A 121,776-nucleotide genomic window follows, 5' to 3' on the forward strand; every position below is an offset into this window, starting at 1 on the left:
AGGTTCGAACAGTTAAGAGTTTGAAGTTTTTTTCTGAAAGTTCTTTTCAGAACATTTTTTTCTGCTTTACCTGACTGACAACAATTTATAATTCAAAGAAATTTACTGTAATTTATTGAGTTTGCTTTTCTTTTTCCTCCCTGTACTTGCCATTAGGTGTTTTATGTAATTCCTTAGGTTCAGAGTCATCTAGTGGTCAAGTACAGTTAATGCAGTTTTACAATGATTTAATAATAAGCAACTTTCAGAAACATATTTGAAGATGAAAAAGAAAAGTATCCTGAGTTATTTTGAAGTGTTTTTATTGTGCTCAGTTAGCAGTAAACTCTGGGACATCATGATGAAATCAGTAAAAATAAATGATGTGTATAATTTATAAATACAAACGCTGTTTTGGTGTATTGTCTATTTATGGTGAAGTGCAGTCCCTAAAAGTTATCCTGCTTAGAGCCTCAACATATTCATTGCTGGCCGTGCTGGTTGAGGTCAGAATCCAAAGGTGCTGGCAAGAATTAGATCACAACTTAACAGACGTTTGGAAAAAAACTAATGAGAACTAATGAGAACTATCGAAATGTTCAGATTCGGTTTTGATATGAATTAAGTCTTGCTGGTTGATCCTAAGAGCTGTGTAAATGATACTTGAAGCCCAAAAACTGCTGTTATGATGGGTAAAATAAATTCAAATGTGTCAGGTCAGGGTCTCAGAACGGCTGCACAAAGAGTAATTTATTCTAAATAAATCCTGAATAAATAATTGCAACTCTCATCTCTCCAGCATTAGCCTCGGTGAGCGACCCTCAACAAAATCATCAACGACCTCTTGACCGCAGCTGAATCTGGACTTTTATCAACGCTCACCTTCCTTGATCTGAGCGCAGACATTAACAGCATCATGGGCAGCGGTGGGCTGCCGGGTAGAGAAGCAGGATTGTGTTCAGATGTTGACAGGTTCACTGCAATAATACATTAAGACAATAATACGTCATACATGCAGATGACACCCACCTCTACCTCCCTATCCAACCCTACCTCTGCCCTTCAAACCAGCTCTCACTGTCACTGTTTGTTGGACACCAAAACCAGTTTTTCTTTTAACTTTCTCAAACTGAAGATCATAAAAAAGTTCTTCTCATTGTTCCAAACCCAACTTCATAGCCTTTTCAACCCTTTCATACAAGAGAAATGGTAGCACAGACAGCTTCATCTGCAAAGATTTTCAAAAACCACACCACCATCCTTCTTTCACGATGCTCATAAATCCTCTCTCTTGCCACACAATTGATTCGTATTTTCAGCAGAATGTGTAATGAGTCAGGAGCCTGAGAGGAAAGGCTATCTTTATAACACCTGTCTTCCAAAAACTCCACTTCTTCCGATATAAAACTCTACTTCTCACATTAAAGGCCATCCAAAACCTTGCTCCTCCAGACTTTACTCACCTCCCACACATCAGCTCAACCAGCTGGACCTTCAGATCTTCCTGCTCTCACAGCTCACCGGACCACCCGTGTCTGGAATTCCTTCTCAACTGACAGCTGAAATAATTCGATTTTTAATATCCTTTCTGTATTTTCCGATTTTTTTTTTTTGTTGTAATTGTTCATTTATATACACTTGCCTTGAAATCTTGAAAGCTACTCTTATTTATCTTATTTATTTATTTGATTTGATGATTTTTTTTTCTTCTTCAGCAAAGTCGATGGCGTTTAGTTTCACCAGCTCGCTCAGAGCTAACTGATGCCTTTTATATGTGTAAAAAGTTTGTTATTGAAGAGTACATCCCTTAAGTGAGATGGGGATGCTAACAGCACACAGGTGGAAACTGTCAGGAGAGAGAGGCTGGCTTTTCTTTTTTTATCTTTTTTTTGGGGGGTGGGGACTCGAGGAGAGGCGAGTGAACAAACTCAAAAAACTGCAATGGCGACAGGCCTTGACACTTCAATGTTGTCATGGATTTTGCATGTGGTGACTGCCAAGCTCAAGTTTTCAACAGAAACAAGTCAGCAGCTAAATGACCATTGTGGAAGGTTGCTCTTTTGCCTTGAAGAAATGGCCATTAAACCTTGTGGAGGTGGGAAAGCACTGCATTTAAAAGTAGCTTTTAACGTTTATGAGAGATTTCTAAAAGAAAAAAACAAACTCTCTTGTTTATTCAGGCCATTCTGCTGACACTGCAACACTGATAACATTACCTTGTTTCTTGTGGTTGTTGCCTCTGGTTGGAACAGTTAATTTATGACAAATGTCAGGACGTGGCCATGAAACTGTAACAGTGTTTGCTCCGTTTGAGACCTTACATTTTCTAACTTTTCTCTCTTCGCACACCAATTTAAAAAAAAAGTCGAGCTCATAGCCAAAACCACCGGACAGTCCGGGGATTTATAACTTTGTGCAATCTGAATGTCAAACATTTTTACTTGAGAATGACTATAACAAGTATATATGAGATTTGATAATCCCAAAAAAAATAACTGAGTGTAAAGGTAGAAAAAAAAAACTTGTGCTGACAGGTGTCTTTGTGGCGGAGCAGTGAAGGGGTGAGCTTATGAGACGTCTGGACCCAAATCTCTCGCAGTGATGCTTATTAGTCAGGTGCCTTCATCACAACTGAGGGTTAAAAGCTCAATTTTGAGGCCAATTTGGTCCCTCGTGTCCCCATGAACCAAATGACAGAGATTGGAGAAGCCACATCTTCCTGGCACAATTTGCACCTTGTAACCTGCGGTGTGCTGAAGCTGGATTTTGGCAGAATGTAAAGACTGTAGTCCATTACCTGAAATGTCAAATGACTTTCTGAAGCACTGATAGACTGAGCAGCCACAAACTATAATCACCAAAATTGGATTGTGAGAGGTGACAAACGAGCGTGTGGTAATTCTGAATGATTATCTCTGCAGGTGAGGTGGTGGTCCTTGGAAAAGCTTTTTTTCCCCCTCTGAAAGTGGGGTGATAATGAATACTCCCTTAGTCACATACTTTGTCCGTCTGACTTCTTGGTGAGCAGCCACACAGGATAAATATGAAAAAAATTCCAGGTACTAGATTTAAAAAAAAAAAGAAAAAAAAAGTGAGATTGCGACTTTTTGAGGTTGTTTTTTTTTTTCATAAAGAAATGTCTCAGTAGTAGAGCTGATATGTTCGCAGTAGCTTGACTTTTACTGGTTAGATTGTTTCCCATCATCCAGTACTTTAAACACGCTGCTATCCGCATTAATGTTGATCCAATCAGGTCAGGCTGATAAAAAAGAGAGAGAACCCATGAAACTAAAATGACTTGATGCGTTTTAGTTTTAGTGTTTACATTTTGCAAGTTGCTTTGCTTTTTGTTGAAATAGTTCATTTTCGCAGTATGTTTTTCCCAGTAAGACAGACACTAGTTGCACAGGGATGCTACTCGAGTAAGGGATCCATTGTGTGCTATCTTTGTGTGTTTACTTCATTAGGACGGATGTATGTACAGGATGACATTGGAGTGGCCATCATCTCTGATTCAGGGGTGCAACAATCTTACTGTCACTCATAAGTTTGTGATGTCCGTGTGGCATCGTCCCGTTCCAGCCGTATACTTGTTCTCGTAAAATGTTGTCTGTCTGGTTTTGACCTCATTCACTTGTTTCTCTCTGGCTCTCATCTGTACTTTCGTTTTAAGCTGGTGATGTGTAACAAACACTGCTTGTTTCTAACCACAAGCTTGAAATGTTGATGCCAGAATCAGAACTGCGTGGTTATTATAGATTTTGCAATGACAATTGCATCCTGATTTGAAAACACTGAGATGCATGTGTTTTAATTTTACTGAGTTTGAGACTTTTTGCAGTATGTGCAGGCCAGTGAGAGATTTCCTCGACATTTGAAGAAAGAGCTGCATTCAAAATGTTATTTCCCATTTCTAATTTGCCCATGTCTTTTCATTTAGCGGATTGTTTAGATAGTTTAACAGATGATCAAAAATAAGTCACAAAAATGTTCTTCAACATGTCTGTACTCGCCTTTAGTCGCTAGAACCTGCATGTCACTGTGACTTCACATGTTATGGGACCCCCGGTATGTTAAAATACGCTCAACAATTAGCAGAGTGGATAAACAGAAAAACTACTTTGACACGACGATGTGAATCTTCGGTGCTGTAAAACTGCAGTGCTGCTTTTTATGATGACAGTTTTACCACAAACGTTGATCTCAGCTGGAAGGAGAGAATCATCACGAGAGTACATGGTGACTGTACACGTTGTGCAAATGTCTCTGCTGAAAGTTCATTTGGTTTTATTAACAAGCCACATTACGATTCAACTCAGAAAGGTCAGATTAATGCTCTAGAATAATAAGCAGTTTACTGGAAGCAGTTTTGTGTTATTGATCATTCATGCATGAAAAAAATACATGTTCCCGTAGAACTTTGGATTTTGCTTTCCTAAAAATGTGGACCAAAAATTGACACAGTCATTAAAGTATAATGGAAAGCTGAATAAAATTCTTGCCTCTTTCACGTTCAACTTAAAGTAGGGTAAATTAACAATTACAAGCTCATCTGATTAAACCGAAAAGTTAACACAAACATCCAAAGGAAAATAGATCATAAATCATAAGGAAGGTTGTGTTGACTGTATATTGACAGTTTTGGACAGATTAAAGCCAATAATTGAATTCGTAATAGTTTCTTCTCCTCAGCTGCTAACTCTGTTGAAAGTTGGCAGATGGAATGGAGTGACGTGTCAAGTTCTTTTACTCAATATCAACAACAAAGACTCTGCAGTGGAGACAATTTCTTGGATTTACAATCCAGGAGAGTTCCCAATATGAAAGTATTAACAGACTAAATGGACTTGGCGTCATTAATTTTTTTCAAATGATGAAACATGTTGTATTGTTGATAGTTTTCAGCCTTGGCTTCAGATTCATGAGCAATTTCCCCTCCGGACTCTGTGCTAATGAGCTCAGAGGAAAATAGAGGTCACACTTCCTGTGTGTGTGTGTGGATGTGTGTGTGTGTGTGTGTGTGTGTGTGTGTGTGTGTGTGTGTGTGTGTGTGTGTGTGTGTGTGTGTGTGTGTGTGTGTGTGTGTGTGTGTGTGTGTGTGTGTGTGTGTGTGTGTGTGCAGGCATTTTCACACAGGACAAATATTCCCTAAATAAATAAATAACCCAAGCAATGACACTGATAACTGGTGCTTAGAAGACAAACATAAATATATGTACTTGGTCACTTCAAGTACATATATTTATCATTGTGAGAGTCCATAATGATGTTTATAACAGATTTAAATCAGACTTCAGATGCAATGATATGACAGTACTGCTGTCCTGTTTAAAGTCATATGAATATATTTCATTCTCCGTGCAGCAGCAGGATGTGCCGAGTCCATTTTATTTGCCCATTACACCTGGTTTAATGTGAGGAAGGGATGTTCCCTCCTGTTTGCAACTGTCACCAGCCAGTCCTGGTTTCCTGGAAACTGAACACAACAGAAACAACATCGGCGTCTCTTAAGATATTTCTAGTAACTGGTAAATGCCCCCAAAGGAAAGACATTAAAAGCAGATTCCTTTTTTGTTGTTGTGTTGTATTGTTTTCTCAAGTGGCCCCGTGAAAACACATACAAGAGTCGCTGCCGTTTTAAACTCTTCTCAGACACTGGCCCTGAACTCTGAATACTCATCAGCATTTCGCTGACAGCGATGAAAAGATGCATTCGAATTTGATTCCAAATAGACCAGTATAGAAAGGTGCTCAGCAGGTGGAGTAAAATCTGTAAACGTTAACTTCATGATGTCCACAGTCGATTGACCTGTTCTGAGTTGACGACAGTCCAAGTAGGACAAGTGTGGGGTTTTTTTTCTGGACTTTTGCTTATTTTCATTTTGCTGTGTCAATCAATGTTATATAATGAAGTTAAAACACGGAAATGCTTTGATATTCTTCACAATAAAACCTGTATTCAATACTTCAGGTACCGACTCGGAAAATCTACTCACTTATCTGCAATAGATGAAGTTTCTTTTTTAGAATTTGTATTTTTAATAGTCTACTAAATGTCATAAACTACTGATAGATGCATGTTGTATGTGAAACCTTTTATTGTTTGCATGATAATTGTTTGAGTTCGAAAGCCAGAAATCCCATGTACATTTTTTTTTTTTGAATTTCTTAATGTAGAAATATATACTAAAAAAAAAACCTAACTTTTTTGGGGGGATTTGGCATCTGATGTTCAGACTCTGGTGACATTTTAGGGCCTGGTGGGTAATTAGTTGTCCCTCCAGAGTGAATATTAATATAAACACTAAAGTATTTTAAATCTGTTAATTTGTTGATGATATCCGACAAGGTTATATTTTCATTTTTACACTGAAATGAAAATGCTGAGATGACAAAGATGATATTGACTTTCTTTAACATTATATTTAAAAGTCACTCTTCATGGAGTTATCTAAAATATTTTTCAAATATATTAATTACCATAGTTTAAAATCAGTTCTAACACATACATAAACATGCATGCCTTCTAAGAAAATTGACACTTGAAATGTGGTGAGTCAGTTGAAAATACTGTATAATACTACGTGGTAATTCATTTGGTTAATGTTGAGGTTCTGTTTGGAACAAGTTTAAATTGCTGATATATTCTTGTATTCGTGATTTATCTCATATAGCATCACTTGTTATACATGATAAATGCATGATTTTTGTACATTGTTTGTTGGAGAACTTTCTATCTGCTTCCCATTTGTGAGAACCTTGTTTTTAAAAGCTAACAGAAAAGTGACTTTACACAATTTGATGTTTTAGCGAAAAATGACTCGGGCAAATGGAATTGGATTGGTGACAACGTAAAATGCTGATCCATCAAACTTGACATACTTGTGTTTACACCTTTTTTGGCACAGAAAAAAAAAACACGCAAACCCCATAGAGAAAAGGGTTTCTTTCAAACAGTGCAACCCACTTCTGCACAAGTTTTCTTCCAAAATACACATAAAGCAGAAACTGGAGAGAATAGTGATTGGATATTGAGAAGATCTATGTGTAAAACCAACGTAGTTCTTAGAACCGTGGATGTATAACCCGGACATTTACATATGAAACTGCTTGGTTGAAACAGATCTGCTTTTATTTTGAACGCAGCGGCCGGAAGCTGCGCACCTCGCTCTTTGCCACTTGGAGGACTTTTATTCCCCTCGACGCAGCAGCTCTTTCGCCCTCAGGCAGAAACACGCGTCTTATGCGAGCGCGGACGAGCAGCAGCCTGAACTTGTCGGACTTTGTGCGGCTCCGCGCACTTTATTCCTCCGCGGCAGGACGCGGTGCGCACGACGCGCACTTTGTGCGCAGCTGGTGTTTCTGGAGCAGCAGGTAGGATTATTCCCATGTTTACAAACACAGCGGGTTGGAGCGGTCACATCTGTCCCTCAGATTTCTTTGGCAGAGGAAACATCGAGGCAACAAGTAGAAGGCCTTTCTCTCGGTTAACAGGTGGCACATAGATCCGTCATGCAGGACGAGTCCTTTGGGCCACTTTCAAATTATTCATAGGTGCCAGCAGAATGTGATCAACCTTGCTTTTTCTCAGGGATTGTTTTTCTTCTTCTACTAATACAAAAGTGCAGGGGGAAAAAATGCCCCTGGACATACTGCTTCTGACTACCCGTCTTTTATAATTCAACTTATTGGAACTAATTTTGAGTTAATCTCAATATTTTGTTTTGTAATCCAGTTTGAGAATTTCAACAAGTCCTGTGTGAACACCAGGCCACTTCAAAAAGCACTTATAACTGTGTAAACAAGCGGTTGCTATCAGCCAGCTGCTGTGATACAGACAAGCTCACAGGAACTGTCTCCTCAGTTTCAGCTCTGCATCTCATACACAATTGTTTAAATCGACGGACTTCCTCTGGTGGGGTGATCTATATAAACATTGGCGAGAATATGTTGGCATTATCTTGCTGAAAAGACTTTTGAATTGCATTTTTCTTTAAAAGAATACACACTTTTTCCTGCAAGGTTTTTCTAAATTCAGTCATTTCCATGCAGATTTCGGCAAAATCAACATTTCTTAGTTGAAATGAAATCTGTTCACAATTTAAAAAAAAAAATACAAAAACTGAAAGTCCTTGGAGCTTTCACTGTCTGAGGTTTTTGTTGCTTCTCTGGTGTTATGACGTGTTTCATTATTTTCAAGATTTTAAATGACAACTTTAGTCAAAAAGGAATCTACATTTGTTTTGTTTGAAGATGTATTTTCTGCCTAAATATTGGCAGTTAAGTTAGGAATAAAATATGTTCTTGTGTATCTAACATGAAGTAACATGAAATACTATTCGTTTTGCATTTGGAAGGTGGGAATTGTAAGTTGGATTTGCACTTTTGAAGAAATTATTAGACTAGTTTATTCTCACTTCTCGGTGCACTGATGCAATTTTGTGAGAAGTTTAGCGTCATGCAGGAATAAGGAGTTCTTCAGTGTGATTAGGAGAAAAAACTAACAAATATAATGCTTTAAACATATCCCATCACTATTTGTACCTGAAAGAAGTCATTTGTTTCTCCTGCCTTTAAATCTCCCAAAGAATATCCTTGAATTTAATTATTGTCAACATTTCTACTGATTTTTGTTTTCAGTATTTCTTCCTCGTGACTTGTTGGGGTCTTATTTTTTTATTCCTTAAAGTAGTCCCTCGTGAAAAAACAAACTTTGGGAAAAATATATTTTTTTAATCACACCATTGTTAAGATTGTGTTTTCATTTCTTGGCTCAACGTCTCCCAAGTGTTTTTCATTTATTTTATTATAATTTTTTATTTTTATTTTTTGCTAGATTTGATTAGGTTTAAAGTCTAAAATGAGTTGAATAGGTTCCTTATTGCTGTGGTGCAAATGTAAAATGCAGAGCATTAAAATCTACAATAAGAATTAATAAGCAAGCCAGCCATTATCTAATCAAACGAGTTGTGCTTCAGTGATTCTTTTGGTGACTTGAGAGTTTTAACGGACCTTTCAGTATAATGTGTGGTAATATTTCTACTGCAGTATAGTTAGATTTATCTCCATCCCCTGGTTCTGTCCTGCACCCATGTTCTCGCTCACAGTCCTTCATTGTACAGTATTTATCAGCGTACGTTTTTTTGTTGTTGTTTTTTTAAAAAGAGCTGCTTCATATCTGTTCCCCCCTTAAGGAGGCTCTCTAGGATGGGAAAAGGACACGGCCTTGAGCTTTTGTGTTTTCTGGCTACTGGTCGGGTACGTTGCTCGCCATGACACATCCTGGCTTCATTTGGCTTCAGTCTTGTGCTGTAGAATTCTGGGAGTCATGAGGGCTTCATAAACACAGGTTTGTGTGCAGACGTGCGAATATGTAAGTTTCTTTGACACATGTAAATCTTTCCGAGGTTTCCCTGGAGAGGTTTACCTGGCCGATTTCTTTCCCATCTTCTCTTTTGATTACATTAAAAATAAATTTGGATTTTAAACGGGTGTATATGATGGAAGAACCAGTTGAGCAACTCAATGAAGCAAACGCTGCCTGAACAATTGAGGACAAAGTCTATTCATGTGATTTAACGCAGTGAAGATGCCTTTAAATCAGATACGTTTAATTAAAGAGCCATTATGTAAAGTGCCTTGTTGGTTTAAATGCCAAGAAAATCAATTTAACAAGTGTATTTCTTCTTTGTGAATGCGTCTTTGTGCTACCACCTGAAGTTTGTCCTGAACTACTAAAGGGATAAATTTAGATTTTTCATTGTAGAATAATCTTCAGATTTCATCTTTTTTTCCCCCTCCATATTAAATGCAACAAGTTTCTATTCCTTGTTGCTCTCTGTCTGTTGCAGCAATAGAAACTTGGAAACTGGCTGTAAATACTCTTGAAGGATATTTGACAAGTTATTTAGCATTCTGGATCAGTCGGTTAATTTAATGTTAACTGGACCTTGAAAACTGACACAAGACATTACTTAAACTGGCCAGATAGTCTAAATGTCAGGACACAGACACAGAGTGTAATGTTTTAATAGAAGTTCAATCAAGGTGCTGAATTGTGTTGGGTTTTTTTTTTTTTGGGGGGGGGGGGATTTTGTCTCATGCAGAAACTTTGAAGCGAATTGTAAATGTCCCCGTGGGATGTTTCTTGAGTACTTTAGTACTCTGAGGCAAAGTGGTAACACACAGCTGGACCTTGAAAACTCAACGGACACGAGTGGCGGCAGGATGCGCGGCGTTGTGGAGCCGCAGGGAGGTTTTCTCCCACAATGAGCTGCCAGCTCCTCCGGAGCTGAGGCTGAGGAAGTTTGAAGGCAAGGTCACGGCTTCAAAGGAAACAAAAAGTCCTGCACATCTGCTTTTAGCCCCAAATTGTAATTAGAGAAGCAAAACCTCGCGGCAACCTCGTCTCGTATTCTCTTAAAGTAACTCATCAGTGAAGTAAACTCATCAGCAGCTGACACGAGGTCAGTGGGTCCTTGGTGAGACAGAACAGGTTTAAAAAAGACGAAGCTCTGCTCGCAAACAGTTTCTGCCTCGCCCCATTCGTCCGTCTTCCATGTCGGAGGTTTTCGGAGTGTGGGAGGGCGAGACCCGTCTCACCAAGCTGGAGCCACATTGTGTCTCCACAACTCTGCTTTGTCTCGTGCCAGGTAATAAGGCTTTGTTGTTTTTCACTGTGTAAAATATGATTGATCGTCGGCTGCTGGGATCCACAGACAATGCAAGAGCTTAACTCTTCACAAGCTCATTAGAGACGCTCAATATGAAATACCTGGCAAGTCCTGTATATACAGCCTGTCGCTGTTGCAACAGTTGTATCTATAGATTCTATAAAGTTTATATGATCGTTAACTTTTGTTTTTATTACATCTCTACTAAAGGAATTGAATAAAAACATATACTCACTGTCCGCTCATTTCTTTTCATGAGGATTTCTTGTCTCTTGTCTTCTCTCAGAACACCAGCTTTTTCCTTTTGAAATGTAGCATATGTAGTTTAGAAGTGACGTTTTTAGTTACTTTAAGTTGAAAAAAGGGGGCGGGGCTTCCCGCCAAGATATCTTTTTACTCCAAAAAATAGTGTAACATCTCTGTAGTTGTGTTATTGTTGCAATAGTAAGGTTTATTGGTTTATGCTTGTTGGTTCCCATTCTTTTGTGTTACCTGAACAGACTGTAAGAGCAAGTTGGTCTGTGATTGGCTGAGAGGGGCGAAGGGGGCGGGTCAGGTGAGCATGCTGAGACTACCTGTGCATGTGCTTGTGTGTGTCCTGTTGGAGGAAAATGAAAAACAAGAATGGTCACTACAATAGTAATGCACTGTGACTTGGATAGCAACTTTAATCAGATTATTGGTTTGGAAATAGTATCGCGTTATATTACTCGTTACTGAAAAAAGTGGTCATATGAGTTTGTTTGCTGTTTGAGGGGTTTGGGATTGCTACTCACTACTATTGCTATTTACTTGAGGTTAGCACCATGACGTAGGGATATCACACTAACCTCAAAGCAGAAAGTACCTGGTTTGGGTTTTTGTGTTTCTAATTCTCCCTGTGCGATTCTTGTCAGAGTGTTCTAACGTCTAGAAAACTCCAGGGACTTGTTTTGTACTCTGTAGGTGGTAGAGTGAGTGAAAGCCTCTGTGTGTTATCCCCGCGGTGTGTCTTTCACCAGCGTTAGCCTGGATAGGCTTCACACACTACCAATCTACAGCAGGTTTAAAAAAATAGACGACTCCACATTAAATGTAATCAAAATGAAATTCCCGTTATTTTTTTTATTATTAAAAGTTGGGCTGTATGTCGTTATTGGAACCAGGCTCAAACCGCTGCTCATAAATCACTCTACACCTTGGAAGTGGAAACAGATGAGCTGGCAAGTGGTGCACTTAAATTTCAAACGGAGGAAAAGCTCAAACTCTTTTTGTTCATTGACATTTTGAAAGTTTAGTTGTCAAAAATGAAAGAATAAATGCTCAAAGGGCAAGCAGTAAAGTGGCCTCCCTTCTGCCAGCACACACTCACCACCAGGAGCCAAAAACAGATAATTTTGTTCAACCACAGGTCTTAAAAAAGCTCAAATATTCAACACACCTGCTCTTTGGAATTTATTGCGTGTGAAGGACAACGTGTATTAAGGCATTAACGGCACAACATAGAAGTTAACAACAGGCTCTATAACAATGGATTGAAATAGATTTGCCAGCATGTACTAAATACACTGTTAAATTTGAATTTATAGTTGAAGTCGATTGACGATATTCCAGTGTGTTTAACCTCACTTTGGGGTCATGTTTTAGGGGTTCTGGTAGGTAGAGATTTGATCTCTAACGCCACCATATCCAGCAACGACTCTAATTCATGTGTTTATAATTTATTGGGTTTATGGAGGGTTTTTTTTGTGTTTTTTTTACTGGAAACTGTGGTGTGCACCTGGACCCAGTACTGAACACAAAGGTGCCACTGAATCTGAGAAGTTGAGGGGTGTGAAAGCAAAATAATAAATTATAGTGCTCAAACGCACTGCAGAGCCGGAGCATCATTCATGGTGGTTCACATCCAGTTACTTCTTGTTATTTGATCCATTACGGACAAAACCTATGTCGTGTTTGAATAGAAAAATTGACGATTGCAGTTTTTTTCTGTTCTGCATAAACATTAGAGATGCAATGGTTAGTTGATTAAGTAACTGATTTGCTGACAAAAACTGGATATTTTGTTGTTTTCTGCTTTACAAAGGCAAAAGCTTGATGAGAACTCATTAAGTTGGTGGGTCTAAAACTTTTTACAGTGTGTACCATTTGAGAAAATGTGCTGCCAATTATACAATACATTATGATGCTTAAACTCATTCTAACAAGGTATCGCTCAGAGTAAGACCATGAAGTATAATTGCTGTTTTTATTCATTCCAAACTTTGTGGATCTTAAAAAAAAAAGGCCAATCAAAAAACATTGTTAGGTAGACAAGCAGCACATCACAAAATTGGCATTTGAGTTGACATGAAGACTTTGGTCTTATTTTTATTATCGCTTATTATTGTAGGTAATTTTGATTTACATGAAATATAATGAACCTTCAAGCAACCATATATTTTCTCAGCAATAGTTTTCTTTTCTTCATTGTGCAAACGGCTACAGAGCAGAACAGCTCAATATTATATTTCCTATTGCCTGACTTTTTGCGCAGAGGTTTAAAAGTGGCTGACCGTCACTGTAATGATAAGTGTACTCACAAAAGCCTCGGTTCTCGGTGTGTTTTCACAGCTGTAAAAGTAATTATTTTTCTTGTGTGGTGTAACTTGATCTGGTAAAAAATTTAATTCATCTTGGCCCCTTTCACAGTTTGCAGAATAATTAATAATCTGCTCTTAACAGTCACAGAGTGGAGTGAGTTTAATTACTGCCAGTTTTCTGCACCGCTCATTTTACGCTTGCAGTGCAGGACTCCAGCTACTGCTGTGAATTATCAAGTTGGGATAGCCTGCCAAAACCACAAATTCTTTCAGCTATTTGGCAAGAAAAGTGGTCTCTTTTCTATTTTGGAAAGTGACTTTTAGAGGAGGGATTCGTGCCAGATAGGTAGAGACATTGCGTCCCACCTTTTGACTGAAGACACCCAGGAATGATTAACTTCACTGGATTGGCTGTATCCGATGTTGTAAGAGTGAACCAGCGTGTCCTGAGACAGCACCGGAGTTTGTGTGTCTGGTGTGTGCGTGCTGTATGTATTGATCTACCAGCTGCTTCAGTCTGCAGGACTTCAGGACAATCATAAATCCTAATCCCAACTTCCTCTCATCAGGACTGCTGCGCTCTGACACAAAGAAATAAAATTTTACCTTCCAATGATAATGTTTTATCACAGCTCAGAGGCCGAAGTTTAACTTTTAGTGGTTCACCTTTCTGTGTGGGATTGTGCATCTGCGTCAAGTTTTCTAAGAGGTTCTGACAGTTTTGGCTGCGTGGATGAGATAAAATGTCTTTACTGAAATATTGTTCATCCTTAGTCAGCTTTAAGAAGAGTGAAAAGGATAATATCTGCTCATTTGAGCCTGTTGAGTTGTGCTTGGGCACAATACTGAAACCCGGCCTGCTCCCAACAGTGTGTGAACACCTTGGTTGGGCAACTGCCATCCGCGCCGGACGGCTTTGAGGAACATTGTGAAAGTGTGCTTCATAACGGAAGTGAGGTCCATTATTCCAGCAACTGTGCAAAGTAAAAAAAAAAAAAAGTAAAACAGTGGACATATTTGTGCTGTTCTGCTGCAGTGTATAGTGAGGAGGGAGGGTCCTGGGACAGCCCATAGTCCTGAAGGTTTGACGACTCGCACATGAAAAACTAAACAGCTGCAAAGTCAAGCAGGAAGCTCACAAACAAAGAGCTCAGTCCTTCATGATCGTCGCAGCTGTCATATGAGGCCCCAGATAATCCATCGGTTGGATCGATGCTACAGTTTTTCGAGCCAATTATATAATTGTATGATATTACAAGCACATATCCAGTGTAAAATGTGAATAAACTTCTTTTTGTGACACATATTTATGATGTATTCTGTTGAAAATAACCAAACATGTTTCACTATCTGTACAGATAGAAGTCTCTGAACTTATGACGTTTATCACTCCTGTAAATGATTTGCTGTTGATAGGACATATTAGACCCAAGCGGTGTATGCGGATTCAACTTTATAATAAGTAGTTTGGAAGAAAAAGGAAAACATTATAATACACTTTCTACACATTGTTGTTCACGAATCGGGTTCTCTTGAAAACTGGTGACGTCTTGATTATGGAGCTTCTCGCTCAGTCTAAGTCATGGATATTATATATATATACACCCATGTCAAAACCAAATGACTTTTTTTTTTTCCCCTGATGAATTCACCTAAAATATTTAACAGTACATGTTAGTTTGATTTCCCCAAATGAAATGTACATTGTGGCTTCCAGCTCATGTACGTATAATTTGCTCTCATGAGGACAAGTGATTGTGTTTGAAGTATATTTTCTGCATTGTCCATAATGCTCAGTCTTCCAGTACTTCATCCTGTGCTTTTATTCTTCCCCGTCAGGTGGAAACCCCAGATGTACTCTGGCCTGATGATGAGGGACTCATGGCTGGACTGAGTGCTGAGCGTCATTTCCACTCTGACTCGAGTCACTCGGAGGAGATTTGAAACAAGTGAAAATATGTTTAGTTTGACTCGTCCAGTTCGGGGAGTTCACCATGTGACCTCATAAATAGCACTTGATTCCTCTGGACTGTGGAGGTACATCTGCTAGTCTTATTTTTGGGAAACTCCTTTTTTTTCAGGGCAAAACTACAATACTTGAAGTGGACACCAGGGAAAAAAATATGAGCAGGCTCCTTCACTCTTTGTCGATGATGTCGTTTTTTTAATGACTTTAAGAGCATCTGCTGCTGTGATGGCCACTGCCTCCTCTTCAGAGAAGCATCAGCCTCTCCTGCAGCTCCAAGAAGTGGACTCGAGTCGAGTTATCAATCGCGTCATCTCCCCGGGGGCCAGCGCCTCCTCCCCGAGCCTGTCCCTCGAAACCAGCCAGCCCATCTGCATCCCGTCCCCCTACACTGACCTCGGCCACGACTTCACCCCCATTCCTTTTTACAGTCCGGCTATCTTCAGCTATGCTGGTCAGAGCATTTCGGACTGTCCCTCCGTCCATCAGTCACTGAGCGCCTCATTGTTCTGGCCCAGTCACGGCCACGTGGGGTCGCCCATACCGCTGCACCGCGCTCAGGCCCGTCCACTGCATGACCAGCCCATCCACAGTCCGTGGGACACTGTCCTAAACTCCAGGTGACGTCCTGCACCACTCACTCACTCAGATATGTTGTTTTCAATTGTTTTTGAAAAAGTAATTCATTGAAAACTAAAGTTATGATGCAGTTTTGGCCCAAAAAGAAACATTAAATCATTTCTTTACAGTATTCATACCAGTCATTATTATTATATATATTAATATAATATAAAACAAAAGAACTGTTTTCCTTTCCCTCCCCTCGATGCACCCAACATAACATTATATTTTATGATAAATCAAGATTATTTTTTGTAAATAAGAAAAATGGATACCCAATTGCAAATGTAAAGGTCAAATTTTAATATGTCACATTTAATAACATTTTCCTTTCACTGTCTTGCAAAATTCTCTGGTCGTCTTACCTCTGATTGAGTACCTTCTCTGTCCTGCTAATGCACAGACCATATTGCATATCCTAACATACTTTTTGCATTGGGAAGAAATAGTGATCCAAGCGTATCTGTTAGCAAGAGTGTGAGGAAACGTTCCCAGGACAACGAGGAGGCCGTGGTGTCATCGGGTGGAAAAACGGACCTTCATTACTGTGCTGTGTGTCACGACTACGCTTCAGGATACCACTACGGGGTCTGGTCATGCGAGGGCTGCAAGGCCTTCTTCAAGAGGAGCATCCAAGGTGAGACACAAAGTGTGCAGCGGACTGTGTTTGGATGGAAAACTTGTTTGTGTCACGAGAGAACAGGGAAAAGTCTGACTAAGGAAGCTTTTTGTGTTTGGGTGATGATGACACTTTGATTCAACCTTTATTTAAAGCTAAAATGTTTTAACAGCTGCACTGGGATCAAATCCTACAGGGACTCTTCTGTGTGGAGTTTGCATGTTTCTTCCAGTTTCCTGCCATAATCCCAAAAAATGTGAGTGTGTGGTGGTCAGTGTCTGTTTGGCTGTGGTGGTGTACCTTTGCTGCACCATGCAACCCTGAACAGGACGCGGCGGTTTAGAAGACTGATGGATGGATGAATTGGATTTAAAATGTATCTCCAGAGAAATCAGTCCTCCTTTTTTAGTGTTTGTATATTGTCACCGTACATCACAGTGAAGTAGCTGCATCTTCTAATTGCATCGCCACACAAACTTTCATGGTTAACGATTGAGCCCTCTTGTGGTGTTCCACTGTTGTTTTCAACTATTCAAAAACTCGTACCACATAAATTAAAATAATAATTTTGCAAAGACATTCATGGTGCCCTGATCGTCCATCTATACTGACACTTTAATTATTCCTTAATTTGTCATCCGGTGCCATCCGTGGATCTAAATCATGACATATCTTGTTTAATATCTTAAGATTTGAAAGATAGAATCTTCCGCAGACTTGTAATCCCCTCCGAGGATTTAGCCACCTGGCTTTAATTATGCTTTGTTTTTATGTACCGCATCACCTTCACTTTGGATTTTATCTAATAAAATAGTTAAATTATTCTATTCAACTGCATAAAACTATCTACTAGACTGATATTCAAGCATCAGTCATATTCCCCAGAAGATTAATTTATCACAACTCAACCGGGAAATGTCCCAGCATCTTATTTGAACATTAAGACAAATTTATGTCGATAAAACCTGACTTGTGTTTTAAAAACATTCACAGAATAGGTATCCCAAAAAGACATGCATCTATCATAAGGCACACATTAGTATCTTTATTTCTTATAGTCGCAGCAATAAGCATCTTCTGGTAGTTTTACGCTAATATTGTTTCAGTTCTGATACCAAAAAATGCTCTTGTTTATGTTGTTGGGTTTTCTTCTAATTACCTCCCCTCTTTTTGTTTTCATATTTCCTTTCTGCTTTCTTTCAGGACACAATGACTACATCTGTCCAGCAACAAATCAATGCACGATTGACAAAAACCGCCGTAAGAGCTGCCAGGCATGCCGCCTTCGCAAATGCTACGAAGTTGGCATGACCAAATGTGGTTAGTTTGTTTTTGTCATCTTCATTGTGTTACTGTTACACTTCTGATCCCATCCAAGATTGTTGATGTTTCCTCTTCCAACAAAATAGAAACTCAAACCAAATGAACCTGAGCCAAACTGAAGTGATTGAACATAAACATTGGGAAACTGAGCTAATGTTTCTGTGTGTGAGACCTCTTTAAGTTTTCTGTATGAGCCGGTCAGTGAAATGAGAGGTTGCACATCCAGATGAACTTAATGTACTCGGAATGTTTATAATATTTCAAAGCCATTAAATATTCACAAAACAGCTGGAAAATGTGAGCAAAAACTTAAAAACTAATAAATCCCAAATGATTTTTATTGTAACTGCATATTTGACTCATAATGACGGAGACAATTATTTGAAAGAGCTTTTATCTCATGAAAATGCACAAAATTGAGTGCTTTTTTATTTTCGATATACTCTGTGAACTGTAAGAGTAATTTAATTTGAATAGAATACAAATGACTTTTTGGCTGTATGTAAAAAGGAAAGACTCTCAGTCCTCATTCTTTCAGCAAACATTAACTGGATTTATACCGTTTTAACTTGATGTGGCTCCAGCATTTGTTCCTTGGGTTTACTCGCATAGAGAAATACCACCTCACTCTGAAAGCCTCGAATGGCCTTGGCTAATCGTTTCCACGTAAAATCCTTTTGTTTGATTGCTGTGAGCTGCGGGGGAATGCAACTGATTCATTTTTTTGGAAACCGTAGTGACACTGAGCCAGACCTGCCCAAGCTGCTCGCAGCTTACACTTGTTTGGAAACGCAAGACACATAGGGTTAGCAGTCGTGAATCAATCAAGAGAAGAAACAACCACATTTTTACAAACAATGTCCTGAAATGTAATGTCTCATAGATAATTTTTTCTTTTTTTTTTTTTTTCTTCTTTTCAGGTATTCGTAAGGAGCGTGGAAGCTTCAGGAGCACACAGTCGAGGCGAGCGGCTCGGTTTTCCTCACCCAGCAGAACCAACGGACCAAAGGCGATGCCCGCACCAGCCGAGGGCCCGACCATTGAGCCTCCCCCGCCGGCATTGAGCCCGGAGCAGCTGATCAAGCGAATAATGGAGGCAGAGCCGCCTGAGATCTACCTCATGAAGGACATGAAGAGGCCGCTGACGGAGGCGAACGTCATGATGTCGCTGACGAACCTGGCCGACAAGGAGCTGGTTCACATGATCAGCTGGGCCAAGAAGATCCCAGGTGTGTATTTCTATGTGACCGTTTTAGCTCTCGGTTTTTAGGATACATGGTGGATGGATTTAGATAGATGTGGGAAGTTGTAAAGATATTCACAGCATGTAAACCAATCACAAAGTACACAGAGCTACAGAAAGCTCTGCAGATGAGCAAATAGTTAAATTGGCTGAGAGGTAAATAGAAAAGGTTAGTATAAAAGAGGTAGACAGATGAGTCGTTTGGGAGGCAAAAAGAGAGGTCGGAATGAATAAAAGGTATGTAAAAGAGAGTTAAGAGGTGAAATATGCATAAAACACTGCAGAGACCTTGAGACAATTCGGAAATGTGGAGGCTTTTAAACAGGTTCACAAAAAAGTGCAGTTCCATAGTCAGTTTAAAACATTGTGGTGCCTGTCGATTTGACTTGGAAAAACATTGACACGTCATTAGATGGATAAACATTAATATCAATGTCACAAGGTAAGAAGAAGACTTTCTTCTTTGAGGTTCACAAAGAAAAACACATCGGACAGAATCGTTGTGTACATTGATGTTGTTCTGGAACGATAGAAAGACAGGAAATAAAGTTGTTACAACTTCAAAAGCTACAGTATATTGGAAAGATGCTTTTCAGCGTGAATTGAATGGTGATGAACATTTAGTTGATTTTTCTGTTAGATACTGCAAAACATCAAGGTGAAGCAGCACTAATGACACCCAGACTGACACATCTGTGTCTTTTTTACTGTCTTCTCGCTGAACGTTCCAGCTGAGCAGTTCAGTTTCCCCGAGAAACTGACTTAATGACTCTATCTCGGCGAGACACACTAATTGTCTCAGCTTTATTTAGCATGCAAGCCTCGGCCTTGTAAATCTGAGAGCTGAGGTGGAGTTGGACTCTTGCAATGAGCTGTGACAAAACAATTATCAGCAAGTGTTTTGGGGGAGGGGGGTGACTGCTTATTTGCCCATTAAAATGTTTTTTTTGGCAAACCTTAGGATAGTTTTTGACATTTTATGAAAAGGATGAAGATGCAATCTGGCTTCATGATTCTTACAGGATCATAAGACATCTGTCTACCCTGTTTAAATGAGTAAATAACACAAAAAATATATATCCTTCAACCATCAGCAGCCTGATAAAAGCCTTCACAAAAAGTTATGTCCTCATTGGTCGCGCTCTAAAAAGCCAGCGTGAGGAGAAATGCGGAGGAAAGGATGTGGTCACACTGGAGAACTATTCCCCAAGCTTTTTGGACCACCTCCCTTTCCCACAGGGGAATACAAAGTCTGTTCAGTGTTGGACTGTTTGATCTCGTCCTGGTTTCAGGGTTTGTGGAGCTCAGCCTCCTGGACCAGGTGCACCTGCTGGAGTGCTGCTGGCTGGAGGTGCTGATGATCGGGCTGATGTGGAGGTCAGTGGACCACCCAGGGAAACTCATCTTCTCCCCTGACCTCAGCCTGAGCAGGTACCTCCTCCAAAATCCCTCTTCTCTGTTTCACTAGAAAGGAGCTTTCAAGCTAAACAGTGAGAAATAAAAACTCAGTTTTATTCAGGACAGGGTTCAGGATGATGAGCATGAACAAACGGCTAATGATGCGTCTCTGCACCGAGAAACCTACAAAGTTTCAAGCTGGGAAAGTCTAAAGAGTCGTACTCGTCAAAATCTTCGAAACATATGAATCAAACGACCCTTGTAAAGTCAACATTATCTCATCGGCATTGCAGCTACACATGGGAAAATGCTGCTGCTGCCAGCTAACCAAACCGAGTACTCTTTTACTTTAACTGAGATTAATTCATTATAGAGTGCATCATAAAATAAAGCTATTTCTCATGTTGGTGCTAAAATGCTTTTTTATTTTTCTGCAGCATCGGCTTCTCTGAGTTGAGTTTGAAGTTTCCATATTCATAATTTTTAGATGTGTTTTTCTTATTTGAAGAGGGACCGTACTCATTACTCATAAATGCACCAAGAGACAAGGAAACTAAAGTTATGTAAACGTAAGTGCATATTGCACCATTGCATTCATTTGCAAGTGACACAATCAATAAATAACTGAAAATTGGATTATAGCATTTCTTTTTTTTTGCAGTTTGCTCTCTTATTGATCTTCGTATGTAATAAAACATTGAAGTTATGGACTATAATATAATACAGCCATCTGATTGTTCTCGTACTACTGATGAATAACATGTGCAACCTCTTTGTTTCCAATTTATTGCCATTGTTCCATTTTACCTTTCGCGAGAAATCATGCAGGTTATATCAATCACAAAGACTTTAGGTCACACAAGCTTACAAGAGCTACAGGGTCCTTTTCAGCTGCTCCACAACCTGACGTGTGTGGTCTGAATTTATCTTTAAAGTTTAAAACACGTGCATATAAAACACAATACAGCATCAGATGTCATCTCAGCCTTTGCGGAGTTAATGTCCACCAATAACATGCTGGAGCTTGTGTTTGAACATCATGTGTTTGAATTAATTGTAAATGGTTGCACCTGCTAAAGGCTTGCTTTTATTTGTTTTTCTATGGTAGAGAAGAGGGGAGCTGTGTCCAGGGCTTCATGGAGATCTTCGACATGCTGGTGGCTGCCACATCCAGAGTGAGAGAGCTCAAGCTGCAGAGAGAGGAGTACGTCTGTCTCAAGGCCATGATCCTCCTTAACTCCAGTGAGTGGGCTGTGTGCGTCTGTGTGTGTGTGCGCGTGTGCTGACTACACTTGTGGGGTATGGCCCACCTTGTGGGGTCCAAAATGCAAAGTCCTCACATGGTTGTAAGCATGTTTTTACTCTCGGAGTTGGAGAACTCGAGTTAGTTTTGACAAAATAAGGAAAAACTGCTTGGAAACTCTTCACATCAGTAGGAAAACTGCTAAAATAGTTCCACAAATACATATGTGTCCTCTGTGAGAGAAACCATGGTGGAGTGTGTGTGTGATTGGTATCAGCAGCTGAGTAGTTCTCTTGTAAATCACTCTGATGGGAATACCGTGTTTAGTCAGTGTTTCACAGCAGGCAGTATAGGAACTGAGGATGAGGACGGTCAGGGTCCCTCTGCTGAGAAGATTGATGTTTCTGTTTACTTTTTAATTGACTCTACAAATGCAGACAGACACAGGTCATGTTGTTGCACAGTCTTGTTGTTGTTGAAAATAAAACCTGTTTGACCCTTGGATGTGAAAAACCAGACGTGGAGAGAGATTTTCTTCAATACTCAGAGGTTTCTCTAGACAAGGACGACACTTGATTTTGACTCCATAACACCAGCAGGGCTTCAAACACCAGCAATGAACCTCACTTACTTAATTTATTTATTTATATCAGCATTTGGCTCTTTCATATACTTATTTGAAAGCCACGTCCTCGCTATGATAACAAAGTTATGCTCTTGGTGTGGTGTATTTAGTTACGGTGTCGACTTTTTCCATGATAGCTTTTTTTATTTATAGGGTTAAATATATTAGGTTGATGATTATGAAAACATGACGATCAGATACATTTTGATGACATATATATCAGTAAGTCTTTTTCATACCTTGAAAACTGCCTTTCAAACTAGTTGTACAGTGTCAAATACAATTCAGTCATTTCAAAGCATTTTTACTGAGGAAAACCCAACAATTCCTCACAAGCAAGCATAAAGAACGGTTTAAAGGAGAAATCCTTTGCAGAACCATCTTTATATAGGAATACATTTGTACTTTTCAGGATGTCTCGTATACAGTGCACAAATGCATTTAAAAATCTTCAAATGTATGTGTTCCCAGACATGTGCCTCAGCTCCTCCGAAGGCAGCGAGGAGCTGCAGAGTCGCTCCAAGCTGCTGCGTCTCCTGGATGCTGTGACGGACGCGCTGGTGTGGGCCATCGCCAAAACCGGCCTCACCTTTCGCCAACAGTACACCCGCCTCGCCCACCTGCTCATGCTGCTCTCACACATCCGCCATGTCAGGTAATACTTGCTGCTCGTATTCCCTGAAAATTAAGATGAAATTTGATTACCAGAGTTCATCTGGAAAGTATTCAGTGTTTCACTTTTTCCACTTTTTGTTGTGTTATAACGTTACAGCCTTTTTCCAAAATGTATTAAATTGATAAACAAAAATGCTGTTTTTCATCAGATTGTACATTGCTGCATCTTTCCTTTATCCCAAATAGTCTCCAGAGACCCTGTGAATGTCCTGAGGTGATTGGTTTTGTCTGGCTTGTGGCATCATATTATAAAAAGACTTGAGGCTGTAATTGTTACCAAAGTTGCATAAGTGAATGATTTAAAAAATATATATTTTTAATAAATGTGAAGAAACAAAATTCCTGTTTTCATTATGTGGTATTCAGTGTCGAATCTTTTAAGAGAAAAATTCATTTAATTTATTTTGGAAAAAGGTGTACAAAAATGTGTAAAAAGCAAAGCGCTGTGAATAGTTTCTGGACTGTGTGTTGGAGAAGTGTTGTTGTTGATAATAATCCGCTCACGGACACTGATCTGTTCCACACATTTGCAGCAACAAAGGCATGGATCATCTCCACTGCATGAAAATGAAGAACATGGTGCCTTTGTACGACCTGCTGCTGGAGATGTTGGACGCCCACATCATGCACAGCTCCCGCCTGCCCCGGCGCTCCCCTCCTCAGGAGTCGGCAGACCAGAATGAAGCTCCTGCTCCGCCCGGCTCTGCTGGGGCCGGCCCCTCCAACACCTGGACTCCCAGCATTGGCGGGACCGGAGGTGAACCCAAGCGGCCCTATCAGAATTAAAATGCAATGAATTTTACTCAGCTTTTGCACAAAATTGAGATCTTAGAAGGGATTAGCCTCACAGAGAAAATCTGCAGAGATTGAGAGCTGGATTCTCTGCCCTGCCACTGGTTAACCAAACAAACACACACTGTGCATTATTTCTGGTGAACTTTTTCAATCTCAAGAGTAAAAAGCAGCACAGGTTCAGTCAGACTTGTAGGATTCATTGCCTTGCTGCCATTTATTATTATTATATATTGGGGGCAACACGAGAACTCACAGCAAGTGTTGTCATACCAATAGTTTTGCTAAATATACATGTGATATGTTACTGTCAGTCTATAAGTCAGTTTTTTTATAGTTTGGATCCAGCTTGACCAAACCACAGGAACGTTAACAGGCAGTAAACAAAGACTGTGAGGTGTTAAAGGTGTATGAGTTTTTATGAATCTCTCATGATCCCGTGCTGGTACAATCCTGAAGTTGTGTGATAAAGAGAACTGAGGAGCAGGCCGAGAGGTCTGTTTCAGAAAGGATGTTTAATACAAACAAAAAAAACAAAACAAGAAAAAATGCATGTTTAAGTTGACATGACAAACTTAAACTGTGAATTTAACCTGCTCACTATATAGTTTTTTCCTCAACAAACACTGCCTTTATGCTTTTGTTTTTACCAGTTTGTTGCTATTTTGTCTTGTTCTCAGGTCATCTATGATGGCTTTTTACACTCATTCTTTGACGATGATGAAGATGACGTGCATTTTCATGCAGCTCCATGTGACCTGCTTGTTCGATTTGACACAACCTTTACATCAGAGGCCCTTTCTGATGCAGCCTGAGCAGTTGGGGTTGAAGGCCTCGCTCAGGGACCCACAGCGGTAAACCTTCAGCAGTAGGATTCAAAGCAGCCATAACAACCCTGCCCAACCCTTTACTGGCATCAATGTTTCCCTCACATCACTGTATTTGATGGAAGAAAACTAATTTACTGAGCTTATAGTATTTGCGTAATTAATATAAAAAATAAAAAAAAACATGATACTCCTGACGTTTTGTAATCACAGGACGTTTTGTTACCATTCTTATGGTATGTACATATTTTAGTTTTTATTACAAGCCATGAGGCTCGATCAGGAGTCGGCAACCTGTGGTGTTTTAATTCCTCTGTGTTGGCTTTCTGAACATTATATGTACAACAATCTTATTATCTTTTTGAAACGGGTCAAGCTTCTAAAAAGTCTAACATGACGAGAAGAAAACTTGTAAAAAGCCAAAATGGCTGCAAAAGATAAAACGGTTAAATTTATTTAAAATTAGAGTCAGAAAACATCATAAATGTACCCGAGTGATTTTTCTTTTAAGATTAAACATGTTTTGTGCCTCCCAGAAAAAAATATATTTGGTGGGAAGTGAGAAAAACGGTTCCTTTGACGGGAAAGGTTTCAAACCCCTGGGCTAAATCAATCCATCCATCCTTTATCGCAGAGCGTCGGGAGACTGGAGTCAAACTCAGCTGACAAGTACTTAAAGTTCAAGAAACACTCTGGACTTGTTTCCAGTCCATGACAGGGCAAACACAGAGACAAAGACATTCACACACAACCACAGCTAAGGGTGATTTCCTGTTGTCATTTTACCTAGGCATGTGTAGTTTTTCAGACGGAATACAATATTACATTTCCATGATGTGGAATTATTGTAGCAGCAGCATCCCTGCTCACAGCAAGAGAATCCTGGCTTAATGTGGAGCAGGTTGGTTGTCCTCCCTCCTTGTGTTTCTTCTTCCACCAGCAATTCAAAGAAGTGCTTAAGATTCAGTGTTCACTTTTAGCGTTGTCCGTCTCTGCCTTCGCTCCGTGATGAAGTGGCGAGCCGTCCAGTTTGCTGGGATTATCGTTAACTCCTTGTGCCAACAGTTTTCCCCATGCACAAAGTGTCCAACCACTATCTGAAAGTTAGATTTCTATCACTTTGGGGAAATCATGTAAGAATCTAAGACGATGCAGTGATTTATATAATTAGCAGTTGTGTTTTTCCTACGAGTCTCTGTTTGACCACTAAAAGGTGCTTTGAATCATCTCATGCTCACACTTGCCTGCCTTTGATAGTAAAACACCTGTAATCTGTTGGCTGTGAAATATATCTTCTGTCGCTCTTAAACAAACCAAGTACTCTTAACTGGCAAGTTTAGCCGAATTAAAAAAGAAAGAAAGAAAAAAAAACAACTATTTTTGTATTTTGTATCTTGCTACACAAAGTGAAACAATGCAGCATTAACAGTCAGGACCACGGCAGGATCACTGGTCGCTCACCATCTGCAGGCCTGTGGACTTCTGTACCTCTTCTGCCTTTCTGTTTGCCTTGTGCTTTTCCCTTCCGTCACTCAATGTCACCATGCAGCAAACTGTAATATCACTGTGTACTTTGCGTGTACTCCTTGTTCCCGAAAGGAATGTAGATCTTTGATCATTTCTGGTGAAAAGCCTTTTAAATATTGAATGTGTAAACCTGTGAAACTCAAAGTAAGAAAAACTGTTATTTTCCTGTCAGTCATCAAACCACATGTCAATCCGGGTTGCAAATGATCAAGGACAGAGGACGTTTAATGTCTGAACACTTACGTTTTGTTTGTTTACCCACTCTTTGGTTTACACATTGAAATAAAGGAAAAATATTGTACCGACACGACTGCTTGTGAATCACGTCTGAACAACTGAAGTTCAAGCAGGAACTATTATCACTTTTTTTTTTCCAGACAAGAGGGTATTATGAAGAGCAGCGTAATATGAAGTCACAGTTATCTTTCTTTAAAGTAACTTGAAGTGGCTGAGTCAGAAGTCGTACCCAGTTCAATTCAATTTTGTTTCAATAGCGCGCAATACAACAGTCATCATGGCGCTTTCACAGAGGAAACCCCGACGATTCCACATGAGCAAGCAGAGGTGACGGGGGAAAGGTAAAACTCAATTTTAACAGGAAAAAAACCTGCAGAAGCAGACAGAGACTTTCTGCTGTTCCAGTCTGGCTCAGAGTATAGAAAGAGAGAAAGACTGATCGTGGGCAGGGATTTAAATCGAGGAGAGGGTGACAAAACGCAGCAAAAATATTGTCATTAAATGGACTTTCTGCAGGTGTGATGGAGGCAGGAGGCAATTCAGAAGTTCTAAGTGTAAGCAAAGGTTTCAGAAGTGCAGTTCACCTAAAAGTAGGTAACCTAATCGGAAAAAAACAACAGTCCTGATGTAATATCAAAGATGATTTTTTGACTCATTACTGAAAGTCAACATGTCTTTCACATTGCAGTACAGATTTGCTCCACAGGATGGTATCGAGTTTGAAGAAGCAGCTGGAAGGAAACAGGAGTTAAGACAACAAAGGCTGAAGCTCCTGGCTGTTCACCCAAAGGACACAATTATTTTTTTCTCCTTTTTTTGTTTAGGGACCGAGCCCGGAAGGGAGGAACGTTCTTTATCTTTGATTTCTTATTGGCATTCTTATTTCGTTTCTGTTGATATGGTGAAAGATAAGTGGACTTCACGTACAGGTCTTTTCAACTTCGTGAGCTGTCCCAAAGCGCTTCACATCATCACATTAATACTGCTACTCCTCTTCTTGTATTTGTGTGAGCCGTAAAAAAATACTTTTAAACCCAAATCTTTTCATAATTATGATCACACTGTAGCATTTTCTCCGACAATCTTCTGACTGAACATTTGCAAACATATAAAAATGAACAAATGTAACATATATAGAAAAAATATATGCATTACTAATAGTTCCTGTAATCCTCCCAATACAGTATTATTTTCAAGTGACTTTAGTAGGTTTCAGCATGGTTTATTAATTTTTCTCATAACAAATAGAGGTTTAATTTGCTAAATAATCATGGATATTGATTAAGTGATAAGTGTGTCTGGTGCAGTTCCCTTGTCTGCTCGATATTCTTCAGTCAGTGTCTCATTGTAACGTCATTGTCTTACAATAGACGTGCCTTTAATCATATAAAACCAAGTCAGATGCTGATTAAGCATGAGTTAGAAACTTTTCTTGCAAGTATTTTCGATGATCAGCTGTTATCTGACACTTATGCAGTTAAACGCCATGCTGTTGTTCGATTCCTCACTGGCGAATCACCGCACAAACTTGAGCGAAAGGGTTGAGGGTGAAACGAACAGCAGATGGCAGATCCAGTTCACTGTGGAGAACCCAAGGTAGTATGACAAGCCTTTTTCACATTTAATCAGTAGCATGCGGTGGTGTTTCACTACTCCTGCGCAGAGTAGGTTGTCCAACTTTTGCTGGAGTAGAGAAGTGTGCTCAGGACGCAAGCTCGGTACACCTGCATGTTGGTACTGATTGTAAGGCAGTTATTGGATCATGCTCTGTTGTGGGGCCTGGAAATGATTGCTGAGGCTATTTTGAGAGATTGGCACTAATTATGGACCCAAGGTACTGGAATTGAGCTCGTGTTTTCCAAGATGGATGTATGACCGGTGGGCAATGCCTTGACCCACCACCTCAGTCTTCTTGATGCTGATGGTGAGACCGAACTCATCACAAGCTTTTGAGAAAAGATTGATCAGTCTCTGCAGAGCATCACCTGAGCAGGCTGCTAGAGCGGTCTCATCTGCAAAGAGAGTCTCTCTGATGGTGACACGTCCGGCATTTGTCTTAGCGTGAAGTCTTGCTCAGTTGAACAGCTTGTAATCGGAACGTGTGCGAAGGTAGACACCATCTTCATTGTTGATGAAGGCGTGCGCTAGAAGCACTGAGAAGAACACCCCGAACAGTGTTGGAGCGAGAACGCAGCCCTGCTTGACTCCACTTTGAATAGGGACTGGTGTTGACATTGGCCCGTTATAGCGGACAGTATCTTACAGTATCGGACCCTATCGTATTTGTAGTGTTTCTTCTTCTTCTTTTTGGTTGTTTGTATGTCTATCCTCTCCTGACGCGGCATTGGACCCGGATCCTCATACAATATTGGCGAACACTGTATCAGCTTCAAAACCCGATTAAAGGACATGGGAGACGCTGCTGCTCGAAAGCTGTGTACAACTTTTTTTTAAACGTTTAATTATGATTTTGATTTTATTAACCATCAAAGCTCCGAACGCCAAATACCGCCACCTGCCTCCTCTCATTCAAATACATGGGAAAAATTTAATATCTCAGGATAAATTGCCCTGATTGAACATCTCGAACAAGTGGCGATTGTGGCTAGACTGTGACTCCCGACTCAGACAGACCGGAGTGCGAGATCGGGACCAAAGCTGCTTGCAACTTAATTTTTTGTTGTTGTTGTTATTATGGTCTGCTGGAGAGCCTCCTTCTGGTTGGTTATCAAAAAGCAGCTGAACAACCCAGATCTGATCTTATTTGACAATGACAGTAGAAATCTGAAGTACATTAATGCTCACCTCCACATCTTGAGTCAATGCGCAAATCATATTGCCAGTATACAGTTTTGTCATTTGTTGTTGTTCAGCTATGTTGGCTGGCTCGCAACTCCAGTTTGGAATAGTCTGCGTTGTGGCTGTTGTTAAGTCATTTATTATATTTTGACTGAAAATGGTTGTAAGATATGATCGCCATTTTACAATTAGGAATTTGTGGGATTCCACCCATTCAACGAGCTTCTGTACCAATTTATCTAATTAAGAGCCATGGGGTGCTGGAGACCCCAACTGACTCAGATCAGACAGATTACACCCTGATTATCCTCAAAGGCCTTCTTTGTGGGATATATAGAGAAAACCCATGTATACACATGAAAAACATGCAAACCCCACGCAGAAAGGCCTCGAAATGGACTTAACCCAGGTTATTGCAAATGGTTGCTTTTTATTCCAGCTGAGTCTTCCATGAAGTTTCACTTCAGGAATTTATTTGTAATTATTTGAACTAAAGCTGGAAATCTGAGCTGCAGTTACTTAAGTGTGTTCTGGTCCTAATGATTTAAACAGCTACTTGCCAGTGGACATAAACATAAAAAGGTCACAAACAATGAAGTAGAGACAATTATTATTTACTACCAAAACCTCTTGACCATAAATCCACCCTTTGAAGTTATAAATAAAGCATTATATTAAAACAATCTGTACATAAACATTCACCTAAATCTAACGTTTAAACAGTGCATCAGGAAATTTGGACTTTTCTGCTCACAATCTACTCAAAACTACAAAAATATGAATATGCACGTACAAAAATGACTTTTTCTTCTGTTGGCCTTTAACACAATACATTCAAATTCATCCAGTGTCTTTTGTTATAAAAATAGTGAGTTCAGTCTAACAGGCAAAAGGAAATGCTCATATAAAGTAAATAAATACAGGTGCATCTCAAAAAAACTAGAATTGAAAACGTCATTCATGTAATTCAGTCAAAGCTGTGAAACTTACATATACTTTTCCATTTATTCTACATAATTTGAACTAATTGATGGGTTTTTCATATTATATATATCTTTTTTTTTTTATTTTAGCTCATAAGTGTTGGAAATATTAAATACAGGGCATTGTCATTCCTATAATATAATGAGTGTAGAAATAACTGACAAATCAACATTTTAATGATATTCTAATTTTTTTTCTTCAAATGCACCTGTATTACGATGCAAATCTAAATAGTACAGAGCTCAGTGACAATGGTAATATGAATTAAAAAACAAAAAAATCTGAAGCAAAGTAGTGACTTTGTTAGTAGAAATTCACTAATGTAGCAGTAAAAACTAAATAGTGAGGTGCATGATAAATCAACACACTCTTATAATCCACTGCACTCAGCTGGAATACGTTAGCTGGTTCTCTTGTCATTCAATGACATAAAATTACTGACTGATCTTACCTGTTGCTGTATAGCTCTATATTAAAGACTAGAAAAAAATCATTTTTCAAATGTTTCAAGATGGTGTCCAGTGTTACTGGCTGGTTAATATAATGTGTTTTTTTTAACGAGAGACAAAATTAACTTAGCTGTGAGATCAACTCTTCAGAACCAAACACTTTGATACAATTTGTGGACTTTGGGAGATAAAAATCTGTGATATTTGTCAAAATATTATAGTGCAAGAAAAATCTGGCCCGTGTTTGTCTGAGTTTTCTGTACATTAAACTTTGTAGTCGACGGGTGGTGCATTCAGGTAGGCGGCGGCCCGTTGGTGTAGCGCAACATGGGGTAGAAGGAGCGGGCGAAGTTGTTGGTGACGGTACAGCTGGCGTCGTTCTCCGACATGGGAATCAGACAGGGGATGAGCAGCAGGAGCAGCAGGAGGAGGTGAAGGGGGAAGGCGGCGCGCAGCACCCGGTAGAAGAAGGATCGAGGTGGGGACGAGTCCCTCCTTTCTCTGCGCGACACATCAAGCACAGACAGGAAATTCAAATGGCAACAATCTCTGGGAGTGTCTGAAAAATATGCAGCCTTCACTGTGTGTGGCCATCGGCAAAGTCTAATTTAAAAACACCCACTGTATCAATAAAGGTCAAAATGTGTATTTGGTACGTACCTCTGAGGGGAAGAAGCCGTCTTTGAGTGTTCGGCCTCCTGAGAAGGATCTGCGGAGGTGTTTTGGACAGCTGATGCCGATTCACAATCCTGAACGAAGAGGAATTCATTCAGTTTGATCTTTTTCAATACAACATACAGTTAGAAAACAACACATTATTTTTTTTTTATAAAGTTCACCAGGCGCTGTTGCAGGGTGCTGAGGTCCTGGTCCACCTGTCTCAGGAGGAGCTTCAGCTTGGTGCCCGTCACGTGGAGCTTCTCCTGGGCCTCCTGGCCCTCCTCCCCTCCATCCTCGGGCTGGAGCTGAGACCACAGGGCCTGGAGTGAAGCCTGCTGGGTCTTCCGGCTCTGCAGCTCGTCCTGCAGCTCCTGGGGGTCCCAAACAACAAACATGGTGACCATCAGAGAAGAGATCAGTCATCGTTATAGTTTCGCTCCTCAGATGTGAGGGAATGCATCGAGTCTGACACACGCACACACGCACGCACGCACGCACGCACGCACGCACGCACGCACGCACACACACACACACACACACACACACACACACACACACACACACACACACACACACACACACACACACACACACACACACACACACACACACACACACACACACACACACACACACACACACACACACACACACACACACACACACACATAACTGCACTAAAGCTTCAGTTTTCAGTCTTGTCTCCATTTTATCATATCAAGTGCTGCATGGATGACGTACTTTACGTACAATTGGCAAAACAACGCTGTTTTGCCAATTGTACGTAAAGTACGTCATCCATGCAGCACACACATCACAGAGGACCACAGAACACATCAATTAGTGAGTTACATAAGTCCCGGGCAAATTCTACATATTTCATTCATTGTGTGTCTATGTATCTTAAAAAAAATCTGTTCAACTTGCTAGCTTTCATTCTTTTGGAACACAGCCGATCAGGAAAATCTAGAGGCCATTATAAATAAATAAATAAATACATAAACAAACAAACGAATGAATAAATAAATAAACAAACGTTTATGTTTTTCACTCATTTTCATGAAAGTTGTTCAGTTTGTCAATGTAAACTATTCTAACTGTATTTCTAACCTCTCCCACTAAACAACGTTGAACAGCCATTAAAGGTATGAAACAATCTTATCCTTACAGTGAGTGTGTTCCTGTGTTGCTGCAGAGCGGTGACAGTTGTGTCGGGGTGGCTGATGTCCACGGCGTAGCGTCTGCTGTCTGCATGCGCTAACCACAGCAGCAGAGAGTGGAGCGTTTCATGAAACTCCTGCATGGAGGAAGTCAACATCCATGAGTTACAACGTGGGCAACGTTTCCCCGTTGCTGAAATCTGACCAATACTTTTTTTTCCTGCCTGAATACAGAAAGCCCCCACTTGAAGCAGAATGAGTACAATGAATAGTCTTCGTCACCTGGCAGCGCACCAGCGTCTTCCTCAGACTGGTGTCCCACTGCTGGAGGCTGGTGCACGCTCTGCTCCAGTCTCTGTTCACACTTGTCAGCCTGTCCTGCAGCTCCGGAGCCTCATCGGTCCGCAGGTTGACTGACAGCATGACAGATTTGTAGCGTGTAAAACTCTTCTGCATCTCCTGCAAAAAGTAACACGCCAGCCTGATTTAAGACAGAACTTCTGGAAGGCCTCAGAAGCTTAACGGTTACAATGTGAGCAACGTTTGCTGGCCGTACAATGATTCATGCACTTCTACAATAATCGCTAAATAGTTTTATTATATTTTATGAGTGTGTGGGTTTTTGTGAAACCTAAATCTGGACATCTGGAGAATGCTTTATTGCTTAAGAGTAGGTCTGTAATTTCAGTTTTGATGCGTATCAAATAATTAACCCTAAAATGTAATAATTTTTAGCCTTTGGAACAACAATCCTACCATTCCCACCTGGAAGGCTGAGTCCAAACCACATAAGTGCAATGTTCCTATGTTGGATGTCGTAATATTTTTTTCAGTGAAATACAGTTTGGCTAAATTTGTTCAACTTTAATGTTGTGGTCTCTTCTGAGTTGACTCACGTTAGTTTAAGAGGTTGTCACAAACCTCCCTCGCTGAGTCGGCTATACATGGAATTAAATCTTACCTTCAGCTCTTTGGCTCTGGCCTCCATGTCCTGGATACTGGCTGCTGGGTCGGACTGCTGCAGGCGGTTCAGCCCCAGCGTCACGGTCTCTAACCAGGAAGTGATGTCATGGAGGTGAGCCTGGAGCGACGGAGGCTCCTGAGGGCTGTCTGGATGGATGTGGCCGGACTGAGCCTGGAGGAGCTCCCAGCGTTCAATCACACCTGAAAGCAAAACACAAACTCCAGACATGAACTGCTGTTTATAATGTATAATACGGCTCGACTACATGTCAGATAATGGTAATCGACTACAGCTGTATGCCGTTTACATGAAGATACGCGAGTATCCAGCTCATCAGATGGCATATACTGCTGCTATGATAACTGCATAAAGTGTTTCTCCTTTTAAGAGATAAAACTAAATTTTTTTTAATTTGTCAGGAAATGTTAGTCAGTTGGTCTGAAAAGTTTACTATATAATTTATATTTATGTATATTTTAAATAAATGTCTGCTAGTGAATAAGTAACTGACACACTGGTTCTTTTTGAGATTGTTGGATTTTCTACCAAACACTGCTTCTACTTGTCAGACTGAAGCAGAGTAACAGTAGTTGCAGACATGATGTCCGAGGTGCTCTCACCTGATTGTTTGTCTGATGCCGTCAGTCCCGTCAAACCAAAGTCCTCCGGCTGCTCCTCGTCATCCAGCATCAGCGAGAGTCTCTTAATGTTCTCGATGCTGCCGCTGCACTGCGACATGAGGCGCAGCTGCAAACACAACAAACAGAGTTGAAAAATGTGTTTACAACTTTTAATTCTCCACAGGAATTAACAGTGCTGGCGAGAGACATTTCAGACGTACGTAGCCTGGCTTCAGAGGAGTGCTGGTGAGTGTCAGCGGAGCTTCGGTCTGGCCGTCAGTTTCTCCAGATGGACGCCATCTTGGAGACTCGCGTACAACCATCGACCTGCTTGGGACTGGAACACAAACCCCCAAATTAGCTTGGTATGAGCCTGCTCATCACAAATGAATCCAAAACGTCCCACGTAGGTGTAAAATCTTCTAAACTCATGCTCTGATGACGAACCACCGATAGAAAAATCCAGGTTTTAAGTACAGAGTATTTATTCTTCTTCATGGGAGTTTTCATCTTCACTTACTGCTGCATCAGGCACATCACCGGAATCAGCTCAGTCTCATTTGTGGTAATCAGTGATGGAAACTCCCAAGATGCAGCATTTGGACTTTTATGCAGATTTAATTTCATCTTAAACAGCTCATAAATCAAACCAAGTAATAATGCCACCCAAGCACAAATCACCCTAACAAGAAAATAATGTTTTTTACGTTTCTGGGAAGCGACAAAGAAATTACAGCAAGACCCAAGCAGCTACGAACTTCAACACCTTCTCCTTTCAAATGAATGAATAACGTATGTCTTCCTGTTGAAATTACAGTAAAGAGCCTTTTTAAAACAGCCACTTGAAGTTACAGAAAGGTTCTGAGTGGTCTGCTAAAAGTGTTGCTTTCTATCAGTGTTACTCCAAAAACTACACTGCAGGTTTCAATACTGTGGCAAATCCTGCAAAAGAATACACACTACTCCAAAAGTCAGCGAAGGAGTGGAGAGCAATGCCAAGCAAAGGCAGATGAGGTGAAAATCCTTAAATAAATAAAACAGATGAAGAACATCAATAAACCATAAGTAAGTGCCATCAAAAACAAAGAATAAATGGGACTCAATTACCACAAAGAAGGTTTGATAAAAAAAAAAAAAAAAACCAGCTACAAAACAAAGTTTGCTTTTAACCAGTGATTGTGCTCAAAATAAACTGAAAGGGAGGATTTTTCCAAACCGCATGTGCAGAAGTGCAGCAACAGCTCAATGAGCAGTTAGATGAGGATGATGCATGAGCAAAGTTATGTACTTTAGCCGAAAGGTCGCAGAGAGCCGAGCATCGAGCGGCGCTTTAGGTGGATTTATTAAAGCAGAGGGTGAAGATGTTTCTGAGCCTACCCAGTGAGGAGGCTTGGAGGGCGTCCGGAGCATCGACAAACTCCTCCTGCCTCTCAGTTAACTCTGGGAGGAGAGAGTAGTCACATGGAGATGGCTGCAGTTTTACAAGTGTGTGTGTGTGCGTGTGTGTGTGTGCGTGTGTGTGTGTGTGTGTGTGTGTGTGTGTGTGTGTGTGTGTGTGTGTGTGTATGTGTGTCACTATGTAAAGTCGATGTTATAATTTGCGCCCATGAGAGAGAAATGATTGGATTTGATTTGCTTGTCTCACTAGAAATATCCATTAAGTATAATCAGTAAATTCAGAGATGATGACCAACTGGTTGTATAATTCATGGATGTTATGATTGAAAAAAGTTTTTAATTGTATTTTTTGAATTTTTTAATTGTGGATAGACATTACACAACATGATTTATGGATTTTAGTAGAAGGTAATTCATTTAATTTGCGTTGGCAGTGTGTTAGGAACCTATACAAATCATATATTGATATATGTTTAATGTCACTAAATTGTAATATGGTTCTGGTATTGTTTAATGCAGTTTTGTGGAGCACCATTTATTAAGGATACTATGACAGCTAATCTACCTTTGATTAACTTTTTTTCCCATGAGCAGTGGTTGTGTTAATGTCTCACAGCAAAACAAAATCCCTCATGCAAACCTGCTGACTGACAGGACTGTATTTCTGATGAGTTTGTAGGTTCTTCCTGAGCCAGTTTAGGTTTCCTCTCGCTCTTTTCTATACAATGAAACTGTTCCTCATGACGAGTTTATGTTGGCTGGTTGTAATGGAAACATGGTACTTTATATGTTGTAGGTTCACTTTGCAAAAAACCTAATGAATTAAACTTTAACTGACCAAAATATTATTTAATATTATCTTTAGTTTTTAATAGTTACATTGTAATTACTGTTTTACTGTAATATTCTGCCTCTCTTTCTCATGAAATAAATCCTATGTGGACTTTTTGGGGGACAGACAAACTTGTGGAGGAATCAGGCTTAATAAATGTACCTGAGAGTGCACAGAAATAAGCTCCTTCGTCTTCGTGGTCTTCCTCCTCATCATCCTCATGTGACGATGACCCTCCAACGTCTCCGGTGTGATCCCACTCCAGAGGCAGGGACTCCACGCTCATCGGCGTCTCACGTCCTGAACGCTCCAGAGGGGAGGCCAGCAGGTGAATGGGCGTGGCCGGGAGGCTTCCCAAGCCCCGCCCCAGCAGCGGCCGGCCAATCAGCTCCAAGCTTGACTCCAGAGAGAAGGTGGTACTTGAGAGCTCTGGATCTTCTTTAATTGTCTTTTGAAAAGAAGTGGAAAGCACTCAGTCTGAGTACAGCATTATAGCAGTCTCATTTGTACATTCAGTGGCTTCCTTGTGAAATACATAAATCATTTCAAAGATGTTTTCTTTATATATGAAGTTCTGAACAACCAAGCTCCACATCCAAGAGAGCTGTTAATACCATATCATCCCAGCACAGCATTTTGTTCTCAGACTGCTGGCTTATTAAAGTTATAACATGTATCAGGTTTAAAGGTTTAACACAATCTGTGGTTCCAGCATGAGGGTTTTCATTTTGCTTTTATAAAGTATATGGTTGCGGCTTTTTAATGTCACTACTTTCTTAGTTTGCTTATTGTTTTAAATTGCTAATGGGACTATAAATAATGCAACCTCTCTTTTATCTCTTCAAACAATCATATGTAAACTCTCTTCTAAGCTTCCTGAAGTTTTCTTCCCTCACTGTGACGCTACAGGCTCCTTATCTGTGGTTGCTGGTGCCATTAGCAGGCATTCTGTTAATCATTGATTTTTTTTACCCCACTCTGTTCTCTCTTTTTAAATGCCAGCCACACAAAACTGGTGTTTGATCCTGCTGGAGGTCTCATGCAGTTAACATAGTTCTTTTTCTTCTTTGTTCGACAAAGAGAGATATTTTCTGTTGTTCGATCTCTATTTGTCAGTGCTTGCCTATGCATGCCTATGCATTTAATTTAAGTTATTTTAGCATAAGGTGCCATGTCCTGTGTTGTAATCAATGCTGTAGAAATAAAAGCTATTGCAAAGTTGATATTTTCAGGCAGGAGTCTTTAAATAATCTTTTCTACGTGGTGGGTCTTAACTTCTAAATTCCTTTCCTAACCATCTTGGATCAGAATAAAACGCAAGAAAGTAGTTCAAATATGTCATGACTTCTACACAGCACAAGCAGGTGCGTGAACTTAGTTGGACACTGAATGTAATGTAATCCAGGAAGTGAAAATGTGCGTGATTCAGCTCACTGTGGGTTGACTGAGGCGTTGGTGGAAGCGGACCAGTCTGCTGAAAACCTCCTGGCAGTAGGAGTGCAGCTCCTCCAGCTCGTCCTCTATCAGCGCTGCGTCCTGCGGCGAGCTCTTCTGGATCAGACCCTCTCCAAACACTATCAGTCCGTCAATACGTTCCGTGTTCAGGGTGATCTCCTTCTGGAAACTCTGCAGGAAGAGGGTTGGATGGTTGAACAAACAGAGGCCGAGTGAGGGAAACCCAAAAGAAACAACATGTGCCTGCTAATGGTAACACAACAAGGATCCAGTAAGTGAACTGGAAGAGAAACCGCCACAGAAACTGAACGTTCTTAAGAAGCGAGTACTGTTATTCTCCCAGCTGAAATAGGTTTTTCCACAAGATATTTTAAGCTTAATAGGAAAATTATTATTTTACCACATTAAACCTTTCAAAAAGTGTTTGTTCAGTTAAATGAGACCGTGGATGGTTTCTATAAAGAAGTGTTTGTGTGGGAGCTGTGCCTCACATTGAGCTGCTGGATCTTCTGATGGACGTCACTCTCAGAAAAGTGTTCCACGTTGGTCAGCTGCAGGTCGAGCTGGGTCAGCCACACCAGCATGCTTTCCCTGAGGCCTTCAAACTCCTCCCTCTGGCCGGTGAAATGCTGTGAGGAAAAAAGATGACAGATTGATATTCAAGCAGTTTCTTTCTTTGCTTTAACGGTCAATTTAAAATAAAAAAAAGCAATAAAGTCACGAATAGCGAATCTCATCATACTGAATTTGTCACCAAGCATTTTAAAAGACAAAGTGAAGGCAGGATATCAGAATAAATTTAAAAAGAAAGAACTCCACCATTCATTTAACTATTTCAGATGTTAACACTTAACTACACTTAACTTTCTATGACTTTACTTTGTATGGAAACTGTAAAGTCATTAAAAGGGCCATTTAGCTTTTTCATTAGAGGTTTTTATTGATGCTGTAAAAGTCACTTCCTTCTCTGTGTCTGTCTCTTGCCATACCTTGAGCCTGCGGAGGATTGCAGCCACTCTGCGATGCAGGGCATCCCACCTTCTGTTGCCTTCATGGACCATGGCTCTGAGCTGGCTGGCCCGGTCAGTTCGGTTCTCTCGGGCCAGGCGACGGTACTGATTGTTCACCAGCTCCAGCTGAGTCAGTCGCTCGTGAACCTGCCTTTGGAAACCCTGAAGAGGAGAGAGAGAAACAACGACTGGTCAGTGAAAACCAAATACACTGACACCGAGCAGCAAAGTCACCAATTATCCAGACAAAAGTGCCTTTAGAGAAGGGAGGAATCCAAAACTAATAACTGATTACACAATTACTTTTTTAATACATGAATTATGCTGTACCAATTCTAAGAAAAAATATGAATAACAAACACATTTAAATAATAATTACATTGTCAAACAATATTTAATTCCCATGCAATAATGATTTTTGTGAGCTATTTAAGTGATCACTTTCCCACTGTTTTGGCTGTGCAAAAAAGAAACTAACAAGACATAGCTTCTGTCAAACTCACGACTGACCTCAAACTTCTTGAGCTCCTCTTTGGCGGCAGTAAAAAGGACGTCTGCAGAGTTGGGGTTGGCAGCGGTTCGCTCGGCCATCTTGAGCCAATCCTCGAAGCGGGAGTAGTCATTGAGGAATTTGCACCACAGTGTCCAAGTTTCTTCGATCCTGCAAGTAGAGACAAAGTTGAAGTTGCATCAAACAGTTAAAAAAAAAAATCTGAAAGAACATATAAAACAGATATAGAATGATTTTTAATGGGATGAGGATGAATCCCCCAAAATATTGGCACACAATATTTCAATTTGTGAGAGCTTGCTGAACAGGTCCTCCAGTAGAATAACAAATACCACCAGAAGAAGTTCTTGTCACTCCTACCTGAGCCTCCTGTCCAGAGCCATGGCACAGATGGTCCTCCAGCGCTGGTCTAGGCTGCGGCTCGTTTCCTGCAGGGAGTCGCTCTCCGCCTCGGTGCCACCGGCAGCATCTTCATCCCGCAGCAGAACATCGCACAGGTTGAGCACTGATGCGACGCCGTCCGTGTGCTGCTCGATGTCCCTCTGCAGATCCTTGACACACAGAAAGGCAGGCATTGCAGTCGTTCAGGAGATAACACACACCTCATGTCCTAAACATCAGCACACAGACACAGGACAGTGACGTGCAGTATGAGTCCTCCTCTCCCAAAATTAAACAAAGAACAGATGTGAATAATTAATGATAAACAGAGACAAAGAGTGAGAGGGAGTGACAGAGACGCAAAAAACAACAGCAACTAAATAGTTACATTAAAGAGCCTACTGAAAAAAACCTTCAAATATTTGTTTACTGTATTTAGGAGTAGAGAAGCTGAGCGTGTGTTTACCTGCTGCTCGGCCAGCCTCTTCTGGATCTCCTGCTCGTGACAGACGCTGTACGTGATGGGTCTGGAGAGCTCAGCCTCGATGCGGGAAAGCCATGAGCGGAGGTTACTCATGTTCTTGTCCAGCTGCTGCACCGTCACCAGAGTCTCCTTCAGCTTCTTCACCCTGAAGGCACACAGACACTCGCACTGCTTTATAAACTTTATGGAACTCGCTGAACATGGACCAAGCCACATTGAGGGGATGTGTCATGTATGTTAATATAATGTGTGTTCATTTACTGTTGGTATCAACAACAGGAAAAAGCTAAATTTGCAAACAAAATGGAAGAAGTTTGTAATAAATACACAAGAAAATTGAGTTGTTAACAAAAAATGACAAAAAGAGAGAGCAAGAAAGAAAGAAAGTTCAGGTATCTGCTAACCCAAAGCCCTCTCAGGTATCTCTTACAGGACCCTTCAAAGTCACCATAGCAACTGACCACACACACACACACACACACACACACACACACACACACACACACACACACACACACACACACACACACACACACACACACACACACGCACACACACACGCACACGCACACGCACACGCACACGCACACACACACACGCACACGCACACACACTGCGCCACATTGACTGGCGTCATAGCAACGCACAGGGACAATAAAAGCTCTTTTCGGAGGCTTAAAAGCCTGAAGTGTGCCCCATTTGGAAGTTTGAGTTAATTTCCCCATTTGATCCTTCCTTTGCTGTCGAGGTCCAGCGGAGCCTGTCAGGGCCGAGAGGGAGACGCTCTCCACTAAAATAATAAGCTCTGAAAAAACAGCCATGAGTGGAAGCGCCGAGCTTCAGACTGCATGAAAAGATCCCAGCAGATGTCGGACATTCAGGCGGCTTTAGATGAGAGAGTGTGTGAACGAGTGAGGTGCTTTAAATCTGTTCAAATGAAACCTGCTTTAATCTTTAGTCCTCCTTTGTAAAATCCACAGTATTCAGGACAACCGTTTATAGTGGACTCTTCATGACACTTGAAAATACATATATATATATTTTCAAGACTAAATATTTTTAATCTTAGTTAATGTTTTTCATCCTAAGGTGATTCTGTGATACATAAGCTGAGCTGTGTGGGTCAGTCTGATGATGCTTTATAATCTGGATACCTGATGCATCAAAGAAAAAGAAAAATATGAAAGAAAGCACAACAAAAGAGTTGACAGAAAGCTATATTCCAGCTAACATATCACAGCTGCTATCGATACAGTCGACCTTTACTATTAACCGACAGTGGGACAGCTTACATGGATTACCAGCCGCTGAAGGTGCTCGTCACACAGTAAACAAAAATTCTGTGGAATTGTAGCCAATCAGACAATGGCTTGAACAACAAGTTAATTTAAAACACTGCCCAACAATACGGGATTTTAATAAAATTCTAATACAAATTGTAATTCCGGCCTCAAATAATTATGAAATGCAATACGTTTTTTTTACTGGATTTCAAGAAATTATTCCCTATATGCCCTTACGAGTACTACTAAGAACTTGGCTAATCTAATGAAAGAAACAAATCTACATATACTATATGAGCCACTGTAAAATGTTCCACCTTGAGATGAATCCTCATCATGCTATAATTATAACGTCATGCATCCACTGACTATGTTTAGTTTTTCTTGGACTATAGATTTGGTTATATTAAAGATTGCTCTCCACTACAAATACCAAAAATACAACACTCCTACTTGATCAAAATTCACAATTCTTTAGTTTTATATGTATGAATGTCGTATGTTGTTTTTGAAAAGCTGGATTTAAAAACAAGAAACTGAAGAATAGTGTCGTGGGATTGTTGTTGTATTTTGTACCACAAAGTTGGTGCCTCAAGCCAAGAAACCATAAATACTTGCAAGCCTCAGAGCGGGGGATAATGGATAGAATGGCGAAGGGTAATGTACTGTACAGAGGGAGCCTGTATGTGCTGCTGATGTGGCTTCATGTTTATGGCCGTGTAATCCAGACATAATACTCTCAGTATAAATCCTGTCCAGAAAATACTCCGCTGCTCTGCACACACAAACTATCCCAGTCAACTAATGAGTCTCCTTTCTCCCTTTCACTCCCTCCCCACCTCTGACAGGCTAACAAAGGCCAGCAGCTTCATGCGGAGGCCAAACAAAGGCACAAAACCCGGTCAGGGGTGCCGGCTCAGGACGAGGACAAGCGGAGAGTGGACGGAGAAAAACCAAGCAGAAAAGAGCCGGAGGATGAGGGAGGATATACGGTCGGTGGACGGAGATAAAGTACAGCGGACCACAGGAGGGCTCCGCATTACATAGGAGCTTAACTCCACCTGACATTTACTGTTTTCACTGTCATTACATCACTCTGTGAATTCTATTACTTTTGACATCAAATTCAGTTTGCATTAAAATATTCTAACAAAAATGTTTGGCCTTTTTTGGACAGTATGCATCAGCTTTACTATTATTGGTTAAACTTAAAAGATAAAGTGATGATTGACGTGAATGCAGCTTAAAACTAACATTGCAGCAATGTATAAACATACATGATTTTCCTTCAGAGGTCTAGCAGGCATTTTGCTTTTAAAAAGCTCCACAATAATTTTTTTAAATGCAACTCCTGTAAAATTGTGCTTAATTCAGCTTCCAAGCCAATTTACATCACTGCTTTCGGTGAGAACGGAACCTTACTGCCACCATTAATATGTTATTAGAGATTTGGTAGCCCACTCACAGTGATGATAATCATCAAGAATTTGTTGACCTTATGTGGACTCAAGCATTTTCAAGAGTGCACACCAACTTCCCGAGAGACAAATGAAGCAGTGAGAGGACCTCACATTAAGAAGTGAGAGTAATACATACCGGCACTCCCATTGAATACTCAACCCACCCAACCATCTCTCCTTCATAAGTCCGCCTTCTGACAGGCCTCATCGGGAGGGGTAGTCAATGTAGAGTTGGGGACATATGGCGTTGTCTGAGACTTAAGCACAGTTTTTTCCTCTGATATTGGTGGGGGTAGGCTGGGTGACTGAAGTCTGTATGTTCTGCTCTTTATCATGACTGCCCATCTGTCATAGGAGGGTTGTTGGGGGGGGGGTCTCTGTAGTCTCTAGCCGTGGCTTAACCTCTACAGTCTGTACATTAGAGGCTGTGTATTCCTGACAGCTGCGGAGCATAGCTAATGCAACAGCAGGTGGATGGAGACGAAGCTACTGTTTAATTACGGGGGTCCAGTTAAAGCCTTTTAGTCTTCAATTATGTTTTTTACAGTCCAGCAGTTAGGCTGTGAAAGGTGCTCGAGCAGGGCAATAATGATGTGAAATTGGTGTGTGTTGTACTCAGCAAATCTTAATTATCTGTGAACTATGTACACACACACACACACACACACACACACACACACACACACACACACACACACACACACACACACACACACACACACACACACACACACACACACACACACACACACACACACACACACACACACACACACACACACACACACACACACACACACACACACACACACACACTGTTACTGTCATACTGTCATTCTTACTGTCATAACGCCACCTGACAAGCTGGTCTTTGAAAATAATTAACCAAAATGCATAAAGACATAATTAGTCATTTGCTCGAGTGATTGAAGCGTGTCGTCTTTTTCCAATGTGCAGCCTCAGTGAAAGCTGTGGAGGCTCTCACCTGGCTTCGATGTGGCAGAAGAGGCTGTGCCAGTGCTGGTTGACATCTTGCAAGGAGCCGCGAACCTGCGTCTGCTTTGCCTCGTCGCTGGCTAACAGCAGCTGCTCCCCCAGGTGCTTCAGGTGGCTCTTGTTCTCGCTGAACAAGTTGATTTCCTCCATGCAGTCCTGTGAACATGTTACGAAGGATTATGCAGGATTATGTAGTTTTTCCAGAGAATTAGATGTTATATGTTTTCGTTTCGGTGCCTTGTTCATTTCTGGAGAAGCAGTAAATGTTACAGCCCACTCATCTCCCATTTTGGGCGACATCTCAACAAAGACATGAATTGGATGAAAAGTGAGCAAGTGGAATACTGTAGCTTGAAATTACTGGTGAAACACATGACAATGGGATTTCAGATGAGTTCATCATAACCTCAGATAGAAAAATGATTTATTCAACTTTCATTTTGATGATTTCTTTACTGTTCAGCATTATCTCTAGCCAAAAGGGCTAAACGGCTATTTTCTAAAGTCACCTCACAGTCCAATTCATTGATCCTAAAACATACACTTATGTTGCCTGTCATATATAATGTAGAAGGTTTGCAGGGTTGTTGTGTATGAACAAAAGACATGCAGCCCGTCTTTTCCAGGCCACCATCTGTTATTAACAGCATAATGCATATTGATCATGTATGGATTCTAATCACACCTACATAAGGGCTCTCAGTTCACTGACCGATGGATGAATATACCGTTATTCATAAGAAAAGATTTTTCAAGAGCAATTCTCATGGAGGTATGTCTATGCATAGGGGCGGAGAATTTCACCACAGGGTTTTTTTTTTGTGATCACATGTTGATTCAAAAGCTGGAAGACAACAACCTCGTACCTTTTTCAGTTTCTCCACCATTTCCTCGATGCTCAGATCTCCACTGTGGCAGACCTTGTTCTCCATCTGAGTCAACCAATCGCAAAACTCTTTGTTCTTGTCGTTGAAGATAGTCCAGGCATTCAGCCGGTCTGCGATTTCTTGCCTGCGCAATGAAACCTAGGAGGGAGTAATAAGGGAAAAGGGACATTTAGCATCTTTGCATATTGTTGTATACTTTGATGGCTGTGAAACGTTCCTAAAAACAATTACTAGAAATACATGAACAGTTGCCTTGCAAATAATTAACGATGAGAGGCAAAAGAAATCACAAGTCTGGAATTCGTAACCAAATAAAACACATTCAGGTCCTACAAATATGTCCTATTTTCAAAGAATAGTTTGGCCAATTTTTTTACCGAGTTGCGACCAGTGTTTGCAGAGAAAGATTCTGTTCTGTGTGAAAACAAACACCATAAAAAATGGATGACAATGATTTCAATGAATAGCAGCTCAGTTTGAAACGGGATTGCTCATAATGATGCTCTCTGTGGTATGCATCCAGAAAAGACTGTGACCCACATACACTATATTACACAATGCAGTATGTGCAGGCTCTCAGCTTATTTAGGCAACGGGTTAATACAACTAGATACGTCATAAAGGGTTTTTGTATCCTAAAGAACAATAAATGTAGATGTTCCATAGAGTGGCAGATGTCCTGATACAACAAAGTGTGTTTTCTTTTGTTGAAATGAATCATTGTGGGTTTTTAATCGCTATCGAAATCATTCATCCACTGAATTGAAAGAAATCCCTACGAGACTCAAGCTATTGGACAAAATTAACAAGGTCCATTTTACTAATGACAGCTTACTGCCATGAAAACACCCCATTAAACAGCTGAGGGGGAGCTGCTGATCTTTTTGAGGTTAAAGGGCTTAGCATGCCCACAGGGCATGTTAAAATCAACTATGTTTTATTGCACACTGCCATTTATTTCATTTAAATGAGCCCTGCCTTGGTTTTAATGTACTAAAGCTGCTGGGCCTTGAGGACTGTGGAAAATTTAAGGTGCATTGTCAGCTGCAGTCACTCCGAGAGGACTTTGTGATGTCCAGGGAACAATAGAGTCCGTCCCCTGGATCCCCGCAGCCCAGCCAAGCCATCTGCTCATTGAAACCATTCCAGTGGCTTCCCCCACCTACAACCTGTTAACCATGCAGCAGGAACTCCAGTGGCTCAGATCCATAGCTCCCGGCCATGTCAGGCATGAATAAACATCTAAACTCTTTGGTGTGATCTCAAAGATCTGGGTTGATTTTGGTGTTGGTTTTGTTGTGACTGAGTGAAATCCTATATCTACATAGCAAACACGGATGTATTTTATTGATAAATTCAGGCATAAACTGTTTCAGTTGTTTGGGACAAATTGAAGAGGAAGCGGTTTTTCATGCCGATCATATAAACAATGTGTAAACAGCACATCCTGGCTGCTGCAACTACTCTTGTGAATCCCAGTAAGCCCTGCCAAGACAGGAGCAGGTGGGAGCAGCGACTCTGACTCACTAGAGACCCAATTACAGACCAAATTACCCCACAACCCTCATAACGGACAAAACCATCCATAGCATGTTTCAACCGTTGTTCTCTCATGAACAAGAGCACATTTGTGTTTAGGCTTAACTGACTTAACTGTAGGAATTTGAGCCTATGGAGTGGAGCTACTTTCACTAATAACAAAGAAACTCGGAGCGTTTCAGTGAGCAGTTCAAAGCATTCATATGAACTGCAAACAAGGAAAATGTTGAGCGATGTGAGAAAATAAGTTGATTTGACCTGTACAAACACATTGCTCCCAAGTTAATAAGAAAATTTAGTTTTCCCTCAATGAACGTGCACATGCTTTTCTCAAATCAATGTGCGTGTGTGTGTGTGTGTGTGTGTGTGTGTGTGTGTGTGTGTATGTAAAGGCTTTGTCCTGCTGGTCAGCGCCAAGATACCACCAGTAGCAACTTTTCCCTCCTTCTTTCCCTCTCCCTCCCCCCAAAGCCTCTGTCTCCACCTGCCCCATCTGCAACTCCCCCACTCTATGATAATCATATTTTAAGACTTCTCTCTCGATTCAGATGTACTGAGACGTATTAAAAGAGGAATTTCTGTGCTCACCTTCATGCAGAGTTCTTCCCATTGGCCGTGGAGTTGCTCCAGCTGCTGCTCCAGCAGAGCCGAGTCACTGGCCGCGACATACTGTGACAGGTCCGTCTTCATGGTGGCCAGTTCCCTCAACCCACCGGACAGACGCTGCAGGGAGAGCTCCGTCTCCTGCATAACACACACATACATGCACAGCTCAGCACGCAGTCGAAACGCCGGCCACAAGTTGCGTGTTCACACTTCTCTGCCTGCTTTCTCGCTTGTGTTCACAGTGACCATCCAGATTAAAGGGCTGTGGACGGGACAGGGGGAGGGTAGAAGGGGTAAAAAAAATAAAAAAAAAGGGGGAGGGGAGTGAAAGCATCGGGGTATTAAATAAGGGAAAGGGGGGGGGGGGGGGGGGGGGGGCAAACCCGGAGGCTCTCAAATGGGATGGAGGAAGTTAAAAATGTCACTATATTACCCCTCTACACTGCGAGGAGAGGGGAAACTCTGGACATTTCTCACACAGGTTTTCTTCCATCAGGCTCTGATGATTGACTGGGACTCATGTTGTGTCACTGTCACCCATTTGAACATATTAACTTTCAATATTCTATTAACAATGCATTATTTAAGAATAAGTTAGTCTCTGGAGGGTAATCATATTTTTTTTTTTATTATTTTACTACAATCTGCAGCTTTTATTCAATCATGGTTTGTAAAATCTCACTAAGTCATCACAACCTGTGTTGTAGACCTGGTGGGATTTTACATTGAATACTGCTTCGGCCACAATCACTTTCAAACCCGGGTTCGTTCCCCGCTCTCATGGTCCAGAGACAAACCGACGTGCCCATCAGGGTAAATAGAAAACTGCACCTTGGAGTATCTTTGAATCACCTGTATATACGACTCTTCCTGAGATTCGTCTGGTTTCTTCAACATCAGCTCACTCAGGTCAGACGCAATGTTGTTTATTCCATCCTGGCATGTGGACCACATCTAAAGAGACAGTAGGACACAAAAAGAGGAGGTCTCGGGGGTTTGTTTCAAACTCACATGTGCATGCAGCATCGACTCAACCTTGGGAAATATCTCAATTCAAAACACAAACGCTAAGAATAACTTAATATCTTGTATTATATAAGGCTTATCATACTGATCTGTTTCATTTATGGTGTTGATTTATATGCTTGTGACAGATTGTGTTTGCATTATTTGTGCAATGTTTTATTGTCTTGATACACTTGATACTGTGGCTGTAATGGTTTGCGTTGGTCTGTTCTCCAGTCTGCTTGTGAACCATTTGTAAGGTTTTTCTATCATAATGTGTGTATTTCGCTTTCATGTGAGCTTCTTAGAGACTTGTCCATTAGTTTTTTGTTAGGCATTTAAAAGATATGAATAAAGGTTTTTCAAATGTCAGACATGAAGTAAATTTGTTTCTATTATTAAAATCAGTTAATTGGTTTCTGCAGATAGGATTTAATTAATTTAGAGTTTCCAAATATCACTTATTAACTCTATTTTCCTTCTTTCGATTTGTTTCCATTTCCCCTTGGATGCAAAGAACAGTGTGTTGTAAAGGGGAGCAAATGTCCTTTGTTTTAAATATCATGAACATTGATTTTGATGATTAAATGTAGAACATTTATTTCAACAATTTTGTAATTTTGTAATTCACACAAACAATAAATGTACTTTTTTTTTTTGTATCTGGTTTCATTTTCTGTTTCTGAAAATGACCATAACACTTCATTCATTGACATCAAATACTGATGCTATCATAACTGTATAGCCGGGTGCTAAAATACTGCAAAATATCTAATATCTATATTCTGGATTACAGGAGAAACTAAAGCCAGCAGTAAACTATTTAAAATGCATGTGAAGCAATGCAACACATTGCTGCTTTATAGTACATGGTGATAGAAACATTCTCCTGCTGGTTGTTACTTCAACTGGTGTTTATGCAATCCTGTGTGATCTTTGACATGTTGCTCAGAGGGATTTCCCTTTCCCCACGTGGTTCCTGTTAAGCTTAAAGGGGTTAACACAACTTTCACTGACCCCCGTGCTCATCAAAACAATCTGTATGTCATAATCAACCACAGCTCACAAGGCAGCAAAGGCCACCTAAAATTCAGACCAACGTTGATGCACAGCTCGGATCAAAAACAAATCAGGAGGATTGAACCAAAATGTCATCCACACCATTTGGAGTATGAACCCTTTAATCAGTATTAGTCCAAAACGATGCAGATGCATGTTTCCTTCTCTACAAACAGGGTATTAAATAGAGATTTAACATATTTCATGTGTGTCGAAAAGATATTAATGCCACTTTTTTATTACTGGTATTTGGTCAGCTGGGGTTGAACAGCACGGCAGTGAAGGAATGAAAGGGGCAGACGTTGGTAACCAGCTGTCTCTGGATGTAGATCATGAAGAGATTTGAGCCGCGCTTTGATCCCCCTTGGCGGGAGCTCAATGCTGGGCCTGCACACCAACGGTCGTGTGCGTGTGTGTGTGTGTGTGTGTGTGTGTGTGTGTGTGTGTGTGTGTGTGTGTGTGTGTGTGTGTGTGTGTGTGTGTGTGTGTGTGTGTGTGTGTGTGTGTGTGTATATGGGATCAGATCCTGGATATGGGTCATGCAAAGCAGATTCTTCATACTGTTACAGTAATTCATGCTCTTATTTCAGGCTTTGTAATTTCAAAGAGGTGGCCCTCTACAGGCTAAAATATGGTTGAATTACTTAAATATAATGTTTATTCAGATGTTCATATGTTTATTCAGATGTTCATAGACGTCCTTTCCATCTCAGCCAACATCATAATACCTGACATGAAACAAAAACGTATTTTGATTCAGCTGCATATAAACTACAACTAACTTGCTTCTGGACAATGAAAGAAAATAAAACTATACTACGTCACTTTTAGAGTTAAAACAAGACCAGCAAACTATTGCTTTTATATTGAAAATGTCCCAAAGCCTTACCTTTCCCTGTATGCAGATATGACTGATATTAAGATTAAATCATTGCATTTTGACACTAAATTGGCAGATTTGTATTAAGTTTAGTGACGTTTTATTGCCTATACTGTTGAAACCATTTAGTTTTTTTAGGCTTTTATTGTCCAGTGGTGAAATGAATGTGTCAGTACTTATACAGAGAAGTGTACAGTAAACCACACAAGATGATTCTAATGATGTGTGAATACAGCTGATATAACAGTTACCACCAAACATGAAAATAAGGACGAAGGGAGTCTTACCTGTACAGTTGCGTTAACATGGTCTCTCCTTTTTCTCATCTGGGAGCTTTGCTCCCAGGCCTCCTCGATGGCCCGAAGCTCTGACTGCAGGCGACTCTGACAATCCGACTCTGTCATGGCTTCACACAAGTGTTTACCAGCCTCCAGCGTTTGAGTGTACACAGGATAGTGCAGATCGAGACACTCGTTCACATGCTGAGGAAAAAAAAAATATATAGGAAACATGGGGCTTGTGTTGAGCATCTTCACTTAATTCCAATATATTTCACACACTTTCAAGTCATTATTGAAGGGAAAAAAAGCTAATAACATTAGTTACTGAACTTTCTCATGCAGACACACTGACCTGGTAATCATTCGAAGAACCCAAAAGTTGATGCAGTGGAAATACAGAGGTTCCAGGAGGAGGCAAAACAGAGTCAATGTCCATGAGCAGCTTCCACAGACATTTTGAGCCCCGACGGTAGATCCTCCACTGACGCAGCTGTTCCTTTATCGACACCCAGTTGTGGTCAGCCAATGCAACGCAGTTGCACCAGCTCTCCTTCATATGAGCCACTTGCTTCAGGAGGTTAAATCTATACAAGCAGCAACACAAATAAATGTAATGTATGAGTTTTGGGAGAGGACACGTGTGTGCTATCAGTCAGCTTTTAAGAGGAAACATTTTTGAACTAATTCCATTTTCTCTGTGTGCTTTGGTTTACTTCACCCAATCCAGATGTGGCTGTAAGTTACTAATGACTTTCGGCAAGTTATCATGTTTGGCCTCCTGTGAGTCTTGTTTTTTCTTCTTCTCAACCAACAACATTAAATTGAAAGAAATACTAACATTTAGGGAAAAACGTTTGTGCTAATTATTGGGATAGGTGGTATATATGTAGTACTTCATGATTGCCCCCTTTGCCAATAGCTCTGGATGTCTGCATGCTGTGTGTTAACTGTGAGCCATCCACATCCACGACAGTCCTTCAAACTGACCACTGTCAGCCCCGATCGGTTACAGCTAACCTCTGACCCTAACTCAGAAGAAGCTATTAGAAGTTGTACCAATGGATAACAAATTTAAAACATTCTTGACACATAACAATGGATAACATAGGGATCCAGGGTTTGCTACAGCTGGACTTCATCAGATATACTTTCCATGAAAAAAATGGGCACATAAATTTGTACAAGCAATAAAACAAAAGGGCAAAGTTACAAACAACCTCTTTTATGGCTGATTCAAAGGCAAGTCTTAATGCTCCCAGCAGGATTTTAGGACTGTTTCACAGCTGTGAGAAGCCGTGTGGCGTTGCTGTGGTTGTTTTACATGCGCAAGTGTATCACAGCAGAAAGGGAAGCAACAGGGAAACCTCAAATCTAATTAATGTCTTTATTGACAGAGAGGGTGACGCAAACTAGAGACCTCAAACCAACTCCTCATGGTTAGTCAGAATGTGACCACAAGCTCTGCCAGAGATGAACATTTTCTTATAAAAATTTATGGGTAAAACAGTTTTATCAGTCTGCAAATGATAAGATCAAAGTTGCAAAATATGATCTTTTTTCCAGGGGCGAACATAAACTATATCAAAGCGTAAGGACGTCACTTTGATGCCAGTATTCGGCAGTATATCAGCAGTTTCCTGTCAAAGCACCACATATTGAATATATTCAACTGTTTTTTTCTGAAACATTTGACGATTTCTTTTCCACCATGGATTACCTTTCCTCTCCTGTTTCCTTGACTGCGTCACGTTCAAGTCCCTGCAAAAGCTGATGTCCGACAATGACGTCAGCCTGAAGCCTCTGATTGAAACAGGAAGATTGTGAAAAAAAAGACGATTCGTACATAACCCATTTTTTTTTTTTATAATGAATTGTGTTGCACAACATTAGTATGTACTTTAATGTGAGTGAGTTTGACATTTTGTGTTGTACAAGGTGTATCACTTCACAATTTAAAACAAATTGTACTTCATCAAAACTGTACAATTATGGAGTTAGATTACATTAATTAATAATTAGATTCGTCAAAATTGGAAATTTTGTAGACAATCTATATTCTCATGGTCACAGTTTAGGATATGCATAAACAGCTGTACTGTTGCGAGTATGTGAAATTATTGTACAGTATTTTCTTAAATAATACAAATAGGTGAGAACTTTACTGGGAAAAAACAAAGGATGAGTTCCTGAAGTCATTTGTTTGAGCTTTTCAGATGAATCTCACTCTCAGGAGTCCTCTCAAGTATCGTACCTGATGCGTGGCCATCTTCTCCTGGAGGCTTGAATAACTTGAAGATTTACCGCACACTGAGTCCTGCTCCAGCTTCTCCTGGATTGATTTCAAGTTTTTACTCTTCTCCTGAAAGTTCTGGGAATGTTGACGTTCGGCTTGCAACTCTCTGACAAGACAATGCAGCACATCAACATTTAGGAAGCAAAACGTATGTCAGAAAACTGCATTAATCTGAATTATTGCATCACATTCTTATACACAATTTCATGATGTTGAATTTAATTCCTATCCTCTGATTTTGCACTTGCATGAATGTTACATGTAGCTACTGTATGTGATTCCTTATCCAATCAGCCTGCACAATGTTAAATACTTTGCTGCTGACTTCGAACTCATTTGTGAGCCTGCTCTTTTTAGGATTTTTTCCCCCCTATTTTTTCCTTCACTATTCCAGACTTGCTTAAATGGAATTGTTTTTCTTCCCTTCTTCATTTTAAGCAAATGATAAATGTTGTGCTGTGAGATTTAACTCATTTATAATCAAAACTACGTAAATGGACTTGAATAGAAACAGTGGCATGTTTAGGACAATCTCCATCAGTAACAGTACAAAGTGAGTCTGACTTAATGAACGCATTCGTACTCAAAATTACAGTTTGTTCTTTCCCATGAACTTTCTCACCTGATCCCATTGGACGTGCGAGTCAAGCTTTTGACCCAGTCCCTACTCAGCGTGTGCAGTCTATCTGTTTCCTTCTCATTAAGGGTCATGCAGGTACTCATCTCTCGTATGTCAACCAATGATGGAAACAGACTGCTGAGCTCCAAGAAAACCCGCTGCAAGTCCACGAAATATTAAAGGTTAAAATTAAAATTTTTTCTCTCAAGTACTTAGAAGCTTATTTGTGGAAAGCAACAGGATTAGACCTACCTTAACAGAGTGAGTGTCATGCATGCTCACTGTCAGTGTCTGCAGGAGGTTCTGTGTCTCCTTTTCAAGGACCTCCAATTGAGTGAGAAATATTCTATGCTGCTCTGAATCGTCCTGCACAGAATTAAATGTGAAAAAAGTTGAAATCAGTTCAAGTTTTTGTGTTAAACCTGAATATTTTCTGTACGGACACACAATCCCTCACCTGAAGGTGTTTCTTTCTCGCCGACATCGCCTTGTTCAGAAGCAGGACGTCACGTGACAGCAGTCTGGTTTCTGATACCACGAGATTCACGGCCGGTGGTTCCAGCCGTCCAATCAGACGCTTGGACGCCTCCAGCACATCTCCCACGCTGCTCTGCAACTCTTCTGCAGCATCGTGCAACTGCTAGTGCAAGAAAACAAACAAGCAGTCAGATCACTGGGGGGGGGGGGGGGGGGGGGGGGGGTGGCACAATACCATTAAAAAACATTTGTTGTTTACTTTTTGAGCAAAATGTATTTGGCCTTTCCTGATTTCCACTGATTTACTTGATGTATCTCAGTGAGCAAACATCACCAGGATACAGTTGTTTTTGTTGAATTGTAGGAAAAAATAGCCTCATCAAGCTAGGGACTTTTTTTTGTGGGAATGGGCAAAACAACACATAATAAAGCCTCCGGACTACACAGCAGAGGAGATCAGGTGTACAGCTCAGAGCAGCCCCTCGCTGATATTTCTGCACATAAGTGCATGCAGCCTGTTCCCTTCCACAAATAAGAGACCCGTCTGAGAAAAACATTTAATCCAATTGTGAATGTAATGCGCAGACCTGCTGAACCAGCAACAAGCACAAGATGAATCATATGGAAAGTATTAAAAACATGTTCTGAAAAGTCCTGTTATCAAACTGTTTACTTCTATAACATTGAACAATTCCATTAATGGTTTCAGCTGCAGTGTTTCAGAATGTTTTCTAATTTAAGAAGTCTATGCTGAAAATGTGCTTTGATAAATGTTTCCTCAGGCTGGTTCCTTGTTTTAAAGAAAGGAATTTTCATATAAGATATATTTCTGTTGCACTACTTGTTGGTTCACTGTATCATTTCACATCGGAATATCGTAGGCAGGCGTGTAAAAACTAAATGATTGCACCATGAAATAAACAAGCTTTCACAATGAAGCATGTACTTAAACATAGCTGAAAGCCCCAAACTCACCTTGACTGAGGAAATCTCTTGTTCAGGTGCAGGTGGAGAACGTGACAGCTCCTCCCACTGATGCCACAGCTGTTCCCGGCGCAATGAGCAGCTTTCAGAGAGGCCGACATATTTCTGCCAGAGGGGAAGTAACTTCCCAGCGTTCATGTGTTCATCTTTCAGCTCCTGCATCAGGTCCTCCCATCTGATACAACCACAACACATCAGTCAGACCACGACTGTTTGGTTCAGCAAGCACGATCTGATGTGTAACATTTGAATATATGTTAAAGTGCTTTCAGAAACAATGTGCATTGCACTTTGAGGACACGCACTGTTTTCGCTCTCCTTCCACTTGATCGCTCAGCCGCTGCGCTGATGTGTGATGGAGACGCTTTCCGAGACACTGACAGGATTTATCCACGGCCTGCCAAGCCTCTTTTCCCTTTCCAAGCTTCACCTGGAGTTGCTATGTGAAGAAAAAGATCCTTTTTTAAATGTCTTTAATTTCCCCAATTAATATACAAAACATGAAATGGCATGTGTCTCATTTCTAAAGTGTTAATTTGACATTGTAAACTTTACGCTGTGAAATTTTAACCAGCACGATCTCCCTAGTGACAAATATTATCTTGAAACATTCCTCTTAAAGCAGCTTTGATTATTTTACAACATGATGAGGATGATAATATAGTCTTTGCTGACCTGGAGGAAGTCCGAGTATCCCTCGGCCTGCTTCAGTGAGAGAAGAGGCGCTCGCTGATGCTGCAGGGCAGAGCGCACCCTAGTGGTGTCCAGAGACACATCCCTTAGTTTTTCATGGAAGTGGCTCCAATCATCCAATGTTTCCTGAAGAGTTGGTCTGAGAACTGCCATCTGCAAAGTGTCCCAAAAATATAATAAATAGATAAATACATAAATGAATGAATGAATAAAACATTAAATGAAATGAAATGAAATGAAATGAAATCAAAATAAAATACAGAAATGTGAGCCTTATTTGTGTTTCACAACATCAGGGTGGACGGAGCGAAATATTTTATGTATCCGATTTATTTACTGATTGTAAGTTGTTTTTTTTAAATCCAAGCCATCTCATTTTGTTAATCGAATTATTGGTTTGTGCAGGAAATGACCAAGTAAGTCAATGGTAAAGTTAATTAGTTGATTTGCCACAGTTTGAAATGTCTAAAGGTGCAATACATTAGAACATATATCAGACCATTACCTCAGCAATGGATTTATGGAAACTAATAACCACTGCCATCACACAGTTATGTAATTCACTTTCATCTGCTGCTGCCGGATTTTCCATTTTTGTGATTCTGATTTAGTTTTACCTGTTGACTCAGATCTTCACAAGCTTGGCGAACGCTCTCTGCCTGCTCAGAAAAGGCCACATCACACGGATGCTCCTTGTTCTTTTCAGCATGTACTCGTCTGCTCTCCAGCTCCAGCAGAGCTGCAGCCTCCTCCTTGACTCTGCCCTCAACGTCCTAGAAGACAGACAACAGCCGAACATCAGAGGGGAGCAGAACGAGAAGGCAGTGTAATAAAAAAAAACCAAAAAAACCCAAAAACCAACCGCCCTCTCATCAGTTTGTTTCCTGTAACTTTACCTCCCACTCCTGCAGACTCTTACGAGCCAAAGATTGACTGGTGGGCCGTTTCAACTCATTCAGCTGCTTCCTCTGCTGCTTTAACTGACGATGAAGACGAGGCAAACATCTCTCTCTTTCAACACAGTTTTGATGCATTTGTTCGGTTTCTCGGATCTGTAAAGTCAAATGTAGGCAAGTTAAGCACAAAAAAAATGTTTTCAATGGAAAATGTGTTATTGTAAGGTACTTAATTATGGTTACAGTTTGAATTGAATTGAACATTAAATCAAATTTTGTTGTATTTTTCTGAAATGGGTCAGAGCATATCAAATTTCACATTGACAGCCGACCCCAGTTTCAAAGCACTAAGGAAGGATTCTATTTCTTTTCCAACTTGCCCCGGTGCACACATTGTTTTTTCATCGTATTTGACAAAATCATCACCAATGCAACAGTGAGATGAGAGTTCGACAAGTTTGTACTCTCTGACTGAATGAAAACTGCTGCATACCCGTTAACAACGGTAGTGCATGCATTATAATGGCCTTTTGATGGCGTTTAACATGTTCACACTAACCACGCCTGCACCATAGCAGCAGGTTGTGGTGTCAATGTGAAAATAGGTTAAAAACCTGGTTCTGCAGCTCCCTCTGCAGGTTCAGCCATTGTAGCTTGCAGGTGCCGAGTTTCTCTGCAAATTTTGTGCGTTCAGCGCGGCGGGCCTGGACGTCTTTTCCCATCATCTGAGGCTCGGGCTGACTCAGGAAATCCAGGAGGAGCTGCCCATTCGCAATTGCTGCCTGTAGCGCCTGAGGAACAACAATTAATATAAGCAAAACACACCCTCTTTTTGTACAATGAAAAATTGTCCTCTGCCACCGTTTTCATTTTTTTAAGTTCACTATTTGATTCAATCTTAAATAAAAGGCCCTAATATTTACATTACTTTTGAAATGCAAGTCATACAAGGGTCAACAAGAAGTCGGGGTGACAGAGCTGCCAGTACCTGATAGTGTTGCAGGATTTCATTGATCTGAGCTGCATTCTCTGCCTTCAGGACTCTCTCTTTCTCCTGGTTCAGGCGACTCTTGGCTTGTCCCAGCCATTCCTCCAAATCAGAGAGCAGCTCCACTGGAAGCTGCTCTGCCAGAAGATACTAATGCACAAAGCACAGGATAAAAGAATTGATGATTGACTTTACAAGAGGTTATTATTATTAACTTCATGTCATTAAATAACTTCATGTCATTTATATATCTGTAAGAGTAAAGATTACACATGTATTCTTTTCAGGGATGACATTTACACAAATTCAAATGATTACATTTGTCTAAACAGTTCTTATTATCATGAAATAAAATCTCAATTCAAATAAACCTTCAGTGCAAAAAAAAAAAAATCCAAATAATTGCAAAGGCAAATATCTGGTTCCATTCATCACTGGTAAATGCAAATTAAAAATTGATTCATAGTCCTCCCTATCCTCAATCAGGCCAAAGCGGATTTCGACAGGGTTTATGTTTCACTCCCTTCACCGGAAGAGATTTCTCACTGTTGAATGTTTCATGCTGGTGGTTCTCAGAAATAATTAGAGTTGAGACGGAACCGCAAACCAAATAGTTTCATCCAATAATTTTAATTGTTTTTTTTGTTGTTTTTTTTTAAGTGAAATCTGCCACCCGCATGTAATTTCCTCCTGCAGAAGATAAAAACCATAAAACACGTCACCTGCTGCAGCTGCTCCTGTGTCTTCAGCAGGCCGGAGGTGAGCTGGTTCCAGCTGATCTCCTGCTGGCTGAGCTGAGTTCTCAGTTCAGGACAGTCCGCTTCCCTCAGGTGGAGGAGCTGAGTGGAATTTTTAGACGCAGACGCCCTCAGTACTGACATGGCTTCTACGTCCATGGTGAAGTCCTGGGACACAGTGTCACGTTAGCTGTTAGCTACAGTATGTCCTCGATCGTTATATCAAAATAGAGGCACGCCACTTATCTCTACCAGACGATAGGGTGACGTTATTAATCTGTTTATACAGTGAGGTTTCACTCTCAGGATCTCCCAGAGGATCTTCATCCTCAAGCTTTTCCTTCATCATAGCATCTCATCGTAGTACATGCATATGCACTGGGTTTAAGTATTTACTTTTGTGATGCATCCAGTGGGATTATGTACTATTTTATGTACTATTCAGCACACGAGTACAACTGTGATAAAAGCTACAAATAAGGTCCACTTTCACAACTTTCCATCAATCTACTACATTCCAATATGAAGTAGATTAAAACAAATTACTTTTGACTGCATTTTGTTTTAATGGATGTAGATTTGTTAAATGCCACGTAACTTTCAATACTTGCTTGTTTCCTAATATTATTCTGTGTATTTGATGGAATTGAGAAGCTTATGTTTCAGAGGAAGCCCTGGGGGTCACATATCAGCAGTCTAGGATTTATGATTAAGACTTTGCTGGTGAAGCAATCTATTATGAGACGTGTTTAAGTATCGTGATGTTTTTTGCTTTCGATTTTCAGTCATCACACTCGTAAGATATGAAACTGGTAAAAAAACAAACCCATGCATAATATAATCTCATCAAACTACATTCAGATATTCTAAAAACCTTTATACAGAGCATTATTGTATGAAAAGTACGCATTCAAAATGACGGGACAAAATATATATGATTATATCAATACATCTATTCAAGTCGTTCCCCACTCAGGCAACATGAGGTCCAAGTGACAGAATGAGGAGAAAAGAAGCTCTGGTATCCCCGTACCCCCACTCCATCTCTTCGAGGGGGCTGTTCCAGGAAAAACTGAGCTATGTAATCCCTTTAACGGATCCTGGGTCAACTCCAAGGGCTTGTCTGATTTTGTGTGTCTGGTTTTATGATATTAAAAAATGAATAAGCTTTTGAATGTACTTGGTAGCATATCATATCAATTTCAGATCATATTTCACTCTGTTTCAAGTAATTACATGTAGATAACGGAGGCAGAAAAACACACACACACACGTACCCGCACATGCACACGCAGGTCAAATTAATATCATTTCATTCAATGTAAAAACTCAAAACCGGCTTCTTTGATCAGGCCAGGAGTCATTTGACGGCAGAGGAGCGCCTCACCAGCAGCTGGACCAAGTTTCTTCTCACACACTCCCGACTTGGCTGAGAGCTTCCCATCAGCCCAGACAAAGTCTTCAGGTGCTTGTTGGCAGCAGGCAGCCATTCACTGACTGAGCTGAAGTCAGTCTGGAATCTGTGGGGAGGATGAGAGAAACAGATCACTCAACTGGTGGGGCAGAACATGAAGGGGTAACGCCAGGACTCGGGAACCACTCCAACTGCAGCTCACTCCAATTAAATGAAGTCTGTAGATGAGTGGTACAAGTCTGGTGGTTGTTGACATCATCATTATTATTTAACTACACTCATAATGAACATCAACAACAACAACAACAACAACAACAACAACAACAATAATAATAATAATAATAATAATAATAATAATAATGATAATGATAATGATAATGATAATGATAATAATAATAATAATAATAATAATAATAATAATAATAATAGTAATAATAATAATAATAATAATAGTGTATGAGTATTTAGAGTGCCTCAACTCAAACATTTCTAGCAGGGGTATTTAGCAATATTTATTATTTCTTAAAATATCTTTATATTGTCATGTTTTGGAAAGAAAAAAAGCCCCACATCAGATCAACAGTTAACGCGAGTATTTTTCATTAATTCATTACAGGAGGAAATATTTTCTTTTTTCCCTCATTCGCGTGTGATCTGAACACATTTGATGCATGCAGACAAATGCAACATGTCCCATGACAAACTGAGACTACAACCCTGCATCTGACATTATTTCAGTAAAAACAACAAACACCAGACGGAAATATTTTAGGACAGGAGGTAATTAAAGTAGTTCCGTCTCAGCTGAACGATGATGAATATCACAATGATTTGGTTTTTTTTTTAAAGTCATAAATTTGAGGTTTTGGGTCTGTCCCACCTGGCTCGGCTCTCTTGGATGTCTCTGCAGCGTTGAATTTCTTGCTCCGTCCTCTTGTAGGCACTCCTCCATCGCAGCTCCAGAGCGCCTCCTGTCTGACTGACCGGGGCTGCAAATCCCGACTCGGTCTGCAGCAGCTTCCCCTGATCCAGGAGGAGCCCGAAAGCAGCCTTGCTCTCCTCCAGCTGGACCAGGGTTTGCTAAGAAAAGAGCAACGGAAGTTATGAACATCAGAGCGGGTGAAACTGGTGCATTGACGGGAGTCACAGTGAAAATGTCCCTGGTCCGGGTATGGGCCTGTTTGCCTTCATGTATGTCGTTTGTATACATGTTCTCCACATGACAAACTATAAAACGTAAAGACAAAAGTCTAAAAGGTAAAAAAAAAGATGTTGTTTAAGGAACTTGAGCAATTATCGTATCTCACAATCTGAACCTTGAAAAGATTAAACTGAGCCACAACTTATTTGTGAACTTCCGAGAGCAGTTTCACCTTTGTTGCCAACTCATACGTTGATTTCTATAAGCACCGTTCATACCATAATAATACAGCAGAATTGCATTCAACAATTTGTGATATCTGTGACGCTGGTGACAAAGTGAATAAAGAGATATTTCTAATCAATTCTCCAAAGGTAAGCGTTTTACTTAATATATCATTTAAAAACTTATGCTTTTATTTGAAAAAAAAAAAAAGTAAAAATCAGCATCAGTGCAATTAGGTTTTATTCAAGCAATTTGATGCATGCACTTGTTCAATAAAAAAAATTAATATTCTAATGATTGAGGCACATGTTTTCACTGATTTATTTCTCTCCGAAATAACCCTAACCCTCACTGCTACCACTTGAATAAATGCACGTCTAATTTTTTTCTTTCTTTCTTTCTTTTTTTTTTTACACAATGCTCAACAATTCCATGAATCACAATACAATAGATCAATTAAATACAACCAAGCCGATGCAAGTTTTGACTTAGTTCCATCGTCAGCTGGGATCGGCTCCCTCACGGCAAGAAGAAAGGATTTCCTTCCAGCTCCCACATGGTGAAAGCTACCAATATTACTCCCAGACTGAACTGTGATCCTCTTGAAACTCAACACAACATGTTGGCAAGATCTTTGTAGTTTGCTTTGTGGCATTCTGGGAAATGCTGAAAACCAGGAACGAAATCTAATGCGGATAAGGTGCTTTTTTCTTTTTCCTTCATGGGGAAAATAATGTAAAAGAAGGGCACATTTCATTATGACCTGATCCCCGTATGGAATAAATTAATAAATCACAAAACTCCTGCCACAATGCATGGAACTGAGGAGAAGGGCTGAGTAACGATTCAAACTGAGAGATGAAGTTGGTGCAAATTGTGTGAAGTGTGACAGGATGTACCTGGCAGGCATCTAGTCTGTGCTGCACCGACTCTTCATCATCGTCTCCCTCCGGTTCCCCGCTGCTGATGAAGGCTTCAGACTCATCCAGCACCCGACCCAGTTGACCACAATTATCCTCCCAACGGGTCCACTCCTGCCGCAGAGCCAAACATAAACCCGTACATCTATGTCCGCTTTTGATCCAAAACCTCAGTACAGATATTTATTCCCAGAGTATTACAAGACAGAAATTCACATTTGTGTATGTATGAATTCATATGGCCTTCAGCAAATGTGCACTACAAACCTGGAGCGTCCTTTGAGAAGCCACATCCTGTTCCAGAGCCTGCTGCTGCAGAGCTTCAGCCCCGACTTCCAGCTGTACCCGCTGATCCTCCAGACACCCCAGTGCTTCTGGCTCGTGTTGGAAAAGATGCCGGACAAAAGCCAACTGGGACCTGAGGACCTGCAGGAGTTTCTGCATCAACAAGAGCAGATTTAATATAAACGTGAAGCCGAATTATCACAAAGAAGAAAAAACGAAGCAGCGCACTGAAAACAGTTCATGTGTAAATATGTTTGTGTCTAATCATGAGCTTGTTTCAGCACCGATTGTTGCTTTGAATAACAGGAGTTTTTTCTTTGCGCTCTCAGTTACAAGAACGAGGGGGCCTCAACTTGAATCTGGTTTCGGTCTGTGTGTTGAAGAACTTGCTGAAAGCACAGTGAGACACCTTATCTCTGCAGAGGACGACTTGAAGTTTACTGCAGTTGTGAACTCGGCTCGTCTGCCTTTCTCTTATGCATTCTTCACCCAATGCCAGGAGGCGAGCTATCCCCTGAAGCAAGGACTGAGATGCATGTTGGAGCTGGGCTTTCTCCCCTGGACTCTCCCTCAGATGTCTGCCCAGCACACACTGGAGAGACAGGCAGGGGCACAGAGGCACACAGTTTGAGAATATCATTAGGCTTTTCAAACACAGACATGAAGATCAGTGCCAACTGCAGGGGTTTCCTGTGGACGAGGTCACTCTGTTCAGAATATTTCTGTCAATTATGGTACCTGTGTTAAGATTGATAAACTGAAATTGTCATAAGTTTTAGGGGCCAATTTGACAAATCGACTCGTAGTATTCTGATCGAGAAGGATTTCAACAATGTCATTTTTTGTAGTGATATGCCAGAAGCTTTATGAAAAAAAAAACAGTTGAAGGCTGTATATTAAGATCACGTCTTCAAAAAGCATGCTGTCTACTGCCTATGGATTCCTACAAGTCATTAAATACCAATGATGATTATAATGTTAAAACTAAAGAAAAGTCTGGGATTCAACCTAAAATTACTACCTGGCTAAAACAAAGTATATGTGGGCTTGTGTAGTTGCATCAATAACTCGAAGAGAGGGATGATTAACAGACCAGAAAGGGGGGGGGGGGGGATTACCTGAATAAATACGGTTATATTAACAAAGTCTTACAACAGAAGTAGTTACCTCCAAAGCAAGAGCGTCCTTGAGACTTGGAAAGCTCTCGTTCTGCTCCTGTTCAAACTCTTCTAAGAGACACATCTGCCTGGATGAGAGCTCCTACATGAGAAACAAAACTGATTGTGTCAGTGTCAACCAGTCAACTCAAATTACTGCATCACATATAAAAGACTTAAAAGTTTATTTAGTTTATTACCCAAAATGTAATCGTCCAAAAGGTGACATTGACCTGAGAGCAGTTGATTTAATTTAATCAATAATCTATGGAAGAGTGGGACTGAGATCCTTGTTTCAAACCTGATTGTTCTTGACCTCCGGGTGTTGACTGAGCTGACCACGGGACGAAGTGAGGACAAGCTGGACAGTGTGAAGACAGTCCTGCAGGCCGGTTAAACAGCTGTAATCCTCTGCTTCTTCCTGTGAAAGTGAAGGCCTGGTCTGCGACTCCACTTTACTCATGAGCTCTGCCAGAGTCGCCACTTCAGCTGAAACACACTGAAGACAAAAGTAGATGGAAATCAGATGTGATTTTATGAAGATGAAATCCATTCCAAACACTTTTAACGCATTGAGGTGTCAAGTTCAGTTAGAATATAATCGATCACCTCCTGTTGAAGCAGCCTCTTTTGAGGTTTGTCGTCGTCGGCGTCAGCAGGAGTGAAAACAAAGTTGGTCAGAGAGTCCAGACTGAGCAGGACGCTCTGCACAGCTTTATACAACTCATCCTTCAAACCGGGATGAGAACCGGCTGCATCCTTCACCTGGAAAACATTTAGCATGATCACCACTTTTATTTAATAGTATTAGAAAACAACAAGTAAAACACATTTCGAACCATGACCTGGCGACAAGGAATGTTATCTCCGCACGCCCACTCAAAACATTGATTTACTTCACATGTCCGGCATTTGTTCAGAATAAACCTGACTCTCATTATTCATCATCAACGGAATAGTTATAGTAATAAACTTTGCACGACAACACCTACTAATTTTCTTAGGATGCTGATGGATTCATGAGTCCGCTGGAGGACTGAGGAGGCCGGTTCAGGCGCCGTCGCTTCTGCAGCCTGTAAAGAACACAAAACCACAAGATTGGATTGTGAGAGTAGGAAAATTCACTGAGGGTGTAAAATAAAAATAAAAAAATTATTAAAAAAGCAGTAAGCACTCTTTCGAGTATATATAGAATCTTTCGCACTTAATTGTACATTGTCAAAGTGACGATAATTGGTAGCGTCTTACTTCCTTTACATTCGTTTGAAACTATCAACAGCAGTGTATTAACATCTAAATGTGTTGCTGTAGCTTCGTGAAGGTTTTGAGAATTTATCACAATTATGGCTGCTTATGCCACTTCTGCATTAAACTACCCATAACAAAAAAGCAGTGGTGTTCTGCCCCTTTGGTTTGATTAAGTGGGAGTAAAATATATGACAGCGATATTTGGAGGAAAAAGTGGATTATACTCAAATATTTTTGGTAAAGACATAATTTTTGGACTTACAATAACATATGAGGTGAAAAACAATTCTGAAAAATTTGGCATTTTAGTATCTATCTGAAAATTCTGAAATAAGTAAAATTATGTTCACCTTAACACTTCAGAACTGATTAATTACAGGCTATTATTAGTTTCTTTTTTTATTTAATTTTAACTAACTATCCTGTCATGGATTGGGAAGAGTAAAACTGGCATATTTTTATATATTTTGACGACGACAGAAATCAGAATACTTGGAGAACATCGAGAACATGCAAATGCCCAAGTCCGTACTCAAACTGGGGATGTTTTTTGCTTTTTCTGGTCAGACTCATGCAGAGAAGAACGCGTACCATTGTAACTCATCATAAATGGAGTAGAAAATTCTTTTTCATTGTGTAACACTGACAACTTTAGAGACATGGGAGAGAAAGAGGATAGAGCCACCGTTTCCCAGGTAACAGATGAGGTCTCCTAGCATCCACATCTCAAAAATAATGTTGGTTCTATTATTGAGCTCCAATCGCCCCCTCTCTTCAGCTCTCCTTCACGACTCATCCTATTTTTTTTCCCTCGTACTTTTACACGATCCCCGCCATCCTCTGCAGCGCTCACAGTTTGGTGCTCCATGTTCACTTTTTTCAAAGTGTTCAATTTCTGGGTGATCTGGGAATGAAGCTGACTCCATCTTTGCAGCTCCTCCTCATCATGCTTGTGTGAAGCAAACCTGGGGAACACGATATGTTTTGAGCATTCAGTATAGACATAAATTACATTCGCTGGGACTCTCTTCTCTCTTTCTTTTCTTTGTTACCTGGATGACGCCTCAGAAAACACCCGAGGTTGCTGGGCTCCGTCCATCAAACTGCTGGGATTACTGTTAACCTCACTCTGCTGTCTCAAACAAATATCCTGACCCTTAAAGAGTAAAACAGAGAGAGAGAGAGAGAGAGAGAGAGAGAGAGAGAGAAGTGCACAAGGAAAATAAATTCAGACATTTTTTGACATTCTACAAGAGTTTTAAGAATATAAAATCAATGCTAAACATGCAAATATGACTTGAGTTTTTCCCCCAAAGTTTGATAGCTTCATTGTGCAAGTAATTGAAAAATGAGTTGTGTCATTTAAAGAAAGCTGCAGAATCACTTTATTTGTTACTGAATCTGAAAAGATAGCAAGAGAGGTACATTTTGTGTTACTGTGGTTGGAGGACTGAGTTATTTTAGAACTGATGAAGCACTCCTCCTGCAGTAAATAAGACCGTAGTGTGTTTTATGTGCAAGTAATGTGTATGTATCTCTAAGGAATCTAATTGTATGTTCATTTGCAACAGCATTATTAATGTTATAATAGTAATCAGTTACAAGCATGTTATTACCAAAGGTAAAGGAGTTTAATACTTTAATCCCAGTGCAGCAAATAATGTTTATTTTTAAGGAAAACTTAAACAATTCTGCACTTTCAGCGACTCACTGGAGGTGTGGACAGAGGAAGATCTTCCTCTTCAATGAACTCATCTGACGCTCCTTTGGCACTGAATGGGTTTACAGGTCTTGAGGGAATAAGCCGTGTGTCTTCCACCACGGCTGCAGCTCGAGGAGTATCTGTCCGAGTGGCACCGGCTTCACGTTTTGGTGATTCTAGCCGGTCCACCACTGCAACGTTAAACTGCTCATAAACTACCTGACCGGCCGTGGTGTTTAGTGGCTTTGCTGCCACAGTTTCAGGGATAAATGCATTGCCTGCATCAGGTTTAAGTTCTTCTTCTGCACTTTCAGACACAAAGTTGGTATTGATTTCTGGCTTTAGAAGTGAAACTTTTGTCTCGGCATCTTTTCGGCTCTTTTTTTCCATTAAAGAAGAAAAGTAATTGGTTCTCTCTGGACACTCCAGCTCCTAAAAGAAAAAAAATACATACAAATTTTACTGATGATAGGTTAAACTCAGGTAATTTTATAAATTAAAAAAACAAACAGTTGGACCCAATCGGAAACGGTCACAATGTGTGTCTTCCTGCTGTTTCTTTTAAATATAAAAACATACCTTTATGTTAATATTACTATATTAAATTCACAGGAATAAGGTATAATGTATTTACATAATAATGGTTATACAAATGAAATTAGGACTGCAGAAACAAATTGATAAATTTGTTAAATGTTGATTATTAAAAATGTTGACAGCAAATCCATTAGTCATTGTATCTGGCAAATAATTGTTTTGATAGGATTAGGTGTTTTTCAAAGAAACTTCAGTCATGGCCAGACTTATACATCACTAAACAATGAAATATGTAGTACGCATGCTTTATATACTGACACGACACGACACAGGAGCACCCTTTCTTAGTGAGGAGAATTTTTTTTCAAATCAAAATAATCAATCAATAAGCTGTATTCATTCTGAACTGTTGACCAAAGCTACTAACTCTTCTCTTGCTCGTCCTAAAGCAGTGAAGTTTAATTTTATTGTAATTCTGATGTTAACTTTAGTTATAATACGGCATTCTAAAAGTTTCATGCTTTGACTAAAAAGCAGCAACAACTACAGCAAAAAAACAGCAAAAAATAAAGAAGAGCACAACTGAAGGCGAGGCTGCAGAGAGACAGCAATCAAATGTTTTTAAATCAACATGTTGAAGTTGAACATAATTTACCTGAATATCTGACACAGCTTCAATTTCAGCCATATCCTGACTGTTGAATGTCTCCTCCAGGTCCTAACATGTCGTTGGATAAATACACAAAATGCAAAGTGAGTCCGTGCAGGCACATGCCATTCTCTCTGACCGTGTTTGTGTGAAAGCAAAGCTTTCGGAGCAGCAACGTATTTCAAGCAGCTGCTGCTGACAAAGTGGATTCAACCAGAGAGACACGGCGGCCGCCTCACACGGCTTCACATCATGCAAAGATGTTCTTATTACTTCCACACCGCAGGAAAATAAGGCAGTATTAAAGCTAGGAATTATTATGTGAGTCCATAAAGAGATAAAGGCAGGAAAAGACACAAAAGAATGCCAAGAAACACTCAGTTTCATTCCAAAATACATTTAGCAGCTGTGATTAAAATGTGTGTTTTTGAGGGTTTGTGATGTTTTATTTCATCAATTGTAGCATTTTGGAATGAAAGCTAAGTGACAGACAGAGACCCCCCCCCCCCCAAAAAAAAAAAGAAAAATCATGCTTCCCTGCAGTGCAATTAGTTATCCGATTTACCTCTGGGATACTGCATGTTAGTGTGTCTGAGGATGACGAGTGATTCTCGTCTTCCTCATCCTCCTCTTCCTCTGAATTAGACAGCTCAAAAGCCTCCTGCTTTAAGTGATAGGGGCAAATGTGTGATCAAAACTTTGATTTCAAGGGAAATGAAGCAGGTAATTATAAAGTTAAATGGCTCGGCATTCTGCTGTTTTACTGGTAATTTAAAGAGTTCAAGTAATAGAATCAATTACTACTGAAGCTCAGTCGTAGTCATCCAGTTATTATTATACTTGCTAATATACAAGTTAATTTATTGGGTTGTACAGCTTGAAAGTCTATATATGACAGGACAGATGTTGGAAGTTATGGGCCCTGGAGATCTTAATATTGATCTGACAAATAGGACTGAAAGGATTTAGAATGTTTTGATAGAAAATGAGTTCCTATTCAAGTTAGAGAAAAAACATTTCTAATGATGTTGTTTGCAACTCTACACACATTAAACAGCCGTACTGATCCAATTAATATTAATGCAGATGCTTGTTAAAGTGTTACTGCAGTGCAAGCAACTCAATTATGATGCAGAAACAGACGATTATCCCAAAAAAATTAACTTTGGGATTTCCTTGAGCCTTCCCAGCCTCCTGGATCAGTCTTCTAAAATTTACAAATCTAAGATTAGATTTCGGATGACACTGTAACCAGCAGGCTCAACTAATCCCAAATCAATATTTAGTGGGTTACATTTGAATTCCCTGTTAGGTGGTATTTCCCAAATCATAACTACAAGCTGCTGTATAATGTGAGCAGAGTGATTTAGGCCAAAAATTGGTTGATTTAATTAAAAAAACAAAAAATGTCTGAATTAATCAGTTCTTGCAATGAGACATTAAATAGCAGTGTTTGTTGTGATGGCGATCGCTACCTGCACTAAGCGTCTGTGCAGAGATCCAGCCAGCTGCTGCATCTCCTGCGCAGCATGAGAGTCGGTCGTGATGTCAGGATCCATGTTTGTTTCTCCCTCTTCCCTAATCTGGGTCTAGTTCAGTCAAGAAGATAAAAAAATATTTAAAAATGAATTATTTGATGAAGGTTGGTGAGAAACATGTTATAGTTTGTGTTGGGATGCAGAGGCAATCATCAAAGTGATTCTAGATATGAAAATACAAACAATGGAATAATGGAATAATTTTCATTGATAAAGTAAATTTAAAAAACTAAACTATACACCAACTGTTTAAACTCTGCACTCTTTAGTAAGAGAAGTACATATGCAGTATTTTAAGACTTCACGTTGTACCTCCAGCTGAGAGGCTTGTTGCTGGGCGAGTTGTTCCAGCTCCCCCAGGGACTGCAGGAGCTGTCTGGGTCTGGAAAAGACCAGCAAGCTCTGCTCTGCTCCTCTCGGCGTAAAAAACTCCAATCTGGATCCTTCTATCGCCGCCAAAGTCTTCCGCATGGACTGAACGTTGGCCAGGATCACCTAAACATGTAAATTGTTAGCTCCAGTTACTGGTGTGAAGCAGGAACAAACCGGAAATTAACATTTGATCCAGAAATCCAGTGGAAAATATAGACTATCCCATTATGCAACATCATCTTTTAGAAAAATGACAACTAAAAGTTTAATTGTACACAACTTGTAATGTGTTTAAGTCTTAAATAAGGTTAATGTATTTAATCTAATGTGTACATATTTCTCCAAAATAACAGTTTATATACTTTCCGTTGTTGATATTGATATTTTTTTCAACATTAACAGATGGGAGTAATATCTGTATAGCTTTACCTGTCGATTCTGAAGATGCTCAGTCAGAGGGATGTAAGAACTGTCCATGGAGGATAAAATTGCTCTGATTTTAGGGATATTTTTCTCAATGGTCTTTATTTCAGCCTCCATTGCCTCCACCATCTGAAAACAAACATTTCCATAAAGCTTTCATGTGACTAATTATTTGAAGGTAGTTTGGGTCCACTGACATTTCTTTTGTTTTGTTTTCTAATAACCTCACAATCTTAGAAGGAATTTGATTTCTTACACCACCAGCATGATGAAGCTGCGCCAGTGGCTCCTGGATGCTGCTCTGCATGTTCTGGACTTGCTGGTGGTTGTGCTCCAGTTGTTTCTTCTGGGAACTCATGTCACACACACAAGAGACTTCCTCCAGTACCGAGCCGAAGTCCTGCAGGTGGTGCCTGAGCCTCTCGGAGTCGTCCATGACCAGCTGCGGGTCAGATATTTGCATTCAATTTAGCTTTAATCTGAACAATTGTTTTCAGGATATTCATCTCAGTTACAAAACAGTAACAGCATAAAAAAGTGTGGAAATAGATTAGGAGAGTATGACTGAATGAAATCATTCTATAAATCAATAAACATACACTGATTGAGGAGAGGAATGCGGCAGACTCACAGAAAAATCAATGAAAAAGGCAAACAAGAAACAATATAAAAAAATAACAATATTCATAAAAGAAATGTCATATTAATCAAATAAAGGCCGATAAAAGTAATGAGCTTGTTATTGTTTAGTTGTTTCTCACGAACCTGCAGAGACTTTGCATGATTCTGCATGCTTCTGGCTGTTGTGAATGAGCAAGGAATGCTGAGCCACGTCTGTGCCTCCTCCAACCAGCAGGTGGCGCGAAACAGGAGGTCTTCATACTCCTGAAGACAGGCCGGTATCTAACATTTCAAAAAGGACAAACAAAAAAAAAAGAAATGAAAGATTGCGGTTTTGGGTCCCTGCCACCAATGAGTGAACTTCTTTTCAATCTTGTGAAAGTAAGCCTGACTCTGTTGAGGAAGGTGGTGCGCTGCTCAGCCATCTGGGATGCATTCTGGTAAAGCTGCAGTGGCTGAGTGAGCTGGTCGATGAGAAATTGGGCTTGATCTGGTTGTTCCTCTGCAAGGTCTTGCACCTCGCTCTCCAGAAGCATCAAGCTGCTGTGCCATGTGTCCAGCTCATCCCACGCATGCTAAAGAAGAAGCAGTGCAAAAAAAACAACAGCCAAAATACAAGCAATTGTGTATGAGCTACAGTTTGACGTCTTACAAAAAAGCATACTGTAAAAATCACACAAAAACTAATAAGCATTTATATGAAAACTGTATTTGAAAGTGGAATGTAAAATGACAGAAAAGTCTGAGAAAAAAAAATCACTATGGAGACACTGTAAATAAATACATCTTGAAACTAATTTACTGTAATTTATGCGCCGCTGCTCACAAACCTTAAGAACATTTTGAGCTTCAATTAGTGTTGGACTTCTCTTCTCCAGTAATGCTTTCACTTTCTCCAGGCCAGAATCCAGCTCCTTCACTCTGTTAGACAGCTTCCTGACCGTGCTGTTACTCTCCATAAGCTGTTGAACACACACAAACATTTGCAAAAGGCATTATAGGTTTGGTTGGGAGACTATTTATGTGTTCAGGTCTGTTTCTCGTCACCTTCGCCTCAGTTTGTTGCAGCGACAGATGAACATCTTGGATGGTTCTTCCGATATCGGCAGGAATCTCTGCATATCGACTCTGCACACTGTCTGTGATACACTTAAGTCTGGTCCTCTGGGAGAACAAGTCCCTACGGAGTGCCTGTCAGTATGGAAACACAGGAGCCACATGAGACAAAAAGATATACAAGAAAGATGAATAAAGCATACATTACTGATTGCCTGAGGGAAATGAAAATTAACGCTCATTCCAACCTGTCTTTTACTTGGACTTGAACAGGCATCCAGCGACTGAAGAATAGTGAGGACGCCTTTATCCACCTTTTCAATCTCTTCCTGGACTTGCTGCCTCTCCCTCTCTTCTGCCTGCGCTGCAGCCACAACCAGCAGGTTTCTCTCTTTCAAGCTGTTGGTGGGGAAAATTTAGTTTTTATCACAGTGGATATAAATGAGTAATTCACTCTTCACAAATCTAATAAACAACTCTCACCTCCTGACATTCTCCTGGATCTTTACCAGTGTTTTCCCGACAGGTCCGGGGCTGGTAGGCTCATGGGAGGTGGATAAGCTCAGGGCGTGCTCCAGACGATGCTCCAGGGATGCTAAGGCCTGCTGCTCCTGCTCCAAACCAGCCTGGTGCATCTCAGCCTGAGCGAGAAGCTCCTGGGGTTCATCTTGAGTGAAGCTCACAGCAGACGAGTCGGGAACATCACCTTGAAGACTTGCCAAAAAGCTGCAACACTGCTCCATCTAATTAAAAACAAAGGGATTGAAACTTCATACACTGTCATTGTATGTACATAACACACGTTAGCTACAGAATGCCATAGAATCCACTTGATACAGACAACATTTATAACAAGGATTGTATCTTACCTTACTAATGACAGCACTAATGTATTAATTATTAATTAATCAACACAAGAAAGTCTACAGCACATGCACAGTGAAACTCACACTTGCAGTGATGTCCTTCCACTCCTCCCCTCTCTGTTCAGTGTGAGCCATCAGGAGGCCGACACCCCGTCGTAAGGAGATCCTCCGCCTCCAAAGGGCACCGAGCTCTCCATCTTTTCCAACCCCACAACCCTGCATTGGGCATCCAGCTCTCAAATCTTCTATCTTTACAGCAAGACCGCGAAGGTCTTCCATCAGAAGCTTGATGAAGGAATGAACAGAAGTCATATATGAATGTGAATACTGTGGTATACGTGACACTTTAGCATGTATGTAATAAGATAGTTCTGTCAAGATGGCTCGAAAATGTTAATTCAAACTCTTTGTCTTTCAGCATTTTCCTGTGAGGGGTTGCTACAGCAACTAAGTGTATATTGTTAGGTTGCATTATATACAAATAGTAGACACAACAGTTGTCATATGTGATATGTTATATAAGTTTGTCGCATTCGAACAATGGTGATGTGTTTTATGTTTCTGAGCCATTTGAAAACAAAATGCTTCATCTGAAGCAGATATACAATCATAAAGTTACCGGTAAATACAAATGTTACTCAACAACAAGACAGTATTGCCTGTCATGTACCTTCGCTCTTCTTTGTTGGCCAATGCATTTTTCGTATGATGTCACTTGCTGTGCAGCGCAGTCCGTAAGCTGAGTTTCGATTCCTGAAAGATGCTGACGAACGTCCTCGTGACATTTTCTGTGGGTTTGTTCCGCCATTTCACACCTAAGTCACAACAAAATAGAATGAATGACGCAATAATTAAAAAGAAGAACGTATGCCATTTAAGAACTGATTACGTTACATTACCTCTTTAAAGTCTCCAGCCTGAGTTGAGCTTGAGCCTCCAGTACAGCTCTTCCTACCAGCAGCTGGCTGAGGATGTCGGTGTGCAGCTGCTTGGTTTCTGGGCCCGAGAGGCAGCGCTGTTGAGGCACTCGCTCCATGAGGTGGCAAATATGTGCTTGAAATCCATCTTCCAGAGCTTCTAGGGTCTGTTGGGTTTGCCGCTGTTCTTCAGTACAATCCAAAAAGCCCCCAGGGGCTGACAAGAAGGTTGCCTCTGCATTATGGAGGAAGCCAATTGCTCCCTGAGCAGCCCATTGATAATCCTTCAAGGACTCTCGAGCCTGAGATAAATTATCCTGTTGAATACATGCGACACATGATAATTAGCAAATATCTGAAAAATAATACCACAGTACAAATTTTGCAGTAAAAATGAAAAGTTAAGTCAGGAGGTAGAGCTTACCATCTGCGAGTGGCACTCATGCATCACCGCATCTCTCAGAGAATTGAGTTCTTTGTGTTCTGTCATGTTGATGTTTTCTTTATGTCCCAGGCCTTCCAACACACGCACCCCTGACTCCATGTTTCTCCAAATCACCCAGTATTGTTGTAATGCAATATCTATGGCTTTTTCATTTGGGCTCACTGGTTTAGCCTTCTCCAGCTCCACTCTGGTATTTTCTAAGACCTCTTTAAAGGCAGGAAGCTCAGAGTTGAACCTCAAATCCAGCAGAAACTCAGTCTCCAGATTTTTGATATCCTCTGTAGCAGACTGCTCCCAGGAGACCAACGTTTCCACCGTGGTGTGAATCTTCTCTTTCTCGGCCTCGAGATCAGATGGTTGTATCTCTTGTGCTATGGCCTCCAGTTGATCTGCTGCTTCCTGGCACTGCGTCTTGATCAAAGGAAGTTCGACCAGGACTGCTTGGCAGACTTTAAACCTCTCTCCAACACTTACTTCCTTGTCTTTGGCATGCTGGATGTGCTTTTCTGCAATATCCCTCGATTCAGTCATTTGTCTCCTCAGGTGTAGGTATTTCTGCTGTTCCAGAGTATTTGTGCTGAGAGTTTTGCACCTGTCCTGTAACTCTCCAATAGAGCATAGCGCCAAGTTTCTCTTGGTCTCCTGGCAATGCTTAAGTTCCTGTACTTCACACCGATGCTCCATCAGCATGTGTTTCAAATGTGCGACCACCGAATGGGTTGCTTGTGTCAAAGGGAACCTTTGCTGCTCCAGGCCAGCAGAAATTTGCTTCAAGCTCGCTTGGATAGAAGACAGCTCCTTATCAGAAGACATACGCTCATGGATAAGCTCTTCTAATTCCCAGCAAGTGGCCTTCTCATGAGCAAGCAACCCATCCAATTCTGTCCAAAGGCCCGAAATTCTGTTGACAAGATAGCGGCTCTCTCCTGGACTCAACCCTGTGGCTATTTTCTCGCAGGCATCTGACAGTGATTGCAGCAGTTTAAGGGAGCTCTCGAGCTTCGCCGTGGCTATTTTGTGACTTTTCAGCTCACTTTCTAGCTTCCTGATGTCAGTGTTTGAGACGTTCTCGACATGGTTGCAAGGGTCTCTTTGAGCATGTGTTTCCGCCAGCCAGGCATCCATGCCAGCAAGCTCACACAACAGCTTCTCTCTCTCACTCAGATTTCTCTTCATGGTGTCAAGAATATGACCCAAACTCGCAGAAATAGCATCGTACAGGTTTACTACCGGTTTGAAGACTTCGTCACTTTCCTCTTTTTCCATGTCAGAAGCAATCTGCTCAAATTGCACTTGCATTTTGGACCTTCTCGACAAAATATCTGTTTGAAATTTCTTCATTTCTGCAATCTGGATACGAGCCTCCTCGGGGAAAAGGGCCAACTTTTCCCCTACAGAGATGTGGTTCTCTGCTTGTTTGGCCCATATGATCAGGTCTTGTAGTTGCCTGTTCAGTTTAGTGGAAAGATTGATTCCACAGCCATATGTGAGAGAGTCCACTTTGTTCTTGGTGTCACTGAGGAAGGACTCCAAATCCTGAAGACTACATCTGATCTCTTCTTTTTCTTTACGACCCAGAGAAAAACTGATGAGAGAGTCTGACTGGGATTGTAAATGTAGATAAAGCTGGTTGTACATTTTTAGGTCTGTCATGAGACAAACCATTTCTAAGGCACCTTTGCTGTCAAGGTTTTCGCAGTTGGATATCTGAAGAGCTTCAAGTTTGGCTTGAAGCAGTTGGGACTCTTTTAAAAGCAGCGAGGACTGACAGGTGGAGTTTGAGGCGTGCCGCAGAGCTCTTTTGATACTTCCTTCCAGAAGCCTCCATTCCTCCTGGACATCTCCGAGCTGAGCAAGAAGAGCCCCCGAACTTTCAGCGTCACTCAGGTGGACTGACAACTGGCTACTTAGGAGAAGCAACTCCTCCATTATGTGTTTCTTCTGCTCCATAGTTTGCAGCAGAGCGCTGAGCTGTTTGGCCTGGAGGCCACTGCTTCCCAAAGCATCCCTGGCAAAATTCAGAGCAAAAAAAACCCAAAACATTAAAGTGCACCACAAGAAACATACACAGGTATGAAGTAAATCATTGAGAGTGAATGCGTTAACATTTTATGAACTCACAAGTTAGCCTTTTCTTTCTCTGTCGTCAAAACCTCCAGGAAAGCTTTAGCGATCTTCATTAGTCTGTGATACTGTTTGACCTGATCCAGTTGTGCTACTTTGACCTGCACTGTAGCAGAAGCATCCAGCAGAGCGGCACTCCACTGTCCTTCAGTGCTTTTTGAGTCGTTTGCATCACGATCCTCTGTTGCGCTTTTGTTTTTCATCACAGCTACCTGTTCCTGCACCAAGCGCCTGTATTCCTGGAGAAAGCAAAAGACACATCAATTAGTATTATTGTGTACTTGTGTAATAAGGATGAAACTGAGCTGATTTTTCTTGTCTCATTTTTCAAAAAAATGTGCATGAAAATCAACTTTTGATAGTGTTTATTTCATTACTTTTTCCTGGTGACAATCTTGTACTTATAATCATCACTGATAAACGACAGGGGAAACGTCTAGGGTAAGACCGTACATACCTCTGCCTCCTCCAGCTGTGCGGCCATAGCTTTGATACTGAGCTGAGCTGGTTGGTATCGACATGCCAGAACTTGCTGAACAGTTCGTATCAATCGAATCTCTGGTTCACCGGGAGATAACTTCAGGTACCAGTTTAAATCAAGGTGTGGTGTTCTCTGTGGGGTGATAGGACCAAGCAATAATAAATTAAAGTGAAATCTACAATGTGCTAAAAAAAAAAAAAAAAAGTTAAAGGTTGAGTTCACAGTTATGGAAAGAAAGGAGAAAAACAGGGGGGTGGAGGGGAAATGAAAATCACCAACAGAAAAACACCGGCTTCCCGTAAAATTGTATCTCTGAATAATGCACATTGCATATAAATGATATGTTCTGTAAGAAAAGACAGTCTGCAGTAGATAGCCCACGATAAAGGGCTGTGATTTACAAAACAGTTACACTTTTATTCTTTCTAGTCAGGTACTTGGTATTAAAAGGAAGAGTATGACATTGCATGCCACTGACTGTATACAGTGTGTAATTAGAGCCACTAATGACGGGAAATCACTGTATCACATAAATCTTTCCTGTTGACGCACTGATCAGCAGCCTTGAGGGAATATACAAACATCAATCAAAACACTTATCTGTTCACTGTCCCGTGAAGTTAGAAATAACTTCTTGACCTTTTTTGGACACATGACTATCTTCTGGATTGACTTACCCAAAGAAAACCCCCAAAAACTTAATGCCAACTTACTGTATTATATGTATTGCATATAAATATTACAGGTTTTGGGCAAAAACCATTGCTGCCTTATCTCTTTAATTTCTCTCGTCACTTCAGCTTGGTGCAGGAAGCATTTCTAATGTTAAAATCCAACAAATACTCACATTGATTATGTTACTCCTTTCCACCAAGCTCTGAACCTCAGCCAAAACATCCTGCATGGTGGAGCTCTTTTGGCAGGATTCGAGTGATCCACCTGTTGTCTCTTCAGCAGCCATATCAGACGCTGTGCCTCCTTGGTACTGCAACTGAAACACAAAACACCGGGGTGGCGTCACACTTTAGCCGCCTTCTTCGCCTGTGTTTGCCCTGGGATAATGACAGCTTCCTGTTCCCGCTCCGCAGTGGTAAATGTTAGAGGTTTGACGGTGGCCCAGCGAGTCAGTACAGTTAACAGAAGAATGTGCCTGAGTCAGGCGCAGTCTGCCCTGAGGGAGAAGGACTCTTTTATCCATGTACAAAGTGCTGCATCTCCCGCTTCCTTTAAAAAGTGATTTGTTGGAACCTGGCTACACAGGACAAACAGCAAAACATAGCATGAACTGAACTGTTGTGATGAATACAATGCCAACCTGGGAGATCTATTTTAAAACATATTGGGCATGAAGAAGGTGTGTCGGTGGAGCAGTAGGAAGATAAGCCCATTTCAAACTGTGGATACGTGATCTTTATTTAATTGATTATTATTTAAATAGTTGCAGAGTCAGAAGAGACCTTTTGCAAAAGACCAGCTGTTTACTGTGGAGGCATGTTGTTATTACTCAGGATGATGACAGGTTGTCTTACTGAGAAAATGGCACAAAACGGAATGCAGAAAATGCATCAGCTTGTTAGGTGGGCGCAAAATAAGAGGCATCAATATATCAAACCTGGTGCCAAGTGTGTGGTGGCAGAGAGGAGTACTCAAGTCTCCAGCTTCCAGACTCATTTCTGCATCAACTTAAATTTTTGAATTTAAGTTGTATTTCACTTCTTATGTATTTCTTATGTATTTCACTTCTTAAACACATGAGAGACACTGAAAGTATCTTGTGGGTGATAGCATAGGAAACAAAGTTTTTGTGAAGAAATCATTTCATTTAAATAAATAAATAAATAAGAAAATGTGGATGGCTGGTGTTATATAAATGGGTTGGTGTCTTGCCTCACAGTCAGATAATCCCCAGTTTGATTCCAGGGAGGCTTTTTGAGTGAAGTTTGCTCACGGACCACAAATATAAATTTGGTGACTCACTGTGAGGTAAAAGAGCAAACAACTTACATACCACCATTGTCTTGATTTGTGTTTTGTCGTCTGTCTTAGAAAAGCCAGTAAAGTAGATTCGACTGATGCGACAGCACCTTCTGTCAGTAAAAGATTCAGATTCAGATATATTTTGATAAATTTGATTGCATTTTTAATGATAAAGAGCTATGTTAGTTTATCATTTAATGACACCTATGCTTTCAGTTTATGTGAACCAAGGTTTATCCAATACATTCCTAAGCACCTATCTGCCATAAAATAACTAAAAGCTAAAAACAATGGTGATGTTATAATTCCATTCATGTATTTCTATACTCTGAGGTGAACTAAATATCACATTAAATGTGTATTTGGTGAGAATAAAAAGCAACTCCTGCACTAACAACATTTATTTAATTCAAACAGAATGTGATTCCTGCTAACCATAGCAGAAAATATCCGGATTCCAGTTCCACATATTTCTGCTGCAGCAGCTACCAACTGTTTGAATGAAACAGCCAAAAAAATTAATAAAAAAGATAGAAACTTACCTCTGCCTGTGTGACCGCAGACTTCTTTACTGCTGTGGATGACTCTGATTCACTTTCTGCTTTTGGCAATGGTGTACTGTCAAGGCTTTTTGGCACTTTTGGGCATTTTATTTTTGATTTATTTGTCTCTTCTGTGTCTTCTCCTTCTGCCACCCGCTCACATGCTGAACCTGCAGACAGTGCCAGGTCAGCAACTGTCACCTGGTTAACATCAGCTGCAGGTATTTGTATTTTCGCCAGGTCGTTTCCTGTTTGTAGAGAATCCTCCACAGTGCAAAGCAACAATGAGCTCTCTGTTTGCTCTTTAGAGTGACAGAGCCCTGAACTCTCCTCTTGTTTGACATGTGGAAGTGTTGTTTCTACCTCATGTGGGGCAATGAGCAGACATTCTGCAGCAGTGACACACGACTGGTGGGAAGACAACACGTCATTATGCTTCAATCCATGGCTTATTTGATTTCCCTCGTTGGCACCACTGGTTTCTTCCTTCTCATGTTCTGAACTTATTATCATCAAGGGGTTTGATCCTGGACACAAATTGTGGCCTTTCAACTTGGTTTGATCCTGTTCAGGATTGATTAATGTGGTGAGGAAGTTGGATTTCTTTTCAGGAGAGCCTGTATTCGAAACAACTGCAGGCTTGATGTCACAAAGCTGTTCTCTCTGAGGACATGGGAAAACATTTGAGCTTCCCAGTGGAATAGTTGAACTTTCCTCCATTACTTTCTGTTGCAGCTTCGTGTCCAACACAATATTCGATGCTTGAGCTGGGTTTCCACTTGCATCCTGACAGTGCATCTCTTCCTCTTGAGCATCAATGCATTCAAGTTTTTCTTCTAATGGTAAAGGGCAATTTGTCATTTCTTCCATAATGGATTCAGGACTGGCTGATGGAAAAAGCCTTGATTTCTTCTCACAAGTTTCTCTGTTTGAAAGCTTTATATCACAATGATCTCCTCCCTGTGGACATTTAGGCACGTCTGGATGGCTGGCATTATTTTCCTGCATGTCTTGTGCGTCCAGGTCCAATACCACAGTAAATACCTTCTTTGGGCTACCGATGACATGCTCGCAGTGTTTTTCTGGTTTTTTAGCACCAGGATCCGCCTCTGATTTGTCTGATTCTAATCCTCCATCAAAGACTTTCAAGCTTTCTTTCTCTGATGCTGTAAAACCTGCAGGTTTCTTCTCCTGGAATTCTTTATTTGACATTTCTTGGAGCTTGGTATCATGAAACTCTACTTCCTGGCTGCTGTCATCATTTTCCTTCTTCACCATGTCTCCTGGCTTTATGTCCAAAACAATCGTAAACGTTTTCTTTGTGCAGGATGAGGTGTTGTCTCTGTTCTGTGCTTGAGAATTTGCTTGTTGATCTAAACACTCAGACATTAATAGCTCATTTTCACTGCTTTGATTGCTACTTAGAGGAGTGGCATCAGTGCACAATGTGCCACTGTCATCTTTGGACCCATCAGAAGTCTTCCACTCTATGTTTGGTGGATCTGATGTGACTTGTTGTTGGATTTTGGACTTTGAAACAGGCACTGTGGTATCTTCTTTAGCTTTTTCCGTGAGAGTACTCGTCGTGCACAGAGCAGAAACATCTGGATTTTTCATTAAAATACATGTTTGATCCTGTTTTGTTGGATCAGCGGTTGCATTTCTTCCACTTGATGTATCTGTCACAGGCTCAGTAGAAGGACGATGTTGTTCTGGAATGGAGAAACTGCTCTGAGTTTCGATTGGGTTGCTTGTTGCAGAAGATATGGAAGAAATAGGAGGAATTTGGGGGGAAGTTTCCTCTGATGAAGGTGAATGTTGTGTTCTGTCTTCAATACCTCTGCTCAGAAAGTCAATGTTTTCCAATTGTGCTCTCCTTGAGCTATAATCCAACTGTGACGCACAAAAAAATGATTCACATTATTAGAAAGAGGTTTGAAATTGATTGTGTTATTATGGGTCTGCAGAAGAACTCACCAGGCATTTGGACAGGATTTCAAATGCAGGTTTACTATCTTTGAGAGCCTGTGAGGCCTTATTCCGCAGTTTCTTTGTCACTTTTGCTCCCAGACAATTTAGAAGAAAGATTTGCTCCGACAACACCTCGTCCAGCACTCGCTGATGCCCCAAACCTTCATCCATGGCTGCCTGCAGGCACACATAGATACACGCCTTTTCAGTTTCATGTTTTTTCTGCCCATAAAACACTCTTTCAGGGCAGAGAGGCTTGCCGGTATCATGGCGGAAGTTTTTTTCTGAATTACTTTTGTGTTAGAAAGCAGCGGGTAAAGCTTGGGTTTAAAGATGTCACTTCCTCCTCGTTAATGCGCAATGTGACTTCTTGGAAGGTTTATCTGTGGTATTTTATGAAAAACCACACAAAATACATAATTTCCCTGTTGGGGACTAAAACAGAGGGTTTTGCTCCCAAAGAATAAATGGCAAAAGATAATCAGCTTGGCATTAAAGCAAAGAGAAAACGCAACTTTAGTTGAAAGCTTGATTTTTTTTGCTTTTGAGAGCACTACTCCACTGTTTTTAACTAATGTTCTTCAACGAGGCAAGAAACTGCAGCACCGAGACCTTGATGAAACTTAGTACACTTAATTCTATCTTCAATTTTTGTCCCATAATTTGCCTCAGTGTTTTCAAAAGAGGTCAAACAGACTCTGTTTATTACATTATTATGTTGTATAAGAAAAAAAGGTATGATGTTGAGAGTTAGCCTCAGCTGAACATTTGCATTATGCATATGATCGTGTGTTTATCGCTTTGTAATTTAATAACGAGCGGGGCTGGATAACTTTCTGTTTCTTACGCTGAATTTGTTAAGTAAAAGAAAGTAAAACTACAAAGTAAAGTACTGTATGTTTATAAAAGTACATTGGTTATAATAATCAGGAATGTGTTACAGATCATATAAAACATTAGTGAGTCTGACCTGGTTGAGTGATGATGGCTCAGATTTCACCGTTTTGCTCCATCGGTGCAGCTGACCGGTGACCTCTCTTATTCTGTTTGCAGTTTTTTCTGCACACTCCTGCTTTCTTTGTAGAACAGTGGACTTGAGGCTGCAGAGAAACAGTAATCAAAAACGTATGGTGAAGATAAGCCTCTAAAAATAAGAATAAAAACAAAAAAACAACCACATTTTTAAATTTAACACCGCTGAGATGATGTGAAAATGATGTGATGTGCTTTTTTTCCGAATCAGTCAAGTTATTGTTAATTTTAACAGATTAATTAAAAAAAACCTATACAAAAACTGCATGAAAATCTATTTTACATACATTGAAACAAAAACAAAAGTCCAGAAGCAAATTGAGTAGGGGAACATTTTTTTAAAATATTTTACAAATGTATAATTATATCCTGTAGACAAAGTCATTCAGTTATTGAAATGCAAGTTTGTCCATTGCAAACAAACAAACCACATGTAATAAATAAAATTCAATTAAAAGTAATTTCAACTGAATATCTTCTACTGAAACACAAAGCAAAAATGGTCCATCAGCTTAATTTGGCAGATAAAAGTACATGTAAATATTAAAGACTGTAAAAAATCTGAATGAAATCTAAAAAAATTCTGTTCAGTGTTCACTGTTATGGAATACAACTATATGTAGGTATCAAGTTGCATGGATGTTGTAGGAGGGCATATTTCATGTCTTGGAAACAAGTACCTGTCAATGTCTCTTAAAACTGCATTCATAGTTAAAAGAGCATCTGCAGGAAGCGCTTGCTGCGTGATGCTCGAGTCACTTGTCCTCTGCAGGCAGTTAACTCTGGCTTCCAGCTCTGTCAGTTGAGCATCCAAGTCCTGGGAAAAGGGAGACAAATACTTCTTTAAATTATTATCTGTTGTCATCTTTATTTCTGTCATCCACGGAAGAAGCATTCTGAGTACCTGTATTGTGCACCAATGTTGTTTCAGCTGGCTGATCTCAGGCAACACCTCTTGGATCCCAGACAGATTCTCCACATTGTCAGCCACGGCTTTCACTGCTATCTGGAGGCGGGAGGCCTCCGCTTCAATTTGCTGAACACTTTGATTCCCGTTCACTCTAAGAACAGACAGACTTTCTCGAATGCTGCTCTCTAGTGCACCCTTGTGGGACTTGAGATCACTGAATTCCTGGGAGAGACATGTTGATATGGAGCTCACTCCAATAGAGTCTTTCAGTGTTTCAAGTTGTAAAATGTCTTTATCCATGTCTGTTACTTCTTTAAGCAAAGCCTAACGAGAGGAATGAGTGAAAGGTAAATTAGAGGGATTAATGCAGAATGATACCATTAAAAAAAAACTCACCTACTTTAACAGATGTATTGTGGTTTATCGTAAGGGTAAAGTGAAATAAAAATATCAGATTTGACTGTACAAGATCCAGCAGGTCAGTTTACTTAATGAAACTCACCTCCAGAGATGACACATCAGTGTTTGGTGCAGCGGAGTTTTCATTTCGTGTTTGATGGCATGACATCCTCTCCTGCAGGGATGACCATTTATGCTGGCAGTCCTGCAGCAAGCGGCCAAACTGATCCTCATTATTCACAGCTTCCTCGAGGTGGGAGCACACACCCTGAGGAGGACCACAATCACTATCCAACTCTGGAAACAATTCTGGCTGCTAGAATAAAACTGCATCAATAGGTGACACTGTGTGGTTTTATACTATGAGACCGAGCAGACAAAGAAATAAATAGGACAAAGAAGCAGGACAAACAGACAAGCCCTCCTTATGGTGCAACTTCACTCATCTTCTCATATTTCTTCTGGTTACATCCAGTTCCATACCGAGTCTAGACTCTACAGTCTCCAATGTCCAGAATCGATTCCTTACACGGTATTATAGCTCTTGCTCTCCAGTCCAACATGTTCCTGCTATACTGTATCATCTTGCCATCCAAAGCATTCAGGATGTAGCATTTTACAGCTCTTGAATAGCTTCATAATGTAAACATCCAGCACCTACCAGCTGGCCTGTCATCGCCGCAGTCTTATGACCGAGTGACTGTTGATTGAGCAAATGTCTGATTGTCTCAAATGTTTGTGATCGCATCCAAAACCAACATGTTTGTACTTTTTCAAAAGCCCCCAAGCTGCTGTTATGCAGAATTTGCAGCCTGGGAACTAATTATAAGATGATTCCACTTATTTTTTGACTTAATTTTTATTTTAAAAATGTTTTTTTGAAAAAGCCTTTCTTATATTTGGACCAATACTGAAACATCAAATTACGACACAGCAAACACCTGGCAACTTCAGAAGAATGCCCCTGGGTATAAAATACTTTTGGGCGTCCTGGCAACTCTTAGCAATCTCTTAAATAATGAAACTCATCTTTTACCTTCAGCTTCGCCATCAGTGCTGACCCGTGGACGTCGAGCTCAGCCCAGGAGGAGTCCTGCCAGATGCCGTTACCGGTGCGCTCAGCCAGTTCCCTCCTCCGTTCAGCCAGACTCATTAGAGTCGATTGCAAAGAATTACATTCCTCCAACAGTTTTTTGGAAAGCTGGTTAGCTTGTGTACGTTCAGCGGTGGCAGGGCAGGGGAAGAGAGCACCAAGCTTCTCAGTTTGGTCCTGCAGCTCTTCCACTCTTCTGCAAGCCGCCTGTCTTTGGGCCAGGTAGAGAGACGCAAGCTCTGGTTCCGCTTTAAGCGCCCTGGAAGGAGAGAAATTCTATTCTTAGAAAAATTACTTATTCTAACAGTTTTTTTTTTCGTAGTCTTTCTTTTTATTTTTGGAGTCCTAATCACTTTCCCCCACTCACGTGTAATAAGGCTCAGTTGACTTCAACAGGTCCGTCCACTGCTCCACTGTTTTCTGAATGGTTTCCTCGACTTCTCGTTTCAGCTCATCTCCGTTCAACAGTCTGTGGCTCAGACCTGCTCCGGTGACTCTGAGCTCCTCCAGGCGAGTCTCCCCCTCGGACGTGGCATCCAACACAACCTAAAAAAAATAAACGTGCATGCTGAGATGTTGCAGACTGGTACAAAAGCGATTCAGATTGCAGGAGCATGGACGTGACGGACAGTCAGCCTGAGCCTGCTCGTTGAAGAGAATCAACTACGCAGTATATGGACACTCCTTCGTTTGGAACAAGTTTGAACAAATTAGACAAAAATAACAACCTACACCGCACCCTCATGTGATATGACACTACTCTAGACACTCCCATCTTGTAATTACATAAAAATGAAAGGACAAGTACTCAAGATTTAGACCTTTATACATCCATACTCAAGTTTGTGTTTTCTGTGCACCCTTACAAACATCTACAAACTCATCCATGTATAAGAGGAGCGGCTCCCCAAGTGGGTATACAAGGTTCCTCATTTCATAGTTTATTGTGGACTACAGACCACAATGTTTTAACCAGCTTCTTTCAAATAATTCCAATTAATTCCCACAAAAGTGTTTTTTAATAATATTGAAATACATGTTCTTATTGTGGACTGGCAAAAACACAAACGTTGAGCAAACATTCCTGCATCTCACAACATCGTGTCATCAGTTAAATCGTTTTTTTTTTTATGAGGTTGTTAATTAATATTGTAAATATTTTATCCTAGATATGTGATTTAATTGTTACCTGAGCCACTACAGCACTTTCAACAACACGTGTTCTTTATGGGTGGACTATATAGTACGTGAAAAATATTTGACTCAAACTCACTCTCATTAAAAATTTAAGTAAAGTTTTCTTACTTGTGCAGAGTGAAGTTTCTGCTCTACGGGAGCCAGGAATCTTCCAGCAGGTGAAGAGTCAGCGATCTGCCTCAGGTGTCCGACCCATGACTGAGTCGACTTGGACAAAGCTGAGAAGACGTGAACGTCCCTGCTCACAGACCGCCGCGTCTCTTTCGAGTCGACAAACATGCGAGAGCGGAAGTGGTGATATTGTTTCAGTACTTTGTCGCTCTCTTCTAACAGTGCCACTTGCTGAAGGTTGCTGCTTTGCAAAGACGCCTTGTGCTGATGCAGAAGCTCGGTCCTCGCACTGTAAAGCATGGAATTGAAAGAGAAGTGGCCATCAGATCTTTTAGAGATCAAGTATGTGATAGAATGCCAACCTGCAATCCTGCAGATCTCAGACCATTTCCTGACAAGACTCAAAACCCAAATACATTCTCCATAGCCAAGGAGTTTGCTCCTTTTTAACTACAACTAATCGAATTTGTGCCAGGATTACGGATTTATATATAAAGATCTATATTAATGAATCTCAAACTATTCTTGTATATTCCTCTGTCTGCATTTATTCATTCTGAATTAAATCAGACTCCATAAAAACAAGGCTTTGTAATTGTAAAAATGCTTCCGACTAAACTAGAAAGCAACTTTGTAGCTCATTTAATATGCATTCAGATAAACTTCAGAAAACTCACAGACACAAAGTTATATTGAAATATAACACTACATCCAAGAGTAAAAAGCATGAAACAGTCTGAGCATATAATATACATGATAATAGCTGCACACACCTGTAGTGCTCAATCATGGGAAAAACCAAAAGCACTTTGATCCTTTGTGTGACTGCTGCACTCACGTGTAGGCATGAGTCAGTCACCTGGCACACTATTCAACCTGCAACATTCCTGCCTACGATCAGTCAAAATCACAACACCCACAACCTGCACTTTGTTTACCTGGTTATCATTTCAGCTGTTAAGTATTTTCTCACCAACTGAACTCTCCATGCTCCTCCCAGGAATCCCATAGGAAACCCACAAACACACAAGGAAAACATGCAAACTTGCCACAGAAAGACCTGGTTAGTAAATGAACCCGTCATTTCTTCGCTGTGATTTGGAGGTACTGTATTGTTTAATGTGCCACACCTCCTTCAGCTCCTTCAACTTCAGACAAACTAAGAATGACACTGATTTTATTCACCCTACATTATCAGTTTTTATCATTATTTGATAGAAATATGTGTATGTGTACATCATGTGTATATCTTTGTGGAAATGTCACACACTGAATCAATACTGAAAACATTTGATGAACTTTGTGGAAATTACTTTCCATGGCCCACTTGCAATACCACTAAAAACCATGAGAAGGCCAAGGCCTGCGTATAATACTAAAAGTACATATTTGTATCACTACTATTAATAATTATAGTACTATCAAGATTGCTGCTACAGCCATTCTCACCTCCCATTTTTTTTTAGCAATCAGTATTAGAATTATTATTTAAAATTCCTGCATGAACAATTCCTAGTACTTATACTACTACAACTTTCATAAAGAACCACAAATCAAACATTACATGCCTTTACCTTTGCTGCAGCATTTCGTCTTTTAGGAGGTGAAGATCTTCACCCTTCGCTGCTCTTTCCTCCGCAGCACACAACCATTGTTCCAGATCCTCTTTCTCCACTTGCAGTCTGTTCATATCACAAACATACATCATAAAGTGACATCACTATAATTATATATGACTGCTAGTACTAGAAAGGTGTAAACAAGGTGCAATTTGTTATGATAGATGAAAGTGATATTAACTGCGCAAAAATCACACTCGAAAAAGTAGAATTGAATCACTTTTTCAACAACCTATTGTTAAAGTTATATCGATCTCTACATATTATTGAGTTCCTCATAAAGGGTTAGACGACAGACATACCTGTCGAGATCCTGGATGTTCTTCTGAGTCTGTTCCTCCACTTCAGAGAAGAGCTGCTGTGTCTTTCTGACCTCCTCCTGCAGCAGGGCGCCACTCTCAGACAGACCGTGAAGGCCCTCTGCTCCGCCTATGGAGGCCATAACACGCACACCCTCCAACAGACTCTCCGCCTGCTCGTCCTGGCTGTGGAGCCGCCAGCAAAGCTCCTGAAGAGAGGTGTTGCGCAAAGTACTGCTCATTTACAGCTTCATAAATAGGTAGGTACTTTGGAAATCATTGACAATGAAAAGAAACTATAAAATGTCATTGTTATGACTTCTTGATGGAAATTAATAACCAAGAGCATACAGACAGCTCCTGTAAAGAAAAGCTAATATTTATAAACTAATAATAAAAGTATTGTGAATACATGCAAATCTTGATATAACTTAGTAAGTCCTTCCTTTAGTTTTGTTCATGAAAAGGAGTCTAGTAGAATAGTAAGTGATAGGACAACAGCTTTAATGAGTGCGACACAACAGTAGAATCAGAAATCTTTTTGTACTTAAAAAAAACAAACCCAAAAAAACATTTGTAGATGTTTCTTGGCCTGCCAATGAAATAAAAGCAATCAAAGGAAACAAAGCAAGCAGCTTCATTTAAGATGATAAACATATCTTATTTATGTACTTACCTTAAGTTTTGCTAGTATTGTGGAAACATCTGGGCCTTTAAGATTGAGAAGGGAGTCCTGGATCTGCTGGAGGCTGCTGAGACACTCTTCCATCCTCCCATTCATTTGTTCTTTGGTGGCCACCATCTGCTTGTAAACGTCCTCTGCGTCAGAAACCAGCTCCTTCAGCTGCTCCATCTTCTTCCTGATCTGTGTCTCCACCACCTTGACAGAACAAAACCAAGCACCTTTGCTGACATGACAATGACACCCTGTGTGTATGTCTTTCAGATGTGCTGGTAGAATATTAGCTCACATTCTATCAAATAAATGTAATGCTCGGGGTGAAAACCTTCACATCAATTCAGAGCTATAGTCTTTTCTCTTGATTGGAGCGACAATTTAAAACAGCCCATACGAGACATAACACTAATCAACAGATGAAATAGATTATATGACTGAGAATGTAACATAGACTGGAACCGAAAATTAAATCATAACTATACATGTTTGCACATCAGTCCATCTTTTTCGTATTTCAACTTAAAATATGTTCATCCTGAACAGGAAAGCATACGAGAGATCATGTCTCAGAGATGTACCTGCAGCTCCAGAGGAAACTCCGAGCTTTGAAGCAGCACCTGAATCTCAGTGGATGTTTGGTGGAAACGCTGAATATTCTCGTCCTGGGTCTCAATCTCGCTCTGAAGACAGCGTCATGAGGGTTAATGTTATTCCACGCAACTGCAGAAATGCGGAGCCCTGAGATCAGGAGTTTTACCTGTAAAGCCTTGATAGCGTCCTCATCCTGAAAGGACGGACACTGAGTGAAAGCTGTGAGGTTCTCATCTGTCCAGCTCTCCACTTCCGCCCCCAGCTGAAGGACCCCGTCCCACAGAGTCAAAGCCAGATGTAGATTCTCAAGGTGGGAATCTGTTCTTTCTGATAGCTGTGGAACAAAGAAAACAGGAATTACAAAGTCAACGTTATTGAATTCTACATAATTTACTGGAATATCAATATCGTTTGTAACTTACAGAAAAGTGGAGCTACAGTTTACTCGTTGCCACTTTGAACAGTGACTTTATGAGTTTATGTCAGTAGTTTACACTGCATAACACTGCCAAAAGTTTTGATGTAGAATACACTTGATTCCAGTAAAATGATTTAACAACAGTTTTGCTGTAGATCATGTTTTTACCAACTAACTCAGACACATATAAACTGGACATTAAATACATTATGACAGTAGTTAGGAATAACCTCACAATCAAACCACATTAGTCCCTTAAAAGACAACAAAAGAACAAAATAAAAAGAGGTGCAGTTACTAAACTTACGTCCAGCCAGCGATCCACCAGAGTATCTGTTTCATTCTCAAACGGGACTGAGGTGCAATCAGGTATTTGACGTAAATGAGAGTGAAGCTGCCTGCAGACACTTCGCACTGCCTCTATGGCGTCCCCGAGGCCATTTAACTCGCCTTTTGTTTCCTGGACCTGGAAAATAATACTCCTTATTTTAACAATGACAGTCAAATATAAAAATGCACTCGGTCCATGAGTCGGCACATGCATCAATGTGTCTTTGTTGCTAATGCTCAGCGGGGTGATGTACTTTGGTGTGAAGTCTCTGGAGGTTGTTTTTGCCCATGTAGGAGGCTTGTTCACCGATGGTGCTCTCAGCTCTCTGCAGGGTCCCACTCAGCTCAGCACGGCGGCTCTGAAAGCTCCTGAGCAGCTCTGTGAGGAAACGGCACTGATCCAGCCTGGATGTGATCGATGAAATAAACACATATGTCAAACCCATTAAGTAAAACAATTGCCCCAAAACTACAACCAATGATAAACACTTTACCGCTCAGCCACAGCTTTTGTTGTCTCTTCCCACAGATCCTGCACTTCCCACGCTTCATTCTCATCAGGTAGTTCTGATTGTGATGAGGCTCCTCGTATGTCCTGGACCTCAGTCAGGAGGCCGGCTAGAGCTCTCTCCAGCTCTGTCAAGGCACGAGTCCTGCAGATCATTCAACAAACAGACAATGCAGATGTTTAAACTAAGTAGTAGTCTTGGATGGTACACTGGTACAGTGATGTTTGTTCACTGAAAGTAGATTAGGTTCTAGTCTGGTCATTTTTTTTTTATATAAGGAATGTCTTTCTTATGTATATTTTTCTATCTTGAATTGAAATCACAAAATCATTTTATATTCTTCACTTCAGTGCTTTTTTTTTTGTACCTCTGTTGCAGTGCAGGTAAAGTTGGTTCATGCAGCCGCAGCTCCTCTGCTGTCCCCTTCGTCTCCCTCAGCGCTGCTAACAAGGCGGCTTTTTTCTTTACCAAAATGTCCCCCTCATCCTCCTTCTTGACCTGGCTGATCCTCCTTTGTCTCTGGTCTTTGGTATTTAAGACATCCCCTTTAGCCAGCCACATTTGAGCTTTGTCCTCTTCTCCTGCTTGAGTTTTCACATCATGCTCTCCTTCCAACCTGCTTCTCTTGGCCTCCAACCTCAACTCCTCATCTGTTGTACTTGATGTGAGAAGCCTCTGTGTCACAATTTGCTCTGGTGAGCTACGTAGATTCCTTGTCTGGTGTAACTCCGCAGGAATAGACTCTTCTTTTTTATGTATTTTATCCATTTGCTGAAGAAATATCACCTTTTCGCTCCGTTTCTTCTTGGCACTCGTCAGCTTTTTGTCCATCTCCGCAATGTGCTTGGACACACACTCCAACACATCCTGACATGTCACAGTCTCACCGTCTACAGTTACAGTCATCCCCACTGCCTTCAAACTGCTGTCAACACCATCAGCTTGGTCTGCAGCAGCGTGCAATCTCTGCAAAGCAGCCTGCCAGGAATGTCTTTCCTGGTCCCAGTCCGCCTCATTTTTCTGCCAGCCCGAGTCCTCCTTTGCCAGCGGGGTTGGGCTCTCAGCCTCAGCCTCTCGCACTGTGGCCAGGAAGCAATCCAAAGCCTGAGCAGCCGACTGAACTTTCTCCAACTGCTGTCTGAGCTGTTCAAGATGATGGACACTATTGTGGAGTGCCTGGCAGAGGGATGAAGGGGATGTGGCCTCCGACACTTGTTTCTCCTCTGCAGCAGTTTGTCGTGATAGCTTTTTCACTTCAGCCTGCAGTAGGTCATTCATCTCCTGAGGAAGAAATAAAGCATTAATCACAAAAACGTGCACAATTTAGACTCCAACTAATTGTATAAACAAGTAGGCATACAGCACCTTTAAATCGGACAACATTGTCGGATCAACAAAGGTTAAAGAGGAGACGTTCACAGGCTCACTGATAATCTGGTTCAGTTTCTCTGAGATCAGCAGCCTCAGATCATCAGCAGACTTCAGCAGGTGAGCGACACTTTCCAACGACACCATCCTGCTCGAAACACCAATGTTTTTGTTTTTCATGAGATTACTGTACATGGTGCATTCACCCAGTTTTAAATGTCAGCAATAAACATGTGCCAACTAAATAACTTGCATGTGTTATGTTCTGTTTTAGGGTTGGTTTCAAACGTGCACCAACATAAACGTTAAAATGAGCAGAAGGTCATTGCACCTGGTCTGTAGAAACGTCTGTTGTTCTCTCCACTGCTGAATCAGCTGTTGTTTGACTTCACCTTGATCTTGTTCCCTGGTCATCAGCTCTGAGACCTTGGTGAGCTGCGCATACTGAAGCTCAACATCAAACCAAAGCGCCTCCGTCTCCTCTTTTAAAGTCTGTAAAAGAGTCACACTAATGATTTTTTCCCATACTGACCATATTGGCATTTCATTAAAACGACCTAAACTATCACAGTTTATCAAGTTTCAACTTGCCTGTAGCTGCTTTATTTGATTCTCCAAGGAAATGTTGGTAACTGGGTCTGAGACAAGCTGCTCCAAATGTAGGTTGTTGTTCTTGAGTTGACAATGAAATAGTGAGCAGGACTCTCTGTACCTAGAACACACCCCCTATATTCTGTTAATGTGAGATTCAATTGTTGTCCATGTAGAGTGTGGTACAATCTGACGTAATGATACCTCTTCAGTATATCCTGCTCAGACAGGTGCTCCTCCTGCGATGGGGCAGCTGTCTCTGGGATGAGGGTCCTCTCTGCTTCCTGTTTGGTCTCCACAGTGTTGCTCCTGACAACCGCCTGCAGATGAGAGAGATGCAGAGTAACGGTCCACTGAGGAAAGGAGGAAAAGACGGAGCGGTGATCTTATCCAATTATGGAGGATTAGTGTCCTACAGCTGGTGCTGTGGCTTGTGCAGGTCATACAGAGTCACTAACACTCCCCATCAGGACGGCTGCTTTAAATGCAACATACACAGTACATAAGATCTATTCAAAGTGATTAACACATGCAAGCTTCACAGTTTGATTAATTGTCTTTCTCCTAATAGTAATGTCATATGTAGCTTGTGTGGAGAAGTAACACAGATAAAACAATCAAAGTGAAGAAGTGCACTGAAAACTAAAGTTTTTAAGTGAATAAAATAAGAATGAATAAAAAACTGAAGGGAAACACTTTTGTGAGTGTTTGGGTTACAAATGGCATTTTAAAGGCAGAAATCAGCGCACTTCTTTGTTGACAGGACATTAATTGTAAATAAGGACAATGTGTGGCATAATAAAGCCTGAGTTTAAAACCAAATTTAAAAATAGCAAATAAAGAATAGACTACATGTCTCATGCCCAGTAGTTCAGCTGCAGTCCAATATCTACCTGGTCCAGCTTCTAATCTGATTTTAAGTATTCACTTTTTACAGCAAAACCTGATTGAAATACTTACATTAGGAGCTAGAGATATAAACAATCACTGAACTCATATAAACCAAAATGACAAGTTATGGAATTTTGTTTTATTATTTTTAACTATGTTTTTGAGTTTTAGGTTGATTAAAGAAGCTATTGAACATCCAAAAAGCAAAGCCTTCCTTAAATACCTGTGCACGACTTTGGGTTTGCTGATTGTTTTCTGCGTCCAGCAGACGAGCTTTCAGCAGCTGCTCTCTCGCTCGCAGCGAAGACTTCAGACTTCGCTCAGGCCCACCGCCTGGATTTTGTGTGAGGTGGTCCTCCCTCTGATCTTGAATGTCCTGAACCCGCAACCGAATAACATCACCATGAAGTCGTACGGGTAATTCCACAGACGTGGTGTCAAATCTTTGTTTCAGGAGTACGTTGTTGTCGAGCTGCGGGTCCCCCGACATGTCAGTCGCTCCCAGCAGGGTGTTTCCTCTGAGCTGCTCACCCCTGCTGAGATAAGAAATGTTCATTAGAGACAGTCAGTTCCAATTACTCCATCCAAAAGAGCATTTATTTAAGATTAATAGACTAGTAAGATTTCAGAGTGACAATTGCTAAAATAAAATCTGTCTGCATCACTTAAGTCAAGAGAATTCCGATGTAACAAACATCTGTAATAATAGTTTAAATGGGAAGTCTTGAAATAAATCTGACATTCTTATTTTACTTTTAGGTTTTGTCTGTCACTTAACAAGCATGACCGTACTTCCATCTTCTACACCATTTTGTCCTAATCAGGGTCACAGGGGTCAAAACACATTTACAACCTGGACAGGTCACCAGTCTGTCAAAGGGCAAACAAACCTCACACATTCTGCTTTGACCCACACATTCTAATAATATGCATTCCTTTGGAGTTTGCCAGGAAACTAGAGCACTGGAGAAAGCCAAGCAAGCACAGAGAGAACATGTAACCTCGACACTGAAATCACACTATGGAAATTAGCTGTAAAATAAACAAAAAATCCTGCATATTTGCACAAAACCACTCTCCAGTCAGGGTAGCGAGTTTCCAAGTAAAGCCATGACATTAAAAAAAGGGCCTGCCTTGATCAGCGCTGAGGAATCGCATGTCAGACAAAGCGTCCACTTTAAAATCATCTGTATCAAACCCATATCACAAAAAATAGGATGTTGGGTAAGATAACAGTAAATATAAATGAAAATGAAAAGCTGCTGGACTGATAAACACAAATCCAAGTTCAAGCTTGAGAAAAACCACGCATGAAGACGGGAGTTTGTTTCCTTCCCAGCATTGCTGGTATCTTACCCTTCAGCTGGCAGCGCGGTGAAACCGGGTCGTGTTTCTCTGACTTCACCAGACTCTCTCTGCTGGTCTGATGCAAAGCAGGAGGAATTACTTGGGGTCAGTGTTTCGCACAGCTCTCTGAGTGACTCCCTGTGTTCCTCAACAGATGCAGCGTCTTCACTGACAGCCTGAGAGAAACGTGAACAATTAAGCCGGTGAAAGCAAAACATCTTCAGTCTGCGAGCAGAATCTGACAGTTTGTCATGTAGCAGAGTTAGATGTTAATGTCATATTTGCACGTTCTGTATGCTATGGTAAGTACCTGTTGCGAAAGCTGCAGACAGCCATGGTCAGTCTGGTGAGTAGCTTGACCGAGAGCGTTAGTATGCATTTCACACCACACAACAGAAAATGACTGCTTCCTTTCTCTAATCTTTGACAACACGTGAGGAATAAAATCAGCCATTTCTCTCCGCACACCCTGAGAGTGACAAACAAGCACAAACTTACCACTTAAACATGTTAGTTAAGAGAGGAAGTGATACATTAATTTGAAGACTTAAAATTGTTTGTGAGTAAAACAATCAAATAAAAACTTTTTCACCCAAGATTTTATACAGTTCTTCATTGTATAGTTACAGTATGTTCCTTATTTGTTTTATGGGCACAATACTAATGTTCATCTCATTACAAAACAAATGTTAATTGTTGAGTTAAATCTTTCAAAACACAATAAAAACTTTGTTCTGAGCTTCTGCTGTTTAATCATGTCTGTGCCTGATTCCTGTCGTACCTCCCACTGATTTCTGACTGAGTCAGAGAGAAACATCAAGTCTTGAAGCTGAGGCTCGGAGCAGAAGGCCCCAAAACCTTCCACTGCACCCAGGAACTCTTCAAGTATGGCAGGCTGCAGAATTTTTAATGCTTTCTGTACAGAGAAAAAAAAAAAAAAAAAACATACAAAGCTGGACAAATAAGCAGACAAAACTTGAAGCAACACAAAACACAACACCACAGACCTTAAGAGTTTGTTCGAGGTCTGAATGTTGCAGCACGACAAAGCAAAACTCTCATATCAACATGCTTCTGTTTAATGCATTCAAAGTTTGAAATTACCTTCATGTAAAAGCATTAGGATAAGAAGTTTAATTTAAATCTTTTTTAATTTACAAAGATTCTGATTGTGTTCTTCATTTTATTACAAAAAAAACAACAACAACAACAACAGGAATACTGTACCTGCTTCTTCTTCGCTTGTGACTCTGATACTTCCTTTCCACCAAATAACTTCATTGCTTGCTGGATGCGTCCCTGCAGACGAAATCTGGCCTTCTCCAGCCTGCTCTTCGCCATTGACCGGGCTTTCGAATGAACTTCACCGCGGATCATCACTGGCGGCTGTGAAGGCGTATCACTCGGCTGCCCTCCCGTTCTCTGTACGTGCGCGAGCTTGTCAGTTGATGTGGGTTTCTTTTTCTTTGTGACAGGACCTGCTTCCTCCTTCGGGAGAACTGGAGCTGATGGATTGTTTAGGCCGGCAGGAGTCTGGTGCGACGCAGGTAGAAGTTGATTCTGTTGACTGGCGCTCGAAACTTGCTCGGAGGATTGAGAAAATAAGCGAGGCTGCACCAAAAGCTCTGACTCAGCCTCTTTGACATGTGGTCGTACTGGTTCCTTCCAAAGCTGGGACTTCGTTTGGATTACCGCTTGAACTATGTCTTTGTCATGCTGTGTGATCCTCTGTTGTTTTTTAGACCAACTCTGGGGACCTCTTGTCCTTTGTTGAGGGGAAAGTTGAGCCGGATCCAGAGTTTGCTGCATAACATTCCCGATCCGCTCTACATGTTTGGTTTTGGCCACAACAACTAATCCTTTCTCGGGCTGATTTGGTGTCTTGCAGAATGAGTCACCAACGTTCTGCTGTTTTAACCCAATGGAACTAAACATTTCAAGAATTTCCTAGACAAATTTAGAAATATACAATTAGTATACACATGACTGAAAGTGAAAAATGTACATTCAATGGATTTACTTCACCTGACAGTGGGAAACTGCTAGCGAGAGCCTCTTCTGTATGTCCGATGTACTAAGGTACTGCAGAGGAGACGTCTTCTGCACTTCTGTCACAAACTCCTGCAGATCTTGTCCATCTGTTGCAGCCTGGTGCATGAGCTGCAATCCTCGAGAGACCAGCACCTAAAAAGTGGAATGGCCAGTATAGGTCATTCTGCAATCTGTAGTATCTGATGTCAACCATTCAAATCAAACCTTATCATTTCTACACAGTTTTATACAGTCAAATCACGCTTCATCTTTCCCCTGAAATCTATTTACAACCATGTTTTATGCTGACTTTAGCGGTAGGCTCCAATGGGGAGTGTCCTCTGTGTATTTTCTCCTTTAGGTGGTTGTAAAAGTCCAGGGCGTCTGTGCTCCAGTGATCCAGCTCAGCCAGATGGCCTTCAAGCTTTGACGCAGCCCGCTGCAGCTCCCCACACGTCCTCTCTGCTTCAGAAAGCGTCTGCAATAGAAATACAGCACACACATGAAAGCTGACGCCTGTTCGATTTAATAGTTGGAATTGCATTTCGTTAAAAAGGAAATAAAATAGTTTTGTGTCACTGTGAGTACCGATGGAAGAGTTTGCTGCAGTTTTTCTGTGTGACTTGACTCTGAGGAAGGGCTGGAAGAGGACATGTCAACCTCCGTCATCTTTTTACTCAGCAACTGACAGAGTGGAAAAGACAAAAGTACAATAAGCAACTAAACATTGTTTCTCTCCATCAGTTCAACCAGTTAAAATTTGGATTACCTGGAGTTTCTGTCTGGTAGCCTTCAGTGGGACTGAGGAAACCTCTATTGGCTGTCGAAGAAGACAGCTGGCTTCCTGGGTCAGTGAATGCACCATCTGAAGACATGAATCTCCTGCACTGCGATCTGAGGAGACAGCCTAAGAAAGAAAATCCTTCATCTCAAACGGTCCTAATTGAATTGTTAGTATTTTGTATTTCATATCAAAAAGTAAAATAAATAACCTAAGAATTAGAATTACACGGTGGAATAAAAAACACCATTGTGGTGATAATTTAAGACAATAATACTTACAAATTTGGTCGTCTTCATGCATTCTGCCCACTGCATGTTTACTTTGCTGACTTGTTCCGTCAGAGTGTGACTTGTGGAGGTTTCTGTCACTTCGATGAGAAAGTTTCCTGCTTGATTTAATTGAGCTTGACACGACGTCCACTCACTCATATCCTGGGGTGTTCAAAAGAAATAAAAAAGAAATGAGCTTCAATCTGAGGCCAATTTTCTCCGGCTTCGTGATACAAAGCAACGCATTCATTATTTTTTTGTATATTTTTACATCATTGCAGCTTTTATGTCTCCAGACTCGATAATATCCAGAAGAGGTGTGAAGAGGTTACCTGACATGTCCCAGCTGCAGGCTGGGTTTGGAGACGGTGTGCCAGCCACTCTTGCAGAGAAGTAAGGCACTTGTTGTAAGTCCTCCAAGCAGAGGACGCTCTCTCCAACGTCCTTCTGCTGGCTGTCACAGCCTGTGTGACCAGTTCAGCTTCGCTTTCTGCCTCTTTCACTTGACGGGTAACAAGGTGGTAATCTTCACCTGAGGAGTAAAGATCAAAGTCCTCTCAAATCCACTGATAAAGATCAGCTGCTGGGCGAGGACTTTGCATTTGACACAGAACTGGTATAAAGATCATACCGAGTGCTGCTTTGCTGGTGTATGTAACCGCCTTGTCTTTCAAGTTCTGCAGAGCGTCCATCAGAACCACCACCAGGTTTTCACGTTCAACAATATCCTGGGAAAGCAAATAAAAAAAAAAAAATCAAAGCGCCTTTTCTTTTCAGAAGAAATTATTACAAAGCACTAATCAAAGTTAACAACTGTAAATTGATAGATATTGTTGGGGCCACTCAACATCATGGAAGGGGGAGGGGAGACCACGTTTTGAGAACAAAGGACCACATGCCTACAACTGAAAAAGTCTGCCATTGGTCACGTGATCACCCCCTGGACCCCCCTTCCAAGGTGCAATACTAGAGGCCAACGGCAGGGGGAGCCTGAGAGCTCCCTCACCAGCTGGAAGGTCCAGGGCGGGCCCTCCGTCAGGATTGGTCCACATGACCCAGAGCCGACCGGTAACACGAAACCACAACAAGAGGTATAAAACACCCCCGCCGGGGTGATTTCTGCCTCTCCAATGTTGAAACCTGCGTAAAGACGGACGCATCCGTTTCGCACGGAGACGAAGTGCCGGGCCCGGAGTTCCACACCCGGCCGGACGAGCCGACAACCACCGTGGAACTACTTCTACTTTTCCCTTTTTCCTTTTTTTTCTTTCTTCACCGGAGTCCGAGTGTGCAGCTGCCAGCGCACCCTCCTCCCGCATGCAGACCTGAAGCCGCTTCTTCTTCCCCCCTCCTCAAAAGAAGCGCTTGATCATCCTGTGGACTTTTTCCTTGTCCACAGACCAGTTTTAGCTTGTTTTACCTGGGACGCCAGAGAAAACAAACTCGCAGCCGGGAAATCAACGGATTTTCCCCGGCCGCCGGCAGCACGTTCACCCTCATCAAACTGAGTAAGGCTTAGAGTCTGGGCAGGCAATGAGAATAACGTGACTGTAATATTGCTGTGTGTTTATTATTGTGTTGAAGTCAGGGACGCCGATCCCGTGTTTCCAACCAATCTGTGTCTGCGCGTTGGATTTACATCCACGCGAACCTCCGCACTGTGTAACCCGCTCTCTCTCTCTCTCTCTCGCTCTCTCCCTCAACTTGCACAGACCATTTCTAGATGACTGTGCAGTCCAGAGACAGTGTGCAGAGCTGAACATATTCTGTCCACTGCCCTTCTCCCTCCCTCCTTTTCAGTTTTCCTCTCCTCCTCATAAACGATCGCGTAAAAGCAGCCGCGCGCTGCTGCACCCGCTTCTGTGACCGTGTGTAGTTCACTGTCCCTGGGATTTCTCAGCCACGAGCCCCCAGGCGCGCTCCGAGCAGGCTCACGAGCCGTGCACGAGCACAGTGACGTCACGCTGTCCAGAACGAGTGCGCTAAGCGCCTCTGGTGGCCGCGTTGGTGATTGCAATCTCTTGAAAGACCGCCACTCGGTGGACAAGTCGAGTCATTGCATTCTCCCTCCGTGCGCCGCCGCGCCCCTAGTGGTCGTTCCGGTTACTGCCTCGAACTAGACGCCTGCCGCCATCTAGTGTCCGTTCGAGGTCATTACACCCACACACACTGACCCTCCAACGCCTGCCGCCACCTGGTGGACGTTCGTGGTCATTACACCCCACTCAGGCTTCCACACACTCACTCATACACACTCTCACACACATACACACACACACACACACACCCTCTTTCTTTGTACATAGTGTTTGCTGTTTAATAGATTAGATCTTCGTGTTTGATTGTTTATTACTTAATTGTGTTGTTTTAATAAATGATTTATGAATTATTTTTGAATAAATACTTTTTGTTAATAAACGCATTTTAACTGAATTGATCGATTCTTGGTTATCATTGTGTATTTATTGTTGACAATTCACTGGTTTGTAACAGTCTGTGCTCGAATCTCACACCTTCCTTGTTATTTAATATTGTTATATTTACACAGAAATATTAACTTTACTTAAATAACCCTTTTTGACAAACGAGACTGAAATTTGGTATTAGCTATTTCCAGCTTAGCTGGTGGTGCCCCGATTTAATTATTATTTGATAAATAACCAATTTATGCAAATTAATAATTTTTATTAATAAATTATTTTTGATAATTTATTAACTTTTGAGTAATTACTCAATTACTCTAGGAGTTGCTGATGAGTAACTAACCGTTTACTTCATTAGTAATTCCAATTTTTCCTAAATTACATTCAGTAATCTATTACTTTCAGTAATCCATTACTTACAGTAATTATTTATGCTAATTACCAACCATAAATCCCAACATAATGGTGCCGCCCGTGTGAGGCTGTTTTAAAACCAGTATTGTCACAATATCTGCATAATTTATCCAGAATTGTCTGTTTAGTTTACAACCAATAACTTTGTTTCTCTCAGAACTTAGTTTTTCGAAGAACACGTTACAGCACTGCTAAGCAAAGTCAATTGTGTTTGTGAAGTGGTAAAGCCTTCTTTTCTTGCATTTTCATGCATTCTTTTATTTCTGGCAGAGAGATAAATGTACACTAACCCGCTATTGCTCACCCAAGGTGCTAACACCACCCTGTTAACTTGAGAGAGATTACAGTTAGAGCAATTAGCAACCTTTAGAGTTGTAAGCTACAGGTGTAACCATCACCTGTGCATTAACAACATTTTGGCACTTTTCAAAACACAGCTTTCGCGTGACTCCTACCATGAGTAGTCAGAGACACTGCGTGCTCGGAGCAGAGACTCCTCGGGAGCCACATGACCCAGCCCTGCAGACTGTGGTCGCTGGTCTCCTATGCCTCTCCACACAGGAGAGAAGAAACCTCAACAGCTACAGCTTAGAGACCTGTGAAGCAGAGATCAGGCAGCTGTTAAGCTATGTGAGGAACCCGGTTGGTCAGGTAGAGCTCACCATTCCGGATGTGTTAGGCCACATTGCACTGCTCTACCAGCGCAAGGCCGAGCTGCAAGCTCTCGAAGCTCAAGAGCAGCTCTCCCAGCTGCAACTTTACAGTTCGCAGCTGAGGATTAACACTGCCCAGCTGAAGCTGGAGAACTCCCGCCTGCGACAGGAGATCCAGGCCAGGGACGATCAGGCTCCTTATACGGAACCTATTGGGTTACTAACCCGAACTTCTGTGAAAGAAGTCAAAACAGACACATCATCTGATGATTCGTCAGACGATGAGTCAGGTTATGGCTCTCAGCACAATGAGCCAAACCACATTGGGGTAAAACCTGGTGCAGCTCTCAGCAGAGACGCAGCACATCTCCGCAGTCTGGAAAATGTCCAGTCAGATGGACAAATTACCCCAGTTATGCGCATTCTTGAAGCTGTCCAGTCAGGTGGACAGCCTCCTCCAGGTCTCTACAATCCTGAGGTGGTCCAGTCAGGTGGACCGACCACCACAGGTGAGCATAGACTTGGAGCTGTCCCGTTAGGGGGACAGACTGCATCAAGCTTCCCCGCAGCCATGGCGAGGGGGGGGCTTGACACACAGCCAGGGGGGCGTGGCATAAGACACCTGCCCAGTGTTGTGGGAGTTGACTGCATCCCACTGAACCGACACCCAGTCCCCCCAGCTTTTCACTTTAAGGACCGCAGGGTCCCGGTGTGTTACGACACACATCCATCGGTGCTTAGCCGCACCTCAATGCGCTCTCACAGCTCTTTCACTCCTTTTCAGGAGAATGAAAGGAGTTATTTTGCAGCACCTCACAGTGCTGTCAGCTTTGGTCCTCCACTCACTGGAGACCCTCTTGGTCATCATGACCCTCACTCTCTCCACCGGAGAGAACCAGGGGGGTCTAGCTCAGATGACTCGGACCATTCCGGTCCCCCAAGGGAACGTGGTCTTCGGACCCGCCAGCTTGAGTCCCTTGCAGAGGACATAGAGCAGTTCAACCCAAACAACCGGGAGGTTAGTATAGAGGACTACCTCCGGGAGGTTGAACGCTGCCTCCTCGACCTGCCTCATCCTTCGTCACGTGAGAAGCTGAAGCTTCTCTGGAAGACGACGTCCAGGAGTGTCCATGTTTACATGGAATCCCTCCCACCTGCCATCAGAGACCATTACTCATCCCTCTGTCATGCACTTAGGGAAGAGTATTCTCTGTACAATGATCCTGCCTCTGCAACCTTTGGTGCACTTGCCATTACTCAGAAGGAGGCGGAGCCTCCCAGAGAGTACTATAGGCGCCTTAGGGCCGCCTACTTCCAAGGCCGCAGTGCACCGGGGTTGGATGAAGACCAGACTTTAAAATCGCTCTTCATTAACAACCTCCACAACAGTGTGCGGTTCGATGTCGCTCTTTTCTGCAGGACCAAAAACCCCACCATGAAAGACCTCCGCAAACACGCGCAGATGGTGTGGGAGCTGCGTCACAGTTCAGGTGAAAACCATGATGGTGACGCAGGCGTCCTGAGAATGCAGGCGACGGGAAACACGAACCCGGCACCTGTAGGTCAGGAGGTCCCCTCCCCCACACTTGCTGTGGATGGGGGACCCGTTAGGTGTCCACAACCTCGATTACGAGGTGGACAACGGCACAGAGGTAAGAGATCAGGCAGACCGAGACCTCACCACTCCCAGCGGAGAGGTAAGTCTCACAACCGAGGCCGAGGTCAGACCCAAAACCACTGGGACGCAGACGTCCCACAGTGGGTTAAATCCTGCCTCAAGGAGGTGATGCGGGACCTGGACCCGCCTGGTCAGAAGGGACCCGGCTCCCCTGAGGAACCGGACTCCCGGCCCCTGACCACATGACTAGGCCGGTCGCCTCTCCCCTCCGCACACAAAGTTTGCTTTGTCAGGAGGAGGAGGAGGAGATCCAGGAGGTCAAAGAGGCCCTCAGAACCAACAGAGGAGCCCCCTTTGACATTCTTGGGTGATCTTGTACGCAATGGCAATGCCAACTGCGTATACACTTCAGTGATGGCAGGGGGTGTAGACACCCTCGCCCTGCTTGATTCTGGGTCAGAAATCACCCTCATGTGTTCAGCCACCTTCACGCAGGTTGCTAGAACCATGCGTGCCCTAGGAAAGCCACTTCAGGTGGAAGAGTGTAGCATAAACATCAGAAGCTTCACTCAGGACTCTTCTCCCATCACTAAACGTGTCTGGGTCGACATAACTTTCCAGGACATGTCGGTGACACATCCCATCTATGTCACTGACCTGAACACAGAGGAACTGCTTATTGGTCAGGACCTCTTAAACCGACTGGCTGTGCTGATGGACTGCAACCAATGGCGCCTTTGGTCCCAAGTCACCAGCCCGACTCCCCTTGGCCCTGAACCAGGCCACCAAGCTTTAAACAGCAGAGTCGATGCCATCCAGTCCAGAGGTCCCCTACCAATACTTGGGTCTCTCCCAAAGTTTGACCCCAGCCAATCCACTTCAAGGCTCCCTGACAGTCAGCATCCGCTGCAGGTGACGAGCCGAGACCCAGTTCAAGCACACCACTCTTTACTCTTGTCACTGAAGGACGTGAGTTCTTCTTTGTACATGAGTACTTCTTTGCACACCCACCACACCGTGGGGGGTGCATACATGGATGTAACTTCGGTGCCGGAGGCACCTTTGGCGCGCTGGTCCGAGAGATCGGCCACCGACGCCGGCCTGCTCAAAGTTCCGAGCCACCGCTCACTTTCAGCAGGGTCACTTCAGACCCTAACCAAGGTCCCTGGTTCATGTGCCTCCTCGACTCACCGTCCAGATCCCGACCCGGTGATCTGTGACACATCTCTTCTGGAGCTGAACAATCGTTCCGCCAACCCGCGGGTCCACAATCTGACACACGGTCAGATTAAAGTGACCGCATTCCCACCTTTAGAGATGTCAACTGACAGTCCATTTCACAATCTTGAACTGATGGTGCCTCTCACTGACAACCTGCGGTCGTCCCCCACCAGTGACGACACGCATGACACCGCTCTCCTCATTCCCACAACCAAAACCATCACCAGCGCTCACCATGTCAACCTCAAACAGGTTCTCCATGGAACAAAACCGAGCACTGAAGGTGACCTGGTTGTGCACGCTCCGATGACTCAACCAGAGAATACAGACACTTCAGGTAAACAGACCGCGTCTGTACCAGAAGAACCTTATTCAGGTTTCGAGTCAAAGACCGAGCCACACCCTGCTAAAGCTAGCGCTTTACACAGCAGAAACGAGGAGATGCATTCATTGAGGTCTTCCGCGATTATCACACGATCTTCGCGCGGGTCTCGCACGAAAGGGGGGTCACAGACCTCCACCTGGCGTGCGTCCCCACTGACCTCGAGGCACCGCCATCTTGTGTACACCAGTACATACTCTTTCTAGCTGTATACGCGGTAAAGCGGTGCTGGACCACGAAGGTGGTCCCCGCTGACCAGTAGCAGCTAGTTTCTTCCTTGGGCAACCGCCAGTTCGCCTGGAACCGGTGCCACTTCGGCTACTTAGACCCACCATCGGTGTCTACCATCCTTCTCCACACCATGATGAGTAACATTGCTGCTCACGGCAATCTCATCTATGTGGATGACTTCCTCATGCGTCACTGTACCTGTGAGGAACATTTAGCCGAGACACGACACGTCCTTTATCAACTTCTGGTAGCGTGAACCAAACTTGCTCTCAGCATAGTTTGGGATGCCGCACCAAAGTTGAATTCATTGGGCTCATAGGTGGCGCTGATGGGACTGAACCCCCAGCAGGGAGAGTTCACGCCAGCCAAAACCTCAGAGCCCGACTAACGTGTCATAACTTGGGAGCCTCCATCTTGACACAGCCATTCCGGCTGCTGCCCTCCTTCTGAACCAAGCGTTCAGCCATTGGAGCTTCCCATCTTTGGTCGACTCAGACAGGCACACATGCCACACCCAGTGTCATGGCTGCCCTGTACGACATTTTGGTAATGGAGGCCAAACTCCATTCACCACACCACTCCTAGTCATTTTCCTCAGGTTGACAGAGTCAACCACAGCACCACACACATACTCCGGTATGGCAACAGCGGTGGTGCAGATGGAGACGTGAGCCTCCAACGGGTGTTGGTGACCAATCGGTCCACCATACACCACTCCACAGGTTCCACTCCCTCCAAAGAATGACTGGTAGAGAAATGACCTTACACTGCACCTTCTGGACCAGCCAGAAGAGGTCAGTGTTGTCACGGCCTGCACTGCAGAGCCACTCAATCAATTTACTCCCTCGGAGTAAGGTCAACTCCTCCCCTAGCGAGGGGGGAGAACCTCCATTCCAGGAGCATAACAGATTTTAATCAGTAGGGTTTAGTGCCAGCATGCTCAATTCCCATCAGGTGCATGTACTAACCCCTGCCACCATCAGAAATCTAACCCTGCCTCCTTAGACAACGTGAGCAGTTACAAAGCTCGAGTTGAACCATTCAGGGAAATATAGTCACTGTAAACTCATATCCAGCTCTGTTAACACCACTTAGCATGCCTTAGACTCAGTCGAGTATTGGTTAGGAGAAATAACCCCTGTGTGTAGTCAGAGATCTCACACGAGATCGAAGGGAGATTAGCTCCTCCGTTAGCAGCTTCAGTACAGGTAGAACCACCTTACTTAGCTCCACTAACCCGGGTTGAGCAATTTCTCAAGACTAACACCACCACGGTTATACAACCTTCACAGATACATCTGACAGTCTCGGCAGTGCTATTTTAACCTCTGTGAAACCACAGAGCCAAGAGTTGTGATTTCTTCAAAACTTAGCCATTATTAACAGAAATAATGTGTACAGTTTGAAGCCTCTGTAGTGAAAGTTGGGTTTTGGAAGGGAACACACACGTGCACCTCCACACACCACACTTCACTCTCACTCCAAACCGGAGCAGGTGCACCAAAACCCCCCAGACGGCTGGTGGCTTTTGGACACTTGCTCACTGGTGCAACCACATCCACAGTTTACAGATCAGACTCTACTCCTTGTATCCGGTACCTCCGCTTTTGTAAACTTGTCCTCGAGCTGCCTACTAACCCATCTCCCTCCTGTTCTTCAACTTTCCGGCCCTTTCCTACCTCTTTCATGTTCACTGGTGATGCACTTGTAAGAAATGAAATGTATGAAGGCTTAGATAGTTAGAACAGGAATAGTAGGTCTGCCCAGACTAGCCTTACCCTGCCCAGACTAGCCTTGCCCTGCTCGGACAATAACCTCATGTATGAACTGTTGGACAGAAAATGACCTTGTGTTCCACAGGACATTGGGACATTCACAGACTCATAGACGTTTCGGCCCAGGTTTGCTCCAAAGCCTGAGATCCGCATCCCACTCTTCGGACCAAAGGGGGGATGTTGGGGCCACTCAACATCATGGAAGGGGGAGGGGAGACCACGTTTTGAGAACAAAGGACCACATGCCTACAACTGAAAAAGTCTGCCATTGGTCACGTGATCACCCCCTGGACCCCCCCTTCCAAGGTGCAATACTAGAGGCCAACGGCAGGGGGAGCCTGAGAGCTCCCTCACCAGCTGGAAGGTCCAGGGCGGGCCCTCCGTCAGGATTGGTCCACATGACCCAGAGCCGACCGGTAACACGAAACCACAACAAGAGGTATAAAACACCCCCGCCGGGGTGATTTCTGCCTCTCCAATGTTGAAACCTGCGTAAAGACGGACGCATCCGTTTCGCACGGAGACGAAGTGCCACGTGTGCCCGCTGACCGGGCCCGGAGTTCCACACCCGGCCGGACGAGCCGACAACCACCGTGGAACTACTTCTACTTTTCCCTTTTTCCTTTTTTTTCTTTCTTCACCGGAGTCCGAGTGTGCAGCTGCCAGCGCACCCTCCTCCCGCATGCAGACCTGAAGCCGCTTCTTCTTCCCCCCTCCTCAAAAGAAGCGCTTGATCATCCTGTGGACTTTTTCCTTGTCCACAGACCAGTTTTAGCTTGTTTTACCTGGGACGCCAGAGAAAACAAACTCGCAGCCGGGAAATCAACGGATTTTCCCCGGCCGCCGGCAGCACGTTCACCCTCATCAAACTGAGTAAGGCTTAGAGTCTGGGCAGGCAATGAGAATAACGTGACTGTAATATTGCTGTGTGTTTATTATTGTGTTGAAGTCAGGGACGCCGATCCCGTGTTTCCAACCAATCTGTGTCTGCGCGTTGGATTTACATCCACGCGAACCTCCGCACTGTGTAACCCGCTCTCTCTCTCTCTCTCTCGCTCTCTCCCTCAACTTGCACAGACCATTTCTAGATGACTGTGCAGTCCAGAGACAGTGTGCAGAGCTGAACATATTCTGTCCACTGCCCTTCTCCCTCCCTCCTTTTCAGTTTTCCTCTCCTCCTCATAAACGATCGCGTAAAAGCAGCCGCGCGCTGCTGCACCCGCTTCTGTGACCGTGTGTAGTTCACTGTCCCTGGGATTTCTCAGCCACGAGCCCCCAGGCGCGCTCCGAGCAGGCTCACGAGCCGTGCACGAGCACAGTGACGTCACGCTGTCCAGAACGAGTGCGCTAAGCGCCTCTGGTGGCCGCGTTGGTGATTGCAATCTCTTGAAAGACCGCCACTCGGTGGACAAGTCGAGTCATTGCATTCTCCCTCCGTGCGCCGCCGCGCCCCTAGTGGTCGTTCCGGTTACTGCCTCGAACTAGACGCCTGCCGCCATCTAGTGTCCGTTCGAGGTCATTACACCCACACACACTGACCCTCCAACGCCTGCCGCCACCTGGTGGACGTTCGTGGTCATTACACCCCACTCAGGCTTCCACACACTCACTCATACACACTCTCACACACATACACACACACACACACACACCCTCTTTCTTTGTACATAGTGTTTGCTGTTTAATAGATTAGATCTTCGTGTTTGATTGTTTATTACTTAATTGTGTTGTTTTAATAAATGATTTATGAATTATTTTTGAATAAATACTTTTTGTTAATAAACGCATTTTAACTGAATTGATCGATTCTTGGTTATCATTGTGTATTTATTGTTGACAATTCACTGGTTTGTAACAGTCTGTGCTCGAATCTCACACCTTCCTTGTTATTTAATATTGTTATATTTACACAGAAATATTAACTTTACTTAAATAACCCTTTTTGACAAACGAGACTGAAATTTGGTATTAGCTATTTCCAGCTTAGCTGGTGGTGCCCCGATTTAATTATTATTTGATAAATAACCAATTTATGCAAATTAATAATTTTTATTAATAAATTATTTTTGATAATTTATTAACTTTTGAGTAATTACTCAATTACTCTAGGAGTTGCTGATGAGTAACTAACCGTTTACTTCATTAGTAATTCCAATTTTTCCTAAATTACATTCAGTAATCTATTACTTTCAGTAATCCATTACTTACAGTAATTATTTATGCTAATTACCAACCATAAATCCCAACATATCAACATAATGTGATTTATTGCCATATATGAACCCTAAATTGAACTAACTAGACACAAGTTTAAAAAAGTCATGTAGTTTTATGTGTACTATGTAAATAATGAAACATGGATTTGCAATTTTGACTAACTCAAGTTTTAATTTATTAATAATTAGCACTTATATCTTTATTTTGAATCCTGCGACTGTTGATAATTTCCCGTTGTTAGTTTAAAAGGAGTGTGACAGAAGGTGAAACGCCAACTATAATCACTTGCTTGAAAAAGGTTCACTGTCACTCTTTCAGACTTGCACTCACCTGCCAGTCCTGCAGAAGAAGATCTGTGGCCTCCTGGGACTTATAGGGAGTTTTCCAAGACTGGACCTTAGTTTGGATGCGTCTCAGGAGATCCAGCATTGTGTGACGGGACTCTGCGTACTCCAGCTTGATTCCTTGATATTTGGCTGTCACTCTGAAGGTGGTCAAACTGTTATCCAATAAAGGTGTTTATTATTATTATTATTTCAACCATGATGCTGCCAACCAAGCACGAGACTCACAAATATAGTTATTGAGCTTGAAGAATTGAACCTACTGTTTTTTTATCTCATCAAACTTTTCAATTGGCACAACCTCATTTCCAGAGTCACTTGTGTTCTGGTAGGTGTCAAGGATGTTTTCATAATGGCCCATCTCCTTATTTAAAGTCTGTCGAAAAGAGCAGTGGACATGATCGTGAGAACAAATGCCAGACAAGATGTCACACTTTAGTGTTTCAGTGTTTCAGAACATAAGAGCAAGTCTGTTTTGTAGCTTGAAACGAGAAATAACCTTCAGGGTGTCTTGTTGAGCTCTTGCCGCTTTTGCAGCATCTGCGTGATCCGTCACACCTTCAGTTTTATCGGTTAACCCCGCCTCTGCTCGCTGCAGCCACACAAGTACTGAGTCCAGGGGATGAGGAAGGCTCAGGTCCAGGTCAGATTTACACTTTTGCAACTGAGGGATTGAGCAAACACATGTACAACAAGCAACACAGATTTGATAGATAGAGAAATTCGATATGGATTACAACTTAATGACCCTGTTGCAAGTGTGAATTCCTTACCTCTTCCTCCAGACAATCCAACGCTGTCCTGAGAGTGCGTTCCTCTTGACGCAGCTCAGGGTGCCGACTGAGGGCAGCAAGAAGGCTCATCACCGGTCTCCTCTGTTCAGCAAAGGAACCGCCAAGGCTCTGAAACACCTTTTGAATCCAACACAATACCAACCATCAATCATTCAATAACTAAATAAAGGATAACAATACTAAATTAGGTTCTTTTTTTTGTTTGTTTACCTGATATTTTTCTGCATAACTTAACGTCTCTGGAGCTGCCCATGCCTCCGACAGTTCCTGATGTGCCTGCTGCAGCCAGCACGTCACCTGCTGGGCTCGCTCACTTGAAGAAACCTAAATATTAACAGTTCATACTGTCATTAATTGCCATTAGGTCACAAATGTGAGAGTCCAGACCAACCAGGCCAGTCACAGAAAAATCTAACAGCTATATTTAACAATGTTGCAGAGAGAAATATGAACTCAGTCCCATGTATGGAAAAATAGCCATTGTTAACGACTCATTGTGTACCTGGTGTAAAGATGAAATAGCGATTGCTGGAGTGAAGTGAGAAGGCAAATTCACAGGTGAGAAACTGGAGGGTTGAACTGAAGGAAACAGCTACACCACCACCAGATCATGAGACGAGAAACAGAGTTGAAGGAGAAGGAAATGACGATCATTAATGAGCTTTGATTTCATGCAGGAAATAGTCAAGGAAAAAGTTTCTAGAGTTCATACACTTTAAATTGTTTCAACCTCATAAGTAATTGTTATACATTATTGGTTCATGAAGCAGCTTTGTGGACTTCTGTGTTTAATTCACTGGAATCAGAATCACTCAAAATTCACTTTTATAAAAACAAAAACAATACTGTGTCTGTTTAAAAAAAACACACATAGTTGTGCACAGTAGAAAATTGATATTATATAATAATATCAATTGATTTATTTGCTAACCTGCAGATGATCATCAGGTGCCGGCATGTCATTGGAGTACTGCAGAAACTGGGCAACATAGGTCATAATGGACTTCTCATCAGGATCATTGACATCAACATCTGAAGTAAAAAAAAAATAGAATATTGTTATTACTTTTCAGTATGCAGTATAAAACAAACTTGACTCTGAAACACTATGTAAAGTCGTCGTCACCCTGAGGCTCCAGCAGGCGCGGTATGTGGAGCTCTCGCTCAGCCAGGTGAAAGGCTTCCTCCAGGTTCTCCTGGTTACTTCTGCTCTGCACCAGCAAGAAATCAACCAGCTGCGGTCGAAGAGAACACAAAATAGCGAGGAAGGCCTCGCCACTTCTCCAGCTTGACTTAAAGTTTTTCACACTTATCGAACAGTGGACTCTGGAAGGAGGAAGGCAGACACAACAAATATAACAAAATGTGTATTTGGTTCCAGTTTCATTCCAGAATTGAGACGTGATACTCTGCTTCTTCCCATCATCCCAAAACAGGCATGGGTAATTTTTGTAATGATTCACAGCACAATACCTTGAAAAATGTGGTTTTATATATGTTAAAAACATCTACAGCAGACACAGAAAACTGGAGGTCCACAGGCCACATGTAGCCCCATCGACTGACTTTGCAAAGATTAAAGCTGTCGATCCCTGACGTAGGGCTTTATAAAGTTAAACATTAGTACCATGGCTTTGTTATGAATGCTGAGATGTTGACGCAGGAACTCACTTTTGGCATTGGTCCCTGACCCACATGAGCAGCGCCTTCTTGGCAGATACGCGGAAGCGTCTGTGGAGAGGAGAGGTCCGACCTGCGGGGACTGGACTGGAAGGGACGGAGCCTCCAGACCAGGAATCCAGGCTGGACAGGGAGTCCAGGGAGGAATGACGAGAGCTAAAGGAGAGGGCACTGGCTAGCTCCTCAATCTAAAACAGACAGAGACACAGTTGCCTTCAGATTATCCACATTTTGATCCAATTAATTTTCCCTCGCAGCACAAACAAAACTAAGTTATCACTACACTGGTACTCACATGGCAGTGAAGGATGATGGACCATATGAGCCCTAGGATGATGGACGGCCGGCCATCGATGATGTCTGGGATGTTTATGTTCACCAATTTGATCTTCAAGCAAGCATAGCAACTATGTTCAACACTGTACCGATCCATACGTTGGAGTTATGGTGTCTATGCTTGCTTATGTGTAAACTTACAGACTTTTTCTTGAGAAAGTTCAGTGCTGTTTCAATATTAGCTCTCTGTTGGAAAACTCCATGGCCCCTTTGTCTTTTCTGTAAAAAAAAAAAAAAAAAACAGGTGTTAGAATGATATGAACATAAAAATAGTATATTTTTTAACACATCCTCAGCAGGACGCTGGGGTCAAACTCACCATCGACTGGCCGCTCATCACTTCCAGCAGGTCGAGCAGCTGTGATCCATCTCTCATATCAGAGAAAAGGTTTGATATAAATGAGGGAGGGCATCTCTGCAACAATGTCAAAAAAACAAAACAACAAAAAACTTTTTTAACTGCAAAGATACACCCTGAACTGGTCAGACCATCATAGGGCAAACACGGAGACGATCACACACACTGACATTTACACCTGTGGGGAATTTAAATTCATTAGTGCATGTTTATTACTGTGGGAGAACCCATAAATCATGTTACATCCACAAATATAGGCTAAATTTGACTTCAACCATTGGTTCCCTTTGAAACTAAAGCACTAACCACTACACCAGGATACTGTCTTGAATTGTATTCATTATTGAAATTAGTAGTTCTATCCATTATTACAGCTTGCAAAAGGAAAGGACTCAACTCTGACAAAGACATAATATGCAAATTTACAACAAGATGTTGTTTTTTTTATTTAATAAATGTCAAAACTGTTGGGGAAGTTGAGTAGTATGTATTTTATGAATCTATTCCATCACAGGGCAAACACTGAGAGCACATATTCCCATTCACACCAATTTTAGCAAATAACTTCAAATAAATGTTTTTGGACTGTGGGAGGCACGACCTGAAGAAAAATCCTTGTAAACTCAGAGAGAACAAGCAATCTCCACAGAGAAAAACTGTCAAGCCCAAACAATACATGAATCAGCTACATTCTCACTATGGGGGGGCCTGATAACCACTACACTACTCTGCTGCTCACCGCAGTAACAATTCAGTAAAACATCATTTGATAAAGCAGGAAATCCATGCATGCAAAGGTGGAACATGCAAACTCAGAACACAGAAAGTCCACAAACCAGATTTGAACATCAGCTATAAAATATGACATCCAGTGTAATAACACTGAATCATAAATGGTTTAAAACTTGATGTATTTAAAAAAACAAAAGACAAAAAAAAAAACAAGTGGGTTACTCATATAATATGAATCATGTTTGGGAGGGAGAAAAACAGTGGCAAAGTCCTTTTCTGAATACCAAAGAGTGCAACGAGTGGGAGCTCTGTTCTTTTATCAAGGATAATATAATGACTGTGTATCAATACAAAAGGGCAGAGTCCAGTAATTCTGTAATGGCCCTATTTTATGTCATTACACGGTGATGATGCATTCATTCAAAAACACATTTTGATCAAGGCTTTAATCTAAATTTTAAAAAACTGCAGACGGCATCATGGATGTGTCTCTGGTGAGGGGGAGTCAGTTGGCCCCGACCAGTGTGACAGATGGCACGTTATGAACGAATGACTTGGGCGTCAGAGCAGTCATATGGACGTGAATGAGGTTACGAAGCGGCTGCTGGGTTCGGATTACGGGCTGCTCTGCTCCACTGAAGCACTATTTATACTTTAGGCCCGTGTTAGCTGAAGGGGTTTTGTTTTTTCCCCAGTAAGTTTCGGCGTGAGCTGCTTCGCTGCTCTCTGACCTGTGAGTCAGCATGTTTCACTCTCCACTTTAGTTCATATTCACTGACCTACAGCTCAAACACAGCCGGATATGAGGCACGTCTGCGGTGTCCATGCTTTTTGATATGATTTAAAGGTTTCCACTCACTCCTGTGAATGTTACAAACATGCTAAAACACATGGGCAACACATGCATCCTGCAAGGGAGGAGACTTTTAGATTAAGTTGGTAAACAGAATCAATAAACAATGTTTGGTTTTTTTTAGACAAAGGGGGAGAGTTTAAAACAGCAACAGGACCACTGCTTTAGTAAATAAAGTAGATCAAGTATAGAAAACAGCATAAAGAATTAATGGTGCTTTACAGGTTATATATGTTTCATTTATCTTGATGAACTAATATGCTTCTTTTTTTACTATCAGCTTACATATTCTCATCAAGTGTCACATTAAAAACATATATTTTAAACATATATTAATTATCTTTAATTGTGCTCAGTTTGAGTTCAGTATCTTACTCAATGACATTTCAGCAAATGGATATGGAAAGAATGTGTAATCTTTAAATTGATATGACAATTGAGAGACAACCTACCAACTGAGCCACAGCCAACCTAACAGGTTAAAAAAAAAATAAAGATTTCCCAAACATAAATACATAACGTTATCCTGCAAACACTACATTTACTTATAATATTCTGACATACCTTGGCAAGTTGAGCATTTATCCAGTTGGTAAATGTCCTCTTTTGAATCTGTTCCTGTTCCACTGTCAGAGAAATGAAAAATAACAGAAATAGTTTACTCACAAGCAAGCTGTATTTTAGTGTTGGTGGGCTTCTTATAAGATAAATAAAGTAATTAAACAGCAAGGCACACGAGACAAGAGGAAAGAGAATGTGCACATGAAAAAAATACTACATACATGCAATAAAAAAGTAGGCATGACCGCTATATGAACGTGTGCAAACAAAACCATGAATATAAAACCATAGTACATAACATGACATGAAACAAGACCATGGCTAACAAAACCAGCACCATAAACAATTAATAGAACACAGAAACCAGAAACACAGGGAACAATGAGGGGGTGACAAATGAGAGAAGCACATGAAAAACATTAGGAGATAGGAATATAAAACTAGGGCCATAATTAAAGTGGTTAAAATAAAACAGATATGCAGAGATGGGCTGTGCTCACAAGTTGCAGCAAATAGTTTTATTTTCATCTCAAGCTTGACTGAATACTCTCAATCATTTCACCAAATGGAAAACCCTTGAATAAATACATTACATTGGTTACAACAAACGTGAATTACCAAGAACTGCATCAAGTTTTGATAACAGTAACAGAAACCTTGATGTGTGCCGTAGCTGCAGGCAGGTCTGACTACTTACCAACATGTGAAAACCGCACAACTTTTTCACCATCCATTTTTCATAAGCAGCAGTCAATAAACCCATGTATAATGATGAAGGACACACAGACAACCAGAAACATCTTTCGTCTTTGCCCACAAGACACTCGCCGACCGAAAGGCTTCTTCCTGAAGCTAAAGTGAGTGGAGGGATCTGGCTACAGGATGGGACGGCGTCCAACACAGCGAAAGACATAGATACTCAGACACACATACACACCCACTGTAAACACACACAGAGACACACTCACAGTTATAATGAACACACACACATGCGCACACTTTGGGTGTATGATTCTTAAAGGGTACTAGACCACATCTCAAGCTCCTGTTGCCAAAGCAGGGATTTTTCTTTCACTATATATAGCATTTGTGAAACAGAAACATGAACGTGATGAAAGACTTTAAACTATATTAAATTAACTATGTCAGCTCTTGCTTAAAATTGTTGATACTGAGAGCATACCAATATGGTATGGAATCACTGCAAGCAGTCATCATTGGCTTAAAGTGGTTCCCTACTTACAAAGAATATCATTTACTGAATCCATCCTAAATAAATAACAAGCTGAGACAATCAATGTGGAATATAAAAAGGCGATTTCTCAAAGAGCATTCAAAAGGAAGATGTTTTTTTCATGGATTCGCTGCCACGGATCAACCCTGACAATGAATCTGAGTCAGTGACTCTGCTGTTTGTTCAAGAGCCCGTCAAGGCAGGCAACGTCTGAGCATTTTAATCACTTAACTCCACCCAAGTTACCTGGCACCCTTAATACAAACGTCAGTATATTTAAGCTCTCATTGTAAAACGCGATCAATCAACAGGTCAAATTGCAAACAATGAAAAAAGGTTGAAATTGTTTTTTCTTTTCTTTTTCTTTAATTAGATTTCAAGTCCTCCCCTATTAAAATGTAGTTTAGCTGGTTGTTAGTCTCCTGTGGTGTGTTACATGAATAGTGCAGAATATTGCAAGCTCAGCATCTGAAGCGAGAGGACTACTCATTGGGTGAAACATCTATGTGCATAGCCGAAATCTAAGTTTAAGGTGACGGGATGCCAGAAAAGGACATAACACATCAAATTTAGTTTGATCTCGTCCTCATCCAAAAGTAAACTTGTGTGGTGTAGAAACTTGAAGCCGGCGTCACGTCAACATTAAGAAAGGAAAGCGGAAGGAATTTAAAAAAAACTGTGGCAGCAAATCAAAAATATAACGGCAAATGAAGCTCGGCTTTATAACAACAACAAAAAGACAGGCATGATGATCAAAAAAATGTATCTTTAACATGATTTCTTTTTCATTCAGCAGTTTATGTAGTTTAAACATTTAAACACATTCAAAAGGATAAGAAGCAGTGTTGAAAAAAAAAAAAACCAACCTATCCTAATATGTATTTATTTCCACTCAGAAGAAGCTGCTTTTGATTACAAAATGATCCCAGAGAGAAGTTGGCACCCACGTTTCCCCACTCATCCCACACCACATCTATAAAAGTCCATAAATAATCTGACCTTGGAGGAGCATGTGCATGTTGTCGATATCCAATGGAATTCCTCCATCGTCTTCTTCTGCTCCACCTGAAGCCATCTAGACTCCAAGTACTGTGCAAAATCAACCTCAGGAAGCTCCAGGAGACAGATTAGTAAATCATACACTCAACCGAAAACCACAGCATACCTAAAAAGAAGAAAAAAAACACACACACGCACTGAATACTGCAGGGATTTTTCCAAAACATCAAACTGCCTGCACAACCTGATTAATCACATCGGGCTCGCACCCACACACACCCTCTCATTACTGTGAAGATACAGGCACACACATGCAAACACTACAATAAAGAGATCGAGGAGGTGGAATAATAGCAGTTCAGAAAGAGCCACAGTGCTGTAATGCAGATATATATAAATAGATGGCCTTTGTCATGAATCTTCCACATACCTGTAGCAGGGCTGAGGTCAGTGCAGACGGCTTCTGTTAGGACATATTTCACTAACTAACCCGGCCGGCAGAGTATGAACAGTGTACCGTAAATCTCCTCAGCTGTGTCCTTTGAAATTGGCCAAACGCTGTGTTGTTTTCTAACTGTTTAGTAGCTTCAAATAGGACTTGGCCTTTAGGTGCTCATAAATGAAACAAGGTGCCTCCTGCCAACCGCAGCCCGAGGACAGACAAGGCGGTAAAGTCCCACCCACATCAGCCTCAATTCACTGCTGCATTCACTCAAGTTAACTTGGTACCCTTTGGCTCAAAGGTAATCATGTTTTGGCAAATCCTGGAGTCAGTGTCTGTGATTTCCAGTTTCGTGTTTCAAAGCTCATCCCTCCTCTTCAAATAACTAAAGTGTCTTTTTTCCCCCATGATATTCTATATTTGCTTGTGCACGGACATAACAAGGACACTTGGAAAGGCATTCCTTTGGCTGCACTAATGTGAAACACTTTAAGGTTATTTTTCAGAGTTAGTCTAGTTTATAACAAGTCCAATGTTCACTGACTTTGACTTAGAGTTCAGATTAAGTAAGAATTTGTAGCTGGTTTTTTTCCTGACCGAAAAAGATATAGAATCCTTCAGGTGAGCCTGAAGACCTGCCATGTCATTTATTTGTTTCACCTGAAGGAGGAAGTGGGTGTTTGTCAGGAACCTGCATTACGCTCTTTCGTTTTTACCCTTGAGAGCAGTGCCAGAGGTTTATTTGTTGTTTCACTATGGTGAGCAGACAGAGCCCGTGGACTGTCTGTGTACAATGTGGCAGCTGCACCCACCCTCACCTCAGATTCCTACCTCTGCCATGGGAGCAGCAGAACAAGATCCTAAATAAAAACACACAAAGCTTCATTCAAGACAGTTGATTAGTTCAAGTGGAAAATACCTTGTCTGGTTGAAATAGAAGAAATGAAAAAAAAAATGCTGAAATGTTACAAGAGTCTATTTATACTGATATAAGAGAACACATACATACATCCACTGTCTGTGGTATGACATCTCAGTGATATTTAAAATCATATGTATAATTAGATAGGGAATGTTGTATTTGATTGACTTTTTCCACAACCAATTGTAGTGTATATGTGCTACACCCCCCTGTCTGTCCAAGCCAATCTGTCGCATCTTTGTGTGCCCCGCAGAGTCTGATGTTTTATAGTCACTAAATACCTGTGCATTTGAAACTGGGGCCGAACAAACTATCATCTCTTATTCAAAAGAAGTCAAAACATAAAAGGCGTTTACCATCAAGTCCTCCAGATGGAGCCAACAGACAGCCAAGCGGTACTGCGTCAATCCAACAGGGGGCGCTCCGTGGTAAATTATCAGTGAGGCAGGACACAGCAGAGAGCAGAAGAAGAAGCTGTTCCTGCGACTTTCACGTACAGTGCTAAGGCTGTCTGACCTTCCTCCTGCAGCGTGACAACCTGAAAAGTAAGGAAAATGCCTCTATTTGCTCAACTGAATCCCTTTTGTTTTGGCAGTGTTACACATCAGTGCACACACAGAGCAGTTTGTAATGAAGCGGCTCTCTTTCTGTTGGTTTTCTGTGCTGCTTTTGAATGCGTAATACGCGAGTTAGCTTCATGCTAATGCAGCACAGATAAAGAACGCTAAGCCACCATTCGACTCTTCACTCATTTAAAGAACTAATTAAGTAATATCAAAGCGCTATAGCTTTACTTTTTTACTTGGACGTATGTAAATGTGTCTTCATCGGTTCGTTGGGCACCCATTGATTCAATGTTAACGAGCTAGGTTAGCTAGTCCAACAGCAGTACTATCGTATAAACTTATAGTGTAAACATTAGTTATTCAACCACTACCAACAAGATCACAACAAATCTGTCAAAGTTTAAAACTCTTTACACCTCACGTCATCATTGTCTGTGTCAGAGGTGATCTAAGTCGTCAACCTGACCTGGCTCAGCTGAGGTTCATGGTTATTTCTTTCACTTAAGACTGATTTTCAATGTTGATTAGGATTAAATAAAAAACTGAAATGATATGGAATACGTTTCTCTGTTTCAACAGATGGCTGGAAACGCCTTCACAAAGTGGTGGACCCTCATGAGCCCCTACTACACCAAAGCATACCAGGAGCTGTGGGTGGGTGTTGGCGTCATGGCATTCGTCTACTACAAAATCTCCTATGGGGGTAAGTATAATGCAAACTGATACTTTACATGAAGTGATTATTTGTAGCTGTAAATTCGATGTGTATGTAAGATACTAGAATTGAGGCCTGCAGATCTGTTGGAACCAATGCATGTTTAGATTAAAGTAATGTCATGTGTCTTTTGTCAAAGAAAATTGCCTTCACATTCTGCAAATGGTCATGAGACATGACTGACTGTATTTAAGTGTAAATCAGTGCAATTAATATTGCATTTTCCCCCCCTCCAATTCTAGGCAAAAAGGCAGTGAAGGACAGTGAGTATCCCTGAATGTTTTATTTATATTGACAATAATGAATCTTAGGATGCTTTTTTGTACTGTGGGACAATTTTTGTTTATATAAAAGCTGGTATAGTGATGTTGTCTTGCCACGTGGGGATGCATTTAAGTGTTATTCAATTCCTGAATTGACTCGGCAGAAATAATTGGTTTGTTTATTGTATTCACTTCCAAAAACTCAAATGTTTTGTCATTCAACTTGGTGTGTGACCTCTACTCATCCGTGCCATCATTTTTGATCTGTCAGATGTTTGAGAAACAATATTAGACATGAGTTCTGCATGTGGAGGAAAAAGTCAAAAGGTCATGTTAGATGTACAGTTGCACACATCCTCCTCTAGATGTCACTAACAGCTCATATGCAAAATATTGTCATATCTCTTATGCAGAGGTGATTTTTGTATTTCCATAAACTGACTTGATACAACTGACTTTATTCATTTGGACAGGAACTGTGTCATCATGCAATATTCTCAATGTCACTTTGTTTTCCTTGTCTCCTTTTGCAGAGCCAGCCCACTGAGTTTTCCATCATTCTGACTCCCCCTCAACCTGCTGTTAAATAAATGTTTCCAGATCCAGAAGTCCAAGCTTCATAATTCCGTCTTTTGTTCATATGGAAGAAATAAAGTTGCTATCTGAGACTCGAGTACTGTGACTCCAGCTACTTATTTAGTCAAACTTACAATACATTGATACCACTCAAGACTTTTTAATGCAGTGGAGACTGCCTACAAGCAACAGAGAAGTGGAATTAACCTCTTTTCTCATCATTCTTGATTTTTATTTTTTGTTTCTTACATTTAATTTGCTCTATACATATTTGCTACTGGTGCAGTTAATGCTTTGACTGCTTTTTCATACCATCCCTATAATCATAACCTCAATCCATTTGTTTAATGACATGCATTACACGTTTCTCTTGACCAAAAGAATAGGAATTGAATTTAACAATTACGTTGTGGGAAAACGTAGCGTTTTAGAGGCAGAATGAGTGTTCTGAAACCACTATGAATTTGTTCCATGATTACTTGAGGCCCTGTGGTCCGTTCAGGCCACTTTTTCTTTGTGGCAAATCATATGCTTTCTCATTTCACTTTGCGTTATAGTCTCGAGGAAAAAACACTCGGAATAAGTGAGCTATTTATAGCCAATGAATCACAGTTTGGGTTTGCATTTTATCTTATTGAATATGGAAAAATGCTGTATTTGGAGCTGAGTGGGTGTGGGAACTGTTAGTCAATGTCGGACAAAAATCAAACGTTTTTGATGGGACGGGGCCACATGATGCACTGCAGTCACACACTTAACCCTGTTGCATTAAACATTTTGAATGGCGGTCTAATTCACGCTGGTAGAAGTCAACACGGGTTATATAATCCGCTGAAGTGCTGCAGCATCACAGCTGATCAGTGGACACAAATCAATGGCAAATAAATCGGTTTCTGTGCACAGCTTGGTTCAGTGAGCTGAATGAGTTGAGTACAGTCCCGCCTGAGGCCGCGAGTTTAATGCTGGGTGAGGAAGTGTATGAATGTGCTACGGATTAATGAATGTTTAAAAGTTGTTGGTTTTTTTTTTAAGTGATTTTATGCATCACAGGCACAAAAACAAGAGACTGAACAGAATGTGTTGTTCCATCACGATAGGCTGAAGGTCAAGATAAGCTTAAAATTCACACCAAAAGACAGACGGTGATGTCATGGAGGCAGCCGTCTATTTGTGGAGTTACTCTCTTGGGGTTTGAGATGAAACAGTTGCTTTTGGTCCGATGGATGAGATTCTGGTCTGGTTTGTGGGCTGTGAGGACTTTTTCATGCCTCAATGCTACAACACAGTTACTCAAGCCTCAGATTCCTAAATGTACAAAAAATATTTAGGTTTCAAGATAACATACCAAGGTATACTAACTCATTATGCAGAAAATAATGTTGTACATAATAGTACTGATATGTTTTTTTAGTAATTGATGTTATGATGGATTTAGTATTTCATTAATAGTATTATTGACAAGTCAAGTTGGAGTAAGATTTGACTTTAACATACCATTAGTAGCTTTACCGGGTGATAAATACATGCCGTCCTCCTTCCTTTAAATATCTACGGTCTGAGGAGATGAATCACCTGCAACAAAGAGAGTTTAGACACAAAAAAGAAACAGATGGCTTCATGTAGGTGTCGTAGTCAGCACTCTTACCTCACAGCAAGAAAACCCCCAGTTCTCAGTCTTTCCGTTTGGAGTTTGCATGTTTTTATTATGACTGCATGGTTTTCTCTTCACAACTCAGTTGTTGAGTTGGAAGAGGCAGTACAGTAGATGGATAAAGAGATGTTAGAGATATAAGGCACAGTAACTGTCTATATCTGGCCAAAATGCAGTATCACGTCACTGGTTTTGTGTGTACAAATTTCAGTCTGAAAACTAAAAACTAAAACAGCATAAAAATCACTCAGTCCACATGTAGAAAAGCATACAATTACAAGATGTTGGTCGTTAAAAATCATATTTAAGCACACTAAGCTTGCAGTTTAAGGCTGAAGACTGTGGCGTAATATATTCAGAGGAATGTCTGTTTCTTAACCTATTCTTATTGATTTACGGTGTAAATCAAAATCAGAAAACATTAATCCCCCTTATAGCCTCAAAAGAAGACAGTCGAATTTCTTTAAATGTTAATTTTATGCATCAGTCATGAACAAAGTTGCTCTTGGGGTACATGAGTGCAGCTATGGAGCTGCCGTCTGAGTGCATACCACTTAAGTAAATACACCGAGCTCAAGAAAAGGCGTTTTTACAATCATGTGAGAAAGTTTATACACCCCCGCCCCATCAATTTTTCCAATGTAAGGAAAATCATTTACAAGTGGCGTAGATTTCAAACAGATGTAATTTTGCCTGAGCCTCACTGCCCAAGTGAATTGGGCCTAAGAGTGGAGCAACTGATACAATGGGACGTCTCGGAGAGCTCAGAAATGTCCTCACACAATCTGCAGGAGCTCTGATCGACGGTATCACAGCACAGATGTTCACAATCAGTAACTTGACCTGCATGGGACACAAGCGAGGAAAAATGTCTGTCAAAAACATCCACACCAAATTGCCAATGAGACTTTTCGTTAAGACTTTTGGGGAAAGAAGCGACCGTGGACCATGTCATGGCTTCAACGTGTGTCTGCTTCAACACACCTGATTGGAATGAACGGATCTCAATCAGGAGGCTGCAGGTTGGAAGGTGTAATT

General features: G+C 41.4%; 2 protein-coding genes across 14 annotated transcripts; one reads left to right on the top strand and one right to left on the bottom strand.

Moving 5' to 3' along the window:
* Positions 1-7,215: 7,215 nt before the first annotated feature.
* On the top strand, positions 7,216-26,263 carry esr2a (estrogen receptor 2a). Of its 2 annotated transcripts, none has more exons than XM_080514420.1 (9): positions 7,216-7,353; positions 15,053-15,799; positions 16,250-16,437; positions 17,623-17,739; positions 18,663-18,971; positions 20,278-20,416; positions 21,492-21,625; positions 22,723-22,906; positions 23,460-26,263. In XM_080514420.1, exons 2-9 carry the CDS (start codon positions 15,381-15,383, stop codon positions 23,710-23,712), a joined length of 1,743 nt encoding a protein of 580 aa, XP_080370546.1. In that variant the 5' UTR covers positions 7,216-7,353; positions 15,053-15,380; the 3' UTR covers positions 23,713-26,263. The 2 variants fall into 2 exon arrangements, with proteins under 2 accessions (XP_080370546.1, XP_080370547.1); XM_080514421.1 differs by having other exon boundaries at positions 16,271-16,437.
* Positions 26,264-29,708: 3,445 nt separating this feature from the next.
* On the bottom strand, positions 29,709-116,155 carry syne2a (spectrin repeat containing, nuclear envelope 2a). Of its 12 annotated transcripts, none has more exons than XM_080513877.1 (115): positions 116,034-116,155; positions 115,604-115,717; positions 113,374-113,435; positions 111,186-111,281; positions 111,008-111,085; positions 110,826-110,918; positions 110,522-110,718; positions 109,977-110,176; positions 109,782-109,882; positions 109,353-109,442; positions 109,061-109,174; positions 108,830-108,967; positions 108,556-108,720; positions 108,320-108,432; positions 108,043-108,211; positions 97,410-97,506; positions 97,111-97,310; positions 96,788-96,940; positions 96,495-96,632; positions 96,314-96,409; positions 96,036-96,203; positions 95,720-95,878; positions 94,922-95,641; positions 94,476-94,610; positions 94,005-94,163; positions 93,704-93,870; positions 92,571-92,883; positions 91,661-91,776; positions 91,457-91,577; positions 91,197-91,357; positions 90,863-91,013; positions 89,865-90,778; positions 89,483-89,641; positions 89,243-89,393; positions 88,966-89,124; positions 88,407-88,574; positions 88,228-88,329; positions 87,647-87,850; positions 86,974-87,179; positions 86,627-86,734; positions 85,050-85,341; positions 84,112-84,290; positions 83,688-84,003; positions 82,755-82,919; positions 82,247-82,576; positions 82,023-82,159; positions 81,281-81,410; positions 80,317-80,487; positions 78,340-80,232; positions 76,668-76,811; positions 75,797-75,952; positions 75,337-75,578; positions 73,195-75,223; positions 72,753-73,087; positions 72,524-72,668; positions 71,938-72,138; positions 71,471-71,730; positions 71,236-71,386; positions 70,979-71,122; positions 70,762-70,893; positions 70,324-70,506; positions 70,076-70,213; positions 69,567-69,752; positions 69,317-69,439; positions 68,828-69,010; positions 68,453-68,566; positions 67,543-67,641; positions 66,984-67,046; positions 65,801-66,223; positions 65,142-65,245; positions 64,943-65,054; positions 63,834-63,914; positions 63,451-63,606; positions 63,143-63,340; positions 62,852-62,944; positions 62,094-62,276; positions 61,667-61,837; positions 61,379-61,513; positions 59,994-60,193; positions 59,087-59,219; positions 57,685-57,867; positions 56,963-57,112; positions 56,589-56,765; positions 55,975-56,130; positions 55,696-55,851; positions 55,061-55,231; positions 54,691-54,824; positions 54,377-54,560; positions 53,382-53,564; positions 53,177-53,290; positions 52,928-53,082; positions 52,264-52,411; positions 51,730-51,812; positions 50,365-50,596; positions 50,019-50,213; positions 47,640-47,741; positions 46,770-46,925; positions 44,622-44,780; positions 43,745-43,911; positions 39,999-40,161; positions 39,512-39,702; positions 39,151-39,301; positions 38,620-38,802; positions 38,122-38,259; positions 37,610-37,801; positions 36,338-36,623; positions 35,323-35,385; positions 34,167-34,282; positions 33,946-34,072; positions 33,323-33,525; positions 32,644-32,820; positions 32,370-32,498; positions 31,381-31,572; positions 31,202-31,290; positions 29,709-31,042 (listed from the first exon to the last, which is right to left on the bottom strand). In XM_080513877.1, exons 2-115 carry the CDS (start codon positions 115,677-115,679, stop codon positions 30,835-30,837), a joined length of 23,160 nt encoding a protein of 7,719 aa, XP_080370003.1. In that variant the 5' UTR covers positions 115,680-115,717; positions 116,034-116,155; the 3' UTR covers positions 29,709-30,834. The 12 variants fall into 12 exon arrangements, with proteins under 12 accessions (XP_080370003.1, XP_080370004.1, XP_080370005.1 ...); XM_080513878.1 differs by having other exon boundaries at positions 92,571-92,880; positions 115,604-115,769; positions 116,034-116,118; XM_080513879.1 differs by having other exon boundaries at positions 53,382-53,561; positions 115,604-115,769; positions 116,034-116,118.
* Between the last annotated feature and the right edge of the window lie 5,621 nt (positions 116,156-121,776).

This window comes from Blennius ocellaris (assembly GCF_963422515.1).
Source record: "Blennius ocellaris genome assembly, chromosome: 18".
Lineage (NCBI taxonomy): Eukaryota > Metazoa > Chordata > Actinopteri > Blenniiformes > Blenniidae > Blennius > Blennius ocellaris.

Excerpts from the sequence above, each read along its gene's own strand:
- esr2a (XM_080514420.1), top strand. The coding sequence starts at position 15,381 with ATGACTTTAAGAGCATCTGCTGCTGTGATGGCCACTGCCTCCTCTTCA. Across the intron at positions 18,972-20,277 it reads CTGGGCCAAGAAGATCCCAG|GGTTTGTGGAGCTCAGCCTC; the intron begins GTGTGTATTTCT and ends TCCTGGTTTCAG. Across the intron at positions 22,907-23,459 it reads TCACACATCCGCCATGTCAG|CAACAAAGGCATGGATCATC; the intron begins GTAATACTTGCT and ends ACACATTTGCAG.
- syne2a (XM_080513877.1), bottom strand. The coding sequence starts at position 115,679 with ATGGCTTCAGGTGGAGCAGAAGAAGACGATGGAGGAATTCCATTGGAT. Across the intron at positions 88,575-88,965 it reads TGGTGGATCGCTGGCTGGAC|CTATCAGAAAGAACAGATTC; the intron begins GTAAGTTTAGTA and ends TTTGTTCCACAG. Across the intron at positions 86,735-86,973 it reads AACATCCAGGATCTCGACAG|ACTGCAAGTGGAGAAAGAGG; the intron begins GTATGTCTGTCG and ends TGATATGAACAG.